Genomic DNA, 103,181 nt, shown 5'->3' with positions numbered 1-103,181 from the left:
GTGATTATAAAGTTCTGGTGCACATACTTTATTATTTATTACTTTATAGAATGTTCAAGAAGAACAGAATCAAAACTTAAATTTAAAAATTTCTATGAATTGTGATATTACTATAAAAATTGATTGTAAAGGAATCTTAAATAATATTTTGTTACTTTTGTTACTAAAAATCAAGTTAAAAATAAATTTCAGATATGTTTTGCACAATTTTGCTTATCTATGTGAAGTTTTGTGTTGATTTATATTTTCTTTCATAAACTATACAAGATTTTATACGAAAACAAGTTCCAGCTAACAAATATTTCATTGTATTAAAACTTTTGTGACCGTGTTTCAAATTTATGACAGTGGGTTTATCTAATATATATTCGTTTGCATAATATACTAGCTAGGAAATAAATATATTATTTTAGCTATATTTTGAATAAAAGAATAATGCGTATATTACAATGATATGTGCATGGAAAATGATAGTATTAGTATAAATTATGCTAATCGTATAAATATTTTATTAAAATGATGCAAGATTATTTAGCAAAATTCAATTTATAATTATTGTTGCATATTTTTGATCCACATATTTTTTTTTATTTCAGTGTCAAAACATGAAGATACTCTACAGTATGAAGAATGCTAGAATATGAACTAAATCTCACAATTTTTGTGTAAAAATAAAAATAAAACTTTATTATGAAGTCATTTACATAACATTCAGTTTTATCACAACTTCAGCATATTTGCTAAAAATTTAGATATGGTGAAATTTCTGTGATTAAGGAAGCAGCAAAGAAATTTGTGAAGAAACCGCAAACTTTAATTTCGGCAAAGATGGCAGAACCTGATAATTATGATGATGAGGTAAGTTTTACATTTTTCTTTGCCTTTTAAAATGCATATTACTACATATATAAATGGGTTTTTATGTAAATCAGGGCATATTTTTTGCGGTGGAGGCAGTTCTAACCCAATTTAATTTCCTGTGAATCGCTATTACCGCAATAAATTGCAGCGGTAATATGCTGATAAAATTATTTTAGCAGGAATAAATTTTGAGGATAATGAAACTTTAGATAAAAAAAATTACTAACTAAAATATATACCATCAAAAATAATTTCATACTTGCTAAATATTTTCTGGACCGGGTAAGTGTAAAAATAGAAAAACACTTTCAACAAATATTTGATATTAAATCTTTTACGAGTATGTGAAAATTTATGTCTTACGTAGTACATCTAAAATAATGAGATTTTCCACAAGAGTCTTCCAATTTCATAAAAATGGATTATAAAATGTTTATTTTCATTAAATTCCACTATTGTTAAACATTTCCAATCTTTATCGTTAAATTTTTTTATAGCGCCGTTAAATGGAATATTAAAAATCATTTGCTATCATGAGACATTTTTTGAGGTTTATGGATTGTGTTTAATGCGACATAAATCGCTGAAGTGAAAATCATTTTTGTGAAAGACTTACGCTTATCATTGCGAGTTTTATGCCCAAGAAAGCTGTAAAACTGGTAATAGAAACATATTGTATTTAAAAAAAAAACAAAATGAGCTAACTCAAATAAGACTTGGAGATGATCAATAAATAGGATGTCGTTGCCAAAAAAATCACCAACCAGAATTTATATTACATAATCTCTTTCCATATATAAGACATGTGTAATAGTACTATACCTAGCCTGTATTATAATATTACATCCAGTGTCATATACCAAAGCAAATAGAATTCTCGAGACCGACATGCAAATTGTCGGAATACATATGATTCAATAAGATGCTTATGTAAGCAAATAGTATCAACAAACAAAGAAACTTAGAGATATTACATATACGACTTCTGTGGAACAAATAACAAATACAATTCTACTAGAACATTAAATTTGTTGGAGACATCCAGTACAAAAATACTTAGATAATCGAAATATTCACCATTTCAATCTTGGCTTCCTAAATTGAACATGTATAAAATAATCAGTAATATATTTTAGTGATAATCAGATTACAAATTTATAGTCTTTAATAAATTACACCAACAAAATATAAATATTTGAATTTCACTTTAGCAGTTCTGAAAACGTTGCAAATAAAGCTTTGTAGAGTGCTTTGTAAGCATGAATGCAAAAATCTCAATATATAGTCCAATTTCTATATCCAAATTTAATGGTCAAACTTTATGTACTACTGCAACAAAGTAACAAAACTCTGTAAATCACATAAACGACCAAAACTAACATTCCAATCTGATTTCCTTCCAATGCACAACAAATGCATTATGCAGTGAATCATGAACTGAACATTTCCAATATTTCCAATACATTTCGCATGAGCAATTCTAATACCCAGTTTATATAATAAAAAAGCTCCGTGTATTCAGGGACAATTCTATTTTATGCAATTTTTCTCTGAAATGGTATTAAACGTTTTTCTTGTAATAAAATTGCAAATTTACTTTGCTGGCGGCGACAGCTGTATCGTATAGTGCACTACTCTATGGGGACTATAAATCTTTTGCAAAGTAAAATGCATCTGCTTTTTTAAAGGTACTGGGAAAAAACAGATGGAAAAATTAAATATAAACGCAGGAGAGAAGATATTTTAATATAATTAATTTTGTTTGATAATTATTTTGAGATAATAATGAGACTAAGCACCAAGAGTGCGCCCTTGGGGTACACCTAAGCTCATGATTGCAAAATTGCTCGAAAACAGTTGGGAAACGCAAGTTGATAATAATTTTAAAGGTGACTTTAAAAAAAACTAATTTAACCAATTTTAGACAATTTATTAGTTATTTGTTAATAGAAGAATGTTATGATAAAATTCTCAGCTAAAAATTCTTTGATGTATATTGAGATCTTACTCATATTTATTGGCAAAAAATAATTTTTTTACATATAGGAAAGTGTCTAAAAATATTTACCTAAATACTTTACTATAGTTTAAGCCTGAATTAAATCAATATCGATACTACAATATCGTTAATACGTTAATAAATTCCCAGATTTCCCAGATTATATCCGATTTATCTTAGATGATCAAGGATTTGAGCTATTTACCTTCTCGCTTCTGAGTTACATCTATCTTAACTTAATATGTACATAAACGTATGCAAATTTGAAACATCTACATGTATCGGAATTAATGCTTATTCATGACAGCTTCATGAATTCTGTATAAATATCTGATACCAAACTAATTTATGTATTTAAACTATAGTAATATCATATATATAGCACTTAAAACGATAAATTACTTTGGAATTGATTAAATTTTTAGCGGGTTGTGAAAAAGCTGCAATAGAGCTTTTGAGCTTATGAACAGAACAAAAGCTTATTATAACTGGGTTTGCGAAAGTTGCTTTTATAATGCTCTATAAATGAGTTTTTATTTGAATATTTCAAAGGATGATATTAAATGATAAAATTTACAATTGAAACCGTGGGTAAGAGTCAAATATTTTTATTCTGCTAGTTGTACCTAATACTTTAATTTGAAAGATTATATTTTTAATTATTGATTATTCAACAAAATTCAAATTAAATACAGTTGGTCTAGGGACTGAAAAACTAAAAAGAAGTTAGAGTAGTGATATGGATTAGTATACCAAGATTGCACAAAAAAATTACTGAATAAATAAGCTCTAATTTATTGCTATTACATTTGAAAATTCTTTAATGTTTTCATCATTTGTTACATATGTCATGACTAATATATAACAAATTTTGTGCTGACTTATTCGGCAATAATATTAAGAAATTTATCCAGAAAACTATAAATATAATATATACAAGCGTGCTGAAGAAATAAACTGCATACTAAAGTTTGACCATTTTATGTGAGAAACTCAATAAATCTAGAAAATTTATATTACCCTCTAAAACCACTTTATATTTATCGTCTAACAATATTATTATCATACATTATTGTGAATTATACTGTGTATAAATCAATATGTTGGCAATAATAATTCATCAATTGCAATAACATTGCCAATGCAGCCCGATAAGACCGTTTGTATAGGATCTGTCGAACAATAACTTTGTGTTGACGTAATATAAGTTTGTATAGGCAGTTAACTACCATGTTATAACAGATAGTATGTATAATATGTCTGTATTCTATATATAAACGTCTTTTATAGCTGTACACACGCCATGGAAACCTTTTTCGAACCGAAATTTAATGGGAGTTTCAGAATACTGTGATAAAAGAGCATTAAACTAATTTCCATCGATTATTTATTGTTGCATCGTTTAGAGTCTCTTTGTTAGTGCTTCATTTTAATAAAAAAAATTAATTTATGTAGTATTGGCATGATTTTCTAATTTGCCTGGTATTATGTTCAATATATTTTCTTGTATTGTCGTAGAAGTACTTATACTGTCGTAGCTCTACAAATGTCAACGTAGGTTTGTAACTTCTGGCGCACTTTTACAACACCTAGCTCTACGATAATTGGCGTAGCTTTGCAACCACTGGCGTAGCTTTGCAATCACTGGCGCAGCTTTGCAATCACTGGCGTAGCTTTGCAACCACTGGCGTAGCTCTACGAACACAATCCTAGTTCTATGATCACAGTCGTAGCCCTACAATCACAATTCTAGTTCTATGATCACAGTCGTAGACCTACAATCACAATGCTAGTGTTATGATCACAGTCGTAGACCTACAATCACAATGCTAGTGTTATGATCACAGTCGTAGCCCTACAATCACAATCCTAATTCTATGAGAACCGTCGTAGCCTTAGAGTAACCGTCGTAGCCTTACACTAACCATCGTAATTGTACGATCACAGTCATAGTTCTACGATCACTGTCGTAGCTCTACTATACAAACACTGCCGTATTTTACAACAATATATACAAAATTGTGTATACTATTTCATATTTAACTACAAACAAAAATTTTTTAGAAAAAAACTAAAGCAGGATAAATCGTGTAAATGTTATGGGATTGTAATGAAAACTTCCATTAAAGAAAAATAAATTACCTAAGTAAATTAGTAGCATTGAGTAACTAGAGAGCAGAAACAACAATAGAGTATTATATTTCAGAAAAGTACACAAGAAATACAAAGACAGAAAAGTATCGTAATACAAAGGAAAAATCTTTTAATGGCGAGAGAAATTAATACAAGAATTACATTAAATGTATTCTAAATAGACTCAAACGATATTTAAATTTTGATATTTGAAATAATATAAGATCATATTGAACAGCCACGTGCTAGGTAATTGTGATAAATCTCTGAATCTATGTTTCTAAGCCAAGTTACTACTTAATCATGTTATCAAATTCTTCAAAAAAAATCATCTTTCTGGTGAAATGCAGGAAAAATGTTGCTAAATCCATTTTCCTATCATGTTATTCTTCGAATTTCCATTTCAAACATGCGTGATCGCAGTTACAGGAGTCGACTCGGCAATATTTGTCCAGGGAATTGGAATATCAGAGTCGTCCTTCTTGGAAAATCTTTTGTCAGCATGACTACATTTACAACAAATCGTCGATCCTCTCTCTATATTTCCATTGCGTATCCTTCATGAATAATTTGCTGAAGCGAAAGCAACTTACACATCAATCTTAAAGGATCTCGAGAGAGGTCTAATTTTGTTTATGCAGGAGGACACTTTAGCAGAGTGGTAATGGATATATATATATATATATATATATATATATATATATATATATATGCATATATCTAGTGTCAAAAGCTTCAGAAAGACTCAAAACGTCAAGGAAAAATAATTACTACTTAGAAATTTTAGTAAAATAATTCGAATCCTAATTTCTAAGTACAACACACTGATGCTATAAATAATTTTCATCACGTTTTTTGTATTTTCAAATATTGTTTTCTTCTGAAAATTGCTTGACAAGCTTGGCTTTTGTAATTCTATTATATAATTTCATAAACAAAAATTCAAATAATTAACACTCTGACGATTTTGCTCTAATTGCCACAACAAAAAAGTACTAAATCCCTTCGAAATTTAAAATTTAAAAAATACATGTAAACTTAAAATATATACATGCATATATTTATTGTTTGGGAGATTTTTATCACAAATAGTAGAATATATGTAATAATTTAAATAATTAAAAATTATATACCAAATCAGGTTTTTCTTGTATTATATTATCTATCCAAATTTCTTCAAGGACCATCCATAAAACTAGTCAGAACAAGCGTATAAATGAAAACCCATTCTGGGGAAATCGGTAATATAAAATGAAAATACTCGAGATCGAAAAATCAATCTGATTATATTGATTTTGCAACAACCCATTAGTATGGAAAACATAAAATTAGCAAGTCGGATTTTTTGGCAAAAACGAACGTAAAATTAATCATAAATTATAATTTCAAATGAAAAATATAATAATAAATAGTAAAACTATATGAACATCTTGTTTGGTAAAAAGCGTTTGGCAAATGACAGTCTTCATTTGTTTTTAATGTCAAACAATGCCTCAAATATTTTCAATGTCGATGAATAATAAGCGGTTTTTGTACTTTTTTCCATTTATTTCTACAATCTAACTATATTTCTATAATTCAAAAAATCTTGAAAAAATTCCTTAAGAAACTTCAGAAAGATTTATCAAAATCCGAATAATAGTTTAGGAGAATTATCCTTACACACACCATTACAGAAAAATATAATATTTTATATAAGATATTTATATATGTATATATATATATAAATATATAAATTTATATATATATATACTAGCTGACCCGGCAAATGTTTTGCTAAGTAAGGTATTTCTAAACATTTTCAAGAGAATAAAAAAAGGAATTCTTTATTTCAGGTGTGTTAGGATGTGTTGTTTGAATGGTACAGACAATGTGGTATTATAAACACAATAAACCCCAAAGTCTACTTGTATAATAATGAGTTAATAATAATAATTTATAATAGCAAAAAGTTTTACAAACTATTAATTTTAATTGCCAGATACGTTCTAAGAAAATTTACATTAAAGCCCTGAATCTGTTCAACATCTTAAAGGAGCATTTAATGATTATCACAGTTTTTTTTTTAAAAAAAAGGTTGAGAACACAGTTTTGTAATCGTAGCAAAAACTAAACCCAGACCAACCCAGAGCAATCGTTTAGAAACTGAATAATTGCTTTGGAAAGGAAGGCGTCTTCGCATCAGGAAATAAAGTGCCTCTTTCGGTTCGTTATCAGAACAAATTCGGTGTTTAAATCATCCGGAATTCTTGCTCCATTTACATACCCGGAGTCAACCTTTTTCTTGTGATACTGGAAAAAATACTGCGCTCAATAACCGTAAACTCCGGCCGGAACGAGAATATCTTTGCAAATTTTACGAACGACTATAAATCATTGTAATGGCCTTATGAAGTGTGAACTGGTTGTAAATTAGGATTATGGATACGAAAGGATAAAAGATTTTATAAAAAATATATGAAATTATTGCTACTTGTATATAGCAAAATAATTTTTAAAAAATTATAGAGACAACTCTTAATAAAAATAAGAGCACTTTGGGTAGAGAGCAGTTTCCAAATACTAGGGTACTTAATTTATCAGGTAAATCCATAACAAAGATTATTTTAGTTTAGATAAATACAAATTTTGATCAGACTACAGTCCAACTACTTCTGTTAATATTCAGAGTCAATTCTCCTAAAAAACCTATAAAAATCATCCGTGCGTTAGAGCTATTAAATTCCAACTAACATAAACAAACTTTTACTAAACCTAACTTTTATTACTATATAATAAGGCACGAAATGAAAATGTAAACTTACAGACGACTGGAAATACGTGCAAGTACCGTTAATAACCAAATTGCTACTTTAAAACCTGTCGTAAAATATTTTCCTAAACTATTTTCTTTGAGAGAAACAAGTTTGTAGTAGACGAAGACGAAGACGAAGATTCAACCTAGATTTTCTTCACGATTGAGATTTATAAAGCTGGAATAGAAGTTTTGTAGCGTAAATCATGACTCTAAAAAGGTATTATGTCTCTGTGGTTGAGGAAAAAATAGTCCCTTGGGGAAAAAATACAGGAGCCGATTCATATTGATACATTTCGATAATATACATACATATATCATACTTATTTCAGAAACGTTGTATGTAAGTTACATATGAAATTATTATAAAACTATTGTATGTCTGATGCACATACCTAAATAAGAATAAAAATAATTACACAATTATTTGACCTATTACTCAGAAAATTAGCTTTTTGTATCACTAATATTAGAATAAAGCTGTTCCAAAAATTGTAAATATTGGAATATGAATAATAAAAGTATTTACTAGTATGTAAAGTAAATCCAAGTATTTTTTTAAACAATTATTACGAAGCTTTTAAACGAATTGCATTATTCATATATTATGGCAGATTTCGGGTGCCTATAATTAACAGTCTAAAATTATAACAAATACTAGATTTACGCATTTGAAATGAATTAATAATCATTCATCAATAATAGATCAAATTGTGCAAATGTCCAAACACTGCTTTCATAATTAATTGTAGTCAATCATTGCCAATAATGCGTAAAATAATTTTATTTACACAAACAAACTGTTCATTTGTTTAATTTTAGTATCATCTAAATATACAATAGTAGATAATAGTAACAGACCCCTATTTCGTAATAGTCATTTTAGTAATCGAATAATTTTTCATCTCCATTTCTGTGTACAAATGTTTTTTAATCAATTTCGATTAAGATCATGAAAAAGAATAGAGCTTAAAAACGATGATTTGAATTAAGAGTTGTCTACCCCTAATACCATTTTCAATTTTTGGGCCAAGAATTTACTCTATTGTGTTTAAATAATTTATATAGCTTAACAAGGTTCGCCGGGACAGCTAGTATATATATAATATTTCTTTGGATTTTTCTCAATTTTTGAAACTAGCTCACTCTTATTTTCGATATTTTAAGAAGCTGGTAAATTCAAAAAGATTTATGAATATTTTTATACACAACTTGTGATTAATAATTTTATCTGTATCAAAATTGTTAATAAACTTTAGGGATTCAGTTAGCATGTTTGTTCATGTTTTTCACAAACATCCACGTTTATTTATTTTTGACTTCTTCATTATTCAAGTTACATTCACTATTTGAATTACACATGATTAAAAATAAATTTGTCAATTTTAGTAAAAAAAAATTATTAAATTGTTAATGTTTTTGCCTTCGAATAGCAGCTCAAAATGACTTACACCATCATTTAAAAGCAAAGTTTATAATCTTGATCTTAGCAACACCACAATTACCAACAAATAAGAACATTACGAAGCCGCAGAATATTTAAGTATAAACTTGAACTCGATGAAAAGTTTTGCGTAAGCTCGCCAAAAAGCTCAGGAAGGAGCTTTCTTCTTATCGAAATTTGTTGAATTCAATATAAAGGAAGGATGACGTCCTCCTCTTGTTGAACCCGCGGAACTTTAAATACTTTCGCCGACGTTTTATCTGTGAGCGATCATTCATTCTGAAGGGTTTTTCGAGAGTATTTATCTACTAGGACCATTAATTATCCACTCGAATTTCTACCATAGTTAGTGGATGAGGATTGATGGTATATATACACACAAAAAGTTATTTGCAATGATTAGACGCGATCTCTCTAATGCAATAGATAGTTCTATTTTGCAAATATATATATATATATATATATATATATATATATATATTAGGGTGGTGCTTAGTATGGACATTTTTTAATTTCCTTGCTCCCAAATGCTCAAATGGTTCCAAATTGATAAACAATTCTCTGAAAGTTGTAGCTCTTAATATTGTCTTTTAGATAGAACGCAATTCCATCAGAGTTTTGTATAGAAATAGCATGAAATTTTTTAAAAATTTTGCAGGCCGTCGAATTTTCAATAAAAAATGACACGAATTTTCACTTTTAATTCATTTGACGCTAAGTTATACCTAAAAAAAATGTTTACATGCCATTTCCATACGAAGTTTGATTAAATTGCGCACTATCTAAGAGTTAATATTAAGAGCTAAAACTTTCAGAGAATTGTTTTTTATCAATTTGGAACTATTTGAGCCATTGGAAGCAAGAAAATTCAAAAGTGTCCATATTAAGAACCATCCTAATGTATATATATAATTGTGTTTCTCTTGTGTTTTATGCGAGTGTTTCATCCAGCCAGAAAAGTAATACACAAATATTTCATTCCCTCTAAAATCCCATGTTAAATGCTCCAAATTCCCAGATCGTTACCAGAACAGGTACCGCCAAATATCCACGTTAATCAAGAAAATAAATATTCCGCGTTGCTCTTTGTAATCATGAGTTACATAATCTATTTATGAGTCCCGGGGCCGACTCGAAATATTTCGCGTGCCCCAAAACGAATCACCGAATTCACCTGGCTGCGTGATGTTTCATACGAAATGTTAATATTTGCACAGAATTGCTGCCTCGGCTGCTGTGCAAAGGAATAACGAGGCCCAACAGGAAAACCTAACGAAATATTCAACGTTTTCGTTCGCATTCAGCTGTCACTTCTGTTTGAGATATAGAGAATTATTATAAGGACCGGCCGTTTATAGACCGAGGGCTGATAGAATAATAGAATTGGCCAAAAAGTATTTTAGTGATATTTTTTTTATATTTCAACAGCAATCAGAACCTTACCTAAGGAGTTGGGCTGAAACTTCTTACGTCATGTTTTTAAATGGGCTCCCCGTAGGTAAGCGGTTAAGAGCGATGGGACCTGAATCAGAGGTCCCGGGTTCGAAACCCACTTCGGGCAGCCTGTTGTCAGGCAACAGTGACAACGATTTTTACTTGGAAATATAGATAGCAATATGTTTCCAAGTGAAACTAGCCCTCACCCGGCATTGCTGCAACAATATAAATATTCGCCATATTACAAAGTGTAATAATAATATATCATATAGAAATGTGACAACTGATTGAGTTGGGTTGTCAAACAGACTAGTATTAAGTCAAATCAGCACAACAGCTTATAGGACATTGGGTTCTGATTGCTGTTCAAAAAATAAAAAAGTAATGTTTTTAGATAATAGCCCATCGGTTGCTCCAGGTTGATCCATCCAAATTATTTTATTATTAGAATTTATCTAATAGGGCTGATACATTATTTAATTTGAGACATTCAGGTATTCCCAAAATGAGCTTTTTGTTTCCATGTTACACTTGGACACATATTTAGGATCTATATTTTCTAGTGAAAATTGATATTGCTACTGCTAGATATCAGGTTTGGCCAAAGCGGAGATCCAATTTTTGAACCTGGGACTAGCTGGTGCTTAGATTGTAGTAATAAGTCCAAGGCAAATCTGGAATAAATTTTTTCTAAAAAGTATTGTGGGTTTTCTTGCATTTTCAAAAACTCTTGCTTTGATTTCAAAGTATTTCAAAAGATAATATCTAACCAAAATCTATAATGGTATAAATACTCTTGTGACATTTTTTATCAATTGTGCATCCTATTCTTTCGCTTCAGTATATTTTAGTAATAATCATTCTATATAGCAATTCCAAATCAAATCTGGGATAAATCCTTGCACAACAGTGGTATACTTTCTTGTATTTTTTTTTAAAAATTGATTTGCTTTTCTTTCATAGAGATCAGATTTTCGATCTGTTACATGGAGATCAGTTTTTCGATCTGTTTCGCGGAGATTAGATTTTCTATCTGTTTCACAGAGATCAGATTTTCTATAATATATAATATCCTATAATATCTTGTCAAATGGAATAAATACATTTGTGACCTTTCTATCAGTTGTGCTTAATATTTTTTTGCATCAGTGTATTTTAATAATAATCATTCTAAATAGCAAAGCAAATCTCAGATAAATTCTTGCTAAATACTGGTAGGTTTTCTTGTATTTTATTAAAATAGATTTGCTCTTCAGACCAGATTTGTAATCTGTTTCATGGAGATCAGATTTTTTCAATTTCATCAATTCAGTTTTTTTCAATATAATTAAGTAATATAATTGTTACCAGCCTCAATACTAATATTTCTACCACGATAAAGTTTACAAAGGAAATTAAAAAAGAAAATATACAAGAGAGTTCGAGCGTACGATATGAAATAAATGAAATTGTGACACAAAAGTATTTGGATTGTCTTCTCGAGTCGAAAATCGAAACAAAAGCCTTCAAGTTTTGGGTCATAAAATATTTAGAACATCAATTTTCTTCGAAATGATTGGAAAAATTCTTATTGGTAGAAATCATTGACTGATATGGTTCTATATTACTTATAATAGTAATTATAACAACTGCCCAGGCAGAACCAACCTAAATCTAATAAAATCCAGCATCAGAGAAAAAGAACCGTGGTATATATATATATATATATATATGTGTGTATATGTATATATGTATGTATGTATTATCATATTGGATATTTTTTATGCTTCCATGAGCCCCCATCCGCGAGTTATTACAAACGGCGCATTGGAATAGAAAAAGCCAAATATTATGGTCAAAAGCCGCAAATAAAGCCCCGTGATGTATGCGAAAGATCAAATATACCATTTACGTGTTTTTTAGAGAATTCGCCTGGATTCAGCAAATCTTGCTCCATGACATAAACTTGTGTACGAACAAAACCTTTGTGATCCTCATTTCGCCTCAAAGGATAATCAGAAGAATAAAGCACCAGACTTGGGCACGACGACGTCTGATTTTGACATTTTTTGGTTGACATAGGAATAATTTAGTTACATGTCGTATTTATTTTGTTTTGAAGCACCATTGTGAATTGATAACACTTTGAGGAAAAATTGTGAGCCAAATCTTAGGAAAAAAGTCTGCAAAAAAATTATGAGACAAATCTTAGGAAAAGAGTATATGATACAAATGGATATACGAGAAAAAATGGGATCGTTGTTCTCTGTGATCACAATAACACAAATTTCTGAATTAATATATATATATATATATATATATATATATATATATACATATATATAGTGTGGTGTGATTTACATCCCTGTTTCATTCCAAAAAGTCGACTTTCCTGTCCCATTCAATAAAAAGTTCTACAGCAAAGTAGCATTGCGAGCTTTTAAGCTTTTTGCGCTCAGCTTAAGCTCATTTGATTCATATAATCTACGAACAAATGTTGTTCCTACGCTTTGCGGAAAATCCGTACTAAATTAACATCAGACGAGATTTACAAATTCCTATTTCTATGTTTAATGACCTGGAAATAGTGAATGGAATCTAAATATATCGGTCTTGGAATAAATTATTAAGGTAGTTTCATGAATCAATAGAAGAGCAAGATAAAGATGATAAAAATACATTGTATATATATATATATATATATATATATATATATATATATATATATATTCAATAAAAACAGTTTTATTGAAGAAAAATATTTTTATTATGAAAACATACGTTTCGGGTCTTGATTTGATCCATTTTCAGTGCATACAAATAAATTGAAAAAAAAACACACGATGATTGCACGAAAAAATTATGAAACACAAATTGATAAACGTCGAGTTATATGACAAATTTTAAATAATTGTAAAATTAAAATAAAAAATAATACATATTTTATAAAAAAAAAATCCCAAATGAGGCATGTTGTCCGTTTGGAGTTTGTGTAACAAGTTGTCTTGTTTTTTATTTTAATTTTACAATTATTTAAAATTTGTCATATAACTCGACGTATATCAATTTGTGTTTCATAATTTTTTCGTTCAATTTTCGTGTGTTTTTGTTTCGTGTTAAAAAATTTAAAAATTTACGAGCTGTATAAGTATAAGAGGGACCCAACACAAAATATATGGACAGTTTACCCACTGCAAAGCATGCTACAAATAAATTATTGTTGGTATATATATAGAATAAATTTAAGCTCTTTTTAAAAAGCTCAAAACGATTTTCGTCAAACTTTAGTAAAAAAAACGTCGAATTGATCATTTATTGAACTAGATGAAAAATGATTAGACTTCGAAAATGACTAATACGAAATAGGAGATTGTGGTAGTAGGGTATAGTAGGGTGAAAATTTTTTACAGTATGTATTTTTGAATCAAGAATGATAAAAATAAAGTCAAAGAACATGGTCAAAAATTTTTAAAAAATCTTGAGGGCTTCTACCCTTACCACTTTAGATGCTGTCTGATTCTCAGTCATCCTGAACATGATTATAAATTTTAATAAAAATTGGTGAAGACGTTTCACATGAGTATTACGACAAAAACCTGACTGATATACACACACACGTATATATGTATATATATATATATATATATGTATATATATGTGTGTGTGTGTATGTATTAACATGATATTTTGCCTTAGTATTATATTTCAAGCTCCGATAACCCGCAGATGCTCCCCTAGACTTGCTCCACACAAGTCACGTCTATTTGACCCAGTAAAACTATAGTAATTGATTCTTACATACCCCATTATTACACGAGGCATTAGTTGGAATAACGAGCTTCTAACAAGATTCACTTGTAACCATCGAATGAAAATAGAAAAATCTCATTTCCGACACTGGAGATATAAGAAAATATTAAAGAAAAATAGAAATCACGGGGATGCATGTGACTAATCATAAAAATAATGTTACTTGGTAAACAACTTGTATTTTATTAGAATGTTTTCAACATTGTGTCAATATCTAGGAGACTAAAATGCCTAAATAAATATGTTGATCGCGATTGCTGCCAAATAGTTTAGAGGTGTCAATAATATATAAAATTATTTTTGGTTAATATATCGCCTAAATTGGTGACCCCAACATGATCAATGAACCTTACCACAACGCAATGCAGCATTCATTAATATTTTTATTTTTTATGTTACATTACTTTCGCTCAATATTAGTCCTATTCCTACGATAGTATGAATTCTGGTTCCGGGATTGGAAGTTCGGATGGCCAACAGCAACTTTTTTGGAAATGCAAGTACTTTCGAAGTTGACCCTGACGTTACCAATGAATCATAACAAAAGGCAGTATTTTATTATCATGTCTTTATTTTTCAATAAAGACATAGCATAAAATTCACGATTTCTCAACTTTTACTCAATATTAGTCCTACTCCTATGATAGTAAGTATTCTGATTCCGGATTCGGATGTTCGGATGGCCGGCAGTATCTATTTGGCAAATGCAAGTACTTCCGAAGTCGAGCAAAGACGTAACTATATTCATATAAATTATTTATGATATGGGAATCAATTCGGAACGCCCGAGTTATTCCATTTGAACTAGTCTCAGATGCTTGTACGGTGCTTAGAAGGATAAATGGCCAAATATCTACTACGAAATAGATTGGAGAACTAAATATTGCTAACCTCTATAGAAATAGACGTGGGTGATACTCAAAGACCACATATAGATGTATTATATAAGTTTTTATTAAAATTTAGAATATTTTTTCCAAGTATAGCTTCAAGTTTTGATATGAATTTTTGGTTAGGTCGGGGTCACCAATTACTGGGTTTTAAAATTGGTATTTGAAAAATTTAAAGAGTTTTATCCTATGTCTTTTTCCGAAGTTTTTTCCTCTGGAATGCCTAATTTCCAGAACCTCTGTTTCCCTATTTGTGCCTAGGAAATCTATACTTCCATTAGGTGGAAATGCTGTAAATCGAGGTTTGTCTGCCATTAACAAGGAAACCGATAGCCCTCGTATGTTAAATGGAATAGTAGGAGTTGGAGGTGCATGTGCAAATAGACAGACGAGCTTTGGCTGTTATTTACAACGTAATTAAGCTCTACATGTATACATGTGCAACAAAACATTAATATATAGAAACAACAGGGTGTCTCAGAATTCAACGACAAGCCGAAACGGGGTGAAAGTATTGACCGTTACTGCCCTGAAAAATATTGCAAAAAAAGTTCTCACTTTCTTTGGCAAAATTGTGACCAATTTTTATTATATTGGTTAATTTTTCTTAATATTGTTCATTTAAACTTTGGATATGTTGGATCAAAAATATTGCACAAGAATATTTGTTGGACTACGAGCTTTTATTATTTATAAATTTGGTCGACTTTGAGAGGCCCTTCTTGCACTCAAGTGTGCTGACAAAGTTGGCATATTTTGTCCAGGTTATCCACCAGCAAATAACGTCATTAAACCAAAAGTTCAGATTGGTTATAAGAATTAAAAAAATGTTAGGTCAATAGTGTTTATTATTTTTGACTCTAGAAATATTATTTACGATTACAAGATCAAAGCACAAATGAAATAATTTTTATTGAATTAACCGCTTTTTTAAATTTTTTTTTGTAATTATATTCTGATCTAAAATCAGATCTAGAAGGTGTCTTAAAGGATACTAATTAAAGAAATAAATTAAAATTATTATTAACATGTGAAACAAAAATGTTAAGAATTTTATCCAATGCATATAATTTGCAGCACACAATTCCTCTCTTTTAAAATCTTTTGGGTACAATCTCAAAACCTTTCTGCCATTAACTTAATAAGTATATTTTACCGTAACTTGCCGAAAAACGCATATTTTTTCTTTCTCAGAACGTCTGGAGAATATCTAATTTTCCACACTGATCCTGTTGAAATATTTGAGAAATATTTCAGCAACGTACAGACTTTAGTTTAAGACACATTTGGAATTTAAAATAAGGAGACTGTCAGGAAAAATGCGAGCTACGACATCGATCTCATTGAAATTTTTTGTCTAAGAATGGGAGTTTGTTTGAAAATTAGTTTTAAAGGTCAAGGATAATAGTTACATTATTCTAAATTTTGCAGAATTAGATAGATGATGAGCAATACATTTTTTTTATTTATTTTTTTTAGTCCACCGAGTTCGAAAAAGTTGAAAATATAGATATCTCTAACCATGTCGATTTCCATCATGTTCCCATCGATTCACAAACACAATTTCCTCTCCCATTTCAAATATATTCAGAAACAAGAGATAAAAACTGTCCCACGTTTCCAACTAGATAGATTTCGAAAATATTTCTTCGTCACTGAATTCATTTCCGAAGAACCAATCGAAATCGAAATCGGATGGTCCCATAAATAACAAACGACGATATTTCTTCAAAGTTTTACTAGAAAACCTCGATAAAATTTCAGAGAGATGGAGATAAATGACATACATTTACTGAAGTTAATCGACTGATAGACAAAAAGTTAAAAAATTGTAGTCAGGACTTGGACAAAAGGATTTTTGAAAATGTACAATCATGAACCCCTGATATCATACCACTGTATTTAAAAAGTATGTAATTTTAATTTTATTACATATCTTTCATTTTTTCTGCTTAATATGACCACTAGGGTGTGTATGGCATCGTGTCTTAAGGAAAATTGCTGGAACTTCCCGTACCGTAACGAAATATTCGTGTAATATTAAATGTTTTCAAATAGATTATTAGAAATAAATACTGTAACATTGTCTAATATTTATAAGAATTATATAAACCGAATTGCAAAGTTGAAAATATTTGTTTAAAGTATATTAGAGCTTAAGTCAGAATTACAATTAAAATCTGAATTATTTTTGATATACAAAAAAAATTAAAAAAAAAAACAAATTTGAAAAAAAATGAAACAATTTTACTCCCAAAAGCAATTATTTTGTTAAAACAAGCGGAAAGTTCTTTGAAACATTTAAATTGAACGCTTAGTTCTCTCAGAAACTGCCATCTTTGCACATTTAGCTCTGTATCTCCGAATCCGCTGGATTTGCCTTTGCCAAAAACTAATCACCACTTTCCCCCGTCGTTACAAGTTTTTTGTATCATTCAAATCCGATTCTCCTATCTCTCAAAAACTCAATTTCTATTTTCTGCATTCGTTGCTCCGTATCTCCGAAACGGCTGGACCTGCCTTTGCCAAAAGCTAATCAGCACATCACCCTATCAATAGGAATCGAATGTTTTTTGAATCATTCAAATTGGTTGATCCGTGCGACCGAAAACGTGGACGAAAAATTGTATCCATACATTCACACATCCATTTTTTCTGAGGTATGCCAAAATGTTCAGGAACCTTCAAAACGTGAAGAAATGTAAAAATTTTCAATATCGATTTTTGGACGGAAAGTTAACAATACCTATCAAATTAATAACTGTTTTGTATCATATATGAATCCATACATATGTAGCATTTATAGAATGGAAATCAATTACTATACAAATTAATTTTCGGTTGTTAATTTGAATACTGATTTTACGCATTTTGATTGAAACAATTGGTTAAGTTGATTAGTTAATATACAATTAAATTCAGGGTATAATAATTACATGAATACATAGTTCAATAGTTATATTGGAATATTCAAATGATTGAGGAAATTTCGTCAAGTATTAAAATAATAACCACCTAAAGCTCGTTATTCGCCACTATGTTCCAATTTTGATTAACAGCAAAAAGATAATTTTAAAGCTGAAAGGGTTGTAAAGGATAAAATTGAAATCCTAGCAATTAAGAAATTGTAAATACTGTATTACATTAAGAGAAAGATATCAATTATTTATTAAACAAAAATTTGATTACCAAGTACTATTAAAATAAATTATTTTCTTATGTACTTTTTCTCAAAATCTGTATGTTATATGAACCCAGAACCATCATCAATAATTAACTCTTGTAGGCAATGACTTTGACTGATGAACTTTGTCCCTTTTACATTGCCCATCATATATCTTCAGCAAAATTATGACCATACAGCAAGCCTAATGATGTACATAACAGCCTTAATATGTTACAATATGAACCTTAGATACTAAGGATCGTTTTAGTCATCAGAGACACCAGTTTGGAAATTGATAGTAAGAGAATGGATTGTTCTATTTAAGACCTACCAAAATTGTATAACACAAAAAATATATGAATTTTGATTCAAAGAGGTAAAATTTTTAATAAACTAAGTATTTGCAAATAACGTAACGACATAAAACCAATACCTTAATTAATACTTTTGTTAGGGATTTGTTTGGATTATAAATTAATCAGAGTATTATTCCCATTATATCCTATGATGGGTACTATACAATCCGTCATTACTTTATACAGTAACCGATTGGATCTGATTGATGATCAATTAAGGATAACGTTTTGCGAATGACATTCGATTTCCCTGCGGAATCCCCTGGTGCCCCCTTGGGTAATATATAGATGATATATACCATGAACGGACGACAGATATCTATCTTTACTCATAGAATTAGGTAAATGAATTTAGTCATGCAAAAGTTGATCTAAAAACAAATTTGTATTATTCAATGACAAGTGATATATTTTTTAAAATATCATTATCAATATCAAGGATAATTACTAGATATGCAGAGCGTTCTAGTCAAACTTGCTTGAATTATTTATATTTAGACGTTTACTCGATTAATATCATCTGCATGAAAATTTATATCAAGATGTCCTGTATGTCCTGAAATGTTATGTTACACTTGCATCATGTTGTACAGAGAATTACACGTCAACCAGGTTAGCAAGCCCTGGTTTACGTAATTTACGACTATCAGTTACACAGTCGAATGCCTTTGAATACGTTGAGAGACACTTTGTACTTGTAGACTCGATCTAATACTCTTGTATCTTTAGAAACTACACCAGCAGGTAATATTTTTTATTTGAATTGAGAATTATAAAATCGTAAAATACTTTTTTTTTGTTAAACAGTCATCACAACTAGAAGGATTGGTATTCTGAGGAACACTGTCAGAGGGCAAACTTAGTGGTTGTCTCGAAATTCTTGTATTTCAATGCCAAACATAAATTTAGTCTGAAAGATTTTTCATATTTAGATCCACGTTTTCAAAAAATATATATTAATACTGCTTGATATTAAACTGCCCGAAATAGTAATAAAACCTGGTATGTGTATTTGCAAGACTCAGGGTTTTACTACACAGTCACAGAGAAGTCCATGTCAAACTTAAATTTAGCCTGAAAGATTTATCTGTTTCTAACTGAAGGTACATGAAACATTAAAATAGGATTTTTCATGTCTATTAGGATTCTTTATGAATATCAAAAAAAAATTCAATAATTCTTGAATATCATTAAGGGGCACAAACTAGTGTGAAATTTTCAAAAAATCGAATTTTCAAATACCTTTAAAAATAACACACCAAAATTTTAAATCGATATCTTAAATAGTTTTTGAGTTACAGCCATTTAAAGAGTATATATATATATAGTATATACTATAGTATAACGATCATTTAACCTTTAAACGCGTTTTTCTCGAAACAGCATTTTTCAAATTTGCTGCAGCGATTACTCAAAAACAAATGATCCTATCACCATAAATTTTTTTTTACATGTTCTATATATAGTTCTCCTTAAAATTAATTATCGATTTTTCGATCGGATCAAAAATCGAATTTTGGCAGACCAAAAATCGATGGTCTGGATGGAAAGTCATTTTGTCAATTTTTGATTTTTTTTATCGTAGTTTATTTTACAGTCAATATTATATAGTTTAACGAGAATTTTTTGTTTTTAAATTTCATACACGTAGAAGGCCGGAATCACTGCAGTTAAGGGCTTTTTTTGTCGTGCCTTTGGAGATCGACGATAACTTGAAAAATATTTAATTTTTTTCTTCAAAAATTTTACTATGTATTCTTAAAACATGTATAAATTTGAAATGATTGATAAAGTTTTTGTAATATAAATTGCCAAAAACTACCTTTTTTTTAGGCGGTTACACTAGTTGTGCTCCTTAAGGTGACTAGTATTTACCATCAAATTGCCATCTCAGCTGTTTTTTTATTGACTTTATTTCATCGTGCTTGCATATAATTGAAGTTTACATTATATAATCACCTTGTGCATCAAATGTCTCAAATAATCATTGGAATAGCAATCAATTACAACAGATTACACATTAATTACGGTGAATGCAAGTCGCATATTTTGCCCAGATTCTGTTCCCTAGTAAGTATTTCTGTTTCGAAAACTATGCTGGAGTGAAAATAGCATGAATTATCGCCTCATGTTTGGAACATTGCCAGCAATGTAGTAGTTAATTAATTGCATTACATCAACCCGTTCTAACTGTTTTGTTCGGAAGTTGTGCATCCAGACCAGACCAGACCGAGTCTGATATGAAGTAACCATTATCGCGTACCGCATCGGCAAAACATTTCGGCAGTAATTGGAATTGTTAGTGACGAAACACTAATTGTTTTACTCAAAACTCACTGAATTACATACATATGAAGCTACAAGGTTCCAGAAGTAATTTAGGAATGAAGGCCACGTCAATCACAGATGTCCAGAAAAAAGTTTTAATATAAGGACAAGTTAGTGGGAGATGAAAAATAGTGTTATTCCAGAATTTTTGGCAACAAATTTTTTGAAGCAAATCATTAGTGACAAAACACTAATTGTTTTACACAAAACTGACTGAATTATATATATACATATATATTAGGGTGGTCCTTAATATGGATATTATCAAATTTCCTTGCTCCCAAGGGCTCTAATGGATCCAAATTGATAAACAATTCTCTGAAAGTTTTAGCTTTTAATCTTGTCCTTTAGATAGAGCGCAATTCAATAAAAGTTTTGTATGGAAATAACATGAAAAAGTTTTCAAAAATTTTGCAGAGCGTCGAATTTTGAATATAAAATAACACGAATTTTCACTTTTAATTCATTTGTCGCTAAATTATACCTAAATTTTTTTTTTAATTTTCAAAATTTTTTCTATGCTATTTCCATACGAAATTTGATTGAATTGCGCACTATATAAGAGTTAATATTAAGAACTAAAACTTTCAGAGAATTTTTTTTATCAATTTGGAACCATTTGAGCCCTTGAGAGCAAGGAAATTCAAAAATATTAAGGACCACCCAAATTTATATATATATATATATATATATATATATATATATATATTAAAAATAATTACAAAATTTTATATTAGAACTTTAGAGTTTATTAAAATTTTAATGAATTATGTTGATATTTAGATATTACATCACTTTGATCTTAACTAGTCAATTTTAAATCGATATCGGTTAACAATACATAATCGATAAAATTCAATTAAAATTCCACATAATATTAGCATATATACCAATATGTATATATATATATATATATATATATATATATATATATAATATATATATATATTATGTGAAATTTTAATTGAATTTTATCGATTATGTATTTTTAACCGATATCGATTTAAAATCGACTAGTTAAAATCAAAGTGATGTCATATCTAAATATCAACATAATTCAATAAAATTTTAATAAACTCTAAAGTTTTAATTTAAAACTATAAAATTATTTTTAATGAAATTAATGTTGAATATGAGAATCAATACGTGAGAATAAAAACAGCATATTAGAATATACATTTTAAAATTTGTTAAGTTTAAAACACAAAATCAATTACCATCAATGTATTGAAATATGTTGAAAAATAGGCGTCATAAATGCAGTAGTATAATCAACTAATAATTTTATAACTTTGTTGTGTTAAAATAGTAGCACAAGGTAATTTCAATATGCTAAAAAAGTGTTATATATATATATATATATATATATATATATATATATTACGCTATTAAAATCTCCTACATGTATTATCACCGCCATACTGAGCGAAACATAAATCCAAATGCAACAAAGAAAGCTAAATCGACTTACATTTCCAGCATCTGCATTTTTTCACCTCTGGAACACACTATAAATTGCATTTAACACCGTATCAATTAAAATCTAACACTTATAAAACACTACACTTATAAAATATCCTGGCTATAAAATTTCCGAGTAAAACATTAACCACGTTTTCGTAATTTTAATATATTACCATGCACCGACGACGCGTTCTTACCCACAGACAAAGTGTCACTGACTGAATAATAAAATTTTCGGCACTGTCCTTGACCTTGTAGGTGAATTATAAATATCCCCTCTCCCCCGCAGGTGGCATCGCCTATCGTTGCACCAATTAAATCATACATTACCTTATATGGTAATAGAAGAGGAATTGCATTTGAGTCATGCAATGACATTTGGCAACAGTGGAGGAATTGTCTTTGCAGGGTTAAAGAAGTCTTCTTATTTGATAACTTGGGAGGAATTGGCATATTTGAAATATCAAAGAAATTTGTAACAATTTATTATATGTTTAATTAAAATAAATAAATTATAACTTCAACTGAATTTAACTCACTTGTTATTCTTGATGATTATAATAATTGCTTTTGGTAATATTGAAGAAATTATCTCTTTTATCATCCTATTATAATAATGGAAACATTAAAAAAATATTGGAACCAAAGCACCATCTATATCTGGAAAAATCTTTTATTTTAATTACTTGTGTGCAATTCTTTGAGTTTACCAAAATAATTTTAAGGAGATAGATAAGTATTTACTTAAATTCATCTTACGAAAAAACTTTGCAATATTAATAATAAAAAATCTGTTCACATACACACACATACTTTTTCCAAATTTGGTCTCATGGCTTGAAACGTCGAGAAAACATAAAATTAGCGAATCGATTTTTTTTTTTGAAAACACAAACTTCTCCTTCGGGAAGTTAACTAGTGGGGCGCATGGCATCGTGCCTTAAGGCAAATTGCTGGAACCTCTCGTGCTAAAAATTATTTTTTTAAAAGATTAACATTTTTGAAAAAAAAAATACTTTGAAAAAATTAGATTTTTTAGAAACTACACATTTTTGACAAAAATTTACCTTTTTTGAAAAAAAGACTTTTTGAAAAAAAAATGTTTTCTTTTGAAATTTTGAAATATTCGTACTGCTTTAACTGCGTACAGACAAAATATCGAAGCGCATAAGCGCCGCGTCGCTGTCAAACGGATAAACATTGGTGCGGAACACATAGAAATATTAACAAAATTTATACTTATTGTTAAAATTTCTATGAAATATCTGATAATTTGATGTGCATATGTCTAAGGATCATTTTTGACCGCCAAATGGTATTTTTCTACTTTTTTCACTAGATCTCCGAAACCGCTAGACCTGCATTCGTAAAAATTTTATCAATTCTTCATCTTATGAATATAAGTAAAATGTTTTCTGAATTATTAAAATCGAACGCTCTGTTCTCCTAGAAACTAAGTTACTATTTGTGGCACTTTTTGCCCCGTATCTTCGAAACAGCTAGACCTGCCTATGCCAAAACTAATCAGCACGTCTCCTCATCAACAGAAGTCGAATGTTTTTTAAATAATTGAAATCGGTTAAACCATGTTCCCGAAATCGTCGACGAAAATTTGTATCCGCGCACACACACACATACACAAATACATACGCACATACATCCATTTTTTCTAAGGTATGCCAAAATGTTCAGAAGCCTTTGAAACGTAAACATATATAAAAATTTTTCTTTTCGATTTTTTTGCTATTACTATAACTTACTGAAACTCTTCAAAACGTTGTAATTTAAAATTTCTTAAATTTCTGAAGCCAAAAAATAAGATTTTTCAAAATTTTGAAAAAACTTATATGCATTTCATCAAACAAAATAATTTTATAAATACAATAATATATTTTTATGAATATATTAATATGAAGATATTTTAATAACAGTAGAAAATAAACGTTTGAACACATTCATTATAAACAATGTTATTAAAAAGGTACAAAGTATAGAGAATTTTTCTACATGGAAATAAAAAATATATATAATAATATGTAATAATAATATAAAATGTATAATGATATATAATATGATATAATATTTTATATCATATAATTTTTATTCCCATGTAATTTTTTTTTCCAAACTTTGTATCTTTTTAATAACAAGTCCATAATCATATTGAAATTTAATTTCAAGCCCTGTATGTTTTATATTAATATGTTCATAAGCAAGTTCAAATCTAATTTCATTTAAATTGTTTCGAATTACATTTGCTACGTTACTAAAATAATATACAGGGATTTATCTTCAGAATATATATGCTTGTAATAACATACCTAAATTAATTCCCTTTGAGCATATTATGTTAACATCATTATATCAAATTGTTTAGGGCTTTTATAAAATACACGTATCAGAATAATATACCTTAAATAATATTTAGATGAAGATATTTGCTGTTGTTATAGAGCTAATTAGTTAGTAATAAATATTAAAAATGTATGTATTTTTTGAGTATTATTAATAAATTTATTTTTCCAATATTCAGGTTTTTCTTAATATTAAGTATTGATTGATGATAATTATTTTGGTACATTAGCAGGATATTTTTTTGGTACATTATCAAAAACACTTGTGGTCTGTGGTTTAAAATAAATCTTTCTCGTAAGAGTCGATAAAACAGTAGGAATTTGTACCTTATCATGTTCATATGATTTGTCAGATACTGATCGAAATTGTCCAACTTTTCTAGCAACTGTTGTCATCATAGAAGTCAAATCATATTTGTCACTATCAGCATCCAAAACTTCACATAGACATTTTATGTACCAGGATCCTTCCTCACCATTTCTCCAAGAAACGTAATCTAAAGAAAAACATCAGCCAAAAATTAAATGTGGATTCGTGGAAAAACTTATTGGATTTTTTCGAACGTTTTATGGAGACCTGATCATTTTGGTTTACCTTAAACAGTAGGAAAATTTAAGAGGATTTTTTTTTGGCAATTTCAAAATTATATAAAAAGTAGCTATGTCAGCAATAAGCTCTAAGTTATATAAATGAAAATTTTTATATTGATATAATATCTTAAGAACTTTTATCATTGTACCTTCAAAACTACTGTTTCCTATTAAAAAATCAGCATGTGATGGAATTTTGTAGGAAATCTCGTAGGATGAATCTTTAAATGTCTGACTTTCCCGTCGAATTCTAATATTGACACCAGAATCAAATTTTGCACCTCGACATGCTTGAACAAAAAATAATTTTGGTTTTCCAGCTAAATTTGGACATTTGTCACCTGTGAATTTTTTCCAAATTGTTTCCAAACTATAAACTTCGCCGTCCTTGGATTTTAATAATCCATCTGGAAAAATATATTTAAGATATAGAATTCGTAGAAAATCTTACTATTATTTTACTTACTATTTTCTCCATGTGTTAATATAATGATCACAAGACAATTGTCATCAGTATAATCAGCTTGGCTTACTAAAATATCAATAAGTTATCAATAAATAATATCACAAACAACAATAATTAACAAATCCATACAATCATCAATAATTCTCCGGATTTCCGACAATGTAGAATCATTATAAACTTTAACATTGAATCCCAAATTTCCAAAAGTATTTTGAATTCTTTGTACATCAACACATGTTCCCTCACGATTTTCTTCACCTTCGATTTGAAAATGATTGATTACAATAACATTTCCTTGATTTTTGTGACCCATATCGTAACAAGTACCATTTGAAAATGATGTTGATAGTGCATTTGGGGTATCGGGGCTAAAAAAAAGTTTTTATTTTAATTCTTATTAAGACCTGTCAAAATCAGTTTTAGATTACCTGAGAGGAACATCATCTACAAACACTTCGGACTCAGAAATTGGTCTTCCATCTGGTCGATCAAAAGTTCTACAAATAAAATATTACAATAATTTCATTACGTCTAATTAAAAATTGGAAAAATAAATGAATATTTTTGATTGTTACCTGTTAGTTGTTGGACTATCATCAATAAATAAAATTTGGTCTTCCTGAAGTCCTGCCGGTCGAAAAGCTTCATCAGACTCTTTTAATATTCTTTGTCTTGTAAAAGAATTAAATAAATATGAATTTATTCTCTTAACCTTTTTGTATAAATCACTTTGACTTTTAGGCAGATTACAATATTTAAAGTAAGGCAATCACTTTTATTAGATTGTGCAATGATTGTTCATTAATTTTGATATAGTTTTTAGTACTAGTTCCAATCAAAATTAAAATGAATAACTCTAAAATCGAACTTAATACCAAATTTTTCCTTACTCATATATATATATATATATATATATATATATATATATATATATATATATATATATATATATATATATATATATATATCGACTGCACCCTATTCCTTCTCTTTAAAACTTGATATTTCGTGACTCATCTAGTTGACCTTGATAGAGAATTCAGACTTCGACGATCGTTGGTGGGACAGTATAATGAATGCTTGTAACGGATAACAAATAATGCTAATTTAAGTTTCCATATTTTATATTTTAAATTATAACACACTGATGATGAGACAAACCTAGTCTCTAAACGTTTGTAAATTTATTATTTAATAAATTAGTGCAAAAAGGGTGTTGTTTGTTCATATTTCTAAATTAATATATATATATATATATATATATATATATATATATATATATATAAATTCACTTTCGTGAACAACGTTACCTTCCATTAACATATCCTCTCAAACTCGATTCACCACTTCCACGATCATTTTTCTTTGTATCACCCATAATTACAATTATTGTGATTTACAATTACGTTATAATTATGTTCATAAAACAATAGTATTTTTGCACTTATCAATAAAATTAATAATTTTTCGAGGCTTCGAGTCGCAGCGCACCTGACGACTGATAAAATGTATATGTTTGGCAAAAACACAAATGATTTTGATATCGTGTTATCAAATAAATGATGAATAGATAAAAATGAGACAATTTATTGAAAAACAATCACAGATAGCAAATTTATAAACGTTATTGTTTCGATTACACCTTACCGATTAAAATAAACCTTCTTTCTGAGAGTTGACAAAGCTGAAGGAATTGGACAGTCGGATCCAACTTCTTCTGCAACTGTTGCCATTATTGAAAGCAAATCATATTTGTGACTATTTGCATCTAAAATGTCACAAAGATGTTGTATGTAGAAGGTACTTTTTTCGACCCTTGGCAACTCCTCATCTGCACAGAAAATTAAAATCATGTTTTATTTCCTGTGCAGAAAGTTATAAAAATGTGTTCACAAGATCAAAATTCTCAACAAACTAAAACTTTCGGAATCCATTGTAGAAAAACATCACATCTACTTTTTTAAAAAAAAATCTACTTTTAGTAACCATTTTATAACTATTTCAAATATACTCAAAATTTTATATTATCTAGAGTGAATGAATTCAAAACTTAAAAAAAGTAACAAAATTTAAAAGCAATTTTTTATGATAATGAAAAACTAACCCAAATATTTTATGGTTCCATTATCAAAACTATTATGTCCTATTAGAAAATCAGCATATGATGGAATCTTATCATAATTCATTTTTGATGAATCACTTGACATCATATTTCCTATAAGGCGAGCGTCAAATTCGTGAATAAAAAACAATTTTGGTTTTCCAGCCAAACTTGGACATTTATCACCACTAAATTGCTCCCAAATTGATTTCACACTATAAACATCTTCCTGTGCTTTTAAAAGCCTATCTACAAGATAATAAATTATTAATATCCCGAAAGAGGAGCATATGTTTTCTCCAGGAAATCGGACTTTTAATATTTTCTCTGGAACATTTGAGACCAAAATTGTGGAAAGTATGTGTTTATGTGAGCAAAAACTTGAGGTTAGGGAAAAATCATAAACCGAATTTAAAAAATAGAATTGAATGGATTATATAGAAAATATTTTTAAGCTTCATAATATGAATTAACAAGTTTTATATTTAAAAATAAGTTATAGGATAACTCACTAATTAGCTAAAATATGATTGCTTACACAGAATGCAAATATTTCTACTTACACCCGGCTGCAGGAGCTAACATAAAGACCACCAGACAATTATCTTCAGAATAATCGTCTTTTTGTACTAAAATAATAATAAGTTATTATTAAATAAATTAACAAAAAATACTATTGTAATAATCCACACATTCTTCAACTTTTTCCCGTATATCCCACAATGATAAATCATTATAAACTTTAACATCAAATCCTAGTTTTTTCCCAAAGGTATTTTGAATAGAGTCTACATCGTTTTTAAATGTTCTTCCATTCCAAAATTTCAGGGCTCCAGGTGAAGAATCACTGAACACAATCACTTTTCCTTGATTTTTGTGACTCATATCATAACAAGTATCATTTGAAAATAATGTTGATAATGGACTGAAAAAATAGTTTACATTTTTTTTATTGAAACATGTTAATCAATTAATCTTTTGTCGTATTGTAATTCAAACACCTTTCATCAACATGGTTTCTCGATTCACTACTTTCACTAACATTTTTATTTTTATCAGCCATAATTTTTCAATATTTTTGTATTCTGTAAGTTTTTGTATTTTTATAATTTACCAGTTATTATGTGGTAATATTAGTATCCAACATAATTTTTGCACCAATCGATAAAACTTACAAGTTTTTACTGATAAGTGACTTGACGTCCTCAACTGGCTTCGGATTGAAGTACAACTGACGCTGATAAAATGTATAAGTTTCGCAAATACAAAAATGATTTTGATATCCATACTATCAAATAAATGATAAATTAATATAAATATGACAATTTAAAAGCTAAACTAGTGGGGTGCATGGCATCGTGCTGAAATCGCTGAAAAGTGAAAAAAATTTTGTCCACGTTTTAGCCCGCAATTCTGAATCGATTATGAAAATTCAAAAACCGTTCGAAAAATATTGGTTGGGAATCGTGCTGATTAGTTTTTGGTAGAGATCGGCCGGGCCGTTTTCTTGTAATAAGGTGTTAAAAAAATTTTTTTCGTCAATATTTATTATTATTTTTTTGACGATAGATACCATAGTCTTCTAGATCATACTAAAATATTACGGCCCTACGGCAACTGGTTTAGCTTTAAAAATTCGTCAATGTTTGCATAAATTAGTATGGTCTTTTTCGCATTTGTCAAAATTAGAACTTGCATCGACGTTCTCAAAAACGCCTGAACCGATTTCAGAAATTTAAAAAGCAATTGATGTATCTCGATGAGGATTATCGTTTCTCAGTTTTGTGCGACGATCGGCCTAACCGTTTCTTTGTAATTTGGGAAAAATAGTTAAACGTTTCATCCACATTTCAGCTCATACTACAGAATCGATTTTGCAAAATCAAAAACTGTTCGAAAGATATTTGTTGGGAATGATACTGATTAGTTTTAGATGAAAATCTACCGAGCCGTTTTCTTGTAATTAACTGTTGAAAAAAAAATTAAACCGATTTTTATAGAACCTTTTTTTGCGATATACATCATGGTCTTATAGAACTTACTGAAATATTACGGCCTTACGCCATGTAATTTAATTTTGAAAATCTATCAAAGTTTGAGAAAATGAGTAGTTTTTTTGACGTTTGTTTAAATTAAAATTAGACGATTTACTTGGTATAACGATAGAGTACTTGTTCTTAATGAACATACTAAAGCATTAAAGTCCTGTGGAAACTGGTTCATTTATAAAAATTGTTGATTTTTTAAAAATTGCTCTTAGAAAATATTCCAAGTTAACGTGTTCGTTCGTTTTCCTAGTTTAATCACTCATAAATTAATTAATAAAATAAAATGAATTAATTGTTTTATTTTTTATTGATTAAGTCGATAAGTTACACATATCTAGAAGTTGTATGTTGTTGTTGTTGTTGTCTCAAGGCAAAATATCAATACTATTTAGTTTTAATACTTAAAATACCAATAAACTAGTTACTTTTTTTATTTTTATTCGAACTCCGAACCTCCGGCGTGTCCAATGACTGCTAGATTTTCATTCCTTCATAGGTTATAAAGTGCCAGCAAGTTACCAAAAGATTCCATCTTATGGATTTAATGATCATGTCAGCAGGATTACTATCGATCACACTTTAATGATTAAAATAAAATTTCTTTCTTAGAGTAGTTATAAATGTAGCAGTTTGCATCATATCATGTTCAGTATTATCAGCAGATACTGAACGCATTTCTCCAACTTTATTTACAATTGCTGTCGTCATAGAAAGCAAATCATCTCTGTGACTATTTGTGTCCAAAACGTCACAGAGAGATTGTATGAAGAAGGTGCCCATGGAGCTTCGCCATGAAACGTAATCTACAAAAAAAGTAAATTATCGAAGAAGCAAAGTTATTTCAAATGCATTAAATATTTTTTTTATTTTTAAAACTGAAACAAATTATGAAATTCAAATAAGTTTGACAATAAGTAGTAGTACCAGAAGTAAGTTCAAAGATAAAATTTTATGTTATACTTTCGAAACAACTGAATCCCATGAAAATATCAGAATGCGATGGAATTCTAAAAGAATTAAATTGTGGCAAATCTCTTGATGTCTGGCCCTCTAGTCTCCTTTGGATTTCAACACCTGGGTCACATTTTGCACCTCGGCATGCTTGAATGAAAAACAACTTTGGTTTTCCAGCTAAGGTTGGACATCTATCACCAGCTAATTTCTCATAAATATCGTCCAACGTATAAAATCCCTGCTTGGATTTTAATAATCCTTCTGCAAAAATAAAATAATTAGCATCTATAATAATAACTCACCTGACTAAACACCAAAATTATAGTTATGGATTTTGGTATAAGTTGGACAGTCCAACTGATGATATGCAAATATTTCTACTTACTCTCTATTCCATGAGTCAATATAATAATCACTAGACAATTATCGTCAGAAAAGTCAGCTTGGGACACTAAAATATTAATGAGTGATTGATAAAGGAAATAGCAAATAATATACAATAAATTCATACATCCATGAACAACTTGCAGTATTTGCGACACTGTTAAGTCATCATAAACTTTCACTTTGAATCCTAACTTTATCCCAAAAGTATTTTCAATTCTTTTCACATCTTCATGTGTTCCATCGCGATTTTCAAAGTCATCGAATTGAAAATGATTGAATACTATAACTTTTCCTTGATTTTTGTGACCCATATAATAACGATCATTTAAAAATGATGTTAATGCATTCGGTGTATGGTGACTAAAAATAGTTTACATTTCATTTCTTGTGAAACAGGTTAAAATTCAATTTTGTACTACCTGACAGCAACAACTGCTGATTCAGAAGTTCTAAAAGAAAATATTGTGAGTTTTATATATAGAATTATTATGTTTAATTAAAGTTTCTTAATATAATTTTTTTAATTCTTACCTACTATTGTTCGAACTATCGTCAGAGCTTAAACATGGACCTGTTACATATGCTCTTGGTAGAGCAAATGGAGCAGCATCACGGGTGTCAAATATTGCTGGTCTTGTAAAAAAATTAAATATTGATAATTAAGCAATTCTCTATATTATGTCAATATTATATAAAATAAACTTATTATTTAAATCAAATATACATTTAATTAAATATTTTAAATCATATAGTTTGATATCTATAATATAGATATCAAACTATAAAAAAATATAATATATATTATATATTATTTAGGTGCTTGAAAAATTACTACTCACCTTGACTCTGACGTCAAACCATGTTCTTCAACGTACCTTTTCGATTCACCACTTTTACCAAAATAATCATAAAGATTATCCATAATTACTATACTCGTATTTTTGTATTTAACAAGTAAAAGCTTAGTATAACAAAAGGTAAGTTATTGACGTCTCCAGTTGATTTCGGTTTGAAGTACAACTGAAGAGTGATATATATTGTGAGTGATAAAGTTTTGCCAAAAATTGATTTTGGTATCCATATTATCAAATAAATGAAAAGCTTAGATGATAAGATAATATATGATAAATAATGATATCATAGAAATGGGATGATTCATTGAAAAAGAATCAATTTAAAATCTAAATATGCAAAAGTCCTTTATGAATTACTGTCTTGGGTAACCAATACTAATATTAGCATATGGGTTTGTGAAATTTCATAACTTGTATCAAATAAATTACTAACGGAGTACAGAAACTCAGTATCAATTCCATAATGGTTTCTCATCTAACTTGATTAAATTAAGATGTTAATTCAGGCAGAATTATTTTAACAAGGCACACATACCGATTCTGATGATCATATCTTTGTAATTAGGAATTAATTTCATTCTGAAGATTTGCGTTTGTCTCGTGACCTGGTTTTGACATGTTATTGCAATCCATATAAAGGAATAAGGACTTCTGTAGGAAAATTGATATATTAAAATAATTGTAATAATTCCATACACTATATGGCACTGTATTTGATATAATTAGTCCAGGTCATAGCAAACATCTAAAACTATTACTATCTTACAAGAAAAGGTTTAATTATCATTTATAGATTAATTTTTTCTTCTTTCCAGTTGGTTTCTAGTAACACTACAAAACGAAACTGGAGAGGTATCCTTATAGCAGTGCTGGTCATAGTTTTAGTTTTGGCTCTAATAGTGACCAGTGTGGTGCTCCTGACCCCACCAGATGAAGGACCAAGGGTCAAAGGACTCCGAATACGAATGCAGGACATTGTGGACGGGGATTATAATCCTTTGAGATTCAATGGAACATGGATATCTGGTAAATATTTAAATAGTACATACAAACATACACACAATTTCGTTTACTTGAAACGTCAAGTAAACTTAAACTCAGCAAATTCAATTTTCTGGCGACAGCCTAAACTTTTCCTTCGGAAAGCTAATAATTTACACCCAAATATGAGGAAAAGTAAAGTCTTGGTCTATGATGGTTTAATTGAGTTTTCACAAACCTTGATTTATATTACAGCCAATAAAAAAACTTTTAAGATTTCCTTCTTATATTACTTTTTTATCGTTCGTCCAACTTTATGTGTACTATCCCTAGACGAACATGTGGGTGGTAATAAAACTGAATTTTTATAGACTTTAATTCATTTTATATTAAGGAAAAACATCTTATAAAATCTTATAATGTCATCAACTCAAATACAGTGTTTTATGTAAAAGTAATTTTAAAGTTTAATAGATTGTAAATATTTTTTGTACGATTATTGAATCAATTCTGGTTTAAACTAAAAAAAATCATTGCTTTATCAAAACCAAATCAAAATTATATTTTTATCTTGTTGCAAGTACGTTAAATATCACCAAAATTGTTATTATACTGCTAAAACAAATAATTAACAGAGTGTTATAAAGACCGATTTATTACTTTGTTCATTGTATATAGTAAAACAGTAATAAATATTTTATTATATGATATCAACTTGTATACAACCCAAATTTATGACTTTTTGGCTCGATTAATATATGATTTGTATTCTGTACAAGCTTATTAAATTAATATAATATTGCTAGCAAATTAATATTTACTATTGCAATAGAAATACAGGTATTGTTTTATAAATAATTTATGACATATAGATGATATATTATTTGTCAAATTAGTAAAAATGGAATGTAAACAAAATTTATACTTATTGTTAAAATCTCTATAAAATATCTGATAATTTGCTGTGCATATGTCTAATGATCATTTTTGACCGCCAAATGACATTTTTTTTACTTTTTTCATTAGATCTCCGAAACCGTACAAGTAAAGTGTTTTTTGAATTATTAAAATCGGACGCTCCGTTCTCTTAAAAACTCAGTTACCGTTTTTGGCACTTTTTGCCCCGTATCTTCGGAACGGCTAAACCTGCCTTCGCCAAAAACTAATCAGCACGCCTCCTTATCAATACGAATCGAATGTTTTTTGAATCATTTAAATCGGTTGATCGGTGTTCCCGAAATCGTCGACTAAAATTTGTATCCGCACACACACACACGCACACACACACATACACACACACATACATCAATTTTTTCTAAGGTATGCCAAAATATTCAGAAACCTTTGAAATGTAAAGATATATAAAAATTTTCATTTCAGATTTTTTTGCGATTACTATAACTTGTCCTACGGAAACTTAATTATAATTTCATGGTTGCCATGTTATTAGCAGTCCAAACAAATAATTTGGATTAATGAATTTATATAATATTTATGTTCTATAATAAATTTAGAAAGCGCTGTATAAAAATAATCCGCAGAAATATATCAAATTTATTTTACCAAAGTTATTTTTTGGCTCGAACGTGCTCTTATATCAGAATAAGGAATCACTCTCAAGAGTTATGAATAATAAAACAACTACTTGACATTAGTCCGTATATTTCTGTAAAGGTCGTGGCAGCTGAGAAAATTATAATATTACACAGAAAATCGTATTATGTAATGAAATAGGTTTTCTAAAACTCTCTTTGCAAATATTAATAGAATTTACATAAATATTACTTATGTAATGTATAACTAAATCAATATAGTTCAGGTAATAGTCCTTACATATTAGGGTGGTTTATAATATGGACATTTTCGAATTTCTTTGTTCCCAAGGGTTCAAATGGTTTCAAATTGATAAAAAACAATTCTCTGAAAGTTTTAGCTCTTAATATTAACTTTTAGATAGTGCGCAATTCAATCAAACTTTGTATGGAAATAGCATGGAAAAAATTTTGAAAATTAAAAAAAAAAATTAGGCTTAGCGACAAATGAATTAAAAGTGAAAATTCGTGTCATTTTTTATTAAAAATTCGACGTCCTGCTAAATTTTTGTAAATTTTTTCATGCTATTTCCATACAAATCTTTGATATACAATATTAATATTAAGAGCTAAAACTGTCAGAGAATTGCTTTTTATCAATTTGGAACCATTTGATCCCTTGAGAGCAAGAAAATTCGAAAATGTCCATATTAAGGACCATCCTATTATATATATGCATCATTTGGTACAGTTTATACATTATTTCAATATTAATTTTTTTTTAATTTTTATATTTTTGAATATTAAATATTTTTATTTGTTTTATATTATATTCTTAATGTTTTTTTCAATTAGGTTTTAAATTTGGGTTGGAAACCTTAAGAACCCAAATATGTAACTATCAAAGGCTCAGGCCATAATCTTGAATTTTAAATCAGCATGATCTTGGATATAGTATAATGAAAAGTGTCTTAACCAAATGTTTTTATGAGTTATGTTACTATATTTCAATTATGATAGTAGGTTTTGTTCTATTTGGATTGTTCCCAAAAGTGAAAATTATAATGGGTTTAATTTAATTCTATTTTCAGCGGACGAACTCATATATTTGGACAAGTGGGGCGGAATAAGCTTATTATTCGCTTCGAATCAATCAGAAAAGACTCTATTATCCAACCAGACATATGTAAGTCAATATCATAATAAAATAATTATCTTAAAGGTCCTTATATGAATTAATAAAATTGGACTGACCATGCCCTTATTATGTTCTTGATGAACAAAAATGACTATTTGCAATTAAAAACACAAATGAGAAATTTTTATTACAAAGATGATTTAATTTTTTATAGTGCCTATTTTAAAGTTTGGTTTAAATAAAATTATTTTTTTCAGAGGAGCTTAAATCCAGCCAGGTTCAGTATTTCGGCCGACCGAAGATTTTTACTTCTGGCGCAAAATGTTCAAAAACTCTTCAGACATTCTTGTCTAGCCCAATATGCCGTATACGACATTGAAACAAGGTAAAATTTTAATTACAATTTTTTTTGGAAAATTCTTTGATAGACCGAACTATACATAGTCCAAGAAAAACGCAAAGAAAAATAGCCAAGTCATTCTTCAAATTGTTTCCATTCACAAAATTTGATGATATATACCATTAGATAGATAATCTCTGATAATGAGTGCCATTATCTGTTTTCTTATTGATTTGATAAAAACATATATTGACATAAAGATAATTAATTTTGAAATATATTGATCTCATATTGATCCAATCAGTACCAAAATAAACAATTATTAAAGGTCTTTAAATAACTAAATAATTGCCACTCAAAGTTGATAATATATTTGTAATTTGTAAATGAGAGATGAATTAAGATACCCATATGTAAAATATCATAGGGGTAAGAACCAATATTTTGGAAAAAAATTAACCAAACTTTAAATTATAAATGTAAAATTAAAATAGAGATTAATTCAAATATTATGTAAAATATTACATGAATAAAAACCAGAATTGTTACAACTTGCAACCGAATAAATTCATTAAAAGACGTTTCTCTAAGTAAAAATAGAATTATTGTATAACAATATGAATATCATTACAGACTTCCATAAAATCAGCTATTATCCAGAAAACAAAATACAAAAAATATTCGAACGACATGCATCATCAATCTTCTTTACATGTATCTATTCGTTTATTCAAACTTTTGCAAACCATGAACTTTCGTTCGAGAAATTTTTGCATTGAATATTTTTTAATATTCTTCATATTTTGTAACAAAGTTTAACATAGTATATGCGAGAAAATCGTTCAAATTCCCATCATCGAGGTAAAAAGTTCCGAGGCATCGAGAAGGTCATATATAAAAGATATTTGGGAGATAATGCGAAAACCAATATCTGGGTTACACATGTGGTTTCTCCGACTTGCCATTATCGACACGTGTTGCATTTGTGGAAGAACTCTGATTCAAACAAGAGATGATGTGTGGGACGTTTATTTTTTGTTGGATCATGTTCTGGGGAAAACGATTTTTATTCAATTTTGTATCGGAAGATGAATTTTTGAGAAGAACCGTGAAAGTATTGTAGAGATGGTTTGAGCAGTCGAAATAGATTGTTCCGTTGAAATTTATTCAAATTTGTTATTACTTCAGCAATTTAAGTAAAATTATTTAATTAATGTCAACTGAACCATAAAAATATTTCCTAAATTTCTAAAGAATCAGACTGCAAACGAATTGCTAGAAAATATAACTGTTAATATAATAAAACTAATTATATGTAATTAACTCTATAATACTAATTTAATTAAAAAATATATTTTTGTTCAATCGTTATTGATATTTTCGAATTTTATTTAACCCTTTCCATTCGCGAATTGCAGAATCAATTCGTATTTTGTCGCCGAAGCAGCGGCATCCGAGTGGAAAGGGTAAGTTTTCGTGGAGCAAGTTATTGTAATAGTTCAAAAGTCTAAAATGTATATTTTTGCATATCCTTACGTATCTGAACATTTTGGCATACTTTAGAAAAAATGGATGTGCGTATGTTTGTGCGGATACAATTTTTTGTCCACGATTTTGAGATAACGGATCAACCGATTTGAATTATTCAAAAAATATTTGAATGCTATTGATGGGGAGACGTGCTGATTGGTTTTTGGTCAACTGTTTTAAAGATATTAGGCAAAATGTGCAAAAAATGACAATTTTGACAGAAGGAAACAACCGATTTGAATGATTCAAAAAACATATCATATGTATTCACATAATGAGAAATTGTTCAATTTTTTTTTAATTTGTACAGGAAATCAAAAATTTCCACAACCAATAGAAAAATTTATTTTTTCAAAGTTTTCAAAATTTTTTAAAGCTTTTAAAATTTAAATTGCGGTATGAAAGATTCAGGATTTTGCCTGAAGACACGATGTCATACTCCACTAGTTTATTTTGATATTTATCAATAGTAAAATATTAAATGAATTACCTACGCTTTGTGACAATTCATAGTTACAAATTTATTCGTCAGTTTCGCCAAGCAACCAAATTGTTAAACAACTCAAAAATATAATTTTGCACCCAACGCTTGCGTCTAAAATCATCCCATTATTACGCTAAGACAGTTCTTGTGTTCTCAAATATTTCTCCGGTAATTCTCAAGTGTGTAATTCCCCAGAACATACTCCTAAAATTTAAGTACCCCGTCTTCCACATACTCCGGTTATTAGCTCCGGCTAGTATTGTTTCGGTCCCATTCTGGAGACCGAATAACTTGGTTATGGTCTTATGGGGCAGCCGGCGATAATGTTTAACAGTAATGTGCACCAGTATCACGAACCCTTGAAATAATAAACGACCCAGAACATTTCGTGATTTGAATATGAAATAGTATTGATCTGCTAACATTAATATATATACATGTATTCTTGAAATATTAGCAGCTACTAAGTCGAAAATAAATGAAACATTAATGGTGAAAGATACCCATTCTGTTCGACCAATTTTAATTAACAATAAATATAAAACCATGTAAAGTCGAAAAGATTTTAGACAGAAATCCATCTGGTTATAAAAAATTTTTTGCATTATATCAGAAGTAATATGTTCAACTGAGGACAATATAGACATGTGTATCGATTCTAATAGAATTCCCCAATTAGGTTGTTTATCTACATAATATGCTCACCATATTGAACAGGATCAATTTATATTTATGACATGAATTACTTTCTCCGCAAACATCCTTGTCCTCCACATGAATTATGAAATATGCCATTCCAAGAATCCGCACGTACCATAAAGAAAATAAGATAAGCAAATCAAGGTTTTATTTATAAATCATACTTTTATAATGCTTTTTATAAGTAGATATATGAATAAATTATTAATAAATTTGACATAACTTCTAACTACATTTCTTGGATAGTTTTTTAGTATTAGGCCGTCAGCAAAATGATGTAGAAATAAATTTAAATATAATTTCCACATGGACAGGAACTTGTACAGTATCAATCTGGCGAATTTAATAAACAAATATTTTAATAATTGATAAATTAATTTATGTACTGTTTATGTAATAATACGTATCATTTTTTAATTTCAGTAAAAATAGAAATATCATTTTGGAAAAATATTATATTTTTCAGTATTGTAGAAATTTTCAAGATTTCATCTAACAAATTACATTCATGATATAATAGTCACAATGAAATACAACTAGTGCCGGACACTCTATTTAACACGTATTATTTAAGCGAGTATAAATCCTTTTAAAGACATTAAGAGTGTGAAGATAGCTACATATGTGTTCAATGCAGGTTATTTTGAAATGTCCGGTACTAGGTGCCACTTTCTGGAATCATATTTCGTGTTACCAATGTTTTATTGATAGTATTAATTATTTTTAGCAAAGGTTGCGTTTTTTTTAATTCAGTTTGATTTCTAACTTTGTTATTTAACATAAGTTATAATTTAATAAACATTTCGTAAAATATTTTTTTGATTTATTTATAAATAACCTTAGGTGTCCGGCACTCGGGGACTTCCCCCTACTACGACAATGACAATATTTTTGTCAAGTTTTTGCCACTATTTATATAAATTGCACCACGTGCCTTTCGAGATTTTATCCCTTGCACTTGCTCTATTACTATCTGCAGTCTATTATTTACTGTCCAAAATTATTTTACTGAATAATATTGCTTATGTTAATAAATTTGAGCAAAATCGAATCATGTTCCGTGAATCCAGAACATTTCGCGGTGGCTGAATTACCGAATGCGTTTTCCGTTTGTGTTAGCGGTTACAGAGAGCAACCTATAACCTATTACCGACGTTTGTAATATTTCACCATTTCATACAAAACCATTATTATATATGGTTTCATATGTGTATCATACGGGAAATATATCAGGGATAGTCGAGGGATAGAGAATAGGAGTAAAATTCACATTGGAAAATTCAAAAATAGTACCTAAAATAGTTGGAATGTATAATTAGGTTCAATACGAATCTTTGTGAACTTAAAAAATTAAACAAATGTATAATTTATTACAGATTTAGCTCTGATTATTCATTTTTATCATTACTATTATTATTTGTTTGATCATCTATTTACATAAGACATTAAATCAATTGTCCAATGAGTAAAAATCTAAGAACCCCTTCCAGTAATGAAGTTCCATATAGTGAAATTATAAAAATAAGAAAAAAGACAAAATAGATTTTTTCTAATTGATAAAATCAACATTAGGAATTTTTCGATTCGATTTTTGGAAAGTCATTATTCTGTTATGAAGTTGATCCAAAATCTTTTTCGCAAGCTATTCGGATGTTCAGTCAGCCGAAAAAATTCTCAAAATTCCTAAGCATCTAAATTTTTGATTAAAAATATTAAATCTTATGTTCATATCGAAATATCCGGTAGCAAGTGCAATTTTATTTATCAACAGATAAAAAGTACATAAATATCTTATCAAATATACGTCGTAGAAACCATTATTTTGACTGATAAGAATAAAATTATATCAATTATTAAATTAGTCATCTTACTGCTGTATTAAAGATTATCATCTGTATATGCAACTTATCTCTTCGAATGTTGTACACTTTCGTGTTCAAAAGGTTAGTAATGCAAAATATATTCAATTCGAAACATTTTTTTTTAATTTTATTTTCAATAGCAATCAGAATACATGACAATTCTATGAGCTATTTGGCTTATGTTATTCACATACATACACACACACTTTCAAACACACATATAAATTAATCTGATAAAATATTGATAATTAGAGAATCACTTCAATAAGTAATTCTACTATTCTGTTCATATTAGGTTGTGATAGTTCTAAAGGTCCTCCATATTATCTTTAGGCAGCTTCTTCTTCAGTCTTCTTGAAATTGCTGTCTCAAGAAGCTGACTGACTATATAGTTTGTATGATGTTCTAGTTTATGAAAATGTTTTACACTGTTGATTTGTATAATTCTGTTTATAAATTCAATATGAAGATCATCGTGTAAGGTTTTATTGCTAACAAACCACGGAGCATCAGTAATCTGCCTTAATAATTTCGATTGGGCACGTTGCATTAGCACTATGTTGGATTTGCTCGCACAGCCCCACAATTCAATGCTATAAGTCCATATTGGTTTTATCACTACCTTGTTCGAAAGATGAAATCGATAATTTTACTTTCGGTGAAATTTTATTCATTCAGGCCAAATTTTTGCTCATTGTGTTTTCAGAATTACTATATTTAAATAAATGATTAACATATTATAGGATATACAGTAATAGAGTAATTGTCTTTATAATAACCTCAAGATGGGTATTTCATAATTTAAAAAATCTACATTTGCTATTGCAGCTTGCCAAGTTTAGTGTAGTCTGCTATTTGGTGTGTGTGTCTATTATTTGGTAAAAAAAACTATTTTTTGAATTCAAAATGAATTTTGGACATAGTTCATTTTTGTATCATTTATAGCAAATTGACCAATATAAGTATTCAATACTAAGATATTTTTGCATGTGAAAACCGAGCCGTAGCTCTAACCTTTAGGCCTTGGAACCCAAGAATGGATTAAAAAATAAATGTTGCATTATATTTGTATTATGCCACAATCTTTCGTACCAATATTTAAATTAGGCAAGTTTCAATTTATATTCAGTTTAATTTAATCAACATTACCAATCACTCAAAATTCAAATGTCTTTATCGATTATTATTGTATGGAAAGATTTTGATCAGAAATTCGCATCATGACGGAATTAGACGTCTAATCATTCGACGTGAATAATAATCGCGCTGACTGACGTCGTCGGAACATTTTGATTCCAAACTTTAGACTATTATGCGCCGCCTCGCACTTTATTATGACGATCACAACAATGAACTGCTTTTAATGCTGATGTGGAACCCTGTCAAAATAATAACTAGAGCAAAGCCAACACAACATCCTGGAAGCAGAATTTGCTATATATATGGTACAAAAATAAATGAAGTCCAACATTTGGTCTAGAGGCGAAAAATGAATCTGGTTTCTAGATTTGATACCACCTATGGAGAACATGTTTTATGTTTATTAAAAATTATTATTATTAGAAAATAAATAGATAGGTGAATTTTTATTCATGTGCTTGAACGTTGAACTTAATTCAGAAAAGTTTTGCTGTAACAAATATTCTATACTCATTTGCTGTTTTTATTGGTTATTATGTCACCCAATTTTGTTGTTGAATTTTGTAAACAAAAAAATTCTATAAATTTTTGGTATTTTCGTTGAAATGATTAAGCTCCCGGATTTTTGTAATTGAGTTCTAACAATCTATTCAATAATCTACTATTATTACTAAAGTTTTATTTTCATCCCTTATTTCGAGTGGCAGTAATCTCGTCATACAATTCGACTTGAGTGGCTGAAGATAACATCGATAACAAGGTGTAGAGACTAGAGAATCGCCTGAGCTGCCCAAATTTCGTGTTAAACCCAATTAAGATTAAGTGTTGATTAGGAGTCTGATATTGTCTAGAGTTTACATAAAGATGCTCTTATTCTGAAATTGGCGATTTGCCAGGATAACAACTTGTGATTGATTCCGTTTTAACATTTAAAAATTTACACCTTTTCAACAAATTTTCACCTTCACAATTTCTGCAATACTGGTGATTTTTTAATGATCATTATTAAAATCAACCTATTGGTAATGAGTATGAAATTTTATGACAGCTGTTCTAAAATCAGAAAATAAAAAAATCAACTAGAAAATTATTTTTTGTTGTTGCTCTAGTAGATACGTCACTGGGTGTATCTAATAATTTGTAATCAACTTTTTTTATCATATATTCGTCAGATGTTTTTGCTGATTCGTAATGATATATGCGTATTGCATCATAAAATTGAAAAAAAAAATCTTTGAAAAAAACACGAGTTAAATCAGTGTTCCTAAAATAGTTCAAATGGATTTCCAGAGGTCCATGGCAGTAAGTCCACATCCGATAAAATAATGTACAAAAAAACCTGAATTTTTGCTTTAAATATTCAATAATAAACTTTATTAAAGATAGAAATAAATATTATATTAGATAGAAGAAATTTATAAGAAAAAACGATTATGGATAAATAGAGAGTCCAAGGCCATACCGATGGCAAATAAATTTGAATACAAGAGTTTATGGAACTGCTAGTATTAAATAAATGTCATTTTAAAGTAGTTTTTTGACATTTTATATACTCAATGAAAAATTGCGACCTGCAAAATTGATGAAAATAAAGTCGAAAAATGTAGTATTTTTTAATAAATAATTGTAAATTTAAAAGATAATGATTTAGAAAAGATTGTTAACTTTTTCCCTATTTTGGCAAAGAGATATTTTATACAAGGTATCCAAGACCTTGACGTCAAGCCAAAACGGGGTGACCAAAACAGTTCCAAAAAAAAATTGGAAAATTGTTTGGAAATTATGAGCTATCAGATCAAAAAGGTTTGGGAACCTATGAGATAAACTAATTTACAATCAATTTAATACATGTTTATAGGCTTTAATTATGTTGCAAATATTTTACTCTTAACCTTCATTTTTAAGAGATTATCTGTTAATCAATTTTTCAATAAGTAAATCTTTTTAACTTCCCGTAGGGTAGTTATCGGAAAAAACTCGGAAAAAATTTTTTTATATATCTTTACGTTTTAGAGGTTTTAGAGGCATACATAAAAAATGGATGTATGTGTGTGTGTGTGTGCGGATACAGATTTTCGTCGACGATTTCGAAAGCACGGTTCAACCGATTTCAATTATTCAAAAAACATTCGATTGCTGTTGATAAAGAGAAGTGGTCTAGCTGTTTGGAAGATACGGGGCAAAAAGTGCCACAAACGGCAACTCAGTTTTCAAGAGAACGGAGCGTTCGATTTTAATAATTCAAAAAACATTTTACTTTTATTGATAAGATGAAGAATTGATCAAATTCCGATCAGGTTTCGGAGATCTAGTGAAAAAAGTGAAAAAAACGCCATTTGACGGTCAAAAATGATCATTAGACATATGCACATCAAATTATCAGATATTTTATAGAGATTTTAACAATAAGTATAAATTTTGTTTAGATTTGTATGGGCTCCGTACCAATGTTTATCTGTTAGACGGCGACGCGGCGTTTACTCGCTTCGATATTTCGTCTCTATGCAGTAAAAGCAGTACGATTTCTTTGAAAAAAAGTTCAAAATATTTCAAAATAATGAAAAATTTTTTCCAAAAGTCTTTTATTTTCAAAAAAAGTAAATGTTTGTCAAAAATTTATAGTTTCTCAAAAATCTAATTTTTTCAAAGTAAAATTTTTTCAAAAATGTTAATCTTTTAAAAAAAAATTTTTTTGGTACGGGAAGTTCAAGCAATTTGCCTTAAGGCACAATGCCATACACCACTCGTTGTTTATATATTTCAGGCTCTTCAGTAATCACACTTTCATTTCACTCATGTTAATAATATCTTTCTCTTTCCCAGGGATTACTACCACTTAACGCCGTTTCCCGAAGACGAGTCCTGGCCGTTCCTCCTGCACGCGGAATGGGCGCCTCGAGTGCACGGCCTGATCATGGTTTACGACTACGACATCTACTACCGTCCGGCGCCGAGGTCCGCGACCGGTTACCGGATCACGAACACCGCCATACCCGGAGTCGTCTACAACGGGGTACCGGACTGGCTTTACGAAGGTCAGAGGGAAAATATTTTGTTAATAAAAAATATGAATGATATTATTTTTATTCGTGTATATGATTAAATGGTTTTGTTCTATTTATTTATAATATTTTGATTGTCAATAATCAAACATCAATGTTCGAAGCATCATTAAAAAGTCTGTTGAAAAACTTGATGTCACATTCAATTTTGTTTTCTATTATTACTTAAATTTAGAAAAATTCATAATAAAAGCGTGGCTGAATCGGAATTAAGAAGCTAATAAAGACACCTTTTGAACTAGGGAATGCAATACCAGTAGTTTGAAATTATATTGTTTTAAATAAAAATACTCTACAATTATAGGATCTTAAATTAGTAGAAAAAATACGTTTTTAAAGTTTTTAAAATATTGTAAATTATGCTAATTTAACACATCGGATACAGACAATACAGTTTATTATAATAATGTAATATGATCTTTTATGAGTTTTGGTTCTTTCTTACTCATACGATTTGGTAAAAAGTACTCAATATACTCGATAATGATAATGAGTTAAAAATTAAACTTGTTTTTCTTATTTTTTTGTTGAATATAGTTGTAGTTGTATAAATAATTTTTTATATTTGTACTAGTAACTTTCAATATTGTTTACATTTGTTTAAGAAAATAAAAATACCTGTATTTAACCGGTATTCCGGTTTTAAAATGAAAAATTACCGAAATACCGGTATTGAATTTTTTTAGCGGTATTTCATTCCCTATTTTGAACTGTCCCAAATATTAAAACTTTTATTACTATTATTAGATGCGTCGTACAATTTTTAAATATTTGTTCAATAAGAAATATACTTTATTATATTTTTCTTTAATTTAAGAATTAAATTAAATTAAATTAACTTTTTAAATTAAAATAAATTTTTTTTGGAAATTCAGTGTTTTTATACATTTCAACATTTACCTAAAATTGATTTATTCAAAATACAATTTAGTAAAATAGTCATGATTAATAGAAATAAATTTTTATACTTCTTCTTTTACATAGAGCAGTATTTCTAAAAATCCCATTTTGGGATAAGCTCGTTATGATAGAAAATTATCTCCTTCGACGATAAAATATGTCGAACGTAAGAATATTTTATAAATTAAAGGAGTTCATGCAAACTATTTCATATTTTTCCTATTTTATTCATATTGTTCCTGCCAGATTTTTTAAGTATTATTCTATCCTAGCTGCTATAATCAATTTTATTCCAAATTCTAAAACGATACAAAACACTGATATAGTAAATTATAGAACTAGATACGGTATTTTGTTTCCCGTGAATACAAATATCTCTGTATCAAAATTTGTAAAAATGATATCTTAAAGTGCATATCAAAATGTTTTGCAAAAACAAGATGTACTTAATATTTTTTTAAATATCAACACAAGTGGAAAACTGATTATAGTAGATAGCTCATCACCTTAAGTATGCAATTTGTAACAGAGCATGGTTAAAAAGTTGTTTTTTATTATTATACATGATACTTGCAATTATTACGCAATTGTGTATAAAATACCACAAAAAAGTGCAATTTACCCAAACTGACTGAGGTTTCAACTTTCTAATTTTCTACATTTTTATATTTTAGCTTATGTATGGAAAAATGACTACTAAAACTTTCTACTACTCATGTTCATCAAATTCGCAATTTTTCGTTAAATATATAAAACATCAAAAACTACTTAAAATAACATTTATCCAGCTCCATAAACTCTCGCATTAAATTTTCTATGAAATTATATAAAAACGTTATGACAAAGCAGTTTTATTATACCAAATCTTATTATGAACACAATGACTTTAAAATAATTTATAATCTTTTTTGTATATTATATGGTGGCACGATATATACTCGTATACTACACCCAGCTTTTATTATTAAAAAAAATCTTTTTCATGGAAAATATAAATTATGATGTGAGGTAATATTACACTAGACAACGTTCTTTATTATATTGAACTTTCCGATAAAAAAGAATTAAAAATTATTTTCTTGTTTGAAGACGAACAAAGCTTTGAGCAATATATAAGGATCGAGGAAACTTGATCATTTATTTATATTTTGTAGAGGCAAAAAGTAATATCATAATTTAACTTTGCAGAAATTAATACGTATATTAAAATATCCTTGAAACAAATTATTCTCAAAAATATTTAGATTTTTATAACAAGAACAATTTGAGTGTGAAATACAAAAACTTCACACCAATATTTTTTATTAGGATGAAATTGATTTGTATAGCTGGTCTTCAAATTAGTTTAATTTTAGTAACTTATTTGATTGCATACATGATATTTTATTTTATTCTACTTAGTCTTAAAAATTAGATTAAAATTTATTTTGAGCATATTTTTTTCAAATTCTATAATTTATATCTAACTTGATTTTATATGTTATACTTTGGGTACTTATACATTTGGTAATGTATTTTCTGCCTCAATTAAAAATATTTTATTTATTCGAAGTATAAAATCGGATTTAGTTTGACCCAGATATATTTTCATGGCAATATTTGCCTGTTATGGTAAATATGATTTTACATTCAATCCTATTATCCCGAAACAAGGTTTTTGACATTTTAAATTCCATACAGAATATGTATTGAAATTTTTGTCATATTATCGACATATAGTTTGTATCATATTCGATTCATAAAAAATAAATGCGATTTGAAAAACACTTTGATGTTATATAACATACATAGAGGAGTCGACGTAACTTTTTAGAATAAAAAAAATTAAAATCTCTTGTCCACATCTCATCTTAGTATTTTTTGGAATTTAGTTCTATGGTTATTAGACACAAAATTTTACAGTTTATATCTTATTTTATTTTCGTATTTTTTTTTATTTTATTATATAAACTATGACCAAATAAAAAAATATTTCTCCTATCAACTCCATTAAATAGAGAAGTGGAAAGTCACTCATTTTCCACTTTTCCATTTTCCTCATCGAATTTTCAACATGTCATTTATCTTCGACAAATTATTAATGATTCCCTGCTCGAAATTAAAGGAACTTAAAATAAATGAATCCGAACAGCGTGTGCAAATTTATATCTCGACTTTATTTTTGTTATGCAGATAAATGGAATAATTTTCGGCGTATTAATTAAGTTTATAATTGAGTTTTCAAGTGTACGCTCACGCTCTGTCGGATTAATTTCATTTTTGCGAACCTGATATAACAAAATATATTAAAATTATTATATTAAAACATACACATTAATAATAAATATATATATATATATATATATATATATATATATATATGTATATATACGGGGTGTGCCAGAACTCAACGTCAACCCGAAACGAAGTAATAGTAGGTATTGTTGATATACTCTCGAGGATATTCCGAACTAAAAAATGACCCGACATTTTTTTCTCATTTTTTTATTAATAAAATTATCAATTACTTCAGTATAATTTTTTTAAAGAAAGGCCTCTCAAAGTCAAACAAAAAAATTTAAATTTGTAGTTCAACAAAAAGTCTTAATTCATGACAACTTGGAACAATTATGTCTTTATTTTTTATTGCGGTCCTAGAAATGTTATTCGCGATTATAATTGCAAAAATTAAATAAACAAAAGTAATAGAAATTAATTATAATAACAGAAAAATGGTCACAATATCACCAAAGCTCCAGGTTGCATTTAAAAGCTCATAATTTCCCAACTTAAAATATTTTTTTTATTCAAAATTTCTTCAGGACAGTTCAGATATATCAATAAATTTATATAATTTTGATTAAGGAATGATTTATAGTTGCATAATAAATTAATATTTTACATTACAGTGTTTTTTATAGTTGATCATTAGTAATTCATACTTTGATACAAACATTTTGGGTATAAATAATAAAATTATTTATCCAACGACTGTAACTTTTTCCTGAAATTTCTGTATCCGTTTCTTTTTATTACAAGGTACCCATATATAAAACGCCATTAAAAGAAAATATTATTCCAGCAAAGAACATACACAGGTTTCTTATTTTATTTCGACGGAACAAAAAAATTGCTATAAAAGATATGTATAGAAAAAAGCTTTTTGTTGCAAATCCCCCTACAAAGCGGAATATCTTAACCTACTTGGTGGTATGAAAGTTTTAGAGAGAAAGCTGGGAGAAATTTTTAAGTTTTTAAGAAAAAATGTATTTTTTTACTGTTTCGCTGGCGATATAATCTCATTTTTTGAACATCTGTAATATCTGTTTTGCCTAAAAAATATTTTCCATTTTAATAACTTCAAAGATTTATAGAAACTACGAATAATATAGAAATAATTTCTAATCAATAAACTGACGTTTAGTTCACGGAACAAAGGTGTAATTTATTTTATTATTTTCAAGGAACAGGATAAAATGATGCAGGTGCGCATACAACGACTGATCTCTATTCACATACACGACGACTAATCACAATCGACCCGTATTGAAATGATATCATCGAGAGCGAATGACGAATCATTGGCACTCGACTCTTATCTTATCTTATCTGCCGTAACGCACTTCCGTTGCATTATCCTTTGTATCACTATTTTACATAGAATCTGATGTGACAAAACGAAGTAATACAGGATAATAAATGCGATTCTTAGTAAGGTGACCAATATGAACCTATACTTCTCGAAAACCCGGGACAATCTGGGACAAATAATCTGAATCCGGGACAAATATTTTTTTTAGAAAAACCCGGGACACAAGGGGAAAATCCGGGACTGTACCAACCAACATACCCAGACTAAAAATCGAAGCCTGGCATAAGTAAGAGTCTTTTACTACGTTGTCTTGGACTCTCGGACTATTTTATCTTTTGGGTGATGAAACGTGTGTTTTCGCTGAAGGTTTGATGTATCTCGCGTGTGTTTTCAAATCGTACGCGATTTGAAAAATGAACGAAAACATTTCGGATACGAAAAAGATGCGAAGGTATTTGGACGTCAAAAGAATATATCTTCTGCAAAAGCATTTCTAGCATTCGTATGCGCATTTTTTGTACAGATAATATGTAGATAAAAAATTCATTTCGGGTTTTTGCAAGTTCAGAAGTATCTACGACTGTCTAGTCTATGAAATTTCTCTAATCGGTGAAATATTTGTGATCACAGATCTCTGAGATGGAGAATGAAGAAAGTGGGTAATTTTAGCTATAAAAGTTTGACTGGCAATAATTAGTTTTATATATTTAATAACTAACTTTGATAATGATGATAAATTTTTATCGTCTGCGCTATTTTCTGCAACATTGTATGATACTCATTTGAAAGCTGCACTTAAAACATTGAAATGAAAGCTTCTTATACTCCTATAGAGTTACCATAGTTTTAATGAACATTACAGGTAATTTAAACTCTAAACTTTGTTATGATGATTAAATATAAGCTAATTAAATGTAAAAAAGCATTAAATAATTCTGTTTCAGTATATATAAAAATATAAATTATTAGCAAACATTATATACTACATTTCTCAATAGCGAGATTTTTACTGTGTGAAAAATCATCAATTTAACGACATGGAAAAATAATTCGAAATGAAAACATGAATTGAAGTGTCGTTCATTTTTCACTTTTTGAATGCAAAAAAGGTTTTATTTGTATTTGAAAATACAAACGGGAATTCGATGTTTGAACAGCTACGTATTTATAAAAAGTACGCTTGAAATATTTTTATAAAGTGAGGATAATTGAGATATATATATATATATATATATATATATTTTGTAGAGTTTCGAACAAGAATCCAAAAATAATACAAAATAAAAAACAAGAAAAGTTTTAAAAAAAACAATTTGTTTATTGTCGACGTTTCGGAACTAGGTACTACCATTCAATATATATATATATATATATATATATATATATATATATATATTAGGGTGGTCCTTAATATGGACATTTTCGAATTTTTTCCCTTGCTCCCAAGGGCTCCAATGGTTCCAAATTGATGAAAAACAATTCTCTGAAAGTTTTAGCTCTTAATATTAACTTTTAGATAGTGCGCAATTCAATCAAACTTCGTATGGAAATAGCATGGAAAAAAATTTGAAAATAAAAAAAAAAAATTTTTAAGTTTAACTTATTAATCAATCAATGAATTAAAAGTAAAAATTTGTGTCATTTTTATTGAAAATTCGACGCCCTGGAATTTTTTTGAAAAATTTTTCATGCTTTTTCCATACAAAACTTTGATTGAATTGCGGTTTATCTAAAAGACAATATTAAGAGCTAAAGCTTTCAGAGAATTGTTTTTTATCAATTTGGAACAATTTGAGCTTTTGGGAGCAAGGAAATTCGAAAATGTCCATATTAAGGACCACGTATATATATATATATATATATATATATATATATATGTAGAACTATATTTTTATCAATACCGATTTCCCAAATAAATCTTCCTGGGTCCGATTACACATGAATCCTTCAGGACACAAAAGACCATGTCCTTTCCCTAAAATGTTCCAAGTATCTTTCCTTTCAATTGCCTTCGGGTTTTCTTACAATACTTTAGGTGTGATTACAGTATCAGACTATCCATTTGTGAAGATGGTACAAAAACTATCCCAAAAAAAATCTTTCGTCTCTAGAGAGTGGAAGACGAAAAGATTCGAGAATAGATTCCTCCTAATGATGATAGTACATTTTGTTTTTCGGTAGTCCTAACTACTTGTTTTTGTAGTTGATTGATTTTTTTTCAATGGATTGACGTGGTGAATTTGGTAAAACAATATGAACAGTTGGAAAAGAATAGTTTGTACCAACTGGAGTTTGAGATACCATTTCATAATACGAAAAAGTATTCAAGGAAAGCATATTAAACCGAGTGGCTGTTGACTGTATGAGTTTTATCTCGAGATATATTTCACTTAGTTTCGGAGTTCACTTACGGAGGAAAATATATGAACGTGGAATAGAATAGTTCTTTGCATTGCCTTTACCTAGTTTCACACAAGCATTTTCCTTATATAAGAACGACTTCTATTTGTACAAAGTGTATCTCGATCTCGAAGTATACATTCGAGTTTTCAAACAGAGAAGGTAAAAATAGAGAGGAATCTGGTAGAGAACTTACTCAAATTGTAAATGATTAACGAACAAATCATTACACTTATAGTTCGCCAAAATCGTGACAAAAATTTAAAGTTGGTAAATTCAATTGGTCTGATATGGGAGGTTGATGGCACCGCGGTCAATACTATTTAAACAACTAGTAATGTTCTTAAAAACGGAAGATTTACTTGATCTCATTTCATAATAACTAATAAAAATATACTACGTTTACCATAACTTTTTAGAAACTTAATTACAAATTTTTTCAATAATTTTACTAAATTTTTTAATAAATGTCTTTTTAATAAATTATTCATTATCTCTCCATCTACTGTGACAAAAACATTTTCCAAGTATGTGTATACAGAAGCAAAGTTTACCCTGACTCCAGTTACGATCGTCAGTGTGTAGATTCATTTAGAAAAGTCACGTAGAATTCGAGACGTTTTATTGTTGTCCCAAGAAGATTTGCGATAGAATTATCTTCGACTTATTTCCTTGGAGATCATTATTGCAACTTTCGGAATTCGGATATTGCAAACGTGCAAAACAATTTTTGGGTAAAGGACTTGGTTACCACTTAATTAGAGGAAAGAGATTGAAGTAGGAGGAAAGTACGATTATTTGCACACACAGGAAAGGCAAAACTGGCGTTAAAGCAAAATGCCACTAACACCTAGTTACTACATAGTTTTAGAAGCTTGTATTCCTCATATCTCCATCCTTATTAAAACTAATTCCATCAATATATTTTCCTTTGCAGAAGAGATCTTATCATCCAACACGGCCTTATGGATGTCAAACGACGGCCATCTGGTCCTATATGCTTCGTTCAACGACTCTCAAGTAGAGGAGCAACATTTTCCCTGGTTTGGAGTTGCCCAAGGAGCTTCTCTTTACCCAGAAATGAGGTCACTCCGGTACCCTAAACCAGGAACCGCAAATCCGGTGGCAAGACTGATCGTGGCTGATCTGGCAGACCCAAAAAATATCAGGACGAGTATTCTAAAACCTCCTGCACCATTAGCAGATAAGTAAGTAATAAATAATAAATTGAATTTTCTCTAACAGACTAACCAAATTTTTACAAAACCAAGTTGTAAAACAGCAATAAAAGCTATAAATAGTGATTAATTAAGGCAGTTCCTGAATAATCATTTGTATTAATTGTGGTAAAATCTAAATATTGTTTCCTTTTCTAATTGCAGAGAACATTATTTTACTTCAGCTTCTTGGATATCTTTAACAGAAGTCTGTGTCGTTTGGTTAAATCGACTACAAAATCATTCCATAGTATCTGTATGCAAAAGTCCTGCATGGAATTGCCAAGAGGTAATAAGAAGTATTTGAAAAAATTATAACTAACTAGTACCCATAAACCAAGGTACCTATAAACCAAGATTCCTAGTTAAATTCATTCACCCTGAATCACCATGGATCACACTAGAAATGAAAAACCTTTATTAAACTCAGAAATCCTGAAGAGCATCCTCTACCTGACTCACAGTGATTTTTTTATAATTAACCATAAAAATTTATTAAACATTCTGTGAAAATTTACCCAATCAAAATATTATAAAGCAACGTTTCGTGTAGGCAAATATATAATTTCTGATTAGCATCATAATAACTTACAAGAATATTAAATTCCTTTCATATGTATACTATTTGCTTGAGCATGATGTAACATTATTCTATTCATGAACTTTAATGAGAAAACTTGCTGGTAAATAATGTTATATTTTCATTATCTTATTTTCGTAGATAATTTTAACTTTATGTGTATAAATTAGTAAAGTTACTACCATAATTCCTTCTAGCTGATTTAAATGCAAGAAAACTCACCTTGGATATTAATTTTTAATTATAAATAATAATATATGGCTAAAAATAAATTGGATCCGGAATATTTAATATTTTTGCTTTGTATCTATGAATTATATTTTGAATTTATATAAAATATAATGATATTTAATATTATATTATGATTTATTTATTGATTTTAGACAAGTAGTGTATCAGGAGCAGGACGAGGCTGGGTGGAAGCGACTCATCCACCAGTTTTCTTTCCTGATGGAAGTTCATATGTGACTTTAGCGCCCATTCGCGATGGGCCTGCCGGTATATATATATTAATTTTTTTTCCAATATTTATTATCATATATATATATATATATATATATATATATATATATATCATATTTCTATTATCATTGAATTTATTTTCAGGTTACTATAGGCATCTCGTCCATGTACATATAAGCAAAAAGAGAGTTTTGCCTTTGACCCATGGTCGATTCGAAGTAAACAAAATCGTAAAATTAGATCACATCAATGGCGTTATGTAAGTAAACACACTGATTTCCATTCTTTATTGAAATGTTTTCCTAAAAATATTTGTATATCTAAAACAACATTTTATCATCAGTGGTAAAAAAGATTTTGCCAAAGGCATAAACCTTTTTTGTCTTCGATCAATATTAAACAATATTATTCAACCCATATAAAACTTTGTCCCAATGTCAATATTCTCTATTTATTGGAAAATGAGCAAGAAAATTCATTAAGGATATTTTTCATCCCAACTTTGAACAAAACAATATTGCCACAAGTTGTGTTTGAATTTCAAATTAGTTTTGGTGACTGCTGTTAGGAAAATTTCATTACGACGGACGTGAAAATTTAATAAAATTTCTTATTCTGTTCAACTTTGCAGTTTATTTAGGAAGCAATCTCAAGTTTTCCACTCTGTTACAAATGTTGCAACTAGTAGAATATAGGAAACTTTAGTTTGTAAGACAAAGTTAACAATTATAATTGAAGTAGTAAGAAATAAATGATTAGTAGAATGCAGACCACTATATAATTTTATACGATTTTATTACAAACTTATTATTTTTTGCAATATTTATTACCGCAACCACTTTGGAGATAAGTGTATGGTATCTCGAAAGGGCAACCCATCGGTCAACTATTTTTCTATTTAATAATATATAATCATTGTATCGCAATCAGTTAAAAAAACAAAACCTTAATGATTAAAATAATTAAAATCTCTGACCTTTCTATCCGTCATCTTTCAGCTACTACCTAGGAACTCCGCAAGGCCATCCAGGTCGCCAGCATTTGTATAAAGTATCCGCCATGCCCCCAAGACAGGGGGCCTCATTACCGCCACCGCTGTGTTTAACTTGCGAGACACAATTGTCTTCAATGGGGTCTGAAAAAAGTGTTACGACCCCATATGCTCCATCACATCGACATGCTCATGATTGGGATGACGATTGGGACGCCGCTGGACAGGCGACAACTGTGGCTCCTACTCCACCTACAAAGAGAAGAAAAAAGAAGAAAGGTTAGAAATTTGAACCAAAAATTGTATAAATAAGTAATAATGATTGGATAATAACTAGTTCTTCATGTCGAGTTTACTCGTTATGTAGAAGTAGATTTATTATCCTGTTATGATTAATTATCTTTTTAGAACAACCAAAAACGCCGCCAATTTGCCAATATTACAATGCCGAGTTCAGTCCTGGAAGCTACCTAGTACTAGAATGTCTAGGTCCAGGAATTCCAACAGTTGGCCTATTTAAAGCAATGCCATTGGATTCAAAACTAAAATTAGTCATGCACATGCAAAACAATACACTGCTAAAGGTACTACAAATCTCAGTTCAAACCTTATTGGATAAAATATTATTATTATATTTTATTTATAGGAACGCATATCAGTAGTCGCTTTACCACAAGTCCGCACATTTCCAGTCCAAATTTCAGGAGGCTATCATGCCCACGTGAGGTTACATCTGCCTCCTGGTTTAAGAGAAGATGAAATTACTAGATATCCCTTGGTCGTACACGTGTAAGATGAATTTCACAAAAACTATTAATTTTGCTTCAATAAAGAAGTTGTTAAAATGTCGTTTATTACTGTGCAGATATAGTGGTCCGGGTACCCAATTGGTGACTGATAGATGGCACGTAGATTGGAATACGTATTTATCAGGAACCAAAGACTACATCGTTGCCCAAATTGATGGTAGAGGTTCTTCTGGACAAGGTTATAAACTAATGCATGAAGTCTATCACAGACTTGGCAGTGTGGAAGTTGCTGATCAGTTAGAAGTTACAGAGTAAGTACCAATGAAATAAAATTTTAAACCAATATAAAACATGTGAGTATTAATTTTGAAGGTATCTGCGAGATACGTTGCACTTTGTTGATAAAAGAAGAGTGGGTGTTTGGGGCTGGAGCTATGGGGGCTATGTCGGAGCCCTAGCATTAGCAAGTCCACTTGAACTTTTCCAATGCGGTGTATCAGTCGCACCGGTAACTTCATGGAGATTGTACGGTAAATGAATTTTGTCTTAAAAACATACATATTGGTATATACAAAAAATTTGTTACCTAACGGTTTGTTATTAAAATAATTAAGATTCGACGTACACCGAACGATACATGGGCATGCCGAATGTTACTGCAAACTACAAAGGCTATGAGGATTCTGAATTGCGCAGACATGCTGATTCTTTACGAGATAAATATTTTCTTTTGGTTCATGGAACTGCTGATGACAACGTCCATTTTCAGCAGAGCATGCTGCTGGCAAGAGCCCTGGCCGAAAGAGGCGCCATGTTTAGGCAACAGGTACAAAATAATCCTTTTAATGAAAAATAATTATAAAATTCGATGTTGAGCTTCTCCGTGGCTCAGTGCTAAGAGCGTTGGCCTGTAACCTCAAGATACCTCAAGAGTTATTAACAAAGTTTCATCGCAACAGTGTAATAGAACTGTTAAGTTCTAATTTCTAATTGATGCCAAAAATAAGAAAAAAAAAATATTTTTATTATCCAGGTGTATCCAGATGAAGGTCACACTTTGGGAGGCGTAAAAAAACATTTGTACCGGTCGATGGCTACTTTTCTAGAAGATTGCTTCAGAAAGCAAATTCCACCAGAAGCAAAAGCTGGTTTAAGAAATGGTGGAAGTATAGGTGAATAAATATCATCATGAAGATTATGAATTCGTCTAGATATTTCTTATATTTAACTATAAAAATGTATATAAAAATTATATATAGTATAAGTGCGACGTATATGTATATTCTTCTGAAATATTTTTTGTATACTTTGTTAATTCGCAATATGTGAAGATCGGAATCTCGAAGTACAAATCTTCACTTTGTTTAAGTCCTAAAATATTTTAATGATCATTTAATTTATATGTAAGCAGAAATAGTACACTAATTTTAATAATAAATGTACATACCTATAATTTATACCTTGTGGCACCATGTTTACATAATAATATTTTATTGCTTAATTTTTAATTCCTTGCACTGATTTTGACGTTAACACTTGCACAATAGAACAGATACTGAATTGAATATTTATTCCACACAAAATCCATCCGATTTTCAATAATAAAAGTACCGTTAGTCGATAACCAAGGCCAAAAGAATATATCTATTTAACTTTTTTAAAGTGCTTGGTTATGAAAATTAACGATGTAAATGCATTATTGCGTAGTTGTAAAAATAGAACATTTTTTTAAATTAAGTAAATAATTATCAATGATTATAAACTAATAAAATTTAATAGTTTCACTAGCCAATCAATTAGATGATTATAAATTAAGAACAACAATCGGCTCAATTAGATAAGACTAATTAAATTAAAATCTAATAAATAAAAATACTTGACGAAGTTATATAAATAAAGTAGAATTTTCTTCTATTTATATAAAAATATTTTCATGTATTTCATTTAAAATTTCAAAATGCGCTGCGACTATGCTTTCCATTTATCTTTAACCAAGGTCAATTACATTAACTTGATTTTTTTAGAAAGATTTAATAAGTAGACTTACATAATAAAATACTTTTAAAAAAATCGTTTATAAATTGTATATAAATAAATTAAGGGTCCAACATAATTCACTCGTTAGTTCTTAAAATAAGTAGTCATAAATAGATTTTAAATATATTTTGTGTATTTTTAATTGAAATTCAATCATTTAATTAAAGTATGCGTAGTGGCTTGCAAATTAAGCACAAATTTATCTATTATAAATGTTACTAAATCTAAAAATATACCTCTAGTACCTTACTAAGCTTTAGACATTTTAAGGCTTATAGTTTTAATCTTGAGCAATAAATTTGTTAAGTATTATTTATATTCGCATGTAAATTTTATTGTACATTCACTTTCACTACAAATATAATGCGCTCATCACTTTTAAAACTATTATGTAAAATTGCTGATAAGAAATAACTTTGTAAATATGTAAATAAAATCTAGTGGTAACCATTACCCCATTTCAGTACAATTCTAAAATATGTAGAATCATAACTGTAAAATTTCTAGATGTTTTTTTAATCAAGTTAAGATTATTTTTTATATTGTAAATACTACTTTAAAATTTCACAATTGACCATCTATAATAACCATAATGGCGATTTAAAATTTAAGATTTGTAAAATCTTGAATTGTTAAAATGAATCTATTTAAAGTAGCTTCATAAGATATTGATTAATCATCAAAATAGTCTGACATACTGTATTCAATTTTAGCACATTAAAAAGAATTGTTCTTCCAAACTTTCAAGCAGAATGTCACCTTTGTACTATTCATGGAAAAATCTCAAACATTGCCTTAAAACAAATTGTATCCTTTCTCATCTATTCCATCATTAATAGATATTCATTGTAAATCTGAATAATAAAGTAGAAATTGATCAAAAATGTTTTAATTTCTTGTGAGGAGAATCCATACTTAAATAAAAAAAAGTTCATTTCGTTACATTTATTTATTCATATTGATGTTCTTTATATGTTTACACATTGAAGACAAAATTCATCTTCTAATAAAATTGTTGCTACACATTTGATGCAAGTATTTTACATCAGCACATTAGCCTACTATTGAAAAATATTAAAATAGCTCACTTCCATTTCTTATTCTCATAATCCCATTTAGACGAAAGCCCAGTAACTGGATTTACTTCTAAATCAAGCATACGTTTAAGTTGGGCTTTCTTGCTCTCTTCAGAGAATGACTCGGGCAATGGAGCATAAACTAAGAATACAAGAAAAACATAGTAAAGGCGGCACTTTTAGGTTAATAACAATATAATGCAAAACTCACCAAAATGCTTAACACCCAAGTAAGCCCATAATGCTATAGAAACACCAATCAATGCCATTCCAATACAGAATTTCCACTCACCAGTGGGAGCATTCATTTCAGCAAAGGTGCGACAGAAACTGGCACGGTATAAAGCTTTTTTCTCTTCCTGGCGGAAGAAAATCACATGTTTTACTAACAAACTGGAAACAAAACTTCAAGAACTACCAATGTCTTAATAACAAAAAATAAACTATCCCGATTTGAGATGAATTCTTCTATCTATTGTTAACAAAATAAGTTGGTAAGTAGTTTGGTAGGAACGAATGTAGGATCTGAAGGTTTTAAAAGTACAAATCGTCACAAAGATCTTATAAATCTTACAATTGTGAGTTTTTTCCAATCTCCCTTCTCTTTTTCTCTTAAAGCAGCAATTTCAGGAGTGGTTTCCTTCCACCTGATGGCAGGCATTGGGAAATCTACACGGTCTACGTAGACAGGGTTTCCATTGAATCCATAGCCCACAACTTCTCGTTTACCGTGGACTGTGGGGGCAACTTGAGAGTAGCATCTTGATGATTGGCGTACGAGGGTTTGCAATGCCAAAGTACGACCTGCCATTATGCCTGGACGAACAGAAACACGGTATTGTAATATTATGTAATGATACATAACCTATTGTGTCATGTTAAGAATTCGATGTCGACTGTATTAGACGATGCTATATAAAAAGTATTGAGTAGTATAAATATGAATGTACACAATTAAATGCTTTCATCAGCCTCTAGGACTAACATTTACCTAATTTCGATATTCGTTAAATTACGTAATTTTTTCAATGCAAAAATGACTTGTGTATTGCATTAGTACGAAGAATTATTAAAATGGATCACGAGAGTATTAAAAAGCACTTATAAATCTAGTATTTTTATATTTTAACTCACCTAGCAAATAGAACAGAAGGCAAAAACTGTCAGAAAATTCCACTTAACTTTAATGATCACAGATATCAGAGTTGCCAACACACTTACAAAAATGCTAACTTCAAGCACAAGAGGGTGTGCTGATGAACTGTCATACTCCGCCATTTCTTCTTAAACTGTCAAGTAATTAGTTCACAGGAGCGAATTTTGAACTGCTTTAAATATTTTATACATGTCGGGAATATTTAAATTCCTCAAAACATTTAATATTCTACAGATTTAATTAAACGATTTTATGCATAATTTAATTAAAACTAATCAAGGATTTAATTAAAAACTCTTAATTAACGCGAGATTAAGTTCATTCACAAAAATCTCTTGACATTTGAAGCAATTGATTTAGCCAAATGATCGCTGCCCAATCTTGTACAATTTAAAGCGCGAAATTCAAACAGAAAATTTAATCTGCAAACAGTATGAAGTATTGTTATATAAAGTATATTGTTCAAAGTGAATAAATTTGCTTGAAAATATTTTTTTTCCAATTAAAATTGTTCATAAAATTATTTTAGCTCATTAATAAATATTTGATTTCAATTTTATACTTAAAACGAGCTGAAAATATAAATTATATGCAATAAGCTTTTATAATATAATAATAATTTATACAGTTATCAAAGACTCAAATACAATTTTAATTGCCCGAACATAATTATTACTAACTGAATTAATAAATATCAACTGGATTACTTCATCATCAATTACATTTTAAATCTAAATAAATTAATGGACATATATTGCATTGCATTACACATAATTCTATAAAGATCATTTACGTGAAATACTTGACTTGATTTGATAAAAAGATAATATAAAGAATATCATATGTAATTAAATCTAGTCTTTAAACATTTACACTGTCGTTTCACTTCTTCTCAAAGATACAAAGGCAACTTGCTCAGATATTTATATGTATGTATGATATATATATATATATATATATATATATATATATATATATATATATATATATATATATATGTCAACAGATTGTTCCAAATCTATTTTATCAACAGGTGTGAAACTGTACAATGTCAAGTTAAAGGTACTCCTAAAGTCTGCGTTGGAAGTGGTCCACTGCAAGGATTGACTTAAAAGATACTCAGGATAATAGATAAACAAGCCTGATGTTCAGGGTAAAAAACTTGCAAACTCCTATAATGAAAAAAATGACTTCTAATAATAAAATAATAAATTGTATTAATACTAAGATTGCTGGCACAGACAACTTTAATTTGCCTTAAAGTATATTTATCAAACTATAATTAAAATGGATTTAAAACTTATTTTATATCTTAATTTCCTTATCTGTGATTATAATGATCATGCTCAGATATTTCATCTTCCTTAATTGTGCTTTGTAGGTTAGTTCCAGTTAAAGGTACTCCTATAGTCTGCATTGGAAGCAATCCATCGTAAGTTCTAAGCTCAGAAAATGCACAGCATGATTCATTGCAGACATGAAAAATCTGAATGGACACATCGTTCTGGATTCTTGGAATTTCCTATACTGGAAATATTTTGGTTGTAAAAATGAATAATGATATCTTATATTACTAGCAAAATTAATTAATATAATAAACTATATCATATAAAGAAGTCATATGAAAGTAATAGTCAAACCATTCTTATTTTTGGCGGTAAAGTTCTCAAAAATTACTTTATTATTATAAAAAATTGTATTAATTCAGATCATTCAGTATCAAATTACTTAAATGCTTGTAATTATACTATTTTAAATATTAAATATTTAAAGAATATATTTATTTTTATAATGTTAATGAAGTAAAATATTAAATATTTTACATTTGCTTTTTGTTTATGAAGTTACATCTATTTTCCTTTCTTAGTTTTGTGGTTTATCTATTGTATTTGTAGGTATCATAAGGAAAAATATATGGTATTACTATCGGGTCTTTCATCTGCATGTGATGAAAAATGTTCACGTCTCCACAAGATTGTATAAATGTATATAATATAATTATTCATTCTTATTTTGCAGTATAAGCACAAAATTATAGTTACCTATATTTATATTTTTAAAGATTTCAGCATTTGGAAATCAGCATTAATTATACTTGCATACTTCTATTAATATATGTATCAGAACTTGTCTTTTTATCTCTGAAGTACAGGGACAATCCTGTTACCATCCCGAACAATTATTATTCTCCAAAGTATGTATACTTGCAACAGTGAAATAATCCACAACACTATAAAATAAAAATTCTGTGAAATTATTGTTAATAATTAAATACTTGTTTTTGAAACATATATATTATAATGTTCTTATTATTTTTAAACTCAATTCATTCTAAAAGTATTGTAATAGTAGAAACTTGTATGCATACTATTCGAAACACAAACATAAAAGGAATTGTAAGTATAAATTAATAAAGAATTTATCTACAGTATCACTTATAGTGAATTCATTCATTTGATGTGATTCAACTACATTGAGCAAAAGGTACTTTTGTACAGAATTGTGTTTCTTACAAAAACTATATGCATTTCTCAATATTTTTAACTCATTTCATTAAAAAATATTGATGTTTTATGCAACTACAACTGGAGTTTAATATACTGACATTACTATTTTGATTTATCATTTTATTCTAATCTATTATCACATGAATTGACAAATTCATCGGAATTGTAGTTCGATATTTAAGTTTTCATATGAATAAAATTAAACTTCCTAAAACTATTATATATAATAGTATATAAAATGTTGCAAAACTTACTCGATCTTCTATTCATCATCTTTGTTTTTCTGTTTAATATATATTTCTGAGAAGACATTTAAATACAACAAATGGTATGCCTTTACATAATTAATTATAACGCCAGTTTATAAAAATTTGGAAATAATTAAGAACCATATTAAGGCACGATGCCACAACTTAGTTTATTTAGTAACAGTATACGTATACACAATATACTCCTCTTTTACCTATGCATATACATAAGCACATCATAAACTCATAAAAATATATAGACATGATATATATTCATATATAAATTTTGGATATTAAAATATCTCGCGGCCCCAGAATTTTCCTACTCGACCCAAAGTTTAAGAAGCCCTGTCCAAGACACTAAGTTTAAAATTAAGTTGGTATCACTCATTAAGTTGTTGATCATAGTCTAGAGTTGGTGAACATGACTGTCAAAGTCGGTATTAACAGGCAGTCAAGTTGTTACTTAAAATTTTTACAAACATACAAATTTTTCCAGTAATTTATTAAATTAAATGAAACTAAAGAAAAAAAGTTAAATATTAATGCATAAAGCACATTATTCGTTTACAAACTCTTAACGATCCCTGGACACTTAATTAATTAATTAATGTTTTAATAAAGCGTTAAATATTGTGTCATGACGTTTATGTGATTCCGTTTCGAATATAGTTAAGTGCAATATTGTTTTGTTATTTTAAGAAGACCTCTACACTTCAGGAATTACTTGTTTACACAATTCTGTTTATGATTATCGAAAATAAACGCTTTGTTGGTAAGTAAACTTGAAATGTTTTCTAACTGTTAAGGCTTAGACTTAATACAACAGTAAAGGGCTAAAGATGGCGCCCACATTTTAGGAACTATTTTACTCAATTTAATTTATAATTGTGAAATATAAACGCTTTATTATAGAGTAAACTTAAAATGTTTCTTAACTACTAAGTGTCCATATAACAGGAATATACATTGTACATGATTGCAATAAACATTCTTAAAATCAGTTCAATGAAAATCCAAAAATTCATCAACATACCAGAGTGTTTAATTTCAATCATTCCAAAACCTTTCGTGGATCATACTTCTGCAATCAGTATAATTGGTATTTATACTATATTTTCAATATTTATTTAGTTGTACATTTACATTTTTATAGAAAAAGGAGTTCATATAATAAAATGCAGGTAATGACAAATGTTTGGATTGAGAAATATAGTGAATGTTATGGTCTATTTCAAGCCTATATTTCCTGTTTCAAAATAGATTGCTATACAAAATTTAAATGTGTAGGGTTTGTAAAGTACATTTTTTTTCCTCAACACATATTAAACAAATGAACAAATGGACTTTTAATACTATTACTCATTCTCGTACTATTATATTTACAAACACTGTTATATACTCTCGTACTATTATGTACACAAATACTATTACTCATTGACGTACTATATTATATTTACAAACACTGTTATATACGCTCGTACTATTATGTACGCAAATACTATTACTCATTCACGTACTATATTATATTTACAAACACTGTTATATACTCTCGTACTATTATGTACACAAATACTATTACTCATTCACGTACTATATTATATTTACAAACACTGTTATATACTCTCGTACTATTATGTACACAAATACTATTACTCATTCACGTACTATATTATATTTACAAACACTGTTATATACTCTCGTACTATTATGTACACAAATACTATTACTCATTCACGTACTATATTATATTTACAAACACTGTTATATACTCTCGTACTATTATGTACACAAATACTATTACTCATTGACGTACTATATTATATTTACAAACACTGTTATATACTCTCGTACTATTATGTACGCAAATACTATTACTCATTCACGTACTATATTATATTTACAAACACTGTTATATACTCTCGTACTATTATGTACACAATTACTATTACTCATTCACGTACTATATTATATTTACAAACACTGTTATATACTCTCGTACTATTATGTACACAAATACTATTACTCATTCACGTACTATATTATATTTACAAACACTGTTATATACTCTCGTACTATTATGTACACAAATACTATTACTCATTCACGTACTATATTATATTTACAAACACTGTTATATACTCTCGTACTATTATGTACGCAAATACTATTACTCATTCACGTACTATATTATATTTACAAACACTGTTATATACTCTCGTACTATTATGTACGCAAATACTATTACTCATTCACGTACTATATTATATTTACAAACACTGTTATATACTCTCGTACTATTATGTACACAAATACTATTACTCATTCACGTACTATATTATATTTACAAACACTGTTATATACTCTCGTACTATTATGTACGCAAATACTATTACTCATTCACGTACTATATTATATTTACAAACACTGTTATATACTCTCGTACTATTATGTACGCAAATACTATTACTCATTCACGTACTATATTATATTTACAAACACTGTTATATACTCTCGTACTATTATGTACGCAAATACTATTACTCATTCACGTACTATATTATATTTACAAACACTGTTATATACTCTCGTACTATTATGTACGCAAATACTATTACTCATTCACGTACTATATTATATTTACAAACACTGTTATATACTCTCGTACTATTATGTACACAAATACTATTACTCATTCACGTACTATATTATATTTACAAACACTGTTATATACTCTCGTACTATTATGTACGCAAATACTATTACTCATTCACGTACTATATTATATTTACAAACACTGTTATATACTCTCGTACTATTATGTACGCAAATACTATTACTCATTCACGTACTATATTATATTTACAAACACTGTTATATACTCTCGTACTATTATGTACACAAATACTATTACTCATTCACGTACTATATTATATTTACAAACACTGTTATATACTCTCGTACTATTATGTACACAAATGCTATTACTCATTCTCGTACTATATGTAAAGAAAAGTTGGCTTGAGATATTAATTAATTCACTAATTTGTATTTACAACTATAGTTAAACTTATTGAAAATGACAACATATTATTACGAATTGATAGTGTATGCTTTCAAAATTAAATAATTTTTATTTTATAATAATACTACGGTTTATTACGGTGGCGTGCATATAATTGTGGTTTTAATTCGTTAATTTAATTTGTTTAGACTTCAGAAAGTTCATTGAAAAATTCTATTTGATCAATCTTTTTGGATCCATAACAAAGTAACGAGCTTTTCACTTATATCCTTTATTTCGGTATATTCTAAATACAGTAACCATTGAAGAACAAAACAGTTACGTTCTTATTTTCAATTACACTTGTCTCTTTATAGAGAATAAACTTCGCTCTTCCCTAAATTTAGATTTTTACTATTTAAAAAAAAATTGAGAATATCAAAAAATTGAGAAATTTCTTTTTATAGATATATTGTGATTTTTTAAATATTTTTATAGTTCATATGAATGCGACATTCATATTACGATTAATAATCTTTTTTTTCGGATTATTTGGAGGGCTGAAATCAGTGCGTGTCCTTTATACGAAGAAATGAGTTTATGAATGGTTTTCATTGAGAAAAAAATATTCGAAGATATATCCATGGTTTATTTTGCAAATTTTTTGCCGTTTTAATTTTTTTAAATTTTCAAAGATATATCCAGAGTTTATCCAAAGATATAGCTATGGTTTATTTTCATGGTTTGCTGTTCACGTTTTTTTTTTAAATATAATCCGGAACTCATTGGACTCTTTAATGAAAGAACAAAATTATCACGAGTGATGAGCTTTCAGGGTTGTTGTATCACTGCAAAACAACTAAATCTTTGGTCATCGAAATTTTACTAATGAAATTAACTTTTTTTTCGCATTTTCAAAATGTTTTGACTGAGTCTGATAGATTTCGAGGCGTTCATTTCGAATATAAAATCAGTTTTTGGAAAAATTCACTTCCCTACGACCAACTTTTTTCGTGATTTTTAAAATGTTTTGATTGAATTTATCAGATTTTGGGACGCTGTTTTCAAAATGCTATCCGTTTTTAGATAAATTTACATACTTCTGCAAAAAATCAAAATCTTTGGTTGTAACATCGAATTGTTTTCAAAAAAATCAAGTTTTTTTCGCAATTTTTTGAATGTTTTAACTGATTTGTATATATTTTGAGGCGTTGAGTTTACAAAATGTAAACTCGTAGTCTTGGGTTGCAACATGCAGTCCATGGTTTTAACTTGATATTTATTATATTCAAATTGAGTGAATTGAGTTTAAAAAAAAAGCATGAAAAGAATGCCTTACAATTCCTTAAGAAACCATAAATCCTGGTGCTCCCCTATAATAGAGGAAAAATATAATCAACAACTAATTGGACAAAGTCTTTTTATTGAGAAGGACGAAATTATCCTGTTTCATGAGCTTTCAGGGCATGTAACACTGCAAAACAACGAAATCTTTGGTTGCAACATCGTAATTTTAGAATAAAAAATGGAATTTTTCGAAATGTTTTGGCTGTTTTTAAAAGATTTTGAGATGCTGATTTTAAAAATTCTATCCGTTTTTGGATAAATCCATATACACTCTACGAAAAACCGAAATCTTTGGTTACAACGTCGAATTTTTTGCAAAAAAATCGAGTTTGGTTCGCAATTTTTAGAACGTTCTAACTGATTCCGATAAATTTTAGGGCGTTGATTTCGAAAATGCTGTACGTTTTTTGGATAAACTCCGACGCATGAGTAGAATATCAAATTCTCGAAATGTTTTGACTGATTTCAAAAGATTTTGGGATGCTGATTTTAAAAATCCTATTCGTTTTTAGATAAATCCACATACACTTCGCAAAAAATCAAAATCTTTGGTTGCAAAATCCATTTTTTTTTTACAAAAATCGTGTTGTTTTTCGCGATTTTCAAAATGTTTTGATTGGTTTTAATAGATTTTGAGACACTGAATTCGAAAATGTAATCCATTTTTAGATAAATCTAAATTCCTCTGCAAAAAATCGAAATCTTTGTTTGCAAAATCAAAATTTTACTAATGAAATGAACATTTTTTTTCGCGATTTTTCAAATGTTTTGATCTATTCTGATAGTGTTCGAGTCGCTGATTCCGAATATGAAATCAGTTTTTGAAAACAAAAATTCCTTCTACCTCTACGACCAACTTGAAGTTTGAAAAATTGTCAACTTTGAAGCTGATTTTAACTATGAAGACGATGATAAATTTGTATTTTTTTGGTTTGGTATAAAGATTACTAAAATTACTAAAATTACTTACTAAAATCTTACTAAAATTCAGTGCAAACTAGTATATATATTTGGATACTAAAATTTCGTATAATTTTCAACTGAAGCGCGAATTTGTGTCTGTGTACATTTTATCAAACAACTTGAAAATTTTGTTCTAGTCATTTCAATTTATCCATATTGGTAAAAAATAGATAAAATTTAGATTTATAATTACTAAACCATATTACAAACATAGACTGTTATTCATGCTTTTTTTAAAACACATTCTACTCAATTTGTAAATGATACCAAATTATTCGATCATAATAAATGATGTATTCTGCAAATTCATTCTTATTACAGGTGCTTATGACTTATAAGAATGCCTTATAATTGGACAAAGAAAATGCCTTACAACCTGGGTCTCTCCTATAATAGAGGGAAAATATAATCAACAACTAATTGGACAAAGTCTTTTTGATGGAAAGGACAAAATTATCCTGTTTGATGAGCTTTCAGGGCGTGTATCATCAACCAAACAACGAAAACTTTGGTTGCAACATTGTAATTTTAGCAAAAAAAATAGATTTGTTTTCGCAATTTTGGAAATGTTTTGACTGATTCCAAAAGATTTTGGGACGTTGATTTCAAAAATTCTATCCGTTTTTGGATAAATCTACATACACCCCGCGAAAAATCGAAATCTTTAGTTGGAAAATCGAGTTTTTTTTAAAAAAAAACGACTTTGTTTCGCGATTTTCAAAATGTTTTGATTGGTTTTGATTGATTTTGGGACGCTGATTTTGAAAATATTATCCGTTTTTGGACAAACCCACATACACCCCCTGAGAAATCGAAATCTTTGGTTGCAAAATCAAAATTTTACTAATGAAATGAAAATTTTTTTTCGCGATTTTCAAAATGTTTTGACGATTCTGATAGTTTTCGAGGCGCTGATTCCGAATATGAAATCAGTTTTTGGAAAAAAAAATTCTTCTGCATTTGTTACCAATTTGAAGTTTGAAAAATGGCCAACTTTGAAGCTGATTTTAACTATGAAGACGACGATAAATTTGTATTTTTTTTGGTTTGGTATAAAGATTGTACTTTAGTCTGAACAATGCATTCATTAAAATTATTAATTTCATTCATTAAGGGCCTTAAAATTGCATTTGAAAGTCACGATTTTGGCCAATTTTGGCTGCCCCTGAAAAACCGGTTTTTTCAATAACATTTAAAAAAATTTTAAATTACACCAAAGTATGTTTGGCTTACTGCTAACCAGGCGTAAATACGAATTTATTAAAAATTATCCTCTTTCTATTATTTCTTATATTATATTATATTATATTATATTATATTATATTATATATATATATATATATATATATATATATATTATATATATATATTGTCGATTTTTGTAATACTGACACTCAATAAATATAATTATTTATCTATATGTCTTACTTATTTACATAGTTAGAAAAATTGACTTTAAATTTTTTTCAGATAAATGGGGTTCGAACTAGCGAACCTCGAATTGTTATTCTGGCCTGAACCGACCGTCACTTTACGACCTCGCCCATTCACACAATTGGCTCACAACTTTTTTAGGAAGCTTATATCTTCATTATCAAAATAAGACTTTTATTTTTGCAAATAGAGGAAGGGTTCTTTATAACCAATTGGCCGAGATCGTTAAGTTGCCACTACGGTTGCTCATTGTTTCTCGGTTCAAATCCCAAGATGCTTGAAAATTCGAATGTATAGTTTTTCATAAATATCAAATATTAGTTCAAAATATTAAATTCAGGTGTCGCATTTCGACCTTGACACTTAGTAAATTTCTGAAAAACCAAAAACTCAAGTTTCGCACTTGACTGTAAGAGAGATACATAGAGAAAAAAAAAAAAAAGAGGAAGCATTGGGGAAAGAGAGAGGTAGAGGCAGATGATGAATAAGAGAGATGTGTATGATACATATTCTTTATTAAAAATCAATATTAATACAATATGAGAATAAAAATAACTTTTATCATCAATAACTTAAATAGCCGAGCGGGTTTAAGTGACCGCATACTCGGTGAAATCGCTCTGGAGGCAGGCACAAGGTGAGACGGATCGAGTCCAGCTGAAGGCGACGACGACCAACTCGGAAGCAGAAAAAATGGAGCAGTGCTGGTAAATGGCTGTTGGCAGGCGCAGTGGATCCTGAAACGAACACACGAGGTGATGGTCAACCTGAGGTCCATGATGCGAGAGGTTACACGCAGGGGGACACATTGCGGAAGATGCATGCCGGATCCAAAAATCTACCGAAAAAATCTCAACATGAAAAAAAATGAAAAAAAATGAAAAAAAATGAAAAAAAAAGGAAAAAAATGGGAAAGGAAGGGGAAGGAGGAGGGGAAGGGGAGGTGGAGGAACCTAAAAAAACCCCCCTAAGTCCCAGATGAATTTTTCTCTTTTCTGTTCAATGCTGAAACTTTTTTATGTTTTTTAGTGTTCCCTCACACCAATTCCCAAAACCAACACTCGAATGAAATGAGGTCAACGTTGAAATTTTCACAACGAGAAAAAATTACTGGGACTTAGTTAAAATTTTTAACTTTGTCCCAATAAAATTTTCTCGTTGTGAAATATTCAATGTGAGCCTCATTCATTCGAATGTTGGCTTTGGGATGACATAGCATGCAAAATTAACTCGTCTGTCTTAATTGAAAAGGTTTCAGAAAATTTGGACTTAGAAAAAAAAATTATCTGAAAGAACTTAGAAAATAAAAATTATTCGAAAAAATTATAATCAGAAAATTTGGACTTAGAAAAAAAAAATATCTGAAAAGACTTAAAAAAAAAATTATTCGAAAGAATTATAATCAAAAAATTTGGACTTATAAAAAAAAAAAATTATTCGAGAGAATTATTTAATTAATCGATGAAATGAAATCATATTAATCAAATTAAAATCGTTTATACGACTTGATAAAGCATGTGAAACCTTTACAATTAATCGAGACAAAAACAAACGTAGTTGACTTGAATAATATACAAATTATTGGAAAAAGCTAGAAAAGAAATTCAATAAAACTTGTAAAATGAAATAATAAAAAATATTCAATGTGAATATAAAACTTCAAAACTGTTTAAATATGATTGTTATCCTTAATAAATAAAACGAGAATAAATAATTTTAACAACTTGAATCAGAATAATAAACTTGTTAACATAATTACGTTTTGTCTAATCATTCAAGTCAACTCTTTGAAACTTTGATTGCATGTCTTGATCAAAATTGTTTTTATCAATAAAAGAATAAAAATCTATCATTTAGCTATGCAGCAATATAATTGAATAAATTTAAAATTAAAATACAGTAAAAGACTTTTAAAAGCTGCATTTAATTAACAATTTGGTAAGTTGTATTGAGTATTTGAAATATTTGATCAAAACCAACAATCGTGTTATCCATAAATAAGAATGTGCATGCAGACAATGTCGCTACAGGGGGAAAACATATGATTCTTGATATTGGAAATGTTAAATACAAATATTTTTTCTGTATAATAATGAACAAGAAGTGTGATAAAAAAGAGATTTTTGTAACAAAATTGTAAGTAAATTTGTAATTTGTAACAAAATACCATCAATTTAGGAGTTACCTAAGGAAGGATTCTAGGACCCCTTCAACAAATAAGTAACCAATGCTTACAAAAAGCTGTATATAAATAATTTGGTAACAAAAATTTAATATACATATAAAAGTTCTGAATTCCACACAAAATCAGTTCATAGTGTTATTTATAGAGCAAAAGAATCTCTGGTTGAATATTATTATGGAATTGTAATAATATAAATTACTTTCAGCGTCTTTAAGAGAAATAGAAACTTTTCTCTTTTAATATATATTTAAAACAAGTATAAAATGCACTTGAATAAATAAATAAAAAAAACTGAATCAACATGTTTTCCCCATAACAAATTAAATAAGAACCAAGTTTTTCATACATATGTCTGCCAAATAAATTTAAAATCTTTTATTTTCAAAATAGTTGTAGTTGAATAAACAAAAGATAAATTGTATTTTATGCATTAAAAATTAATAAAGTATACCTTATTAAGAAAATGATATTGACTCAAATATTATAATATAAACAATATTTTCAGCAGATACATGTATATAACTACAGTAGAACCTCGAAACTTGCATATTTTACTAGTGTGTTCTGATGTGCATATATACATTAATAATACATTCTCTGTTTTGACGTGCATATATACATTTTAAAGGGTGGTGTTATCCCTTAAAGATAAAATAGATATTAACGAATCATTAAATTTTGTCATACACTTGCAAGTTAGATAGTAAAGAGGGGAGTAAAAATCGGAAAATGAACAGACCAAAAAATTAACTCTTAGAAGAAGCTCTATATTATTCGTAAGCAACTTTTCTTATTCATTGATACTTTACGTACCACCTGAATATCTTACCTCATGATTAATATAATATGTATAATGTAATCGAATTGTGAAAAAAAAGCGTTAATTTTCTAATAAACATCGATTTTTGTTGATGTCTATGTATGTATTTATTATTTTTGATAAACAAAACATTATTCTTCATAATTTGGATTATCCGGATTTCAATTATTCCGGATGCCTACCGACAGCAATTAGTCGGATAATCGAGGTTCTACTGTGTATTAATAATGCACAAGCCAAAAAATTATATTTCACTGAAGACGACAAACAATATTGTGTCGAACATCAAAGATTTTCATAATTATTTGATTCTTGTTTGAATTCAAAATTAAGCTAAATATTAAATAAATAATACGTTAAATGCCTGTATATAATATCAGAAATATATTTTTTGCCTCGCTTTGTATAAAACATGCTCTGCACTTACATTGTTAGAAATCCTCTGCAGCAGCTAGCAGAAAACAAAACTAATACATGAATCACCTCCGGAGCATCTGCCAGAAATCTCCAGTACTCGACACAATATCACTACTTTAGAACCACTACATAACTTTGTCTTTTACAAGTCTATTTGACATTTTACAATTGTCCGAGTAAATTCTCTACGAAACACACAAGACACGATTTACATTAGAGACTTTTGTGAACTTAAAATTGAATAAATAGATATGTGGAAATGCGCTACCATAACCTACAAAAGTATACACATTCATATATAAATTATACAATTGCTAATTGCATATATATAGATAAAGGATACATTAGCACTGAAAGTAAAAGGTTTAATTATAATATTGAATCGAAATTGGGGTCCTGAAAGAGATAATTATTACTATTCAAGATACACCTACACACTTCCCACATATCCATTTTTTTTACTTTTTACAAATGTTGCAGAATATATTTTTTATGTCAGATTGATCTACAGATTTAATTAAACGATTTTATGCACAATTTAATTAAAACTAATCAAGGATGTAATTAAAAACTCTTAATTAACGCGAGATTAAGTTCATTCACAAAAATCTCTTGACATTTGACGTAATACGTAATTAAAGTTAGCCAATGACAGCTGCCCAATCTTGTACAATTTAAAGCGCGAAATTCAAACAAAAAAGTTTGAAGTATTGTTATATAAAGTATATTGTTCAAAGTGAATAAATTAGCTTGAAAATATAATTTTTTCCAGTTAAAATTGTTTATGAAATTATTTTAGCTCATTAATAAATATTTGATTTCAATTTTATACTTAAAACGAGCTGAAAATATAAATTATATACCATAAGCTTTTATAATATAATAATAATAATTTATACAGTTATCGAAGACTCAAATACAATTTTAATTGCCAGAACATAATTATTACTAACTGAATTTATAAATATTAACTTGATTACTATCAATTACATTTTAAATCTAAATAAATAAATGGACATATATTGCATGGCATTGCACATCATTCTATAAAGACCATTTACATGAAATACTTGATTTGATAAAAAGACAATACAAAGAATATCATATGTAACTAAATCTAGTCTTTAAACATTTACACTGTTGTTTCACTTCTTCTCAAAGATACAAAAGCAACTTGCTTTTTACATCATATGATAATAATGTTATAATATTAATTCATTCTCGGATGTTTCATCTTCCTTATTACTTCAAGATGTCGACAGATTGTTTCAAATCTATATCATCAATAGGTGTGAAAAACTGTAAAACTGATTCAAAAAAAAGTTAAAACAAACTGCCATTATAATAAGAATATTTTATTTAGCTAGATTTACTACATTCATTGTAGTAGATTTACTCGATCCTTGAAGTAGATTTACTACACTCATTGTAGTAGATTTACTAAATTCATTCTAGCAGATTTACTACACTCATTGTAGCAGATTTACTACACTCATTGTAGCAGATTTACTACAATCATTGTAGTAGATTTACTACACTGATTGTAGTGGATTTACTACATTCATGGTAGTAGGTTTACTAGACTCATTGTAGTAGTTTTACTACACTGATTGTAGTGGATTTACTACACTCATTGTAATATATTTATTACACTGATTGTAGTAGATTTACTACACTGATTGTAGTGGATTTACTACACTCATTGTAGTAGATTTACTACACTCATTGTAGTAGATTTACTACACTGATTGTAGTAGATTTACTGCACTGATTGCAATAGATTTACTATACCCATTGCAGAAGATTTACTACACTCATTGAATTATATTTTCTACACTCATTGTAATAGATTTACTACTAGATTCATTGTAGTAAATTTACTTTATCTATTGTAGTAGATTTACTCGATCCACAAAGTACATTTATTACACTCATTGTAGTATATTTACTACATTCACTGTAGTAGATTTATTACACTCATTGTACTAGATTTACGTCTCATTATAGTAGCTTTACTACACTGATTGTATAGTAGATTTACTACACCCATTGTAGTAAATTTACTGCACCCATTGTCCAGTTAAAGGTACTCCTAAAGACTGCATTGGAAGTGGTCCACTGCAAGGATTGAACTTAAAAGATACTCAGGATAATAGGTAAACAAGCATGATGTTCAGGGTAAAAACTTGGAATCTCTTATAATGGAAAAAATGACTTGTAATAAAAATAATAAATTGTATTAGTACTAAGAATATTATTGCTGGCACAGACAACTTTAATTTGCCTTAAAGTATATTTATCAAAATATAATTAAAATGTATTTAAAACTTATTCTATTTCATTATAATGTTCATGCTCAGATATTTCATCTTCCTTAATTGTACTTTGTAGGTTAGTTCCAGTTAAAGGTACTCCTACAGTCTGCATTGGAGGCAATCCATCGTAAGTTCTAAGCTCAGAAAATGCACAGCATAATCCATTGCAGACATGAAAAATCTGGATAGACACATCGTTCTGGATTCTTGGAATTTCCTATAATGAAAATATTTAGGTTGTAATAATGATATGTTATATTACAAGCAAAATTAATTTAAAAAAGTATCATCATATGAAAGTAATAGTCAAACCATTCTTATTCTTGGTGGTAAAGTTCTTATAAATTACTTTATTATTATGAAAAATTATATTAATTCAGATCATTCAGTATCAAATTACTTAAATGCTTGTAATTATACTATTTTAAATAGTAAATATTAAAGAATATATTTATTTTTATAATGTAATTGAGTAAAATATTAAATATTTTTACATTTGCTTTTTGTTTATGAAGTTACATCTACTTTCCTTTCTTAGTTTTGCGATTTATCTATTGTATTTAAGTATCATAAGGAAAAATATAAGATACTATCTGATCTTTCATCTGCATGTGATGAAAAATGTTCACGTCTCCCAAGATTGTATAAAATGTTAAGTATATGTATAAGTATTGTATATATATTATTTTTCCATTCTTATTTGCAGTATAAGCACAAAATTATAGTTACCTATATTTATATTTCTAAAGATTTCAGCATTTGGAAATCAGCATTAATTATACTTGCATACTTCTATTAATATATGTATCAGAACTTGTCTTTTTATCTCTGAAGTACAGGGACAATCCTGTTACCATCCCGAACAATTATAATTCTCCAAAGTATGTATACTTGCAACAGTGAAATAATCTATAATAATATAAAATAAAAATTCAGTGAAATTACTGTTAATAATTAAATACTTTGTTTGTGAAACATATATATTAAACATAAATATTATAAATTAAATTATTAAAATATTTCAATTGGTCCAGTAAAGCTACTACAATGGTTGTAGTAAATCTATTACGATGAGTATAGTAAATCTACTACAATGAGTGTGGTAAATGTATTTCAATTGGTCGATTAAATCTACTACAATGGTTGTAATAAATCTACTACAATGAGTATAGTTAATCTACTACAATGAGTCAGGTAAATGCATTTCAATTGGTCTATTAAATCTACTACAATGGTTGTAGTAAATCTACTACAATGAGTAAGGTAAATGTATTTCAATTAGTCAATTAAATCTACTACAATGGTTGTAGTAAATCTATTACAATGAGTATAGTAAATCTACTACAATGAGTCAGGTAAATGCATTTCAATTGGTCAATTAAATCTACAACAATGGTTGTAGTAAATCTACTACAATGAGTATAGTAAATCTACTACAATGAGTATAGTAAATCTACTACAATGAGTGTGGTAAATGTATTTCAATTGGTCGATTAAATCTACTACAATGGTTGTAGTAAATCTACTACAATGAGTGTGGTAAATGTATTTCAATTGGTCGATTAAATCTACTACAATGGTTGTAGTAAATCTACTACAATGAGTCAGGTAAATGTATTTCAATTGGTCAATTAAATCTACTACAATGGTTGTAGTAAATCTATTACAATGAGTATAGTAAATCTACTACAATACAACTATATGCATTTATCATTATTTTTTAACTCATTTCATTAAAAGATATTTATGTTTTATGTAACTACAACTGAAGTTTAATATACTGACATTACTACTTTGATTTATCATTTTATTCTATTCTATTATCACATGAATTGACAAATTCACTGGAATTGTAGTTCGATATTTAAGTTTTCATATGATTAAAATTAAACTTCCTAAAACTATCATATATACTAATAGTATATAAAATGTTGCAAAACTTACTCGATCTTCCATTCATCATCTCTGTTTTTCTGTTTAATGTATATTTCTGGGAAGACAGTTAAATACAACAAAATCGTATGTCTCTACATAATTCATCAATAATATATTTCATTTAATATTTTCTTTCTTGTTTCTTTATAATTAAGCACCTGTAAAAAGAATATAGATTTATTACAAGAAACACTGAATAGTGATAATTTATACTAGATAACTACATCAATGTAACAATTTAATTTTAATAATTAACATAGAAATAAGTTTTAATAATAATCATAAAAATAGGAATTGATATAAAAAATATAATATATAATAGCCACATGACATTCCATTTGAAATATAATAATCATAATGATAATCAATTTGTACTTACATTGAGGCTATTTGAATTCGTTATAGTCACACCATACATTGTGCACGAGTAACATTACACTTTCATATATAGATTCTGACGTTTCTGTTCGCCTGATACTTCGAAGCGATTACAAGAGCATTTTCGTAAGAAGTAACGAGAATTGTCCGCCATTTATATATTTGGAGCTGTCAAAACGAGGCAACCAATCAGAAAGCAGGACTACATTGAACAAGAAACCAGGACCGCATTTTGAACATCTTTATATGTTGAATAAAATAAATATGTAATTTTTTTTTAAAGTTGGAAAAACACATTATTATAATAATTGCACTAATTATAATATCACTAATATATGTAATTTTACTTTAAAAATTATACTATGTGTATAATTTATAAAATTTAATACCAAATAAAATTTGTTCCATATTATTTAACTAATTACAATGAAACGGCTCAGCCGATCTTTACCAAAAACTAAAAACTATGATTCCCCAAAAATATCTTTCAAATAGTTTTTCAATTTTTAAATTCGATTTAAGGATTTTAGAAAAAGCTTGGGCAAAACCTTTTGCACATTTACACTAATTTTAAAAAAACGGCTTGTCCGATCGTCGCAAAACCCAAATTGGGTAGAGTCCCCATCAATCCACATCCGATGCTTTTTAATTTTTTTTAAATCGGTACAGCCGTTCTTCTGAAAACGATGACGAAAAGTCGAAAATTGTAGTACGTACTTACGAATAACTAAATTTTGCAATTAATTATACTATGTGTATAATTTATAAAATTTAATACCAAATAAAATTTGTTCCATATTATTTAACTAATTACAATGAAACGGCTCAGCCGATCTTTACCAAAAACTAAAAACTATGATTCCCCAAAAATATCTTTCAAATAGTTTTTCAATTTTTAAATTCGATTTAAGGATTTTAGAAAAGGCTTGGGCAAAACCTTTTGCACATTTACACTAATTTAAAAAAAACGGCTTGTCCGATCGTCGCAAAACCCAAATTGGGTAGAGTCCCCATCAATCCACATCCGATGCTTTTTAATTTTTTTTAAATCGGTACAGCCGTTCTTCTGAAAACGATGACGAAAAGTCGAAAATTGTAGTACGTACTTACGAATAACTAAATTTTGCAATTATCAGCTACATTATGCTCATTTACTACTTTTTTCAATGTTTATACAATAATATCAATGTTAAAAAACCATTTCCAACACCAAAACCTATCAAAATATCCCAAAACAATAAATTGCATTTTTAATTTCAAAAATAATTACCCCTAACATTTCAGCAGCCGGCCCTGTGAAATACGAGCGAAATTTGATTGAAAAATGTGTCTGCTACCCTAATAGATCGGCCGAAAAATTCGTATGAAAATGTATGAAATGTATGAAGGGTACGCGAGCTCTATAGACCGCGCGAATAGTACTATACTATCATATATATTCTGAGCGTGTCTGTTCGCCTGATACTTCGAAACGATTACAGACCCAGTTTACTATGAAGATTTTCGATCTTTCGATGTCGGCTCTTCCTATCATTGCGAAAGTATCTTTTTCGATGTCGGCTCTTTCTATCATTGCGAACGTATCTTTTTTAAGAACTTAAATTAATTTAAAAATTTATTAGTATCATATAAAATAAAATGGATGGATCTTTATGTATGATTGTAATTAGTAATAAATTAAATTATAATATTAATGGTATAGTATGCTATATGATTATTTTGCTTTTATTTATAGAGTATTTATTGTTGAATATTATATGAATGTTGCATAAAGCAACCTGAAATGTTCTTAAATTACACATATATTTTTTAATAAAAGAATCAAATAAATTATTTATACTTGTATTTATATAATTACAAAATATTACAAATATACTTTTATATAATTAGTGCAATCACAATGCATTAAATACATATTATTTAATAATAATAACATAATAATTCATATAAATACTATTCATTATAATTATAATTCAGTACATATATATCAAAGTTTCATACAAACTAAATAAACAGGTAGCACAAATCTAATGATTTATAAATAAATATACATTCATATATTTAATACAAAGTACGGCAACTAGGACATATATAATGATTAAAAACTTAATTTAAACAATTAAAAAAGCCAGCTTATGGTTTTATCTTGATATTGAGTAAAATATGTTTAAAATACTGAGCTTAGGACATTTCTCATGATACATAAATCAACAAATATATTTATATATTTGATTTACAAACTAATTGCGAAGATTAGGATACATCTGAGGATGTATAAATAAATATATACATTGGTATGTTTGATTTTCAAATAACCCGCCATAATGGGTCGGTGGTGCCATCTAACACAGAACCATATGAACCCGGTAGTCACTACGTAGTTCCACAAGAACTTGGAACAATTTTGCATAGAGGCGCTGCAAGCGTCGCACTTCACAGGTTGTTGACAGCTGTCAAAACATTAAACATGGAATTTAGTTCTTAATAAATATTTTATATTATATACATATTTATACGTCATTACTTTAATTAAAACAATAAATAAACTTCTTATTTAGTAAAATGAATGGTTGAATCCAATCAGTATCAATGGAAGAGAATAACTCGTTAATATATGGTTTAGAGTTTCAGGTTGAATTTTATTTACATATCTTAGATATAGTCAATGTGAGAATGTATAAATATATTTATTCTGTATCCAGGCTAGAGCCCTGGCGACTCCTCAAGCAGAAAGTGACGTTGTTAGATTTTTAATTGGGACACAAGTATTGAAACAATCAAATAACCAAATACACCTGGTTGAAGTTTCTGATGAAACTGAACAGTTGTCAACTAGGGTAATTAACTTTGAAACTTATTATTAAAATAAATAGTATTATAGTAATAATACTTTATAATAAAATAGGTTCTCCATTACAATATCATTAATTAAAATAGGTTTTCCAACACTCAATTGGTGAAATATGGAGGATGACATGTAGCCCACATAACTCAAATTTATTATCAACTTGCTATAGCACATTCAAAGGAGCTAATCCACAATGGCTAGTACAAAGTTCTTTAATATCTTTACCTGCTTTAAGAGATGATCTTCCAGATGAAAAATGAGACTCTTGAGGTCATGACGACCATGGACACACAGGTTTTAAATCTGTTTACACAATCCAATGTTTGTTGAATGCGGTAGTACTAATGAATTAATGCTCTCTTAGAAATATGGGAATGAAGTGAAAACAACAGAATTTAATCCTAGTGATGCAACTAAAATAGCTTGTGTTCTTGATAATTCAGTAGTTATATTCGATGTAGGAGAATCCTCATCTGTTGAAAGTACAAAAGTTACATTAAGCAATGGTAGAGCACAAATACAAATTCCTGGAAAAAGTTCTAAATTAACATCTGGTAAATGGAGTCTAGATCATCAAGGCAACCAAGTAAGCCACAAAGTCTAAGCATTTTGAATCAAAATAATTCGCTTCAATTTAAATTTCTTTTTCCAGTTTATTGCATTCCATGAAAGCACTATCAAAGCATGGGATATTAGAGATTCAAATCAAAATACCTGGACAATAGAAGGAGCCCACAAGCAAATGATTAGAGATATAGACTGCAATCCAAATAAGCAATTCCACCTTGCAACCTGTGGTGATGATGGTGCTCTCAAAATATGGGATTCTAGAAATAATCGCTCACCAGTTTTTGCAAGAAATGATCATTCTCACTGGTATGTAACAATTGTAATATTATGGTATTGAAATAAATTAATTTTACTTTCCTTAATTTAAAATATTCAAGGGTGTGGAGTGTGAGGTATAATACATTCCACGATCAATTATTATTGACAACAAGCAGTGATAGCAGAATATTACTAACATGTGCATTAAGTGTTAGTTCAGAAATTGATGGCGGAAGTCTTACAGAAACAGAGGAAAAGAGAGAAAGGTTTGAAAAAATGATAAAGTAAAATTTACAAAATACAACACCTGAATGATGCCTGAATATTCTTTTGCAGATTAAAAGAAGGTATTTTACAAACATATGAAGTACATGAAGACTCCGTTTATTGTGGAGAGTGGTCTCCAGTAGATCCTTGGACTTTTGCTTCTTTAAGCTATGATGGAAGATTAGTTATTTCTAAAATACCAAGAAAATATAAGCAATATTTATTACTATGATTTTAAATATTGGTTTAATAAAAATGTATTTGTTAATGTAATATTTATATATTTAAAATAAATCATGAGGGCAAAAATACCTATTATTTTGAAAACCATGTGATAATGCCACATGTCTTGAAATTTCAATAAAAAAAAGAATAAGTTATTAAAAATTGATGTTGATACTGTTTATTACTTGTGTGGCTTAATGTATATAAGATGTGTGGATTTGTCAATTCAATACATTAGTAGTAATTTAATCCTCATCATTCTCTTCCTCAGCCCCATTTTCTTTACTTGGCTCTTCTCCGCCTTCGTAGTTCATTCCTTCTTCCTCCTCACTGTCATCTCCAGCAACTTCAGCATTTTCAGCCTCAGCGCGCTCCATTTGTCTGGCCAACTCGGCTTCATCAGTTGCAGTAACAACTTTAGGCTACAAAAATATTAATACAATATACTTATTTTAAAAAAAAAGTTTAAAAATTGTGCAAAATAACTTACAGGCATTTGAACAGTAAAGACTCCTCCTAGTTTTGTGATTGTTTCTTGAATTTTATCAATAGCATCTTGCAAAGCTTTTAAACCATCAGCTTTCTCCGATGTAGATGTTGTCATAACTTGTTTTATAATTCTAAGTTAGTTCATAAACATATTAGAAATAATGAAGGTATTTATTTTGACACATACCATACAATGGTGGAGCAATAAGATTTATACGAATTGGAAGTTCTTCAGTAGAAAGTGCTAAGCCTGCAGACAATGCTTCTTTTACAGCATCAATTCCTTCATATCCATAACAAGCACATTCTACATCTGCTCTTATTTTTACAGCTTGGGAGGTTAATTTCCTTTTGATGTTATTTAACAAAACCTCTTTAGTCTTCTCATCCAAGCCACATTCAGCCAAAATACTTGGATCACTGATAAGAAATATATTTTACACCAGTTATTAGACTTGTGAAACATTTATTTTATTTAAAATCAAATTTCATTGGATAACATAAATATTAATTACAGAACTGCCTGTTTAAAGAAATCATATGCTGATGCTTTATTTTTATACTTCTTTTCAAAATGCCAGGCTGTTTGTTGATACAATTTACTTAATTGCTCATTACTTTCATAATGTAATAATTCTGCCACATGACGTAGAATAGAATTAACTGCCTTAGCATTTGCAAATCGTTCTGTGCATTTTGCTACATCTTCTGGGGAAACTCTTCTTTTAGACAAATCAATATATCCCCTGTACGAAAAAGCAAATATTTTGTAATTACAAGAATAGGTTACTTATTGATGAAGTATGAATAAAACTAATTACCTTTTTCTTTGTCAACTCTGATGACAACAACTGGCTCTGTTTTGCCAACTCTAATAAGTTTGTTTATGGATCTGATACGTCTTCTTGACAATTCAGAGAGCAATATCATACCTTCTATATTGTCATACTCCAATAAGTGCACATAAGCACCCATTTCAGCTATTGACCTAACATTTACCATAACTACATCATCCACCTGTTAAAATAAAGTCGACATTTTTGAACACAATTCCACATAAAATTTCATCATTTCATGTTATAGATTTTTTGGTGCAAAATTGCTAGCATTGTTCTTACCTCTGGATACTTTTCGTTGTAAAATCTACAAGATAGCGGCATTTTGGAGCTTTATTATTGCTAGCAAGAATAACAAACTAAACTTTTTAACTTAATATGGTAAAAAAATATGATCTTTAATGTAAAAGCTACAATTTCGCTGACATGTGGCACATAACCATACTTTTAAGCATCTTCTTGGTCTAGAGCCGCAGAAATACCAAAACTTTTCACGTTGGCAGCATAGCTTCAAATATCATCTTAAGAAACTTCATGCTTATTTGGATTAACTGTCAGAACTGTCAAACGTTGGGCAAAACGTCAAACGTTTGTGTCCTTTTGACTTTGAAATTAATTTTACTGCGATTTTTAAAGGAATTGTAATGCTACCCATAGGCTCAATTTTAAGTAAATTAGCAACAAGATCTTTATTTTCAAATACCATGATTACCAGATCCCAGGTAGCTGCTTTTTCTTCAGACAACATTGAAATAAAACACCACAAAAACGATAGTGAATTTTCTGTAACCCTTGGCAACGGTATAAAAACATCACAAATAAAACAATTTGATCGATCAATAAATAGTAGTTTCATTTTCTAGATAAAGCTTACTTAGAATACGTAGAAGACGATACTACAATTGATATTTTGCATGTTTTTGTTCCTGATGTATTTCGTGGCAAAAATGTAGCCAAACTATTATCGCAGGTAATATGTTAATCTACAATTAACACACACATTTTGTAAAACATCAAAATTCTTATTTCATACTTTTTTTAGGCCGCTCTTGACTATGTAGCTAATCAAGACAAGAAAATGATAATGACCTGCACATATTTCTCTCATTACGTAGATACAAAAGCACCTGAGTATAAGAAATTTTTACATCAGTAGTTATTTATTGTTGTCTTATTAACTGAGTATAAGAAATTTTTAATTCAGTAATTATTTATTATTGGCAATACAATAATAGCTTAGTTTGAAATTTTGTTTTATTCTGACCTAAACTAATTCAATACTAATAATAATCCATAATGGATGAAGATGAGATCATTTCAACATATCTATACTATGGGCGAGAAAATTTTTATCATGCTATGCAAGAAGCGGCTATAATAGGTTTATCAAAATTTACAAACCATAACATGTATAATTTATATAGCAGTATAGCATTAGTTATAGGCGGAAGAGTACAAGAAGCTATGAGGGAGCTTCTGCCCCTGGTAAAAGATAAAGAAACATCTCTTGCAGCTATTCTAGCTTTAATTTTTGCTCATAAGAAATGTTCAGTTATTGATAATGATGCTGTATCCAATTTGGAAATCAAACTGAAAGAGGAACGACGTAGTTCTAATTACTTAGCTATGTATCATGCAGCTCTTTTTGTTTTCTATTGTGGGTTTGTTGAAAAAGCATCAGATTATATTGATAGATCATTAAAACTCAATTCTGAATTTGATAAAGCCCATGCTTTAAAAGGCTGGATTTCTCTGCAAAGTCAATCAATGAACTATGAAGCTATAAGGCAACATTTTGAAAAATCATTGCAATTGAACAAAAGCTTAGATTCTTATCTTGGCTTAGTAAAATTGCAAGTTATGAGAAAAGAGTATGAAGCGGCTATTACAAAGTTAAATAAAGTTATTGTAAATTATCCCAATTCAGTAATACCTTTAATCGAAAAAATGTACATACAATTAGCAAAATGGGATTGGGATCAATCATTAGACACATCCTTACGAATTCTACAAATTGTGGTCGTAGCAAAATAATTTTAAATGAGACATTTAAACTAGCTGAATATGCTATGCAAATAAATTCTGCAGACCTTGATGTTGTTATAGAATTGGGTTACCAGTCACTACTTTGTGAAAAAGTTAATGAAGCTTCACGTTTTTTTCAATCAGCTACAAAACTAGATAATTGTTCTATAGAGGCACTATGTGGTTTAACTTTATGCCAATTGCTAGAAAGTGGTCCGAGTGATCAAGTTTGCCAACAAATAGATTTTCTGATGGAAATACATGGTATTGAAAATATTCTGCCTTTACTAAATTATTTGTCGGCTAAAGTAGTCAAAAATGATTCTGAGAAAGCCCTTTCTTTGCTAAATAAGTCCTATGAAACTCATTTTAAAGCTCTTCACAATTTACCATTTGGTGTAGATTATTTAAATAAGTTAAATCCAGATTTTTTGCTACAATTAGCTAAAGAATTTTTAATTCATAGTCCAAAAAAATCTGCAGTGAAAGATGATATCTCACAATCAACTAACATGCATAAGTCTCTTAAACAAGCAAGTAAATTGTTATTGGCTATTGTACAAGCATGTCCGGGACTAGTTGAAGCTCTATTTCAATTATCTCGAGTTTACTTCTTGAGTGGCGATCTACTGGAAGCCAACAATACATTACAAAAAATTCTGGAAGAATTGGATCCTACGTTTGCTGATGCACATTTACTTCGAGCTCAAATCAACATACAACAGATGTCTTATAATAAAGCAGCTCAGAGTCTTGAAATATGTCTTAGTTATAATTTTAATGTCAGAGAAAAGCCTTTATATCATTTGTTGATGGGTATAGTTCAGAAACAAGAAGGTCATTTGGCTGATTCATTCAAGAGTTTCGAAAAGGCCATGGAACTGGCAAGTGTTAAACAAAGCAATAAAAGCAATCTCAGCTTAGTGGACGAAGTCACACTCTATTTAGAATTGGCTGATGCCCACATGGAATCAAATCAACCATTAGAAGCTTTACGAATTTTACAAGTAATAATAATAATAGATAATCATATATTGATATGGGACATTATGTATATATTAATATCTTTTTTAGGAAGCAACTGATGAATTTAAAAATTCATCAGAATTTGGCCGGATCTTGATAGCCAATGCGGATGTTGTGATCAAAACTGCTGACATACAACAAGCATTAAATCTATTAGGAAAGATTTTACCTGATCAAGAATATTATCTGCAAGCTAAAACAAAAGCAGCCTCAATTTATTTGCATCATCTCAACGATCGCCAAGCTTTTGCCCAGTGTTTCAGGAAGTTAGTTGAAAATTGTCCCGGTCCTGATAGTTTTATCATGCTTGGTGATGCATATATGTCCATACAAGGTAATAAAAACAACACTTGCCTTTATTGTGTTTTTATAATATTTATATTTCTTTTAAGAGCCTGATCATGCTATAGAGGCGTACGCTCAAGCAATAACTCAAAACCCAAAAGATTCCGCATTAGCTAGCAAAATGGGTCGTGCTCTTGTGAAAACACATCAATATGATAAAGCAGTTCAATATTATCAAGAAGCAGTTGCTAATTGCCAAAATGCTAATTTCAAATTAGATATGTCGGAACTTTACGCCAAACTGAAACAATACGATAATGCTGAGAAAATTTTATTGGACGAGCTGGAAAATAATAAAAATGCACATGATGATATAGCTGTTTTGCAAATGCGTACTAAACAGTTGCTTCTGTTGTCCAGAGTTAAAGAAAAATCAGGAAATCTTACCGGCTCTTTAGCGTGTTTAAAAGAAGCTAAGGATAATCAACTGAGAGTGACCAAAAGGATATCAATGGACAGGAATTGTGAGTAAAGGAAGATGCTACCTTACTTATCCAAACTTTTTTTTATATATAAATGTATTATTTTTATCAGCATCATTATTGGCAGAACAACAAAGGATTTCCTCACAAGTATGTGTATTGATGGCTGAACATTGTTCTCATTTACGAGAAGCGAATCAAGCCATCGAGCATTACAAGGATGCCTTAAAATTTCAGCCAAACAATAGCGAAATACTTTCATCCTTGGCCAGAGTTTACATGCAGGTAATAGGATATCAATGAATCGATAGAACAGAACTATGAAAAATCTATAATAATGCTACTTTTTTGTTACAATTTCAATTGTAGATCAATAATTTCGATATGTGCGAAGAAACATGCGGTATCGTTCTTCAATCCGAACCAAATCATGAAGCTGCTTCGGTTATGATGGCTGATTTAGCATTCAGAAAAGTATTTATAAAAATTGCATATTATTGAGATTCGATATATCACATCTAATTATAATTAGATGTGTTTCTTTACCAGGTTGACTTTGAAGGTGCTTGTTTTCATTTTTCACAATTATTATTAGCACAACCTTTGTACTGGACGGCTTTAGCTCGGCTTATCGAAGTAATGCGCAGGACAGCTAGGTTGGAAGAAGCAGTACCTTTTATAGAACAAGCCCAAAAAAATTGTAGCAGATCCAACGGCGATTCGGGTAAAAAATAATTAGACAAATGTATTTTTCTTCCACTTGTATATATTTTTTTGCTATATTTTCAGGTCTTGCATATTGCAAGGCTTTGTATGAGTGGTACACAGGTAATCACAATGCTGCTTTAAGATATTTCAACAGCGCTAGATGTGATCCTGAATGGGGCCAGCAAGCTATTTATAATATGATTGAAATTTGTTTGCATCCTGATGACGATCCGACGAATGATTCTGCTGAATTGTTCGATGACGCAGAATATAATGGACCGAGGACCATGGCTATCAGGACCGCTGAGAAGCTTCTAAGAGAACTAAAGCCTCGAATAGGTAAGTTTGCTTGTGGTGTAACTTATACATTTTCTTCAATTTTGGCTTTTGCAGGTGGTTTAGACAACGAAGCTTTAAATCACAAACTCCTGGGTAATTTCTTATTGCTTGCTACTAAACAAAAAGCAAATGTTGATAAAGCCTTGCAAGAGTTTACAACCTTGGCATCTCAACACAAATACAGGGAACAAGTCGGTCCTATCTTGGGCATGTCCATGGCTCATTTGCTCCAGAAAAACACGAATAGAGCTAAAAATCAACTAAAACGAGTAGCCAAAAGTCCTTGGTGCTTCGAAGAAGCTGAATATTTGGAAAGATGCTGGTTGTTATTAGCAGATTGCTACATCCAATCGTCAAAATACGATTTAGGGAGCGAATTACTCAAACGAGTTTTGCAGCATAATAAATCTTGCATTAAGGCTTACGAGCTATCAGGATTTATTGCAGAGAAGGAACAGAATGTGAAACTTACTTTTGCAAATTATGAAAACGCTTGGAAGTTCGGAGGACGTTCGAATCCACAAATAGGTTTTAGATTGGCATATAGTTTTATGAAGAACAAACGTTATGCTGATGCTCTTGAGGTGAGTTATCATATTTTAAAAATACATCCTGATTATCCCAGAGTGAAAAAGGATATTATAGAAAAATGTCAGAATAATTTAAGGACATAGTAGTAATAATAACTGTAATGTACTATGCCATTTGGAATACCAAATTTACATAAGTAAAATAAATTAAATATACTTCTTTGTTTTATTATGACCTTACATATTAACTTTGATAGCAATATAAGTAATCACAGTTATTCGTGATACTACCAATTCCTTTGTTAAATGTATACTTCTATACTACTTTGTTAATATACACAACTTAAGAACAACTTCTGGTTATATACAAGCTTTAAATATCACTCCTTTTTTACTATTAGGTTCGTAATTTAATTTCTAACTAAATTATATGACCTGGTAAATGTTTTCCAATACATACGTTTACCTTTAGGGTATATAAATTTCTGTAGTTTAAATAAATGCTCCAGAAATATTTTTTATACTATTATACATATACAACTTAATTTCCTAGTTATCAAAATAAATATTACACAGTACTTTGGATCAGTTAAAATTGCTTGTAAAATATTCTATTCTTATAACTTAAAATTAATAATAAATACATACCTAGCTATTTGACTCAGGACATACATACGTTTAGTGATTTTATTGATTTTTACTTTAGTTAATTATTTATTTATACCGTTATTTTTTTTTTATATTATAGTTAATTTAAATAATTTGTGTTTTGATTGTGCGATTAGTCATTTTTGTATAAAATTTTTAATACTTGTATAATTTTTTCATCAAGAGATCGTATAAAATATACCAAAAGTTAGTAAACGCTAATAAAAACGCGTTGTACAGACTTCGAAGAGTGGAAAATAATATTTTTCTGAAGAAATCAACATATTAAAATAACAAAGAATTCAAATTCTATCTCTTGTAAAGATATAAATCCACATTGGAAGCCCATACTCTAATTCCTTAGTTTAAATCATGCTTTACTTAAAATCCTTACCTCTTTCTACATCATTTTGTTTCGAGAATATTTTTCACTTATATATTTACAGAAGTAGTGTAACTACTCCACCAATTAAGCAAAGGAATAAGCTGGAAACAATTGCTGGTGATGAATTTGTCCTTTTAATCCAATCCATTATTCCTGTACTGTATTTCTGATTCCAGTCAAGATCAGTTTTTGCTTGTTGAATTGCTTTTGCAGTCACTTCACTTGGAATGCCCATTTCTGTGGCATGTTTGTTTAAAAATTCCTCCAACTTTAAATAAAATATAAAATATAATAAAAACTGATTACAACTACATGGTTATCATATGTATATTCTTGGCCATGATATTTTGGAATGACCAGATTATGAAAAAAAATTGAAAAATGTTTTACCTCATCAACATCTTCCTTTGTAGTCAAACTTGAAGCAAGACCAGACACTGCATTATTTAGACCATTCATAGCAGTGTAACTAAAATATTTAAATGAAATATTTTAGAATAATATTATTAACACTTCAATATGTACATAGGTGTGATAATTATTCAGATATATAATTAGTAAAGTGACCAGATTTTTCCAGAAATATGATCAACTTGCATGGTACTATATGAACTTGCGATTTTATAAAATTTTATAGTTAAATGATTAAATACATACTATTTTGCTATTGCCTCATAGTTGTTCTTCAAGAAATCGAAAGCAATACGAACATTTTCCGGATTACCGGAGTAAACAGATGTAAACACAGAAGTTGCATCTTGTTTCCTAATTCCGGAGTTGTCTGTTATAGATTCTTTTAGGTATCTATAAAATTAGACACACAATTAATATAACAATAAAAATAAATTGTAAAAAATGTATTTTTTCAAAACGTACTGGTTAAGTTTTGTTTCATCTTTAGTGCAACCAAGGATTCCCAGAATAAGGGCCTGTTCTGCAGCAACATTTGCTGTTGAATATTTGTCTCTTAAAAAGTCATAATCTGAACCATCTCCGTGTCGAAGAGCTGTACAATATACAGTCTGACGCAAATTTGGAGAAACTCTGACAAATTAAAAAATATACATTATTCATCAATAAATTACCATCAGCAATATAAAGTGTTAATACTTACGCTGTGCCATTTTTAAATTCAGCAAACATTTCTTTAGCATTTTTGATACAATCTTCATTTCCTACTTTGCAGGCCCAGGCCATTGCTTGGGCACGATTGTATTTGGTAACAGGATCGTCATCAGGTTTCTCTTGGAATCCAAGATGCTCATATAAGGATTTCATAAGATTTTGCATGTAAGTCTAGAAATATTAATATTGTTATGTTTATTCTCTAAATCAATTCAGATTATTCAAGTATCATTACTTCAATTTCATGTCTGTTGCCATCGTGTCCAGCAAGTCTCTTATAAATATATGAAAATCCTTGGAAAGCAGATGTCCATGGTAAATAGCTGGTCTCATGTTGTAAATAATGGATGAGTTCCAAAGCCGTTTCGTACTCTAAATATTGATCTTCAGCTCTTGCTAAACTTAAGGCATCGTCCACGAGCTGAAAAAATGGATTAGACAATTATTAATTTAAATTAATATAGAATTTAGTTATGAGATGTGAGGTAATTAATACCTGTGCTCTGCTCAATGTCTCAATACCATCAAAGTTGTCTTCTCGAAGTGCTTCAGTCAATAATTTCCAGGTTTGCTCATCGTAGTTTACGCGATAATAACCTAATTTAAAATTGTTTACTTAAGTATATTTAACCAAAACAAGCAAATCTCTTAATTTATATTAATTATAGAAAATCATTACCCACCTGTTCCTTTGATATTGAATACGACCCATTCGTAGTCCTTGTTTGGCAAATCCAATTGAATACTTTCTGACTGGTCATCCAGGAATGCTTTTGGTTTTGTGCTGAATTTCTTTTCAGATTTTGATGTATAACTCAGAGGAATGTAGTATTTAGTTTGTTCAGCATTTTCTTCATTGTGACGTAGGAAACGTTTCTGTAAATTGTAAAACACAATTAATATATTGTTTTTTGACTAGCAATCAGAACTTTGCTGTAATAATTTAATAGTGAATTCAAATTTTACTTACTTGGCGTACTACTAATTTATCAGCTGCTTGTTCCACATTTATTACAGGATAACCGTTTTTGAATACCCAATTGTGCATTATTTTAGAAATATTCAAGGATCTGTCTGCAACTTCTTTTTGAATTTCGCTGAACAAATTTTCTGGCACCACAGTTTTGAATTCACTGAAAAAAATAAAATTATATGTCATCCACCTCTCCAAAAAATTTTAAACAATGATTATGTCACTTACTATGTTTTTAAATAATTTTTCAATGCTTTTTGGAAATTGTCTGTACCTACTATATGTTCCATCATTCTAATAACAGATGCTCCTGTAAATATAACAAATGTGGGATTTAAAATTTATATTGATTTATTTTATAAGTCATATTACCTTTATTATAAGAAATGCTATCAAAATGTGCACTTATACTGGCAGAACTGTCGACGTGGCTGGATAATGCTTTTGAAGTAGTTAAAGAATCCATTCCAAAAACAGTTTGTTGTTGCTCTACGACAATTTGTTCCATAAGATTCCATTTTGAATAAGCCTTTGGAGGAAGAAAAAACAATTAAATTATCTAAACATTATATATTAATCATTCTATTTTGATTTCCTACCTTATCGGTAGCATAATATTGCAAATATCTAGCAAATCCTTCATTTAACCAGGTGTGTTCCCACCAATCACAGGTTACCAGGTCACCAAACCACATGTGAGCCTGTTCGTGGGCTACAACGGTTGCAATTCTTTGTTTGGCAATCTCTGTAGAAACATTCTCATCGTATAAGAGAGCAGTTTCCCTATGTAAGAAATCAATAAATAAATCATTAATACAAAAGACAAAAATGTACAAAAAAATGTATGAAAGTTTACTTTAATACCTGAAAGTAAGAAGACCCCAGTTCTCCATAGCGCCTGCAGAAAAATCAGGAAGAGCTACCATGTCCATTTTTTCCATTCCTTGGTCACGATATTTATAGCCAGTAAACTCTTCTAATTTAACCAAAGTTTGTTTTCCAATATCGTAACTGTATTGACCCTGGGTATATGCATTTGGTCGGGCCCAAACATCAAATTCCTGATCAGGTTTTTGGGAAACACTTTTGAATTCCGAAACAACAAATGCAACAATGTAAGATGACATTTTGAGTGTGGTTTTGAAGGTGTCTTTCAGTCGATTAGGATGGTCTGCAACCCTGTAATAAAAAGATTAATAAACTCTTAATTATTAAATTCAGAAATCAACTAAACTAAAACCCAGTAAATGAACAAACTATTAAGCCATCTATCGTTGTGAATATTTACTTTTTGTTTATTTTGATAAAGTAGGATTTGATCATGTATATTCGATAGATATTTTAAGATAAAATTATTTTTTTTATAAAGTGGTATGAAAAATTATACATGAAGCAATTCTTTAAAATTAAAATTTTAACTTGAAGGAAAGAGGTACAATACCGAGAATTTTCAAGCAGTATTCTATACTAAAGAGGTCCCCAAATAAATAATATAAAACTTCAATTATAACTTGAAAAAGTATTCTTACACTTCATCTTTCCTCAGATGTTTCATGTTTCCTAAAGTTGCCATATGTTTTGGTCGAATTATAGAAATGTCGAAAGTTGCCTTAAAAAGAGGTTCGTCGAAGCATGGAAAAGCCTTTCGGGCATGAGTTGGCTGGAATTGAGTGGTGGCAATCCATCTGAAAAATTAAATAAAAACATATTAAAAAATAATATAATATTTAAGAAGTATCAAACTTACTTTGTTTTCCCGTCCTCGGTGTAAGAACTTCTGTAAAATCCACTCATCTGATCATTCATAAAACCAACATATACAAAAGAAATTTTATATTTCTTAGCTTTATCAAGTTCTTGTTCCAAAGGAATTGTATAGAATTCAGTGACATTATCATATTTGATTTGATCAACCAAAATTTTTAGTGGTTCATCACTATTTTCCTCAGTAAGTTTAATTTCACCCACTTTAATTTTCATCTCCACACTTTTATGGAGGATGATTTGCTTTACAGTAGTTTGTGGTAGGATCAAAATTGTACATTTGCCGTCAAATGTAAATTGTTCATGGTCGCCTTCTTTTTCTAGGTACGGAATTAGTTCAATTTTGTAATTTTCTGGAAAAATGTCTTTTGTTAAACGGTAATTTACTGCTTTGGTTGCTTTGACTTCTTTGTCTTCGGAGACTTTGTCGGATATTGGACTGGCCATGGAGAATGAGACCAGGACCAGTAAGGCACAGGTGAGCCTCAGGAAATTCATATTTGTAACTAGAATAAATAAAAATACAGATTATTTTATAATAAGTAATAAATAATTTATACAAAAATCGGTCCAGCAAGTTCTTCATAATTATTTGTTAAACTTTTTTTACCAGTTTGCACGGTAATACAGTTTATGGTCTGAATGAACATCACTACAGAAAAGTGTTTTAATTATAAAAATTGGAATAAAATTTAGAATAATTGGACTTGCCTTATAATGCCACCTTCAACTAGTTGAGAATACACAAGATATAAAACAACTGCCTAGTTAAAAATAAAAAATCATTTTTGCAGTTTATTTGATAATGTTATCAGTGATTATCATATACTCGTAAAATTAATGTATCATATTTAACATGTGGACTGTCCAGATATAACAAGGCTATTATTAGTTTTGGAAAATACTTTTGAATTCTAAATGTTTTTAAAATTCATATTAGTTTTTCAACACAAATAAAATTAATTGCCTATAGTAATTCTAAGTATGGTAATATAAATATTATTTTACCTATGTGCGAAAATAAAATTCATAATTCACTGATTTGTTTTTGTTAAATATATTTTACTTACGTACAAAAGTTTCATTCGAAATTTACTGCCCTGTTTTTGTATATTTAGAAATGTAAAAAATAAAGGGAATTTTATAATTAATCTAGAGAATATTTTATAAACAATTTATGCGATTCATATTTATTTGACACAGTACTAAAGTTGCAATGAATGGATTTGCATTTAATTTATGGATTTCTAATATGTGAAAAAAAAAAAATTATTTTATGGTATTTTATACTGTCAATAAATGTTTTCATAATTGTAAAAAGACTCAGTCAGAAAAATTGTGAAATATTATAAAAAACTAGTAGGGTGTATGGCATCGTGCCTTAAGGTAACCTTATTGAATGTTTTCTATTGAATATTGAAAATCTGAATTATTTTCGATATACAAAAAAAACAGAAACTAATAAACACTTCTCCCAATCATTACTAATTGAATGTTTTTAGATCATTCAAATCGGATTCTCAAAAACTCGATTTCTATTTTCTGCACTCTTTGCTTTTTATCTCCGTAACTGCTGGACCTGCACTAGCCAAAAACTAATCAGCACATCTCCCTATCAATAGGAATCGAATGTTTTTTGAACCATTCAAATCGGTTGATCCGTGCGCCCGAAAACGTGAACGAAAAAATGCGACACACAGAATACACACACACATCCATTTTCTTCTGAGGTATGCCAAAATGTTCAGAAACCTTCAAAACGTCGAGAAATGCAAAAATTTTCAATTCCGATTTTTGGAAATGTTCTAATAAGAGCTGACTAATAAATATAGGTTGCACAATTTGTTTTCTTCATTATAATAATAAAATATTAGCTATCTTAAAAACCATAAATAGCGTTGTTTAGAATTGTATATGAATGTACATTTATATCTTTATAATGCCAGTCATTCATTTAATATATTTTAAGCCAATTTAATCGCACGTAATAAATTTAATCCATTTGTTTTCTTATCATGCAACTAAATTTTTATAATTTAAGATTACATGAGAGAACAATTACTGAAGATTAATCGATGATATCGTCTGCTAATAAAATAACCAATAAAATAAGCCAAAAATTTATATCTATAAAGGATTATTATGACGGACAACCAAAACAATGTTAGCTTATCTTGTAAAATATTTATGGATTTTCTTATCATTTCGAAGTTTGAGACGTATTATTCGCAATTTTGTAGAAAATCCATGTGAAAATCATACATTTTGCATACTATGTAAGGCAATTAATGGTAAAGGAAAATTTCATATTTATATATATATATATATATATATATAATATATATATAATATATATTATATATATATATATAAATATTTATTTAAAATTGATACAGGTGAAGTGTCCAATGAAAACCATTGCTAATAGTTTAAAATTAATAATAATAATTAATATAATTGAAGGTAATAATACTAATAATTTAATAATTATAGGACTAATGCAGCCAAATGCAGAGTTTTAGTGATATTTTATTTATTTATTTCATTTATTTTATTTATTATATTTATTATATTTATTATATTTATTATATTTATTATATTTATTATATTTATTATATTTATTATATTTATTTCATTTATTTCATGTATTATATTTATTATATTTATTATATTTATTTCATTTATTTTATTTATTTCATTTATTTTATAATATTGAACTATATTTTATTTAAGAATTTAATATCGACTTGATTTCTTCTACACATTTGTTTAAATAATTGGTTATTTAGTTTTAAAATTTGCCCAAACTTTTCTCTCTTAATTAATAAGTCTAACATGGTCTCAAATTGTAAAGAAATTCAATATAAATAAGATAATAATAATTATTATAAAGCAAAAGCATTTTGAACCCTATATGTTGTTTATTAAATTAGTATAAAAATAAATACTAATTGAAAATGAAGAAAATTATGTAGTAATATATGGAAGTCTTATTATATTATAATAATATAATATTTATGAATTTTATGAATTTGTAAATATTAATATAGTTTTATGAATTTGTATTTAAATTTATTGCAAAGAAAATTGAAAAAATGATATTATAAATCTTATATATAGTATATTATACATTAGTCTTTATATATTATTAATAGGAAAAAATTACATTAATAGAAAAAATTACCTATATTAAATATTTTGAAAATATTATTAATATGTCAATTTTATAATTTTTAATTCAAAGTTAGCTTAGTTTTTATTAAACCAAAAACCAAATAAGAAAACTATTATTTCAGAATTAAAATTCAACCCTTGATTTTGCGGCGGAATTTTTTTTTACTCGCATGAAAGAGGTACCAAGTAAATATGCTTAGAAAGAATTTGATGTATAACTTTGAATGGAATACTGTATAAAATAAAAATAGTGTATTGTTATAAAAAAACTCACATTTATCGTATCCTTTATTCCAAAAAAATCTCGTCATGTGCACTTGACAATGACCAAAAACAATACTGGCCAAGGTGCAAAATGCTGTTCGCATTTAAACGTTCCGATAAGTCATTTTCATAGCCAATTATCAGAGATAAGGATAAATCTCTCAATAAAATTGACTATCATGACGTCGACATATCAAAGAATTATTTCATATATGATTTAAGCCCTAAAACATGATAAAAGCTTACTCAAAACAAATTCATAAACTTATTTTATAGACCTCGTCTGGACTAATAAACTTTCCATTTGATAATTTCGAAAGACCTGGTAAAGTTTTATTTCACTTTGATAACGTATGTAAATTTTAACTAGACGTAAATGAAAATTCGATATAGATAAATACTATGAAAACACGCTAATTGTTTATAATTTTTTAACGAATTAGTGCTTATGTCACAAACATAATATATAATACCATTTTGCTGGTAAAACACATCTTGACTATGGATTACACTTAGGTATTTTTTGATTTTTGATGTATTTAGGATTTTAATTCCTACTAATATTAATGAATGATTCAATAAGACATTTAACAGTGTTCATTTATTGAAAGTTTATTTAAATAAATTAATGGAAAATGCTATAAGTTTAATCAACATGTTTCAAAAATATTTTATAGCCCGGTGGATATCGCAGAATTTATTTTTAACTTTTTATTTATTTATCTACAGTAAACTAAATAATCCTATTAAATAAAAAACGTTGAGTAAAAATACAAATATCAGAAATTAAAATTTAGTAATAAAATTTAACAAACTGTACTCTCATCTACAGTGATTAATTTGTAAAAAAATTAAAAAGTTATCAGTATATAAATAAGAAAATAATAGTTAGTATAAAGCAAAAGCATTTTGAACCCTAAAATAAATACTCATTAAAAATGAAGAAAGTTATGTAACAATATATCGAAGTCTTATACAATTTTTATGAATCTGTATTTAAATCTATTGCAAAAAATTGCAAAATATATATTATAATATTTATATATTATTAATACATATTCTTGTAAAATATATATTTTTTATAAAATAGGGCAGCGTCAATAATGAAAGTAAAATACTAATCATAAAAATAGAACAAATGCATAAAAAAAAACTATTTAAAATTTTATTTTGCGTATTGTTATTGCAAAACATTATTTTGCAACTTTTTGGAACAGATAACGAATGCAAATTTTGACAAATATGATGTTAAATTAGTGCGTTAATATTAATTAAAATATTTTTCCAATTTGCATAAAAGCTACATTACAAGAAATGTTGAAACTTTATCGCATTAAAATTGTTAATAATGGTAATGGTAGACAATTTGGACTATTTTTTGGATATGAATTTTAAATTATATTCCCACATTTTTTTTCTAAAACTCAATTTAATTTGAATTCTGAAATTCTTTCCATATCTGTAGGACAATTTTCTAGAATAGTGAATTCCCATGAGGCAAAAGATATATTTTTTAAACGTTGATCATAATTTTATATATAATGATATGCAAAATAAAAATTATCTACAAGTCTAGATTTATTAAGATATTAATTCAGGAATTATAAAAACCCGAAGTGGTCATTATCATTTTTGTAAAAGAAAAAACCCTGATAGGTTTTTATCTCAATTGCTGAATATCTGCACGCGCCAATTCCAGATTCAAGTATCTATATCTATCAATCATTTTCCTATCAATATAAATCGATAACATAAATCCGAACTAGTTTTGATTGTTATATAAATCTAGATAAAATTAATTTAGACCAAGATACAAAAAAAAACGATACAAGTAGTTTAACACACAGTTCTAAATCGAAGATGGATTTCCTCCATTTTACATATATATTTCAGTCTTTTATTTAAATAATTTGTGTGGTGAATTTGACATGCATACATGTTGTAAAAATTAATATTATGTCAACGCAAAATACATAAACAATTTGCGCAACAATTTTATTTAAATATGTCTTCAATTGTTTTTTGCATATTTGAACTAATGTTTAAAAATATAGGCCAAGGCGTAACTCTGTAGAAAATTGATGCAAAAAATATACGAGGTTAATAGAAACGATGTGATATCGATTTATTGACAATATTTTAAAAAGATATTTTTATAATATATTGATTGATTAGGTAATTATTTATTTAAATTTATAATTACATCTTGACTATGGATTGCACTTAGGTATTTTTTGATTTTAGGAAAAATTCAGTGTATAATTTGCATAAATTTGAAAATCGTCTAAATTTGTGATCATATTACACAGTAATTATTCTTTATATTGTTTACCCAAACCAGTATCATTCTAAGATAATTTAATAATATCAAGTATTATTAAACATCAAGTTTTTTATGATAATCAGTTATCCAATATATTACTATAAAAAAACAAAGCAATAAAAATCGTATAATGTACGATTTAATATCTATAAGTTATAGTTAATCAATAGTTTAATTAGCAAATTATTACATAAGAACCACGAAGAAGATTTGCACTTAGTCGTTAAAAGGAAAAATTATGTGCATAGAAAATATATTCAGTATTAAAATTTATTTGAAATTTAAAAATGAATTAAATGGAAGTTGTTATTAAATAATTTTATTTAGACATCAGGTGATAAAATTTAAATAAAATTTATTTGTAAAAAAACTAATCTTCTAAGTTTAAATAATTAATTTGAAATATTAAAAAAATTTAGAAGCAAAAATGCACTAGTTTTTAAATTTTACAATTTGTATTATAAAAAGTTGCAAAACTGGATTAATGCATCAAATTTCACGAAACGAAATTTTACAATTTAATTTAAATTACAGCAATTATTTCAATTAATCAATTTTATATTCACACTTATTCAAATAGTTTAAATTATTTTCTTATTTTCATCAATTTTACGCAATTATTAATAAAATATTTGAAAGAATGAGCGCGTGTTGAGACTAACCAAAATACCAATAATACCAAAATTAGAAAATTATCAATATAAAACGGTGATTCTGGAGTAAATTCTTACATTCACATGATACCAAAAGTTGGTCAAAGTAAAATCGCCTTATAATTACATATTTTGCTATTTAATACCGGTTTCATTATAAAAGTTCTACATAGTGAGCGCTGGTTTCAAATATTTCACTAAAATCTCCACTTTCGTTAAAATAATTTCTTTTTTGTATCTCAAGCATAGTAAATGAAATAATAATTATGAGATTTACTAATTTTCAGACTTTTTTTTGAACTATATATTTTTGTCTTAGATTCTGATTAGAATCGTTCCGCGTAGATTCTGATTAAAATCTTAAACGATTCTTAAGACAAATTTTTAATTTTTGATAATTCAACCGTTTATGGTAGGCCTATAATATTTTAGTATGTTATTTCAGACTATAAAATTTATCATTATATAAATTTTGATTAAAATCGTGATTTTGTTTCAATATTTAATTATAAACAAAAGGCTTGGCCGATCATTCCCATCAACGCGATTCCCAACTCATTTTTCCGAAAGTTTTCGAATTTTCCAAATCGATTGTTAGCTAGAATGTAGTTAGCTAAAATGACAAAAAAATTACAGTTTTTTTGCTATGTACAAAGAAACGGTTTGGCCGATCGTTGCACAAAACTGATAAACGTTAGTCCTTTTCGAGTTACTTCTAATATCTTTTAAATTTTTGAAATTGGTTCAGCAGTTTTTCAGAAAACGTCGAGAAAAGGTTGAACTTGATACTTGGCACAAAACTGATAAATGCTAGTCCTTTTCGAGTTACATGAAATTGTTTTTAAACTTTCGAAATCGGTTCAGCCGTTTTTAAGAAAATGTCAAAAAAGGTCAAACTACGGCTCACATACATTTTTTCCCAACTTGGTTTCAATCGATTCAGAATGAATTAAACGTCGAGAAAACATAAAATTAGCAAATCTAATTTTTTCTCATACTTGGGTAAGTTAAATATGAGTAGAGATATGCCAATTTAATAAAAAAAACAGATTTATAATAGAATTAGCTGAATCGAAAAAATAATTATGATATTTAGGAATAAGGATTTTGGATAAGATTTTTATACATAGATAAATTAAATAACTATATCTCAATCTGACAAAAATAAAGTTTTAAGTTTGTGATTATTGATGAACAAATTGATTAGAGTAACATTAACCCTTTCCACTCGCAAAATGCGCGATTTACATGTATTTTGCTGCCGGAGCTGTAGCATCCGAGTGGAAAAGGTTAATATTAAAAAAAAGTTGTGCTATTTGCAACCTTTTTTTTGGCTAGATTTATATAAGAGACCATATTAAAAAAATGTTTAACGTTAGCTATATTGTCTTTATTTACTAACACAAAAATTACTGTAAAAAGTTGGAGAGAAAATCACCACTTGATCTAATTGTAAGTCAACTTTGATTTTTGATGACTAATTTAATATATATTTTTTTCATTATTTAAAAGAATATTAAACACAATATAATCACAATTAGTTCACTATGTAATCGGAGGAATATTGATATAATTTATATATGAAATTAAAAATCAACTGTTAATTAGTTAATTTTGTGCAACAAATTACTATTTTGCTTAATGAGTAAATAGTTAAAATTATATGATTATCATTAAAATATTGTGAATTTTTATATCGAATGGAAAAACAACTACTGAGTTGTTTTTTCCAACATGCCCTAGTAGTATACAATGTCCCTTTTCGGCCGACTATTGTAAATTAATCAAATTTATTGAATGTCCTTTACTGGACAGTTGTAAATAAATGAGATAATAATAAAAAAAAACAAAAAAAAATACTATTTTATCACAATGTCTTTTGTAAATGTTCTAGGCTGAACAGTTGTAAATAAGTGAATTATTCAAAAATATTACCTTTATCTAATACTAATTATTAATACAACCTAATATAAAAAAAAACGTACCACAAAACATTGTGTCCCACTATCCCACCATGGGCACTATTAAAAATTTAAATCCACAAATCTCCTCCTAACCCGCACTGGTCAACGTCTAAAAGTGCACTGTCAGAAATGCCAGCAAATTACGGAATACATTATAATTCGTGTTCACCACGATCGAATATTGCACAACCGATAATAATAATAATATCTAGACGAGGCAAAAACCAATCACAACATATATGACTTGACTTCTGAGGCGAAAACCCGTTCCTTATTTTACGGCCGACCGACGGAGCCGTCCTCCGATCACTTTCTCCTACTCGTACTTCGATGGACACGTGTTTTAGGTACGAATAAATAGCCGGAGCCACTGTGGTGAATACAAATAACAACAAATACATAAACAAATCTTCGATTATTAATGATACGACGATTATATAGCCAACGATTTGTGGCAGAGGTTAACAGGTCGATGGATTTTAAAGGGCTTCTTTGGAGGAAAAGAAATAATGGAAGTCAGAGGACACCTGGAGAAAAGTCACAAGACGCTTGGTTTTGGAAATTTTGCTGATTGTGGATTTTTTTTATTTACATTTGTGAATTACAATCTGTCGTTTTTATACTACATTCAATAATTTTGATGGTTTATTAAATAGAGGAAAAAAGGTCGAAAGGCCACCAAAGACACATTGGTGATCGATTCGATGTTGGATATGTTTAGCTTATAGATGTATTCCTGTTGTGAAAATATTTAATTAAGCCTACGAGTAATTCTACATATTATAGGATTACTAAAGAATATCAAAAAGGGACCGTTTTCTTCTGAGCCGTTCAATGCCATGGTTTTTTATCAAGTTTTTGGCCATGATGTTAGGGCGGTTCTGAATTCTTTCCTTGTATCTCAGACTGATCTTTTCAATTTCTTCCTTAACAGTGTTAATGTTCAAATCTGTATGAACTAACCAATTTGAGACATACATGGGTGCCTTTATAATTTCTTTCAAAATCTTGTTTTGAAATCTTTGTATTATGGCGATGTTGGATTTGCGTGCCATTCCCCAGAGCTGTATTCCGTACGTCCAAATTGGTTTCAACTATTGTGGATTTGTCATGAATGAAAAAATCGTTAAATATAAATAAATAC

The 103,181-nt window shown here is 28.6% G+C and overlaps 8 protein-coding genes and 1 long non-coding RNA gene across 10 annotated transcripts; 4 read left to right on the top strand and 5 right to left on the bottom strand.

The window, feature by feature from the left end:
• The first annotated feature begins 785 nt into the window (after nt 1-785).
• On the top strand, nt 786-57,234 carry LOC113383385 (prolyl endopeptidase FAP-like). Its single transcript, XM_026621656.1, has 16 exons — nt 786-858; nt 33,232-33,442; nt 36,021-36,115; nt 36,325-36,452; nt 44,946-45,157; nt 52,993-53,263; nt 53,438-53,561; nt 54,236-54,350; nt 54,459-54,573; nt 55,313-55,584; nt 55,714-55,889; nt 55,952-56,094; nt 56,171-56,365; nt 56,427-56,584; nt 56,669-56,880; nt 57,088-57,234. Exons 1-16 carry the CDS (start codon nt 829-831, stop codon nt 57,232-57,234), a joined length of 2,604 nt encoding a protein of 867 aa, XP_026477441.1. The 5' UTR covers nt 786-828.
• LOC113382690 (caspase-like) lies at nt 30,683-32,436 on the bottom strand. Its single transcript, XM_026620919.1, has 7 exons — nt 32,402-32,436; nt 32,094-32,195; nt 31,982-32,011; nt 31,687-31,922; nt 31,561-31,626; nt 31,182-31,436; nt 30,683-31,024 (listed from the first exon to the last, which is right to left on the bottom strand). The coding sequence occupies exons 4-7, from the start codon at nt 31,871-31,873 to the stop codon at nt 30,801-30,803; spliced, it is 732 nt and encodes a 243-aa protein (XP_026476704.1). The 5' UTR covers nt 31,874-31,922; nt 31,982-32,011; nt 32,094-32,195; nt 32,402-32,436; the 3' UTR covers nt 30,683-30,800.
• Nucleotides 57,235-59,031: 1,797 nt separating the features above from the next.
• Nucleotides 59,032-60,386, bottom strand: LOC113382691. 2 transcript variants are annotated; one of them, XM_026620920.1, is made up of 4 exons: nt 60,302-60,386; nt 59,742-59,983; nt 59,379-59,526; nt 59,032-59,309 (listed from the first exon to the last, which is right to left on the bottom strand). In XM_026620920.1, exons 2-4 carry the CDS (start codon nt 59,976-59,978, stop codon nt 59,176-59,178), a joined length of 519 nt encoding a protein of 172 aa, XP_026476705.1. In that variant the 5' UTR covers nt 59,979-59,983; nt 60,302-60,386; the 3' UTR covers nt 59,032-59,175. The 2 variants fall into 2 exon arrangements, with proteins under 2 accessions (XP_026476705.1, XP_026476706.1); XM_026620921.1 differs by lacking the exon at nt 60,302-60,386 and adding an exon at nt 60,159-60,294.
• Nucleotides 60,387-75,640: 15,254 nt separating this feature from the next.
• LOC113382692 lies at nt 75,641-78,007 on the bottom strand. Its single transcript, XR_003367679.1, has 4 exons — nt 77,878-78,007; nt 77,508-77,656; nt 76,293-76,472; nt 75,641-75,780 (listed from the first exon to the last, which is right to left on the bottom strand). It is a non-coding gene; the product is annotated as an uncharacterized LOC113382692 (long non-coding RNA).
• Nucleotides 78,008-80,381: 2,374 nt separating this feature from the next.
• LOC113382695 (EARP-interacting protein homolog) lies at nt 80,382-82,120 on the top strand. Its single transcript, XM_026620924.1, is given in 8 exon segments — nt 80,382-80,507; nt 80,579-80,713; nt 80,814-80,965; nt 80,967-81,018; nt 81,089-81,310; nt 81,377-81,600; nt 81,672-81,818; nt 81,889-82,120. Coding segments are annotated over 8 exon segments (1,137 nt in total). The 5' UTR covers nt 80,382-80,465; the 3' UTR covers nt 82,052-82,120.
• On the bottom strand, nt 81,869-83,804 carry LOC113382696 (eukaryotic translation initiation factor 2 subunit 1). Its single transcript, XM_026620925.1, is given in 7 exon segments — nt 81,869-82,010; nt 82,230-82,466; nt 82,535-82,650; nt 82,721-82,953; nt 83,049-83,279; nt 83,348-83,550; nt 83,652-83,804. Coding segments are annotated over 6 exon segments (1,002 nt in total). The 5' UTR covers nt 83,694-83,804; the 3' UTR covers nt 81,869-82,010; nt 82,230-82,289.
• Nucleotides 83,805-84,007: 203 nt separating this feature from the next.
• LOC113383384 (protein NATD1) lies at nt 84,008-84,525 on the top strand. Its single transcript, XM_026621655.1, has 3 exons — nt 84,008-84,170; nt 84,233-84,339; nt 84,412-84,525. Exons 1-3 carry the CDS (start codon nt 84,014-84,016, stop codon nt 84,523-84,525), a joined length of 378 nt encoding a protein of 125 aa, XP_026477440.1. The 5' UTR covers nt 84,008-84,013.
• Nucleotides 84,416-88,912, top strand: LOC113382855 (tetratricopeptide repeat protein 21B-like). Its single transcript, XM_026621101.1, is given in 9 exon segments — nt 84,416-85,380; nt 85,383-86,401; nt 86,469-86,754; nt 86,813-87,229; nt 87,300-87,472; nt 87,557-87,661; nt 87,737-87,911; nt 87,977-88,234; nt 88,289-88,912. Coding segments are annotated over 9 exon segments (3,768 nt in total). The 5' UTR covers nt 84,416-84,665; the 3' UTR covers nt 88,909-88,912.
• Nucleotides 88,913-89,738: 826 nt separating this feature from the next.
• LOC113383383 (membrane alanyl aminopeptidase) lies at nt 89,739-97,181 on the bottom strand. Its single transcript, XM_026621654.1, has 16 exons — nt 97,108-97,181; nt 93,643-94,165; nt 93,425-93,580; nt 92,760-93,074; nt 92,495-92,678; nt 92,268-92,424; nt 92,124-92,205; nt 91,893-92,055; nt 91,606-91,798; nt 91,419-91,519; nt 91,158-91,343; nt 90,912-91,093; nt 90,674-90,841; nt 90,455-90,601; nt 90,188-90,266; nt 89,739-90,065 (listed from the first exon to the last, which is right to left on the bottom strand). Exons 1-16 carry the CDS (start codon nt 97,142-97,144, stop codon nt 89,853-89,855), a joined length of 2,886 nt encoding a protein of 961 aa, XP_026477439.1. The 5' UTR covers nt 97,145-97,181; the 3' UTR covers nt 89,739-89,852.
• Between the last annotated feature and the right edge of the window lie 6,000 nt (nt 97,182-103,181).

Source organism: Ctenocephalides felis, unplaced genomic scaffold (genome assembly GCF_003426905.1).
Source record: "Ctenocephalides felis isolate EL2017-DRISC unplaced genomic scaffold, ASM342690v1 CF-g0.4_SCAFFOLD_03570, whole genome shotgun sequence".
Taxonomy (NCBI): domain Eukaryota; kingdom Metazoa; phylum Arthropoda; class Insecta; order Siphonaptera; family Pulicidae; genus Ctenocephalides; species Ctenocephalides felis.
This window is presented reverse-complemented; position numbering and strand designations above follow the sequence as displayed.

What these genes read in the sequence shown, in the direction of transcription:
- LOC113383385 (XM_026621656.1), top strand. Translation starts at nt 829, where the DNA reads ATGGCAGAACCTGATAATTATGATGATGAG. An exon ending in CAATGGAACATGGATATCTG is followed by an intron (nt 33,443 to 36,020) that starts GTAAATATTTAA and finishes TTCTATTTTCAG; the next exon opens with CGGACGAACTCATATATTTG. An exon ending in GATCAGTTAGAAGTTACAGA is followed by an intron (nt 56,366 to 56,426) that starts GTAAGTACCAAT and finishes TTAATTTTGAAG; the next exon opens with GTATCTGCGAGATACGTTGC.
- LOC113382690 (XM_026620919.1), bottom strand. Translation starts at nt 31,873, where the DNA reads ATGGGTCACAAAAATCAAGGAAAAGTTATAGTATTCAATCATTTTCAA. An exon ending in ATTGACTCATGGAATAGAGA is followed by an intron (nt 31,437 to 31,560) that starts GTAAGTAGAAAT and finishes TTATTTTTGCAG; the next exon opens with AAGGATTATTAAAATCCAAG. An exon ending in GGGATTCAGTTGTTTCGAAA is followed by an intron (nt 31,025 to 31,181) that starts GTATAACATAAA and finishes CTTTTTTTGTAG; the next exon opens with ATTACGTTTCATGGCGAAGC.
- LOC113382691 (XM_026620920.1), bottom strand. Translation starts at nt 59,978, where the DNA reads ATGGCAGGTCGTACTTTGGCATTGCAAACCCTCGTACGCCAATCATCA. An exon ending in ATTGGAAAAAACTCACAATT is followed by an intron (nt 59,527 to 59,741) that starts GTAAGATTTATA and finishes TTCTTCCGCCAG; the next exon opens with GAAGAGAAAAAAGCTTTATA. An exon ending in CTTGGGTGTTAAGCATTTTG is followed by an intron (nt 59,310 to 59,378) that starts GTGAGTTTTGCA and finishes TTGTATTCTTAG; the next exon opens with TTTATGCTCCATTGCCCGAG.
- LOC113383384 (XM_026621655.1), top strand. Translation starts at nt 84,014, where the DNA reads ATGCTACCCATAGGCTCAATTTTAAGTAAATTAGCAACAAGATCTTTA. An exon ending in TTCTGTAACCCTTGGCAACG is followed by an intron (nt 84,171 to 84,232) that starts GTATAAAAACAT and finishes TTCATTTTCTAG; the next exon opens with ATAAAGCTTACTTAGAATAC. An exon ending in TAGCCAAACTATTATCGCAG is followed by an intron (nt 84,340 to 84,411) that starts GTAATATGTTAA and finishes TACTTTTTTTAG; the next exon opens with GCCGCTCTTGACTATGTAGC.
- LOC113383383 (XM_026621654.1), bottom strand. Translation starts at nt 97,144, where the DNA reads ATGACGAGATTTTTTTGGAATAAAGGATACGATAAAT. An exon ending in GAATAAAGGATACGATAAAT is followed by an intron (nt 94,166 to 97,107) that starts GTGAGTTTTTTT and finishes TATTTATTCTAG; the next exon opens with TTACAAATATGAATTTCCTG. An exon ending in TGGGGTCTTCTTACTTTCAG is followed by an intron (nt 92,679 to 92,759) that starts GTATTAAAGTAA and finishes TTTCTTACATAG; the next exon opens with GGAAACTGCTCTCTTATACG.